Source organism: Andrographis paniculata, unplaced genomic scaffold (assembly GCF_009805555.1).
Source record: "Andrographis paniculata isolate CXL003 unplaced genomic scaffold, ASM980555v1 Contig87END, whole genome shotgun sequence".
In the NCBI taxonomy this organism is placed as follows: Eukaryota; Viridiplantae; Streptophyta; class Magnoliopsida; order Lamiales; family Acanthaceae; genus Andrographis; species Andrographis paniculata.
The window spans coordinates 2,175,597-2,303,627 of record NW_026137625.1 but is presented as its reverse complement, the minus strand read 5'-3'; the positions used below and the strand labels follow the sequence as shown (position 1 = coordinate 2,303,627).

The 128,031-nt window shown below is 28.4% G+C and overlaps 9 protein-coding genes across 23 annotated transcripts; 6 read left to right on the top strand and 3 right to left on the bottom strand.

Annotated features, from left to right (window-relative positions):
- The first annotated feature begins 11,189 nt into the window (after nucleotides 1-11,189).
- On the top strand, nucleotides 11,190-14,655 carry LOC127242647 (60S ribosomal protein L38). The gene is made up of 3 exons (XM_051262270.1): nucleotides 11,190-11,276; nucleotides 11,795-11,978; nucleotides 14,473-14,655. Exons 1-3 carry the CDS (start codon nucleotides 11,274-11,276, stop codon nucleotides 14,493-14,495), a joined length of 210 nt encoding a protein of 69 aa, XP_051118227.1. The 5' UTR covers nucleotides 11,190-11,273; the 3' UTR covers nucleotides 14,496-14,655.
- A 191-nt stretch (nucleotides 14,656-14,846) lies between these two features.
- On the bottom strand, nucleotides 14,847-22,132 carry LOC127242646 (probable plastidic glucose transporter 1). 2 transcript variants are annotated; one of them, XM_051262268.1, is made up of 12 exons: nucleotides 21,681-22,132; nucleotides 21,482-21,584; nucleotides 20,630-20,830; nucleotides 20,376-20,475; nucleotides 19,996-20,108; nucleotides 18,265-18,358; nucleotides 18,023-18,179; nucleotides 17,440-17,586; nucleotides 17,287-17,360; nucleotides 16,971-17,059; nucleotides 16,128-16,242; nucleotides 14,847-15,322 (listed from the first exon to the last, which is right to left on the bottom strand). In XM_051262268.1, the coding sequence occupies exons 1-12, from the start codon at nucleotides 21,892-21,894 to the stop codon at nucleotides 15,125-15,127; spliced, it is 1,605 nt and encodes a 534-aa protein (XP_051118225.1). In that variant the 5' UTR covers nucleotides 21,895-22,132; the 3' UTR covers nucleotides 14,847-15,124. The 2 variants fall into 2 exon arrangements, with proteins under 2 accessions (XP_051118225.1, XP_051118226.1); XM_051262269.1 differs by having other exon boundaries at nucleotides 14,848-15,322; nucleotides 21,685-21,819.
- Nucleotides 22,133-40,631: 18,499 nt separating this feature from the next.
- Nucleotides 40,632-46,041, top strand: LOC127242606 (uncharacterized). Of its 5 annotated transcripts, XM_051262195.1 has the most exons (6): nucleotides 40,632-40,792; nucleotides 40,874-40,973; nucleotides 41,254-42,509; nucleotides 42,862-43,164; nucleotides 43,518-43,609; nucleotides 44,965-46,041. In XM_051262195.1, exons 3-6 carry the CDS (start codon nucleotides 41,532-41,534, stop codon nucleotides 45,827-45,829), a joined length of 2,238 nt encoding a protein of 745 aa, XP_051118152.1. In that variant the 5' UTR covers nucleotides 40,632-40,792; nucleotides 40,874-40,973; nucleotides 41,254-41,531; the 3' UTR covers nucleotides 45,830-46,041. The 5 variants fall into 5 exon arrangements, with proteins under 5 accessions (XP_051118152.1, XP_051118149.1, XP_051118150.1 ...); XM_051262192.1 differs by having other exon boundaries at nucleotides 40,874-42,509; XM_051262193.1 differs by having other exon boundaries at nucleotides 40,632-40,802; nucleotides 40,874-42,509.
- Nucleotides 46,042-49,533: 3,492 nt separating this feature from the next.
- Nucleotides 49,534-51,430, bottom strand: LOC127242767 (protein ENHANCED DISEASE RESISTANCE 2-like). Of its 2 annotated transcripts, none has more exons than XM_051262455.1 (2): nucleotides 51,255-51,430; nucleotides 49,534-50,464 (listed from the first exon to the last, which is right to left on the bottom strand). In XM_051262455.1, exon 2 carries the CDS (start codon nucleotides 50,444-50,446, stop codon nucleotides 49,637-49,639), a length of 810 nt encoding a protein of 269 aa, XP_051118412.1. In that variant the 5' UTR covers nucleotides 50,447-50,464; nucleotides 51,255-51,430; the 3' UTR covers nucleotides 49,534-49,636. The 2 variants fall into 2 exon arrangements, with proteins under 2 accessions (XP_051118412.1, XP_051118411.1); XM_051262454.1 differs by having other exon boundaries at nucleotides 49,534-50,469; nucleotides 51,255-51,428.
- Nucleotides 51,431-70,348: 18,918 nt separating this feature from the next.
- Nucleotides 70,349-72,003, top strand: LOC127242673 (B-box zinc finger protein 24-like). Its single transcript, XM_051262312.1, has 3 exons — nucleotides 70,349-70,613; nucleotides 71,272-71,580; nucleotides 71,673-72,003. The coding sequence occupies exons 1-3, from the start codon at nucleotides 70,431-70,433 to the stop codon at nucleotides 71,883-71,885; spliced, it is 705 nt and encodes a 234-aa protein (XP_051118269.1). The 5' UTR covers nucleotides 70,349-70,430; the 3' UTR covers nucleotides 71,886-72,003.
- Nucleotides 71,942-73,770, top strand: LOC127242672 (probable LRR receptor-like serine/threonine-protein kinase At4g36180). 2 transcript variants are annotated; one of them, XM_051262310.1, is made up of 3 exons: nucleotides 71,942-72,083; nucleotides 72,171-72,318; nucleotides 72,497-73,770. In XM_051262310.1, the coding sequence occupies exons 2-3, from the start codon at nucleotides 72,291-72,293 to the stop codon at nucleotides 73,618-73,620; spliced, it is 1,152 nt and encodes a 383-aa protein (XP_051118267.1). In that variant the 5' UTR covers nucleotides 71,942-72,083; nucleotides 72,171-72,290; the 3' UTR covers nucleotides 73,621-73,770. The 2 variants fall into 2 exon arrangements, with proteins under 2 accessions (XP_051118267.1, XP_051118268.1); XM_051262311.1 differs by having other exon boundaries at nucleotides 71,953-72,083; nucleotides 72,176-72,318.
- Nucleotides 73,771-79,613: 5,843 nt separating this feature from the next.
- Nucleotides 79,614-83,452, top strand: LOC127242516 (pentatricopeptide repeat-containing protein At1g73400, mitochondrial). 4 transcript variants are annotated; one of them, XR_007836825.1, is made up of 3 exons: nucleotides 79,614-81,679; nucleotides 81,765-81,885; nucleotides 83,135-83,451. XR_007836825.1 is itself a non-coding variant. In XM_051262062.1 (2 exons), the coding sequence occupies exons 1-2, from the start codon at nucleotides 79,794-79,796 to the stop codon at nucleotides 81,662-81,664; spliced, it is 1,557 nt and encodes a 518-aa protein (XP_051118019.1). In that variant the 5' UTR covers nucleotides 79,614-79,793; the 3' UTR covers nucleotides 81,665-82,149. The 4 variants fall into 4 exon arrangements, 2 of the variants coding, with proteins under 2 accessions (XP_051118019.1, XP_051118020.1); XR_007836824.1 differs by having other exon boundaries at nucleotides 79,614-81,885; nucleotides 83,132-83,452; XM_051262062.1 differs by lacking the exon at nucleotides 83,135-83,451 and having other exon boundaries at nucleotides 79,614-79,849; nucleotides 80,164-82,149.
- Nucleotides 83,453-83,658: 206 nt separating this feature from the next.
- On the bottom strand, nucleotides 83,659-90,138 carry LOC127242770 (prefoldin subunit 3). 3 transcript variants are annotated; one of them, XM_051262460.1, is made up of 7 exons: nucleotides 89,905-90,138; nucleotides 89,474-89,531; nucleotides 87,596-87,667; nucleotides 86,853-86,972; nucleotides 85,798-85,899; nucleotides 85,537-85,616; nucleotides 83,659-83,953 (listed from the first exon to the last, which is right to left on the bottom strand). In XM_051262460.1, exons 1-7 carry the CDS (start codon nucleotides 90,030-90,032, stop codon nucleotides 83,950-83,952), a joined length of 564 nt encoding a protein of 187 aa, XP_051118417.1. In that variant the 5' UTR covers nucleotides 90,033-90,138; the 3' UTR covers nucleotides 83,659-83,949. The 3 variants fall into 3 exon arrangements, 2 of the variants coding, with proteins under 2 accessions (XP_051118417.1, XP_051118416.1); XR_007836878.1 differs by lacking the exon at nucleotides 83,659-83,953 and adding an exon at nucleotides 85,231-85,443 and having other exon boundaries at nucleotides 85,477-85,616; XM_051262459.1 differs by lacking the exon at nucleotides 83,659-83,953 and having other exon boundaries at nucleotides 85,231-85,616.
- A 27,178-nt stretch (nucleotides 90,139-117,316) lies between these two features.
- On the top strand, nucleotides 117,317-122,995 carry LOC127242609 (protein NLP9). 3 transcript variants are annotated; one of them, XM_051262202.1, is made up of 7 exons: nucleotides 117,317-117,682; nucleotides 118,975-120,106; nucleotides 120,236-120,280; nucleotides 120,375-121,133; nucleotides 121,255-121,378; nucleotides 121,473-122,542; nucleotides 122,813-122,994. In XM_051262202.1, exons 2-6 carry the CDS (start codon nucleotides 119,141-119,143, stop codon nucleotides 122,519-122,521), a joined length of 2,943 nt encoding a protein of 980 aa, XP_051118159.1. In that variant the 5' UTR covers nucleotides 117,317-117,682; nucleotides 118,975-119,140; the 3' UTR covers nucleotides 122,522-122,542; nucleotides 122,813-122,994. The 3 variants fall into 3 exon arrangements, with proteins under 3 accessions (XP_051118159.1, XP_051118158.1, XP_051118157.1); XM_051262201.1 differs by having other exon boundaries at nucleotides 117,318-117,654; nucleotides 121,473-122,995; XM_051262200.1 differs by having other exon boundaries at nucleotides 117,318-117,682; nucleotides 121,473-122,995.
- Nucleotides 122,996-128,031: the final 5,036 nt, after the last annotated feature.

Genomic DNA, 128,031 nt, shown 5'->3' with positions numbered 1-128,031 from the left:
TCTGATACCATGTTATAATATAAAAATGAAATTCTCTATTACAATCATAACAATACGTACATATTTATAGTGATATACAAATTGTTTAAATAAGTACGAATCTCTTAAATAAAATAATTAATATAAATATAATATATTGCTTCTAAATATATTTTAATATTTCGGATAAATCATGCGAGTTTCGTTCAATTTAGATTCTAAATATGAGTTTATATTTTTTTGCATTTAGAATTTTTAAAACCCAAATCATTTGTTGATTCGTTTGGTTGTTTTGAATAAAACGTACAAATTTCCTCCAATTCCAAGTCTAAAAATAGTTTTACATTTTTTAGTATTTACGATGTTTAGGGCCCTAAACGACATCGGATGGATAAAACAATATTACTTGTTGGTTTGTGTAGTCATTTTGGATTAACCATGGAAGTTTTGTGTAATTCTGAGTTTGAGAATGGGTGTATATTTTTTTAGCATTTAAGGTTTTTGGTCATTTCGGTTTAATCGTACGAGTTTTGTGTAATTCTGAGTCTAAAATTGAGTGTATGTTTTCTTAGTGTTTAAGACTTTTGGGTCCCTAAATGATCTTAGATGGACAAAATGATACCGATGGTTGGTTTGCTTGGTCATTTCGGATGGTTTGTGCGAATTCTCAAATTCCGAGTCTAAAAATGAATTTACATTTTTTTATCGTGTAGGCGTTTTAGGGCCATAAAATGAACAATTATCACTATTGTCTTTTAATTGTCACCCTGACAAAATAAATCCACAGTTGTTACATTTTTGCAATTTTTGTCCTCTATAGCACAATCCCACTCTGCGCACGTGAGATTGTATCCGTCGCGAACTTTACGCGCGACCAAATTATAAAAATCGTGAAAAAAAAGTGACACTTATGGAATATATTTTGTCAATGTGACAATTGACCGACAAGATTGATAATTGGCTATAGATACGGAATATTTATTGCAATTTTCCCTAGTCATACTCCAAAATGGATAAAAATAAATAATACTCCCTCTGTCCCAGATACCATGTCCACGTTGCTGTTTCTGTCCGTCACACATACCATGTCACTTTCCTTTTTTGAAAAATGATTACACACTTTAATCTCATTTTAAATTTTTTAATTTTATTTTTTTAATTGTAATTAAACTAATTAGTTATTTTAATCTTAATTTATAATTATTTATATTATAGGATAATTATTTTCACTAATACATTCTTAATTATCTACTAATTACACCCTTCCTAAAATATCGTGTCTATAGTGTAGCAAACACGGTATCTGGGACGGAGATAGTAATAAATATTCCAACATTCCCTCAAACTCAAATAAGCGTTGTAAAAGTCAACTTGAATTTGTGTAAGAGAGACTGAAACCTAACAAGATGATGTGACTTGGTGAAAATATCTACAGTTTGATTGTCGTAGGAGACTGAGCATAGTCTGAAATTTCTATGAGTAACATGATGACAAACAAGATGACAGTTAATATTGATGTGTTTGGTGTGCTTGTGAAAAATTTCATTGTGAGAAATCTGGATAGCATTTCTATTGTTGCAATGCAGAGGGATAGGAGATGAGTGAGGTATGCCAAGATCATCAAGTAACCAACGAAGCCACATGAGCTCAGAAATAGCATCAACAAGGGTTCTATATTCGGACTCAGTGCTAGAACGAGAGACAACTATTTATTTTTTGCTACGCCAGGAGACAAGGTCAGGTGAGCATTACAATTCTTTTCTAAAGCCTGCAATTCTTCAGACATCGCTTGTTGCCACAAAGGATTAGTATTTGCTTCATGAAATGACTTGGGCTTATGCAAAGATATGATAGCATAAAAATAGCGATAATCACGCAAATGAGTAGGTGGATGACTTACTCAATATGATCAACGAGGTATGACAGGTCTAGGCACTGCAGTCGGATCAGTATTTGGAGACGAGGTCAGGTGGATCAAAAGTTTCAACTGGAACAGGATCCGGATGTGGAGATGGAATCGTAGGATCAGAGTTAGGAAACAAGAGAGGAAGTGACAACAGAAATAAATGTGAATCAGAAATAGATAAGACATAAAATTTAGACATTATGGAAAATATGACACTCCCCAGAAAGTAACATGACGAGATATACGCCACTTTTAGAGATTGGATCCTAAAGCCTATAACTTTTATGCTCCACCCTCTAACCAAGAAGACAACATAAACGTGTACGAGGTTCCATTGGAACGTTCACGCGGAAGGATAAAGACAAAACCGACACAGCAGAAGGGGTGAAGAGTATTATAATTGGGTGACTGACCATATAGACGTTCAAAAGGAGTACTATTATGGATGAGCGATGATAAAATATGATTTACGGTGTAGACAGCAGTAAGAGCAGCTTCCCTTTAGAACCTATCAGGGCAAGAGGCAAACAAAAGAAACGCACGAATATTATTTAGAATGTGATGATATTTGCGCTCAACGCGGCCATTTTGTTGAGAGGTGTATGGACAGAAATGATGAATCAATTTACCCTTAGCAGGGAGAAAGTTTAGCAAAGTAGAATCTCTATACTTAATGTCATTATTAATAAGGAGAGTTTGTATGGAATGGGAAAACTAAGTTCTAATAATTTGAGAAAATTGGGTTATATTTGTAGTAATTCTGAGTGGTATTTTAAAAAATATATCCATTTAAAATAGGAATAATCATATTTGAATATGACATAATAATGACATCCACTCATAGAGGAAAGAAGAGAAATACCCCTAATATCATAATGTACTAGAGAAAATTGTTTACTTGCGACCGACACATTTTCTGAAAATGATAAGGTTGATTGTTTTCCTAAATAAAAGTGTAAACAATCAAATGACTCAACACTAGTAGAAACCAAATGACTCTTACTAATGAAAGATTGAATTTTGAGTAAGATACATGACCAAAACGAAGGTACCACTGGAGGATAGGGGAATGAAGGGTAATAAGAGGGATATGAGTAAAACTAGTAGAAAAATTACAGAGAGGGATTTCCAAAGATTGTACTTCAAATGTTCGACCCACCTTTCGACCTGTCCCAAGAATTTAACTCGTACGTTGATCTTGAACTTGTATACTAAAATATGATAAAGTAATGGTAAGTCCTTGGTCAAGCAATTGACTAACTGATATAAGATTTAAAGTCAATTAAGGAATGTAGTGAGTATCAAGAAAATATGTAAATGATAGATATACAAATCTTGAATGAGTAGTATCCATACAACTCTTATTGGTAGTCTGTATAGACAGTGAAGATGACACAAGATACGCATTGGTCAAGAGACCAAGTGTAGTTGTCATATGATTGCAACAATCAGAATCAAAATACCACTTAGGACTACATGAGTTGGCCATTGAAGGAGATGAACTGAAAGAAAGAACTTGGTCTGAAAGAGTCACGATATTCAGGACTGAATAAGCCATTCCAGTAACTTCTGATAGAGGTGAAACTTCTGACGTGGGCCGGTCTCGTCGAGGCGAAGGCGATGGTGGCGGCGGTGTCGACCGGTGACCAGCGGATGACGGCGAAACAAGATGGCAGCGTGGTGAGAGAAAAAAAACCTAATTTAGGGCTCTGATGTCATGTTAAAATAATTTTTGAAAAAAAAATTGATATTATTAATCATAAAGTAAAAATATGTTTATGAGCATAATTCAAAACGGATAAACGCAAAGAATGAAATAAACAAATAAATAAATATTACTAATAAATATTCCGACATATACAACTTGATCATAGTCATGTCTTTTTATTTTTAAGTTAATGAGGATCGGGTCGTATACATCATTTGTTTCTATGTTTAAAAACAAAATATATATATATCATCCTTAACGTTCGGAGATGAGCTTGAGAAGGGACCTGAAGTCTAATCATTATATAAGCTCAATCACAATTTAAAAATGTTAGTTTATCCATCAATAATTTTTTAACGGAATGACTAGTTAAAGCTATTGGCTTAAAGGATAGATTGTGGATGTCCATACTATGAATACAAAAGATTAAATGTCCGTAACCTTTGATCGTAAATACCGAATTTAATTTCAATTATAAATATAATATTTAAATTTTCAAATTTCAAATAATATAATTATTAGCAATAATATATTATTGACTATATCAATTAATATAATTATTTTTATTAAAAAATTCAAAAAATTAAGAAAAAAATTTGTTCACATGAGACTAGCGAACTCAAATATATAATATATAGATAATAATAATACATTTTAAATTTTAATAAATATAAGTTTGTTAATATATCAATTATAACTATATAATATTGATGTGTAAATTATTAAATATATTGATTAATATAATTATTTTTAAAAAATAAAAAAATATTTGATCACGTGGGATCCACATAGTTCAAATATATAATATGTAGATAATTAAATATTATGTATTTTTTATTGAAAATTTATTTGATCCAATTAGCATATCTTTACAAAATAGCACATATTAATATAATATATATTAAATATTTTAATAGTAAATTATATAATTATATATAGCAAAATATAATTATAATTTTATCAACAATATATTATGACTAATTAGCAAATATTTATATATAAATAAAAAAAAACACATATTAATATAATATATAGCAAATGTTTTAATCACAAATTATATAATTGCATGTAGTAAAATATAATTATTATTCCAGCACAATATATTATAATATAACATCATAATATAATAAACAAATTATACAAGACAACAAAATATATAACATACACAACAAATGTTAATACAATATATAGTATAGAACATTATATAATTGCATGTAGCGCAATATATATTGATTTTAGCCAAAATATAACTTACACAATATATGTTTATATATAACACAACATATATTATTTGTCTAACATTATTTGTTAATCGTTGTAAGTTAATATCATAACTTGATAATGTGTTATATGTTATGTGATGACTTACTAATTATTTCAAATTAATCTGCTAATCTGGTCAAATTCAGAAGCGTGCTGATTTGATCACCGCCGCCAAAATTTAAAGTATACTTGTTTAATATTTATAATTTTATATATTTATGTTGTCAAGTTCGAAAAACTATACAAGTATCTAGACTCATATGCGACACTACAATATATACACTACAATACATGTCCCGTAAGGGATGGCCGGATGACCCGGTAGTGTAGGGGTTGGACTTGTGACCCGGTAGTATAGGGGATGGCCGGATGACCCGGTAGTGTAGGGGTTGGAATTGTTTTCCATTTCCCTGCAGCCACCTTTCATTTTCTAGCATTCGTAGGTTGCAGGACGGCTGTCACAGCAACCGTGCTGCAGCTTAAAAATTTTAGAGAGAAGATTATTGAGAAAAGCTCTCACCATCTATCCAGTTCAACTTTCCACATTTTTAATGTGTGTTCTACACTGATATCAACCGGAGAGGTTGAAGGTGTTCGGAATTAATAGAGTTCCAACCGGAGTGAATGATCAAGCTCTGGACTTCTTCGTTGTGTGGTCGTTGTTAATACGAGGTTGTAGCAACGCGAACCTGATGAGATATTTTCCTGAGTTAACCATGAGAAGCGTTACTGTTAAATGAGTTATGGTTGTTTGTGTCCTTAATCAGCACTGGTTAGTGAAATTCCTCCTGGATTGGTATCCCCGGATGTAAATTTGTTGATAATTGAACCGGGTCAACAAACATCTTGTCTCATTGTTGTTTTATGTTCTGCATTGTTTTTCGTTGTTAAAACGTTGTTATAACTGTGAACCGCCCACGCTTCGGAAGTTGGTCCTTTAAAGTGTTTGAATGTGTTTTGTTTGATAAACCACTTTCTCCAACATCATTCATAACTTTTTTATTTTAATTAAACGATTTAATTATCTTAATTTTAGTCTATAATTATTTTTATTAAATTATAATTATTTTTACTAATATACTTTTTAAATTCTTACTAATTACACAATACCCGAGATTAGAAATTGTATGTTTATGCTGAACTTTTATTACAATTCTTGATATTTTTAAAAAAAAAAAAAAATCTTAATTTATTTAAATATATTTAATTAATTAAAGGATATGATTAATTTTTAGATGCTTATTCTAATTTCCATTTCAGCATATGATATCATTTTCTTTATAGTAAACTTAAAGAATACAAATGAATTAATGAAAAAAAAAAAAAAAAGAAAAGCAAGGGAAGGGAAAAGACAAAAAAGAGTCTTTACTTTGAGTGCGTTACTTTTCAAAAAATTTACTATTTCACTGTTATAAATGTTAATATAAATATATCCATTCTGTTTTTTAACACAAATTTTCAATTCGATTTCTAAAAAATAATAATAAAAAATATTTTCTCCGTCCATGCAAAAAATATATATTTTTTTTTGGCGTAAAATTTAAAAAATAATAGTATTTTAATTATAATGGGTAGGTAAAAGTAGTATAATGATATTTTTGCCTTACTTTTTGGGTAGAAAAGTAAGATGTGATGTAAAGTATAGATATTTGTGAAAAAAAAAAATTGGATATTTAATGAAATTGTTACTTTGTAATTGAATGTCCTAAAATAAAAATATATATATTTTCTAACTGGACGGAGAGAATACTAAAAAAATATACAAAAATAGAAAAAATTATCAAATGTTCATTACAAAATGTTAAAAAAGTCAAATATTCAACTTAAAATAATATTTCATATTTTATATTTTTAACACAATTTTTAATACTATACACCAAAAATCAATTCACGAAAAAAAAAAAAACCATTATTATTATTTTCATAAAATAAAAACTTAAATAAATATAATTTGGAAAAAAAAAAAAAAAAGTAGAAAGAGAATGCAGTGTTGAATTGGATTTGATTGAAAGAGAAGAAAGTGGCAAGCAGAAGTGTACCGAATGAATCCCTCTCTTGTCTTTTTGTCTAATGACTAATCTACAAATTAAATATTTACATGCATATACATATTCCCTCCATGCCACAAATTTTCGGGACATTATTTATGTAAAATATAATTAATAAATAACTAAAAAATATATTAATAAAAATAATTATTGTTTGATAAAAATAAATATAAATTAAAATTAAAATAATTAAATAGTTTAATTAAAATTAAAAAAAATTATAAATTATGAATTTAAAATATGATTAAAATATATAATATTTTTTTCAGAAAAATAAATGACAAATTATATTATAAGGATAAAATTAGAAAAATAAAACAAATTACATGGGACCGATAAAGTATTATGGCGGAGGTTACAGTACTGAATATAAAATTCAGCACTCTCCTGAATAGCACACCGTGTGCTACGAGACAGCATATGTTGTTGCCATAGTATACTTTAATATAATACAAATACAGCACATAACCTAACAGCATATGATATAATCTCACACAACACATACAATACTTGATACTATAGAAACAACAAATGTTTTTATTTCAAAAAGTACATGCTATATATAATAAAAATATGTGTTGTTTCTATATTTTACCTGTACTGATTTAAAAAATCAGTATGTGTTAATTTTTCAAATTGAATACCGTAATCTTTCCCAACTATTATACATAGAGGGTGTTTGGGAAACAGCGTTTTGAAGAGTTTTTAGCTTATTTAACAGCTTTTAGCTATTTGACCAGTCAAAAAGCTAATTTAGGTGTTTGATAAATTAGTTTTTTAAAAGAGCTTTTTGGACCCAAAAAGCTAATTTCTGAAAAGTTCATCTACCCAACTTTTTGAAAGAGCTTTTTCATTTTAATTTTGATTATTTCTTATTTAACCTTAAAATTTAATTATTTATTTTATATATATAAATATATTTTTATAGCAGTATTTATTAATTATTTTTAATATATTTAATTTAAAATAATTACTATTATTAACTATTACATATAAATTATTTTATTTGTAAAATATATAAATTTTTAAAATTAAATCAAATAGAAAAAATAAAAAATTTTAATTTATTTATATATATTAAAACAATAATTAACATAATAAAAATATATTTACGAAAGATTTATTATTTTATATTTTACATAATTTCAATAAAAATTTATTATTTTATAGTAAAAATAATTCTCTCAGATTTAAATAATAAAAATAAAATAAATATTTTTATAATTTTTAATAATTAATAATAAAAATTCTCATAAATTTCAAACCAAAATGAACAAAATTAAATATTTTAAAGAATAACATATCAATGTCCGTAATAATCATGTTATCTGTAAACCGCTAATGTCAAACAGTTATTTTACCAAACATTTTAATACAAACTGCTAATTAAATCACCTAATTAAACCAGCTAATTGAATCAGCTAACAGCTAAAAATTAGCTGTCAATAGTTAAACGCACCCATACTTGAAATGGGAATCCAAATAAAAATGCTTATTTATTATTATTATTATTATTATTGGATAAGACTAAGACCACTCACTCACTGTCTCAGTACTATTGATTGTGAAATTGCAGCACCTTTCTCTACTTCCTTTAATCACTCGACCTAATTATTTTAATTACAAAATTATCTCAAATTATTTTGGTATGTTGTGATATTTTCGAAAAACTTTTAACAGTAAAAAATTAAAAGTATAATGAAAATAATAATATAGTATAAATAGATATTTGATATTATAATTTGAATATATAATTTTTTGTATTATATATATTCAATAAAAAATAAAAATATATGTACTATAATTTAATATCTTGAGAATAAAAAATTATATTAATGTAAATTGACTCAAAATATTATATCAAATATTTATTACATCTCATAATAAACGACGATTTTTTCATTTTAGTCTATCTTATAATAATAACATTTTTCTAATAAAATTTATTAAATCAAAATATACTTAACAATTATAAATCTAACTTAATTAATTTAATAATATATATAATATTATACATCATGTATAACTCACTCAAAATTCATATATTTCTATCTTCCTTTTTAATAAACAAATACTTGAATTTATATTTAAAACTTCTAATATTTTATAAAATTATTTTATGATAATTATAAAATAATAAATATATTATTTATTTATATTATATTTCACAAAATGATATCAATATTATAAATATTATAATTTTTAAAATATTTAAATATATTTTTTAAATTTCTTTTAATCATATATTAACTCTGTTCACCAAAATCAACTTTTGACGTGTAATTTTCAAAATAATACAAATTATTTTTTATAAAAGTAAAAAAAAAAAAAAAATCAAATACTCATTAAAAAAAAATTAAGAATCAAAAAATCAATTTAAAATAATTAGTATAGTTTTTTTTTTTATTTTTTATGCAATTTTGTTATACCAAACACCAAACATAATCTATTTAAAAATATTGGGTGAACCAAACCACTTAAATTTTTATTTTAAAACTACCGGCAATATCATTCAAATAAAATATATTCCCTCCTTCTCATAACTAGATATCCATTTGCTTTTTGCATATAGTTTTAAAAATATTAGTATTATATTGAGATATAGTAGGAATAAAGTAAAAATGACTAAAATAATATGTGTGATATAAAAATAATGACATTTGTATAATATATTGTAAGTTGTAAGGATATTTGTAATGTTGGTGGATAATACAGTTACTGAAAAAAATGTTATGGAATGGATTAAAATAAAAAATAGATATTTTGTTATGGAACATAGGGAGTATCATAATTCACAAAAGAGTCATTTGATTGTTATTTATATCTAAAATTTTAAATCTTCAAACTCAAATCAAACTTTAAATGAGTGTATATTTGACAAATGTTTTTTTTTTTTTTCTTCGTTTACTATTTGAACTTTGTTTTTTTAATAAATATATATTATTTTTTTTATAAAATATTATATTAAAATTATTTAAACATAAAATTCAAACAAAATAATTTCAAATACAAATCCAAAAAAAAAAAAAGACTTTTGTTTTTGTTTTTTTGGTAATATATATATATATATATATAATTATAATAATTGAATCTGTCCAACTCCATCATCGTATGCATCTTTAGTGGGCATAAGTCGATGAGTAACTTTCCGGACGAATTATTATTATATCATGTATGTATATATATATATATATATATCTAATTGCATAAATAATAATACTAATTATTATTATTATATTATTATTATTATTATGAATTGTTGGAGGGAAACACTTACTTTTATTTCTTTTTGGGTGTGTTTGTTTGGGCCTTTGAATTTTAAGTTGAGATTTGAATAGTAAAAATTTTGAATTTGAATAATGGTATGAGTTGATATAAATTGATGTTGATGTGATATTTTGAATGTAAAATTAATTTTTAATATAATATAAAATATAAAAAATAAGTATTTGATTTAATATTTTTTTTTGAAAAAAAAAATATCATAAATAATGTATTTAAAATCCAATATATGTCCGACACACCTTTGACAATTTTTATCAATCAAACAAAAAAGAAACAGTGTAGCCTATTTGAGCATCTTGATCTTCTTTTTTTTTTTTTTTTTTTAATATATATTAGAGGAATTAATGTTAGGGGGTGTTTGTTTGGAGGTTTGGATTTTGAGTTGGGATTTGAATATTAAAAATTTTGAATTTGAACAGTTGTATGATGTTGATGTGATATTTTGAATGTAAAATTGATTTTTAGTATAATATAAAAAATGAAAATTAGGTGTTTGATTTGATGTTTTTGGGGAAAAAAATTGGATGAATAGTGGAAAAAAAATTCAATCCCTCAATATTTTATTCTTTCACTTTAGACATATTGTTAGAATAGTAAATTAAATGATTACATATACAAATAAATTGATAATAAGATCTCCATGAACAATAACAATTCCTTTATATCTTGATTTTAGATTTTTTTTTTTTTTTTTTTTTTTACTATAACTATTGTGATTCTTTTATAAAAATAATTTTTTTCTTTGATAAGACATTATGTTTCTTTCGCAAAATTTCTCCAAATTTTACTATTTGGACTCTGCATTTCTAAAAAAAAATATATATTTTTTCCTCTCACAAAACATCCCGTCGAATATTATTTTTAAATTAAACTCAAACCAAATTAAAAAAAACACATCTATATTTAAAGTCAAACTCAATATTAAGCCCAACAATTTTAAATAAGAATACTATTTGGGCCCATTAAAGGCCCATTAGGGTTTAACGCATTCGCATTACGTATAAATTTCTCAACGTAAGACTTCGGGGAATCTGTAGCCTCCGCTCCAATTTCGATTCAGCTCTGCCAAGCTTCGTCGGAGAGAATGGTAATGTCTTCATCTCCTTATTCTGTTCTCTGATTGTGAATCGTCGCTTTATTTATTTTTACGGTAATCTATTTCAAACATGTGGATTTAGTTTGTAATCGACCATGAGTTTCTGCCATTAAGTTGCTTATCTCGTAATTAGTTTGGGTGGATTTTGGATTTTGCATGTTTTTATGGTTCATCTAGATGGATTTAACTGCAATTCTGTTATTGAGAATTTGATGGATTTCTGTGTCTTTACCTGTGGTTGATTGAACGACAATGAATAAAAGTTAAGAAGAATTCCTCCTGCAGATGGTATTCTTAAACCCCGATTTGCACTAATACTTGGTGACATGATCGAACCAATCCTGGTTTTGGCACACTGATTGGCAGATTTATATGTTGCAGCGTTCTATTAGTTCTTCCAAGTTCCAATTGATATACTTCTTTTCCCATCCCTTTAGATGTTTGTTATGTGATTTATTCGTTAAGTGTTTCTGAAAATTGTGACCATAACTTGGAGTGTAATCTGGCAGCCGAAGCAAATCCATGAGATTAAGGACTTTCTTCTAACGGCTAGAAGGAAAGATGCGCGATCCGTGAAGATCAAGAGGAGTAAGGATGTGGTAAAGTTCAAGGTTAGGTGCTCAAAGTACCTTTACACACTATGCGTCTTCGATCCGGAAAAAGCTAACAAATTGAAGCAATCACTTCCACCAGGTTAGTTTTAACTTTTCTAACCCTCTTGTTTGATAGTTTTGTAATTGCAATGGGAATGGTTAAGGTGCTGATTAGCCTCAATCAGCCTCACGTAGAGTGTTATTATGTGTTGTTTGTTCTTGTTCTCTTTGTGTGTTGTGTTTGATACAGAGTGTGAGCATTCGGATTTTTCGAAACTATTCTATTTTTTCTTTTTAAATAACTAATTCGAACCAATATAACTGATATTGGAATTGAAAAAAAAAAAAGAAAAAAACCAACAAAGCTAAAAAAATCTGAAATAATTCGATCTTCAAATTTTTGTATTATTTTTAAATATTGTATATTTTTTAAAATTTTATAATATTGAATATATATAATGAATAAAACTAAGTATATTAATATATAATTAATAATGTTGAGTTTTATGTTTATTAAAATGTAGTATTAAATATATAATAATAAAGTATATTTAAATATAATATTTTGAATATTTGATTGGTTTGGATTTTTAGTATACTGTTCCGAAAATCCAAATTTTATAAAATTCAATTTAAATCAATTCAAAAATTTCAAAAAATCCGAACCAAATTTTAAATTTTTGGTTGGTTCGGATTTGATTTTTGGATTTCGAATATCTTGTTCACCCTAATTTAGTATATATTTTGTGTTTAGATCAATTTTAGTATGTAGTGTGTGAAACTATATTATTATTTTATAGTGTAACTTTTTAATTCTACAAATAAAATCCAAATATTTTTGAATAATTTTATATCAATTTAATCATAACAACCCACAATTAATTAACTATAAATATCAATAAAATTAAATATGAAAATAAATATTATATAATTTACTATAAATATCAAAAAAATTGAAACTATAGTTGGAGGTTGCCACAATATTCCTCTTAAAAATTTAACTATAGATGGTGTATTTTTTAAAATAATTTTCTATATATTTAATTACAAATAGGTCGTATTGTTTTGCAAATTTTAACTTTTTAAGATTAATTTATTTTATATATTTATATTTTAAAGTTTTAAATGATATTTACAGTAAGTTCTATATTTATTGATACTGTATTTTAATTTTTATTGATAGTTAATGTTAATTAGTCTATGCAATTATTGTAAAACTAATATATATTTGTTCTAAAATTTTATTTGGATGCTATTTGTAAGTAAAAAGTTCTACTCCTATCATCGATCTCATATATATATATATTTTGTTTGTTTAATTTAAATGTATATAATTTTCTTTTTAGTAACTATAATTATACCACAAATTACAATACATTTATTTATTTACAACCATACCATTACTTTTCCGTAAGACCATAAATCTCTTTACAAAACTAAAACTATAAATTATTATTAAAATACTAATATTTCTTAATTTGTCTTCCAAAAGGAAATGTCCATGTAAAAAGTGGAATCTTTTTCGACTGAAAAGGAAAGGGTTGGATTAGTTGAGCATTTAAAAATAGAGGGTAGAATATAGTTGTAGATGGTTTTAGACATTTCCAACCATATTTTTATCTTTGGAAGAGCGTCACAAATTCACAATATTTATGTTTTTTTTTTTTTTAGGACTAGCTATGGTATTTTATTTTCAACCATAAATTTATAAGGTTATATGGGTTAGAATATATAGATAATATGTTTTTAACAATGCAAAAATGCAAAATATGGATGGAGATGAGTTACTATAGCTGATCCTGCAAAAATAACGAATTTAGAAAATTGTATTATAGCTCCAACAAAAATAAATGGTATGGAAATGGTCTTAGAACATCTCCCTTGATTTTGCAGTGTGCTTTGTTCTTTGGGCAAAATGATTCAAGCACATTGGTTTTAACCCTTCTATAGTATTCATGGGTTGTCTTATTGGACCATTTGCTATCTAGTGTGTTTCTTTTTAGGATTGGAGATTCTAGTTTTTTTTATTAATATAATATTTGCTATGATATTTTGTTGAATGAGAAAATATATTTTTTTTGGGGAGAATGTGAAGTTTAAGTAGTAATAATTTGTGTAGAAACTCAACATGACAAACTATTGTTCAGAATGCACTCGAAAAGAACGTATTTTGGTAGTGTGCCACTTGCCTTAATATGATTTTATATTTAATCGATCTTTTATTTTCCCTGTGTTGGGAGCTGTATTTATGTATTTTACTGATTTATTATGTAGGTTTGGTTAGATATTGAGATTAAGAAATGCTGATATTATAATATTAAAGTGAGATAGGTAAAAAATAATATATGGTATTATAGAAATTTATTTAAAGATTAATGAAAAAATAGTGATAAATTGGTTATTATATTATTTGTTAAAATAAGGATAATAAAATTATTGCCGGATAAAGTTATTTACTTTAAACAGTTTGTATATAAGTTTATCGAATGAATGACTACCAAAAAAATAATGATATAATTTTGACGAATTCGGATGAAATAATATTTGAAATAGTATCTCAGCCATGAATGTGCTTAATTAATGGTCTATTTCAGGTTTGAGTGTTCAAGACCTATGAACTGCTTGCTGCACGTGAAGATGGTACAATGTCGAACACATTTTGATTTATTTGGTAAAACATTAATCCTTGTGGGATTTTAGTCGTATTTTGTAGCCAAAAACCAATTCAAGAATTTTGCAATGGGGTCTTAAATGTCATACTTCATCTTTTTTATTCATTTGCTATATATACATATACATATATTTATTATTTGTCAAAACAGGCTATTTTAGTATTGTAAATATGGTGCTCACAACATATGAAATATAAATAATGGCGTAATTATTAAAGAATTAATTTAAAAAGTGGTAGACACATAAAGTATACTTATCAAATATAAACTTAACACATTGTAAGAATTAATTTTTTTTTTTTTTTTTATGACATAAAAATCCGCATTATTCGAAAGTTATTTTGCAAATTAGGTTCGACAAGATAAGTTACACTAGGCAAACCACCAAATTGTTCAAAACCAGAAGAACATTTCTCCTCTACAAGTACTGCCTAAAATGAATTTGGGAAGCAAAATGATCTGCCACAAAAACTGCCAGCACAAAACAACACACAGTGAATGAATTGTATGAAAGGATTATAGTTTTCTGAGTATTGTTTGATGCATATATTTCTGCTGCTAAAGATCACACTAGTCATTCTTTCCTTCTCTGGTAATTGGCATTGAGTGACATCTCAATTTCTTCAAGAGACCTCCCTTTTGTCTCCACTACAAAAAAGTATGCGAACACGGCTGCTAAGAGGGACACGCCGCCAAATCCGGCGTAAACTGGAGCCACGCCGAATTTCTCTACTAGCTCCAGGAAATACAGCCCCACCAAGAAGTTGAACACCTGAAAATCAATTATTTGATGTGTCATCTGAACAAAGAAATCAATCCTTTTCTTTTCTTTTCTCTTTTTTTTTTTTTTATGCAATATTGTCGTTCTCATAAGAATATGCTCATTTCTTCATATAAAAAATTACATTTAATAATCAAAATCTACAAAGACACAAATATAACACACTTATTATGTCTTTCATCTGTTACATTACAAATAAAACAAACCATCCACATAACAAAAAAAAAACACCAAAGGCTGTATAGTAAAATTTGTATTGGAAAGTTACAAACAAACCAAGCTTTAGGTTGTGTTCTTTTTTTAGTTTTACCACAGATTTTTACTATTCATATTCTTTTTTCCCTCCAAAAATATCACATCAAATAATTACCTTTTTTTTTTATATTATACTACGAATTTATTTCACATTTAAAACATCACGTCAATATATATTTATATCACATCAAACAACTATTCGAATTCAACCTTTTACCATTCAAAAACCCAAACCCAAAATCCCAAACCCACAAACAAACACACCAATGTTTTCTGAAAATGTTTAAAAACTAGAGACAAGTTCTAAACCTTCTTATTTTCACATTTTGCGTCCGCAGTAAAATTATTTATTCTTCTAAAACAAATTAAATGTAATATTTATTTCTAACAAATTTTTTTATTTTAACCATCGCATGCATATTTTCTATTTAAAATATAACATTTTAAAATTTATTTTATAATAAAATAAATAAATTCATGACACCCCAAAACACAAAAAGATCACACATAGTTGGGATAAAGTAAAGCTTTTGTGACATACCCAATGAACACAGAAACTGAAGGCCATGATTTTCCCTCGTGTTCTACTGCTGCTAAGCTCGGGTATTACAAGCCCTGTAACTGGTCCAGCTCCAATAGCAAATGAGAATATGTACCTGTAAATAATCAATTCTTGGTTTATCACCCAAAATTTGGGTTTTGTTTGCGCCCAAAAATCACGTTGGACACTATTAATCTACTTCAAATACATATTCTCTCTCACAAAACATAAGTCATACTAACTTTTACTTTTTCCAAAAATCTCCAAAACTTCAAAATTTACAGAAACAATATCTAATCAGAGCTTTGTTATTGATAGAAAAACAACATCGATTGTTCGGAAAACAATAAAAATAAAGCAGCATAAGCTTCAATATCATGTTTGAACTGAATTTGCATATGTTCTACTAAGGAAGCACAATTGACAATATTTATAGAGCATTGTTTCGTGAGACCATTCAAAGTGTTCGATTTCTATGATGGCAGTTGAGAAAATTGATCCTTGTATGATTTTTCACACTTGCTATTCTAACTGTAGAATTAAAAAAGAAGATGCTAATTTAAGCCTCCCATGATTGAATAGACATAATATTGCCTACCAATTTTACAATGTGTATAAGCATGCTTGTGAATGGTAGACATCGAGTATTTTAACGTACATAATCCACATATGAATACTAACATACATACAAGTGTGCGCATCTATAAACACATTTTGAAATGATGCATGAGATAGTATCAGGAAAAAAACATGGAAGTGGGAATGATTTCTGATACGATAAATGTGCAGCCAAATATAATTCTACAATTATCAGAAAAAATGCCACGAGAAGGAAATACGTACATAGTAGTGCCCAATATTGATAAACCGCTGCTGATATCCGAGTCGATATTAAAGCTAATAGCACTAGCTATAACAATCATAGCCACAGCCTGCAGAAACACAGAAAGATCACATGTTAACCACAAGCCTGAAGATGAAACTGTAAGTACATCAAATAGCCATTTTTCAGGTTTCAACTATCGACAGGAAGCTACAAAATTTTAAAATGAGTATACATAGTTCACAGAATGGTCATATTATAAACATTTAAATCCATTTTCAGTACAATACAAACTTCATATCCTTGCCGCATTTCTCGCTCGTACAGTTTACTCACCATTCCCAGGTAACTTCCAATCAAAAGCACCTGTCTCCCTTGTTTGTCCATCAAGTATGACGCACAAAGCGCCCCTGAAAATATCAGCTGCTGTAAGAAAAAACTGAAGACACCAAGTACGAATACACACAATTTTTTAAATAGTTTCAATACCTGCAAGGTTGGTGAATCCAACAAATAAGCTTGCTAAAGCACTACTGCTGATCCCAACATCTTTAAAAGTTAAGGATGAAAAGTAGAGAACGCCATTTATACCAGCAAACTGCTGTAATACGAATAGAGCTCCGCCGATTAATGCAACTGCAACAACCGACACCACAAAAAAGATTCAACCCTTCCAGCATATAAGCCATAGGCTAAAGACACTACAATAAAATAGTGAAACCAACGGAACACTTTAGTCCAGTAGCAAGATCATGAAAAACTGCAATGAATGAGCCAAAAATTTTCATGCCCACATGCAAGCTAGATTTTTGAAGGTGTTGTTATGAAATTATGATATATTTAATGGAAACATGATAACTAAAATATTGTGGAGAGAGAAAAACAAAAAATAAAAATAAAAGTGTAATTGAATACTATATACAGGAACTTAAATTACCTTTAATCGAATACAACAAACTAGTCATATGTAAAAGAAGCATCATAAAATTAATGAACCACAGCATATGCAATCAAATGCAGAAAGTGCAAGCATTTTTCGAATAATAAATGAAAAAATACACCTTGGTACCACCTCTAGAATGAGGTTCCTCCAGGAGTTCCAGCCAACTGCTATCTAAATCAGCACCGTCATTTCTGATAACAGACTGGAATTCTTCAACAGCTGTGTCAACTTCAGATGTCCCCCACAGGTTGCTTATGACTTCTTTAGCATCATCAATTCTTCCTGCCTAGAAAATTACCCAACAGATACAAAAATGTGAACAGTAGAGAGCAAAGCAGTGTTTGTATGCCGCAAAGGGACTTGTATCATACTTTGCAAAGCCAGCGAGGGCTGTCAACTGCAAACTGCATGCCGAGAGCAATAACAAACCCTGGAGTGCTTGCTATATACAGCATTGTCCTCCACCTGACAATCAGGATACAATTTTCAGCTTTGATAATAATATAGTCATGATGCCGCTTTCATATCTTGAATGATTTAGAATTTGGAAGGAGAAACATTATGAGGATGAATGGGATTCTATATATATATATATAGAAAATTATAATTTTGACCAGGAAATAAGTAGAAACAACACTAAAAAGTTAAAAATGAGCAGTACCATGTCAAAAGATGAAGTGACATACTTCATCCATGCAGTAATTTTTATTATGGTAAAGCACATTAAGGAAACACTTGGACACAGTATACAGAAAATCAAATAATCAAATTTTTTTTAAGAATTACAAAATCACAAATATTGGTTAAGAAACATGACTTGATCTGCCTAAATATTACTGTACCGATTCGAGTAATAAATTATTCAATCCTTCAAGCATTTGTCTGCAGATGTAGAATGCTATTGTCTTTTTGTTTTTTATCTCATAAATTTTCAATATTTGAAATTCTGCTGATCTTTGTAACCATCACATCTGAAAACACACAAATATCAAACATAGTCAACTTTCTGAATAATGTGTCTTCTTCGCAACCCACGTCCCATATTTACAATGTCATTTATCAGTTAATTATGGAATTGGATACATGTATAAACCAACTGTTCAATGCATGCAAACCATAAATTACCAGGAATATTAACTTGACAACCATAATAGCAGAAATTGGATAAAAAACAAATGTAAATTAACTGAAAGGTGAAAAATGCAGCATCCTTCTGAGGACTAACATATAAAATGGGCATTTGCTTTTGTTTTCTTGTTTTTTGTTGTTAGGGTGTTTGGAAAACAATAAAACATTAAATTAAAATAATTATTTGATGTGACGACATAAATAGGTTTTTTATGCTAGGTATTGAATGAAAAATAATTTTTGGACTTAATATATTATATATAATATTTTGTAGAAAGAAAAAAGAAATAAATTACTAAGATGAATAGTAAAAACAAGTTATTGGAAACACAACCAAACAACCAACATCTCTAGCACTCCAATAACATCACAATTCATAATGAACTTATTATAAACAAGGAACCAGTTGCAATTAAGAAACAATAGTTTACCAAGGCTGTATTTACTTGTGTTTCCATTTCCATTCTCACACTATTCAATCTACCATTTTTATTTTTTTTTTTGTTTCCAGAAACATCACATCCAATCTCAAAATGATCAAACCCCAAAGCATCAAAACAAAACCTAATCGCAAGTAAATTTAGCATATCCCCTTCACAAGTAAAAGCTTAAACTACTAGGGGTGCAGATTATTTTTAAATTTTACACATCATTTACATACAAAAAGGAATTTTTAAAAAAAAATCTATATGCAAAGGCATGGACATAAATCAAATGTTCATGAATGGGTGATGGTTGAGGATATAGACAAGGGACATCCTGATTTGATAATATGCTGCATGAGCATGTTACTTGAAAGTTTAAAGTTGATACTTGCAAGAGACAGGCAGACTTATTTTTTGTATTTAATTATTTTATCTTTTACGAAAGATTAAGTCCCCCTAAAATGCAAGTAGACAAATGTCATATATAAAAGCATCATATCCTCTGGTTGATAAAAAAACATATACATAAATATAGGCAGGAGAACTTACCAATGGGGATCATTTTCTGAAGATATTGCTAAAGAAAGCGACACGATAATTCCCAAGCATGTGCCAATCTGAGAAAAGGTCCCAAAGAAACCCCTATATTTTGTTGGAGCAACCTATAGAACAATGAAATAGCTGATAATGACACCAGGGGAAAAGCTACGAAACTTGATCTCCACAAGGTAAATTTTCTTGGAGTAAACACAGATTTTGTTTCTTATGGTGAACCAATGGCCTATGTTTTCAGTGAGTATTATTTATTTCATCCAAAATGCTGCCTTATCTTACAGTTGAAAAATATTGCTTTGGCCATGGCCAGATAAGCCTAAACAGATGAAATTGTAGAAGCCATGTTATAACATCGGCTTAGAGATTACTGTTACCTCTGAAACATAAATAGGAACAAGAACCGTGTTCACTCCAATACCAAGGCCCACTAAGAATCTTCCATACAGTATTTCATCCAAGGAATGTGCTTGAGCACTGCCATAAAACTCAACCATCAGATTAGCTAAACAAGAATATATATATTTATATATAAATATACACACACACACATTTATATAATCTATTTCCTCCTTTAACCATCAATTATGCAAATTGACAAACAATCGCAAAAACTATGATGGACAGTGACCTTATAATTGACCCAAGAATAAGTGGAATAGTGTCAATCTGAAATGTACGGCGGCAACCAAGTTTATCAACAAGAAAACCACAGCTCATGCTTCCAATGAATGCTCCACCTATAAATATGCTAACAACGAGCCCCTCAAGAAATGAATTCCCTTCAAAACCAAGCTCTTTGGCGATAGAAACAATAGGTCCATTCATTACCCTGCACCAAAACAGTATGGAAATATTTAAATGCTGGTGGTATAACTGTGAAAGTTATACACATAATATATTGACAAACAAATATACACTCAGCAAGTCAAGATCACAATCTTTTCATGATTAGGACTCCTCTATACCCCAACTAGAACATACAAATGTTTCAACCTTCTTATAATTCTTCGACTTCCAAGGTTCTCATTGAGGATTCACATATATCTTATGCAATGAATATGTTGAAAAAGTATGCAGTTTCATAGAGAAAGACACAAAAACATTATATTAACAAAATATTCTATAAAATCTGAATAATATCTTCGTTGTTTTACAGATATATGCATAATTATAACTAAAGTCATCTCAAATAAAGTGCCTAATCGACCTTTCTTCTGAACACTCACACCCACAAAGACTAATGTAATCTTACATTTGCAAAGCAGCAATAATGTCACAGTAGAACATCTCACTTCAATGGTTAAAAAACACAATTTTTTTTATTCGATTCCAATTAGATGCAAACCAGACTAAAACAGAAATTCAACATACATTGTGAGCCGAATCTGAGGCCCTTTCTTGTAGCATCATTCATGAATTCTATGTTGCTTCATTAACAAAAAAACAAAGAAAAAATGACTTAAGAAAACACACAGCTCACCCAATATGATAACCAAAAAGAAAATTGGACATGGATGCTATCAATACATGTGGAACTACGGGTAACCACCCAAAATCACCCCCTTCACGCTGATTCTCGTCATCTGCAGGATTTCAAAAGAGCAGGAAAAACATGAACAATCCCTGAAACTTCATACTACTCATCAAAAAACAGCCAAATCCGAAACACAGCGGTTTACCTACACAATCAATGCTCCGAGGCTCGAACTCAGGAGTCTGCTGCTGCTGCTGCTTCGAAGCAGCGATTTTGAAATTGTTGCGGGGAACTGCGCAAGTGACAGACGAAGGAAACGAGCACTTGGTTTTGCCCAAGTAAACGGTGGAGGATTGGAGTTGGAGGGAAACAAGTGGCTGCCATTTTGGCGTGAGCAGTAGCGAAGTGGCTTCCAGCATTTGGTATCCGATTGAAAAAAGTTCTTTCCACGGCGGCAGAAGGCGGATTTGAGTGATCGAGTCGCCGGAGGGGTTGCTCTCGTCTCGTCGTTATCCTTTCCGAGCTATGGCAGGAACAGGACAGCAAAGTACACCAAATACAGCACAAAGTACACAAAGTACAGCACAAAGTACTCTTTCCAATTTCTGCCATATCTATCCCAGGACCATTTCTCAACCTGATAAGTTATTTACTTTTAAAAGCAGGCAAATTCAGCATATTATATTGCATGTATCTATCGATTTTTTATACTCCCTCCATCCAAAAATAAAAAATAAAAAAATTGAATGACATTTGTATAATATATGGTAAGTTATAAAGATATTTGTAATATTAAATAGGTAGTACAGTTAGACATACTAAAATGAAAAAATGAATATTTTTTTTTATGAAACAGAGGGAGTATAAAAAATAAATTGAAATTTTAAATATAACATGATTTATACCTTAACATTATAAATTAATTACTATACAGTCCACCAAAGTTATATATATATATGGAATGTCATCAGAGCCGTTAAATAAATCGAATAGCTTGTGAGCCGAGCTTAAGCTCGAAAATTATATATTTTATAAACGAGGGTTCGGCTCACAAATAATTCAATTAAATTCGTTAATAATAATATATTTATAGTATTTATATATTAATATAATATATATAATTTTTATATCAAAATTTACATTTATTACTAAAATTTGAATATCTTATTATAAAGAATTATGAATAAAATTAAAATATATTTAATTTATATATTAAAAAATATATAAAATACGTATAAAATTCAAATCTAACTCGAATTCGAGCTCGAGTTTGAACTTTACGAGTCAAACTCAAACTTGAATTTGAACCTAATGAATCGAACTAGAACCACTATTTTGATTTGAATTTTTAACGAGTCGAACCGATCTGAACCTGTACCGTTAACAAATTCGAGTCGAGCTCGAACAATCAATATTCGAGCTCGTTCAGCTCATTTAATAGCTCTAATTGCGATGCATAATATAATATTTTATTAACTTATAATTTTATTTACTAACAATGAGTCTAGAGTCTAAATAGACCATCAAGATTCAATCTATATTAAATCTAATTATTCAAATATCAAGTTGAATATGAGTTAGATAATATATATTCTTTTAGTCTAATTGGATTTGGATTATATGCACCTTTTAAAAGTGGATTTTGGATTCAAATCGACTCGATTAATATTAATTATATTTTTTAAAAAATAATAATTATGATTAAAATAATTGTATTAAAAACATACTTTAAATTTGATTTATTTGTTTCATACGATTTTATTATAATATTTTTAATGAAATATTATATAAAATTTGATGTATATAGAATTTGGGCCCCGAATTCAATTTTAAGTTAAAAATTTTAAAATTTACAAAAGTATTTTGGATTTATTGAATCTTATCCGATATACTTCGGATTGGATTCGAGTATTTGTCGAATATTATTAAATTTGATCCAGATCTCATATCTAACTATGTACATACGGATTGGGTTTTGATTTCAATTCGATCCAACCATTGTCATTTTTACATTTATTATATTTATTTTTAAAAAATAATAATCATATTCGTTTTATTTACTCTATTATGTTTTATTATTTTTTTAATAAATTTCTTAGTAATACTTATTTTATTTTGTTACTTATTCTACTTTAATATTACAATTTTTTTTATTTATATATCCAACCAAATATATATATATATATATTTTTATGAAGAAAGTATCAATTTACATTATTTAAATACTATATAAAAATTGGCTAAGCTTAATTATTGTTTTATAGTACCAAATCTCTAGTCTTAATATATTTATATATATATAATATTATAAATTATATTCATAATTATATTTAATATCAACAATCACGATACACAACTTTTTGAATTTTCAATATGGAATTGAAAACGGCACATGAGTATAAAATACATCTAAAATGATATCGAACGGCTCATAACATACTCCTAGATCGAACGGTTAAAGTTTATTCTTAGTTCTGAAGTGAGCTTTTCGGCTCGGGCCTATATCCCGGCCAACAACACTCAATTGGATGCAAAATACATTGGTCATCTATAAACAAGTCATAGGTCAACACAACAATCCTCCACCTTTGGGACATGATTAACGGGACGTCTAGGGGGATTATCATAGTCAATCTGCACTTAACAAAAAAATGTTAGTAATATCCTTAAAAGCATAATGCAAAAACAACAAAATTGCATGAAGTAAAACTAACTAGTAGCATCAAAATTTAAAAGTTTTAAACATAATTCAAATTTTGAAACAAGCAGTGACTTTGTTCTCATATCACCGAAATTGAATTGTGAAGATTTTTTTTTATTTTTTAGTTTTATAAAATATTTTACAACTATATCTCGAATATAATAGAATATAACATTTATGTATTTAGTTCGATCATAAAAATAGAGTTTTTAATAATTGAATACTAGAGTGGCTATTGAAAAATACATGTACCTCACCTTTTATGTATTCAATTTCTGTAAGCAAACCTTCCAGCCATAAACTTCTTTAATGACCTTTGTCACAGCTATGTATTTTAATTCAGTTGTCGACAGTGCAACTATGTGTTGTTGCACGATCCAAAAAGAGTAAACACATAAAAGGTAGTTGATTTTCTATTATCCATATCATTGGCATAATTAGATTCCACATATCCTTTAAGAATCACATTTTCACTATAATGTTTATGCATTAATCCCAAGTTATTTGAATTACATAAGTAACCTAAAAGTCATTTTAATATAACTAGTGTTCCAGATTGGGATTGTTCATAAGTTCGGTCAAACAACTTACAACATCTATTATATCAGGTCTAATAGTATCATAAGATACATCACAAACTAATTTTATTTGAATATGGAACATTTGTCATATAGCACAATCAGAATCAGTTTTTGGGGATTGATTTCTAGACAAGCAGAAATGTGATGCAAATGTAAAAATTACAACTTTAGAATTAAGTATATTAAATCATATCAGCACTTTTTCATATAGGAAGGTTGTCCCAAAATAAAATTGTATGTTCTATTTCTTTTAATATGCATGTCCATTATTATTTTAGCATTACCTAAAAATTTTATATCAAAACGATCACTCAATCATTAATCAAATTGATCTATTATTTTAAGATTATGACTTATTAGCAACATGTCATCTACATAAATTAAAGTTTCATGTACTCATCAAATTTCAAATTTCATTGTTTAGGTGATTGTTTTAATTCATAAGAAAAAAGAAATTAATAAATAAATAAAATCAGATTTGTTTTTGTCTGTGAAGCTCTTGGGTTGTTTCATATACATATATTCATCTAAATCATTATAAAAATTGTTTTCACATCAATTTATTTAAGTTTTCAATCAAAATGAGTTACTGTTGGGAAGAATAGGTGGTGCACCAATATTCCTTTGAATACCTATTCAAGGACCAACTTCCGAAGTGCAGTTATATAACAGTTGTAACATCATCTTGTCAACGAAATAAATGTAGTCCCTAAAACAATAAAAGATAGGATATTTGGTAACCCGGTTCGGTTATAACCAACCTACATTTGGGGAATTCCAATCCAGAATGAGTACCCAAACTACAATGCTGATCACCTAGAAAAATCCCCTCAACAGGCATATGTTGTTACAAATGCGTACTGACAACTAACAAATAGCTAAGCTAATCAGAATTTGAATGTTCCCCTGGTTGGGACTCCGATTTCCTTTCGACCGACAAACTCTTCGGCGAGATAGCAGTGTATAACACTCACTCAATGCATGGAGAAGGGAAGGGTTAGGGTTGAGAGGATAAAATACATTTTCTCTCACTACACTCCACTCTCAAAACCCTCACACAACCAAACTTCTCACACGTCTTACAATGTAGCTGTCATGCAAGGCATGCAAGACAAATCAAATTAAAATCCTTTTGCACTAAAAATGTATTGTATCTATGCATAATCTTTGTTGTCAAGTTGACTAACCAAAAGCATTTTCTTTTGTCTTTTCTAAGTTTCCCAAACCGAGAAGAAAGAACCAGCCGATTGCAGACAGGTTGATGCAGCAACTGACAAGACACATTACCACAAATGGTAATATGAGAAAGGCAACAAGAAATGTGAACATGCAGGTACTCATATGTCAAAATAAGTTAGAGAATTCTTGTTCCAATAATTACTAAAACAAGTATCACACGAATAGTAAAAAAAAATTACAACCGGAGAGAAAATTTCATTATAATTTATGTCTTCTTTTTGTATAAAACATTTTGCTACTAGTCTTACTTTAAATCTAACATATTCTTCTCTATTTTTAACTTTAAACATCCATTTACAATCAATTACAAAATCATTCTCAAGTTTATGGACTAATTCTCATCTTCTATTCACTTAAAATGAATTCATTTCATCATGCATAGTTTGAAATCATTCACTTCCAAGAATATCAAATACACTAAAAACATAGCCATAATCGACTCTGCACAAATAGGATTCGGGTTATATATGATGCGGATTCGACTCCGACTATTCACCATGAAACATGGATTGAATGCGTCCCTCTACCATATTTGTACAAATAGAATAATAGTACATAATACATTTATACAAAATGGTAAAAATGTACTTTATAATTATCGACCATAGAAAGTAGAGGTTAATTTTTCGTCTAATCTAGCTAGAGGTCTATTATCTCTTTAGGTATTTTACTTACACTAGGTTCAGTATTAAAATCACACAAATTATACTCACTTGATCCAACATCAAATCTGTCAAAACATGGAAGAACAACAATATGACTTATTTGATCACTTTCAGACTAAAAATCAAATTCAACACTATATAATTTATAAAAACTATCTTAAGTTTTATTCTAATCCACCTTTTTAGGGTTTTTATCTAATTTATGACTTTAAATTTGACTGCTTTTATTTAAACAAGGTATATCTAGTTTATTAAAAATCACATCATGATTAATTACAACTTTAAAATCTTGATAATTTCTACCTACAATCTATAACCTTTTATACTTTAGGCATATTAAATATATATATATATATATATATTCAACTCTTTGTTCAAGTTTATTAGATTTAATAAATATAAATATAGCACACCAAAAACCTTTAGATTAGACAAATTAATTGACTTTTCTAGCCAAATAAATTAAGGGAATTTTCCGTATAAAAAAAATTTATAGAAATTAGGGAGGCTAACATGGTCCTCATTCTCTCAGGAAAGTTTGATTCATTTGTGTAGTCACTCGATTTTATTGAGGTGTATAGGGAACTATTTTATGCTAATACCACATTGATTACATAAATAATTTATTCATTAATTACAAACTCTAACTCATTATTAATCCTTAAGAATTTTTAATTTTTAACACCCGATTTGATTTTCTATCAAATTTTTAAATTTTAAAAAAATTTCAACACATCATATTTATTTTTTATTAATAAAACCTAAATTTTAAAAAATTTCAACACATCATATTTATTTTTTATTAATAAAACCTAAATTTTTTCTTAATTAATTGTTTATAATTGACAAGAAATATTTGTTTTCACCATGTGTAAGTTCACATGAAAGACCCCACACGTATGAGATTACTCTGACACTGCAGAAGACTTATTCACATTAGGAGTTGGGGCGTTTTGAAATTGAACTTTATATCGCTTGCCTAACACACTTTTCAAAAAAAATGTATATAAGAGATTTTGTCTTTTCCAAAAGAATTATTTTTATTTAGATTTTCTAAAAAATTTGTTACTTATACAAGCCAATCTTTTATGCCAAAAGATTATTTTATCACCACAAATAGAATTTAAAAAGTTTTCAAAACCTAAAATTAACTCCACCTTAGTGTCTCGACTCCGGAAGAATCAAATTAAAGAACAACCACAATAAGCCTTTAGGGAATAAACTCTAACAATTCAACGCTTGATTTATCTAAAAAAAAAATTTCTTATTAATCATTATATCGCACTCACCTACACAATCTATTACTAACAATTTCCGATGTAATGCATAGAGTATTCACTAAGTGTTTCAAAACTATATCAATTTTAAGAAAATAACCAAAAAATTATATACAAATGGTTTGTTCATCCAACAATTTTTTTAGTGACACAATTTTCAATAACTATTATCAAACATATATTTTTTTACACACACTCACATAATGTAAATACATATTTTATTCACTTAAAAAAAATTAATATTCAATACAAAATATTATTTAATTTTGTATATTACTGACATTATTTTCATACTTAACAAAAATATATATATACAAAAAATAACAAAGTAATACCACCAAAATATCAATTACTATAATATTTTTTTATATTACTGACATGATATTCATATTAAACATAAAAATCGTATACACCAAAAAATACAAAATGAACACCACCAAAATATCATCCACTATAATACTTTTGCAATTTCTCTTATATTACAAATAATAAACAAATAAAATTTAAAACTATAGCCATTAAACAAACACGCTTATATATTTCACTCAATTTTCCATATAATATATTTACAATTCATATTTTCCATAAAAATATTTAAAATTATAAATACTAAATAAACATAATTACTTCAGTGTTTTTAATATTCGTAGGGTGTGTTTTTTTTGCCAAATTTGGCCAAAACTATTGAGTATGTTGTTACTCTGCACATGACCTGGACAATTTATGCGGCCAAGTGATTAGGTAGCTGACATATTGATTTTATTTTTTTTTTAATTTTAAAAAGCACATTATACGGCCACATTCGTATGTCGTGCAAAATTACAGTAAAATAATTATTTAATTATTTTAATAATAATTTAATAAAATATGTGTAATATATGTTATTTTGTAAATAATAAAATTCTATATAATATAAATAAATAAAATAAAATTTATTTTTTTATAATTAACACAAGTTACACAACTTAATACAAATTATACTATTATTAATTTTATAAATTTAATGCAGTATATATTTATATTATTATATATTTTACCTATAAATCAATATGTATTAAAACCCTAAAATTCAAACAAAGTCCAGAAAAAACACCAAATTACAAACTCATCTTAAATTTCAAATTCAATCTAAATTCAAATTCATTTCTTCCAAACCTCTTCCAAAGAAACACGCCCGAACCTAATATCCTTCAAACTAGATCCGATAGGTAAGTCACACTAAGCGAACCATATGTGGCAGATGGCCTGAGGCGTCAAGAGTTTGAACCCATGAACTCACGGTCACAAGTCCAACCTCCACACTATCGGGCCATCCTTACGGGACAATTCGGATGCTTCTTTTATTTTATTGTATGTTGTTTAAATTGTTTGATATAATATATTTTACTCCTATAAAAATTTGATATATTTTTATATTTAAAAAGAAACTTGTAATTACTAAAAAGAAAATGGAAAAAATAATGGAAATATTAATTTATTTTTCTAATTAACTTGGCTGTTGAATAATAATTTCACATTGAAAAAATATGATTCACCTTATAGAAATAAGTGTGAGAGACCACGATACAAAGTCTGGATCATGTCTGTATTGGGTTTGGATCATTTAGGTTATAAGTATGGATTCATTCTTTAAAAAATATATATATATACACATATTTTCTAAAAAATATTATATATCATATATATTTATTATTTTTATATTTTTTACATTTAAATTATATCACGAAATAAATACACTCAAAGCGCTTTCGTTTAATTTGAAACATATTTTATGTGAAATATGAATAAATTAATATGTTAGCAATATAAAAATGAATAATACTAGTATTTTTTACTCCTTCCGTCCCAAAACTATAGTTTGAGTTGTGTTTGGCACAGGATTTAAAAAATATTATTATTATATTAGTAATGGGTAAAACGTACGGGTAAAAAAAATTTTTGCCCTTGTGAGTGTATTAGTGTAAAATGTAGTAGCAATATGGTTATTTATGGAAACGAGACTATTATTTTGAAACGGACAAAAATGGTAAATAGGACTATTGTATTGGGACGGATGGAGTATTAAATACATTATAAATTATAAATAGATACAAATTTGTTAATCGAACTGTGTATAAAAAAATTTGTCGGATGAGACATCAATCTTTGCACAGTAATTTAATATAAGTAATATTTTATCTGCATGGATCTAATGCTGATTTTATCAGCACACATGCCCAACAACTAAAAATTAATTATGTATAATTATATTAATTACATAATTTAATAATATAAATTAGCACAATTCCTTTTTATTCACTATATGTTATAATATATTCAAATTTATACTTATTTTATTGTTATAAAATAATACTTCCTCCGTCATTCAAATTTATGTTTATTTTGTTGTTATAAAAATATTGTTCTCACTTTTTAGCAAAAAAAAAAAAATACATTATTTTTTTGTGTTTTTTTCACTATAAAAAGCAAAAATAAATAAATAAATAATTATTAACCACTTTTAGTAAAATTTATATTTAAATATATAAATACATTGAATGACGGAGAGAGTAATATATAATATATTTTTTAGAATAAAAGCAATTAAATCTAAAGAACGGATTTGTTTATTTAATGTTTTAATTTAAAGTATTGTTTTTATATGACATATATGAAAATATTATTTTTTTAAAAAAAGATATTATATATATTTAAAATCGTGTTAAAAAATAAAATTAAAAATTAAAAAAAGTTACGACAAACAATCCAATATAACCAACCAGTATGTTTAGTTTGAGTTTGCATTTAAATTTTATGTTTAATATAGTATATTTTTTCTAAGAATTGTATAGTCGTAAACAAATATATACATATTAGACGAATCGAAAAAATTAAAAAAATTTATATACGGTATATTATTTAAATTTTATATTTCAAATATTTTATATTTAAAATATGCAAAACTTATTTTTTAATACAAAATAATATTCAAAATTCATGATATTCACCCAAATTACACCTAATGGGCTGACAGACTTGAAGTATCTTTACTATCCTAAAAGTTTAATTTAAAATTGGATACCATATATATATATATATATTAAAATTTATATATTTTATTAAAAATTATTATAATAAAATAATAATTCAATCAATCAATTCAAAAAATTTAATATAATTATATTATTAAAAATTATTATTTCATACATATAATTACTATATTTGAATAATTAGATCCAATCCTAAATAAATTGTCAGATTCGGGTCGGATTTTAGAGCTATATGAACTCATTGTCATCACTAATAAAAATATATACTCTCTCTATTACGAGTCAGATAACTCGTTTGGTTAAGGATAGAGTATTTTAGGTAGGGTAGATCAGTAAGTTATTAATAATAAATTATTATATTATTTTTATATAAATAGTGTTGTTGGTATTTTAAATATTTTTAGTATTATATTTCAATTTAATATATATAATACAAATATTATTTTATAGTTAATAAAATTTTATATAATAGAAATAAATATAAAAATATAGATAAATAATTATATTTATTTATAATTAACTTAAAACTGATTTTATAAAAAATGAAAAATTTTAAATATACATAAAAAAAAAATATTTGTTTGTTGAGAAGACATAGAATTAAAATGGTTTTGAATGAGTCACATGTGTAATATATTAAAAATTTAATTAAATTGATTTATATTTATTAGATAATTTTGAAATGAATAAATTTACAGAAAAAAAATCTCAATTACTATAATCTAAATAAAAAATAAAAATATTTTTTTTTTTTTGAATTCAAAGAGATTTTTTAGAAATAATAATATTTATCGATTAATAAAAATAAATAAGATAATTTTAATAATTTTGAACGAAATTTAAAAAAAAAAAATTAAAAAAATATTAATCTGAAAAAGGAGAAAATATCTATTTTTTTTAATAAAACATCTTTAATTTAAATAAAAAATCATTTAAGGATAACTTAACAGTGACAGGTATCGTATATTGTAACAATGGCAGATAGTACGTAATAATCAATTTCATTATACTAACTTACAATAATTAGAGGTAATAAATTTAGAATTAAAATAAATAAATAAATAAATAAATAATGAATTGGATATATAAATATAATAAAAGGTAGAATGCAACCGACAGTGGCATGACCAGGCACATGCACCCATTTAATAACTACCTGTCACCCTCCACCCCCCACCCCACCCCCCCCACATTTATTATTTATTATTAAGCTCCTCGAACTATGTGTAATTGCAAATATAGCACTTATATTATTTAGATAAAAAAATTTTAAGGCACTCAAAATAATTCAAAAAACAATTAGAAGTAAAGTGCGTTTATTTGATTTTTTTGGAATTTTTATTTTAGTTTATTGTTTATATGTTTGATTCAGTGTAATGGTTTATAATACTTTCTTAGTTACTTAATAATTTATCTATTTTTTTATTTTAATTCGTCTCATAACAAAATATTCATTTTTTTTTGGTAATTGTACTATCTACCTAACATTAGAAATACCCTTCTAATTTACAATATATTACACAAATGTCATTACTTTTATATCATACAATACTAATAGAATTAATTTAGTCTTTTTACCTTTATTTCTACTTTATCTCAATATAATATTAATATTTCTAAAATTTTATACAAAAAATAAATGAATATATAAATATGGGACGAAGGAAGTATATATATATATATTTGTATAAAGAATTGTATAAATTGCATAACAAATCAAACCTAATGATTTGTTATTTTTAACATTATTTTATCATTTATCTATCACATTCTCTAATAAAGTACTCCTTCTATCCCATGTAATTTGGGTGTATTACTATAAACATAGGAATTTGGGTAAAATATAATTAGTAGGTAATTAAAAAGTCTATTAGTAAAAATAATTATTATTTAGTAAAAATAATTATAGATTAAAATAAGTAAATAGTTTAATTAAAATTAAAAAAATTATAAAATTTAAAATGCGATTAAAGTGCATATTTATATTTTCAAAAATAGAAATGACAAATTATATGGGACGGACAAAAATAAAAAATAAAGACAAATTAGGTGGGACGGATGGAATATTCCATATGTCCCAATTCAAATAAACTTTTTCAAATATACATTAAAAATAATATTAGTCATTTGGAGTTTGTGATAAATTAAAAAATATTATTATTTTATTAATTTAAGGAAATATATAAGAGGTTTTGACATTTTTTGTCAATTTGATTTTAATTGTACGTGTGAAATGGTATGTTTATAATTTAGATAAAAATTAAAGGTATTTTAGTATTGATATATGATTACGTTTAGTAAAATATGAAAGAGATACTTTAGAATGAGACAGACGAAAATACTAAAAATGGTACATTGAGTTGTGACAGAGAGAATATTTTTTTAATCTCATATATTATATCACAATTTTTATTTTTATTTGTTTCACATATTATGCTTTTTAAAAAAAAAATTATATTTTAATCATATTTTAAATTTTATAATTTATATTTTTTTAATTTTTATTAGACTAATTAGTTATCTTAATTTTAATCTATAATTGTTTGTATTATATTTTAATTAATTATACAAATATATTTTTAATTACTAATCATACTCTTCATAAATTCTCCGTTTACAATAACTGTGACACGATATTAGAGACGGATAGAGTAATATTTTATTGGTTAACAGAAATGTATGAGATTATTTTGACATTTTTATTTTTTGTACTTTATATATAAATTAATTGAATGTGCAATTATTTATTTATAATTTATATAAAAATTAAAGAATATATGGATATTCGTGTAATTATATTTACTATAAAAATAGGTATTTTTTAGTGGAACGAAAAAAAAAATAATATTTTTAATTGGAACAAATAGAGCATATTATTTCATCTCACGCCTCTCTAATAAAAATATTTTTAACATAAAGAAAAATTGATAAATATGATATTTAATATAAAAAATTAATATTTGATATTTTCTTTGCCCACAATCAATATAAGCATTTTGAGTTTGTCCAGACTCCTATTCGCTTTTTAGTAATTGTATTTTTTATTTTAATAAAAAAAATACTCTTTCATATTACATAATATTATAAATAATATACTCCTTTCGTTTCGAGTTGTTTTATTTTTCTATTTTTGTTCGTCCCAAAATAATTATTTTGTTTCTTTATTTAGTAATTATGGTTCATATTTTATAACAAAATTATATCTATTTTTTCAAACTACCCATAGTTATTACTTTAACCTATTTTTTAAAATGATTTAAAAAGTAAGGGTATTTTAGCATTTTACTTTCTACTCTATATTCACTTTCAATTAAATAATATTATTCCTTAATTTTCATGTCCACCTTCAATAAGATATTTTTTCTGAGTCGGAAGGAGTAATTAAAAAGTAAATAAATTTGAGGACAAAATTATATTTCTACTTTTTATATTTCTTTTGCACTATAATGTATAAAATATTAATATACTAAAACTTACATGTAAAAAAGGAAATAACTATATCTGCGCCGGACAGAAGGAATATACTCTCTATGTCTCTTAATAAGTTTATATTTATATTTTGCATCATTATACTGAACATTAAAAATATCTGTATATTTGTATAATTTTTTTATACAAATATTATTATATTTGTATTATAAAGCACTAATAAAAATATTTTGTCATTTTCTCTTAATTTATACTATATTTAATATAACAATTAATATTTAAAAATTAATATATACAAAACAAATATAAACTTTCAAAGTTAACAGATGTAAGTAATATTTTCAAAATATTAAGAAAAAAAAAATTAAGGTTAAAACTTATTTATCTTTTTTTATTATTATTACAACAAAATATTTATAAGTTTGATAAAAAGAAAAAATAGGTTCAAGCTCAATTCAGGTGAACATTAGCAAATATAGTGAACTGAAATAAATGATAATATGTATTATGTAAATCATATATTATCAATATTTGAGCATTATTATGAATTAATTTATTCAGCACACTAACAACTCATATATTTATATTTCCTCATTTCTATTTCAAATGGATCATTTATTTTATTTTTTTTAATTAAATAAAAAATAATATTTTCTCAGTTTCAACTATCATATTCACTTTACTGTATACATGGAAATTTATAATAAGTATAATTAGTAACTAATTAAAAATATATTAGTGAAAATAATATTGTATAATAAAAATAATTATATATTAAGATTAAAATAACTAATTAATGTAATTAAAATTTTAGGTGAAATTAAAGTTTATAATTCTTGTCCAAAAAAGAAAAGTGAAAAGATAAGTAGAACCAATAGAAATTGAAAGATGAACGTGGTAAATGGGACGTATGGAATAGTATTTTATTGGATAGTGAAAGTATATATGGTAAATCGTGAAAATATTTATAAAAATGATGTCTTATACTTTTGTTACATTAAAATTATCAAGAGAACGGGTGTTTTTTTAAAAAAAATTTTATATCCGATTTTATTATTTAATTTTATATTCAACACATTACATTAACACGTATTTATATAACATCAAACAATTACTTCAATTCAAAATTTTACTATTAAAAAATCTTTTGAGTAATTTTTAATTGTGATTTTTATATATAATACAGAATGTATAAAAAGATATTTTTTTATTTGAAAAAAATAGAAATTCTTTTATGATAATCCATAAATATATATATTAGATTTGAATGATAAATAAGTATTACCTCCGACATGCAGATACGTATTTTGTCATTTTCATTTGTTTCATAACAAATGTATATATATTTTTTGGTAATTATATTATTTAATATAAATATCTCTTATTATATATATATTTATTATTGTACCATTATTTTTATATTAAAAATGTAAAAAATATATATATTTTTACATTATTTTTTATTACTTACTATAATTAAAATATTCATATTATATATACTTTGTGCAAAAAATAAATTTATACCTAACAAAAAAAGAGTATTAATTTTAGTCTCAATAATTTGCTCAAAAATTTTAACAAAAATTCCAATCAGTACAAAAGCGTACGGAACCTCATATATACACTGTAGTACATACAAAATTTATTACAGAAAACTATAAGGACTAAATTGAAACACAAAAAAACTTTTAGGGGCAAAGTATAATTAGCCAATCAATCTCTTTATCCATCATATTAAAATAACAAATTTTGCAAAAAGGGACAAAATACCAAAAGTAGAGCACTTAGTATTTAATTAAGAATTATTGCTGTTTGCTTATAAGATTCTCAAACAAGCCCCTCTTTGTTCTTTTAACTAATCATTTTTAATTAAACTAATGATTTTAAATTTTGCCCAATAAAATGATTTGTCTTAAAAGCCATAGGTAATACTCCCCCCGTCCCATAAATATAGTTTTAATTGGGTTAGACACGAGATTTAAGGAATATTAATATTATATTGGTAGTTGATAAAAAATATAGATAAAAGACTTTTTTGTCCTTGTGAATGTATAAGTGTAAAAAGTAGTGATAATTGTGTAATAAAAATAAAAAAGTAGGGGTAGTTTTACGGTGATATGGTTATTTATAGAAATAAAACTATTGTTTTTGGACGAACAAAATGATAAATAAGACTATTGTATTGAGACGGAGGAAGTATTTAATTCATGTGGGACTTTTTGCTACATCTTTTTAAATTAAGTTTCAGATTTTGATCACTTTTCCTTTAATTAAAAATGATAGCATTGTATACTTTGCAGGATATTAAGTTCGGCTTAGAGTATACACAATGCGCATTTTCGGGTAACTGTTGCAGATTTTCACGTCATAAAAATAAAATAAAATAAAATAAATGATAGCATTGTATTCACTTAAATATTAGGTTTGTTTATTTTTTTTATTTTAAATAGAAATTTATAATATTCAATATGCATGATCTTTAATCAAATATATACTTCATCCGGCTCATAACTAGATATCTATTTGCTTTCTGAATGCAGTTTTAGAAATATTAGTATTATATTGGGATATGGTAAAAATAAAGTAGAAATTACTAAAATAACTTTATTAGTATGTGTGATATAAATATAATGGCATTTGTGTAATATATATTATAAGTTGTAAGGGTATTTGTAATGTTAGGTAGATAGTACAGTTACTAAACAAGAAAATAGATACTTTGTTATGAGACGGACTAAAATGAAAAAATAGATACTTTGTTATGAGACTGAGGGAATATTATTTATTTTAATAAAATTTTACATCAAAATATTATTTAAACTAAATCTTATGCTATTAAAATTTCAAACTCAAATAAAAACCAAATAAACTCATACAAGTGTACTTTGTCTGTTTTTATTTAGATTTTAATTTAAATATAGATTCTTTTATATATATATATATATATATATAGAAAAATTACATAATAAAAGAAGTTGAAAAAAAAAAAAAAAAAACCATTAGTAACTCATTCTTAGTAAAATTTTTAGGTAAAATAAAAATGTTATGATTAATTGTGCTGATATATATATATATTCAAGAGTTTGAAATTTATATATATTTATATATCATTCCACTCATACTAATATTTAATATGTTTGTATAATAATTAGATAGTTTGTAATTAGGTTCAATTAATATGTTTTGTTATAGTATTTAATAATGTACTTTTAAAATTGTATTGAGATTGATTAATAAAAGTTAATATTATAGTTTATTTTTTTTATTTTATAAATATATATTCAAGAGTTTGATTATTGTAAGTTAATATTATAATTAAAAGTTTGTTTTAGAATGAAGTTTTATTTGAATAATATTCAAGTTATGGACTAATAGATATTTGATTAACCATATATTTTATGCTATGAATTAAAGTAATTTGAAATGTATATACCAATAAAATATATTAACATAAATATTATTTATTCCGGTCACTCACAAATATATATATATATATATACATTTATAGTTTGGATTGTTCAATTACAAAGTAATTATTTAATAAGATATTATATATATATTTTTTCACAAATGTCATATTTTATCATCACATCATTACTTTTACCTCAAAAAATAAGAATAAAATTATTTTTACACTACTTTTAACTATCAATTACAATTAAAGTATAATTGTTTTTGTAAACTCTGCTTAGAAAATAAATATTTATTTATAAATTGGATACAAAGAGTATTCTACAAATAATAAATTTATATATAAACACAATATATATGTATTATATAAACTCATCATAAATTAATTTTACATATATATATATAAATAAATAAAACAAATAACATATTTATTTATTTATTAAAAGATATAAAAATGCAGTGTTATAAGTAGCCAAGTAGGTTATACTCTTGATTTTGTTTTTTAAAAATATTGAAATTATAGTATAGTTATGTCATTTTATTTAGACACATAACCTAAAAATAGTGATACTCTAATATAAAGGTAAAAAAAAAATAATAAAGCAGAATATTATAAAAAATTTATAAATAATTAATAAAAAAATGCAATAAGTAAAAAAAAAAAGCAAAAAATTAATTATTACTCTTATTTGTTAACATAAAAACAATAAAATTATGTATAAATAAAATTGTATACTATAAATATATTGTGCATAAATTTAATAAAAAAAAAACTGATACAATTATTAATTTATAAGAGTTTGACGGTTAATGATATAATATTTAATGTAATAATGTTTAGTAAATTAATAATAATACTTCATCCGTCTCAAAAGAGTTGTTTTAATTTTTTTATTTTCGTTCGTTCTAAAACAATTGTCTCGTTTTTTATTTAGTAACAGTGGTCCTCATTTTACAACAAAATTACTTTTACTTCACTACAACTACTCATAATTATTACTTTAACATACTTTTTAAAATTTGAGGTTAATTTAATCATTTATATTCTACTTTATATCTACTTTCAATTAAATACTATTTTTTCTTAATTTTTGTGTAAACTCACAGCAACACATCTTTTATGGGATAGAGGTAGTATTATATTATTTTATTATTATATTTATGTGAAAGGTATTAATATTTTTAAAATAAAACTAATATATATAATTAAAATAAATTAGAATATGTTTATGAATATTAGATAATAAAATTTTATATAATATAAATGAATGATTAATAAAAATTAATTTTGTAAATAAATAAATATTTTTAAATATAAATAAAAATACTTTTATATTAAATAAACATAAATAATTTTTTTTTTGAATATATTAAATTAAATTGATTTATATTTGTTAAATATATTAAATATTGAAAAATGTACTTATAAGCAACTGTTTGGTGTAAGACAAAACAAGTTAACGTCACCTCTTGCGGAATTTTTTTTTTTCATTGAATAATGTGTGTTGATTATTGAACATATCTTATGTGTTATATTCAATTATAGCATGTGACATATATATATACATATTATTTTTTTACTATTATATGTTATTGCTTTATATATTATTATTATTATTATTATTATACTCTTGTCCTTTTAATACAATGTATTCCTTTTCTTATTTCATTTATTTTATTTAAAAATATTATTATATTTTATTATTATAAACATAATTTATATATAAATATGAAAATACCTATAATTTTTAAATAATATATATTTTTTATAATTGAAAAAAAAAATATCAATATCATCATATACATTTTTACTAAATAAAATAGTATTAATTCTTAATTTGCTAAAAAAAATAAATGTATACTTTAAGTTGGGAGTATTAACTCAAAAAATTATTTATTATTATAAAATATGTTTTTAGTAAAAAATATTACTTTTGTACTTTTTAAAAGAAAAATAAATATTTTTATTTTCAATTAACTATATTTTTCGACGGATGGGGTAGTATTTAATTATTTTTATTTAAAAATATTAAAATGAAAAAATAAAAATATATATAATAAATTTGTTATTTAAAATATTTTATAACTATTTAATTATGAAAATATTTAAACAAAAACGCAGGAGGCAGACAAACTTAATGTTTAAAATACGGATTAAATGTTCATTACTTACAAATTTAAACTTAAGTCCATAATTATTTGGATAAATTATATAATGTCCCCATGTATTTTTAATAAAAATCAGAAAAAACACCCTATATTTTATTTATTTCGTAAAAAAGTCTTTTATAAAGTTTGCACAAAATACAATCTTTGTCTAAAATTGATATGTAGTTATAAACAAAGACTTGAACTACATAAGTTTTATATAAACAAAAAAACGCAAAATATCTTATTTAAGATATCAATTATCATTTGTTTATTTTATTAAAAAAAATTATTTAAGATATTTTGCGTCAATTTTAGACAAATAGAGTATTTCGTGCAAATTTTACATTAAATAAAACACAAATTATTTTGTACATTTTCACTGAGTGTTATATAATTTACCTTTATTTATTACAAATCAACTAACACCTCAATTAACCAAAAATTCAATTAAATTCGAGAGCAAATAGGGCACAACATTGAGTAAATCCATCATAAGTGTATTAATTAATTATAGTTATATTCATTAATGGCGTGATTAATTGGAAACAATAAATAATTAGCATTAAAGAATAATTACAATACATAAAGAAATAAAAAATAAAAAATAAAAAATAAAAATGGAAGCTTGAAATAGTTGCATTGGTTGAATTGAAAGCAAACAGTTTCGAGCGATTTTACAGGGCAGAGAAGAGAAGACCTCTCTCTTTCTCTCTCTCTCTCTCGCGCCGGCTGCTTATCTATCTGTAAGTATATGTGTATCTATATGCGGTGGTGCCTGCCTGTGTCAGAAGCGAGTCCCAGCTCCCATGTCTGCATCAATCATGGAGTGAAGGAGTGAGAAAGTGTAAAATTCGCATCAATTATACACTCTGTTTCCCCTTTTGTTTAATTTGTTTGTTTATTAATTTTTCTCAGAAAACAATCATCGAAATCTGTCGATAGACCCTTGCCCATGTTCGGCGACCAGACCAGATGTTTGGACGCTAGCCAACTTCTTTCCTACTTGTCTGCGCCTGTGCGATTCCTTTTTTTTCTTCTGTTTAATTTCTGGACTACTTCCGATGTGTACCTGAATCATCTGCATTGTGCTTTTGAGCCGTACCAATCAGAGGATTGTTTTCATTTTTTTTTTTACTTTTTTTTGTGAATTTTGTTTGGGGGAGGGAAGGAGAGGTTGTTAGTTCTACGCTTTTGGATTGTCAGATTCGGGCGTGTTTCGATTGCTTCGAATTTAATGTTGGAACTGAATGAATTTAATGCCCTCGATAATTTTAGCCCCTTCTTTTCTGGATTAGGGCAAACCTTTTTTCATCAATCGTGTTGACTGTAGCTGTAGCTCCTCGGTTGAATCTTTGGATTGATTTCTTTGGCGATTCGGTGCCAGTGACGCATCGGATTGGGTCAGCTTCGAGCTATATCTTTCTTGGAGGAAGCTGTGGGTTTCTGATCTGTCTGTTCTTCATACATTTTCGAAGGATTTAGCTTTATTGCAGAGAATCTGGAGAATTTGCAATCTAGGTTTAGTTTTTCCCTTTTCCAAGTGATGATGCGTTAGGGTTAGAGATTGTGAATAATGGCGACTTTGGTTCCCGGAGTTCTGTTGAAGCTACTGCAGCATATGAACACAGATGTGAAAGTTGCAGGAGAGCATCGATCTTCATTACTGCAGGTGGTGAGCATTGTTCCTGCACTGGCAGGAGGTGAGCTCTTCCCCAACCAAGGGTTTTATCTGAAGGTATCCGATTCCTCTCACGCTACATATGTATCGCTGCCTGATGAACACGATGATCTGATTCTTAGTGACAAGATTCAGTTGGGGCAATTCATTCATGTGGATAGGCTGGAGGCCGCCTCCCCGGTGCCGATTATGAGAGGGGTTAGGCCGGTGCCTGGCCGGCATCCTTGCGTGGGAACCCCCGAAGATATTGTTGCTACTCATTCGTTGGGATTCCTCAACAATAATGCCGATTCGTCTTCGCGGATGAAAATTATGGATAAAAGCAAGTCAGGATCGAGGCTTGATGCAGCAGTGAAGGATGTTAAAGTTAAGCCTTCCCCGTCGAGATTGAATGGTGGTTTGAAGGATGATAAGCCTGAGAAGAGAACTCCTGTGCTGACTCGATCGAAATCTCAGCTGTCGAAGCTGGCTGTGTCTTTGGATGTGAAGAAGGACTTTGCTGGGAAATTGAAGTCTGGGTCTGGGTCTAGGTCGATACCTACTTCCCCGACTAGTTGTTATTCGCTGCCTACTTCGTTTGAGAAGTTTTCTAATGGGATAAAGCACCAGGCAAAGATTAAAGGATTGGATAGAATGGAAAAGGCAAGTGCTAATGTGGGGTCGAAAGAAAAGCAAAGCCCAGTTCGCGGGGTGAGCTCGATTGGGAAGAAGCTTCCGAATATGAATCTAGTGAAGAATATTGTTCAGGGATTTGAATTAGGTCCTAAAGCCTTGAGAAAAAGCTGGGAAGGGAACATGGATGCCAAGAGTAGGGAAAGTCCTAGATTGAAAGTTAACAAGCAGGAGATGAAGTCGGAGGGTCGAAGTAATTCTGTAAGTTCTTTATTGTGCCGTAGCTGAATCTAAATCTATTGCATCTCTTGAATGGCTTGAACAATAAGACTATTGGGACTTACAATTTGATTGAATCACAACTTGTCTATTGTATTGTTCGATTTGAGTAGATGTATCTGATATTCTGATCACCATAATTGTAGAAACAGTTTATTTAAGGTGCACGGGTCCGTCTGAGTGTTTTGATGCTATTTGGTATAACTCATAAATGAGCTGATTGCGGCGGCTGCTTATTTTGGTCATTGCTTTGAAACTTTTATAATTCGTTTTACTCGATACTTTATCTTTGAAAGTATTCGTTTTTGTTTAGATTTATATTCTCATCACACAGGCACCGAGGAAATCAACAAGTGAAAAGTTGCCAACTAAAGAAGATTCTAAAAGCATATCTTCAAAATCCGCTAGAGAGGAAAGTAAAGTAAATTCGTCTGGGAAAAAGGCTTCGATCAATGGAGATACTCCTGAAAGTGCTAAATCAACTACGCGATCTTCTGTTGGAAAGAAGTCATCTGGAGATGCTGCTAATCATGGATTTCCAGGAAATTTGGTCAAGGTTTCTGTTGGCAGTCGGAGACTAACAGATGCAAGTGTTGCATGGGCCTCATTGCCATCTTCTCTTTCAAAGCTTGGGAAGGTACGGATTTCCACATTGTTTTGTCGTCCCTGTCTTCCTTACATGTATTCCCGTATTTTCCTGGCGGTATATTTGCACATATATCTAAAAACTTATAATATAATACACATTGTACTCAGTTTTTCTGTGATATATTGAATTTGATGTGGTAAGCTCAACTATGAGAACATACAAAAATTGAATGAAGAATTCGGCCTGATAAATTTAGATTTCTGGAGATATGTCAAATCTCTTTTAGCTTATGATAAGATTTGTTCTTTTAATTGAGCAAATATTTCAGCCGAGTATTAGCCTTCCAGCCTATTAATTTGCCTGGTTTCTCATTCTGGAATCATTGTGACCTGAATAATCAGGAAGTCCTGAAGCACAGAGACTCTGCACAGACAGCTGCTGTAGAAGCAATGCAAGAAGCTTCCATTGCGGAAACTCTGCTTCGATGCTTGAGGTATTTCCATACATGGATTTAAGAAAAGTTTGACATCCTTTAGGCTGAATCTACATTTATCTAATTTGATTGTGAACAATTATATGCTCTAGAAGAATTTGCTTCTGCATTACCTACCTTAAAAGTATGAAATTTGACTTACCTACCTTCTGAGTTTTTTCGACTATACTTATCTCAGTTTCATTTTTGCATATAGCCATTAGCTATAGAATTGATATTGAGCAAGTGCTTCTCAGTTTACAGTTGGTTTGAGACTTCGTCTCTTTAAATAGACCCCGTTCTCATGAAGTGTCTCCAACTTTATTTGTCACTACTAAATATGAACTGGTTGGTTTTGAGTTTGATGTCCCGAATTCTAGATCTCCATAAATCCTATCTAGTTGGCCAACAAAGAGAAAACTATATAGAGTGTCTGAGTGGTTTTCTACTACTGGTGACACTACTAGTTAGAACTCTGACCCTACCTCGAAAGATTGCAATAGTACCGAATCCCAGTATAATATATCTCTCAGTGGTCACTCATTATTTCTGTAAAACTTTTTATGCAAAGGTTACTTAGATATGTTTGTGGTTTTTGGAAGAGCTGTTTTGGAGAAACAATGAACGTTGTGATGCTCATGGAGCTTTAGCTTGAGCTCTTGTCTTTGTTTTTCTTCGGTTAAAATACCATCCTGAGGTAGAATATGTAGAATGGCATGTTTACTGGAAGCTTATCGGTTTCTCTGGCGTCTTCTAAATGCTTCTCTTTATGTTTATGTAAATAAAAATGAATATGTTGTTCTCTTGTAATCATGTGGCCCGAGCAGTTGTATTTAGGCAGTCTGTAATTTTTATGAATTCAAAACTTTCGAGTAAGTTCCATGTGCATAGTGGATATTATATTCAAACACTTTCGCTGAGAAAACATGGCTAGACCTTTCTTGCCGCAATTACTTTCTCAGTTTGATTAAGGCCAGGGCCATTGAAAAGTAGTAACTGTTCTTCGACGATCAAAAGGATTTAATCTGTAGAAAGACAATGCTGCTGTTATACTTAATTTTCTAGTGAACCTGTGAATAGCCAATCGAAGGTTTTCTCGATCTAACCTCACCAAACTAGCTGGTTTACTTGGGACAGTATTCCTTGTTACCTTTCTGCCAATTAAGATTTTGGACAATGTAAGGACTTGATCTATGGTTGTCCAGACATGTGTGATTCCTATTTACATAATTATTCGAGTTGTATGTCGCGAATGTCGTAAAGTTCCATGAACAAACTCTGTTTGACTGATAGTTTAGCAAAAGAACTATACTTATCACTTCAACTTCTCGAAAATATATGTATTTACGTAAAACCGTGTTTTTTTCCTCATGCAGTACATATTCCGAGCTTCGCTCGTCTGCAAAAGAAGACAATCCACAGCCTGCGGTGGAGCAATTCTTATCGCTACATTCAAGCTTGAACAAAGCTCATCTTGTTGCAGATTCCTTGTCCAAAACCCTCTGCGTCGACTCCTCAGATAATGAAGAAAACCAGTCGGAAGAAGCATTGAAGGTCACATCCGACGGACGGAAATCAGCCGCTTCTTGGGTCAATGCCGCATTAGCCACCAACTTGTCATCCTTTACAGTCTACACCAAACCAGTCCACAATGGCCCAGGCGCAGCGTCGTCTCCTACACCAGGTCAAAAAATTAATCAACCCGTTATAGTCCTAGAAAATGCAGCAGCCAAGAATGCGCCTCCGAAAACAGCAACAAAACTTCGTCAAACAACAAATTCGAAGAACTCTACGCGCAGGCCAAGTGACGGACCGGCAGCTAGCCAGAGTGCAAGAAGTTCTCCTCCGATCGAATGGGCCAAGGGAGACGGGCTCGATGAGGCTGTGGAGCTATCAGAAATGCTGCAGTCGGAGTCGCAGGATTGGTTCTTGAGATTCGTGGAGCGGTTCTTGGATGCAGATGTGGACACCTCGTCTGCTCTGTCGGATAATGGTCAGATAGCCGGAATGCTGAGCCAGCTCAAGAGCGTCAACGACTGGTTGGATGAGATCGGGACGGGGAAGGAAGATGAAACGCCGCACATATCAACGGAGACCGTCGATCGGATAAGGAAGAAGATTTACGAGTATCTTTTGACACATGTGGAATCAGCTGCAGCGGCACTTGGCGGCGGCGCACAGTCGTCGTTGTCGCCTCCGGCGATGTCGACGACAAATAATGAGACAAAAGGAAGAAGGTGAGAGATGGGGATTATTGATATATAAGAAAAAAGTGGGATTGAATATGGTGTGTTTGTTTGAATACTGCCAAGCAGTGGAAGAAGAAGAAGAAGGCACAAAAGATACAATAGATTTTTACATTTACATTTGAATATATTGGATCATGTTCTTGTGTATATACAGCAGCTTTGATGCAACCAACAAAAAAAAAGATTGATTGATTGATTGATTGATGATGATAGCCATTTTGATTGATGCATTTTGGGTGTTTGTAGGAACTTATCAGGAATTTAACCCTAAGCCCAGGATCTACCGTGTTGTCATAATTGAGATAAAAATAAAGTAAAATAAATCTAACCTTATTCCATTAGTATAGTCGAATACGGATATGCTAATAATTGAGGGTTTTGTGTTCTTCAAGTCTATGGCGCAACCCCTCCTGAGAAAACCGCTAGGGTTTCTGCTGTTACTCCCACGATGAGATATGGAACGTAATGGTTGTTGCGTCTAGACTTGGGATCACAACCCTATTTATATCCCTTATTATTAATTGGCCTCATCACCCAATTAATAAGTTACCGGGTTTCTGTACATTGGAGGCCCGCACTTACTAAATACATTTAAGTCCAATAAATTAATAGATCACTTAATATAGGCTTAATCTGACTGATAGCCCAAATAGTTACATTTAACCCACAATTGGATTTTTAATCCAACATGTTTATGTTTGTTTCTTGCATTTATATTTTATGTTTAAATAGTATCTAACGTTACAAATGCTTTTCCAATTTATAATGTATTATACAAATGTCATTCATTATTTTTATATTATATAATACTAATAAGGTTAATTTAGTATTTTTATTTTTATTTTTACTTTATCTTAATATAATATTAATATTTCTAAAATTTCGTGCAAAAAACAAATACATATATAGATATGAGACGTAGAGTGTATATTTATTTATTGAAAAATAGAAAGTAATATGCTAAATAATTTGTTCTTTGCTAATAATCATTTGATTGAAGAATTGCTTGTGTTGTGTAGATGGTCTCCAAAATTCTTATTACTGCATGCATGCAATGTCGAAATCCCACGATCAACAAGATATTCTTACCAAATGAGTAATACTATTATCTATCAATTCGGAATCCCTTATTTTGTCTTGTCTTGTCTTAAGAGGGCGACGACTACAGTGTTAAATGCTGAACAACACATTGTGTGCTATTAGATAATACATAATATTACTAACAACAATACATTGTATATGTTAATATAATACAAATACAACATATGAACAAAACATGCATGTTATAGTCTCAACGACACATAATATTACTATAGACAAACAACATACAATATCACTACACACCACAGATTGCATATGTTAATATAATATAAATGATACAACACATGCTATAGTCTCGTACAAAATACACAACCGTTGATTTTAGCACGTAACATACTTTTATACACCACACTTATTATTTAAAAACAATGCATACCTTTATTATACACAATATGTTATGTTGTATGTAATACTAATGCGTGCTGTTGGTATATATAACGCATGCTAATTTTTAACCACCCCCCACAGGAGAGAGTTTCCGAAAACAAAATTTTCTCACAATTAAAATTAAAATTAATTGGATTCCTTACTCAAAATGAAGGCAAAAACTCAACAAAGAAATACTATACAATTCAATCAATACTCCCTTCACATGGAATTACAGCTGACCAAAATATTTTAAATTCAAATATTCGATTTTAATCGAATCCAAATTTAAAATTTGATTGGATTTTCAGATCTATACTAAAAAATTAAACTAATTCGAAATTTGAAAGATAATATATTAATATATTTTATTATTATTAATATATAAGTCTAATATTTTAATAATATAATGTTTTAATAATAAAAAAAATTTAAAATTATTAATTACTTCCTCCAAGTCGCAAATGCACACTCGTGGGACGCCACTTGTATGCACCGACGTTGTTTCTTGCACGCTTGGCATGCCTCCAGGTTACTCCATTGACCATTTTGCGCGTATCACTTTTTGTAACGTGCCGAAAGCTGACACGTCCGGCGCCCAGGCCCAAAGGCCCAAGCCAACCTTCCCGTCAGCCAAATTTATTCTTACTTTTTTTTTTTTAGTCTGTCAGCTAAATTTAACCCATTACTGATTGATTTTGTGGCAAAATCAACCAATCAAACATTTAACTATTATTCTCTATTCAACACTGACTACCTTTATTACATTATCTCTCCTATTTTTCTTTTTAATTTCTAAATTAATTTAAAAAATATACCTCCAACTACATTTTTATTTTTATCAAATTTTCAATAAAATATTCATTTTTTTTAATCTGTGTACAGGACCCAAATATTTTGGAGGGAATACATATTAAATAGTTAGTTTTATTTCTCATGTATTTAATATTATAAAAGAATATTAAAAAAATAAAACAAAATATACAATTTTAATTTTTTTAAAAAAGAATTTTTCGGAATTTATTACTCCCTCTGTTCCGCGAGAAGGGTCGCGTTTGCTTTTTGCATGTAGATTTTTTAATATTAGTATTATATTGGATTGTAGTAAAAAAGACAAAAATACCTTTATTAGTATGGTGTAATATAAAAGTAATGACATTTGTGTAATATATTATAAGTTGAAAGAGTATTTATTATGTAAAATAAGTAGTATAATTACTAAAATAGAAAACGGTAACCTTGTCTTGGGACGAACGAAAATGAAAAATTGTAACCTTTCAATGGGACAGAGGCAGTATTATTTTTTCAATTTGGTAAAAAAAAAAAAAATTCAGATTTTCTGATCAATTTAAACTTAAGAAAATCCAAATCGGAAATTCAAATGTTATACCTGCTTTAACATATGTCCTTTGATTGTATTTAAGACGTGAGAGATGCAATACATGTGTTTGTTTTGGGGTTTAGATTTTGACTTGAATTGGAATAGTAAAATTTTTTAATTTGAATAATTATATAATGTGATATAAATAAGTATTGACGTGATGTTTTAAATATAAAATTAATTTTTAGTATAATATAAAAAATAAAAAAAACGTGTTCAATTTAATTTTTTTTTTTTAAAAAAATGAAATGAATAATCAATTTAAAATCCAAAACTTTATATTATATTGAAGACAAATTGACTAGAATCTATAGTTCGTCAGCTATCAAAACTTTATTATGTCATTCATTCAATTTGCTATTAGAAAAAAAAATAAAAAAATAATTTTTTTTTTTTTTTTTATGATATTAAAATTAAGGAATAAATAATGTTTCATACGTCTCAAAACAATAAAGATATAACAATAGACACATTTGAGATAGACATAGAAATTAAAAAATAATAATATTATATTGATAACGAATGTAAAAATATTTTTAAAAGACTGAAATGTCTATACTTTATATAATTATTATGAAAATATAAAGATAATTTTGTGAAAGAGTAGAATATTAGTTATCGAAAATAGAAATCGGACTATTATTTTAAAAATGACAAAATAAAACTATTGGTCTTAAAAAAAAAGAAGTATAAAAAAATGTGCATAAAAATAAGTCAGTAGACGTATAGAAAAAGCAAAATAAAAATATCTTCAACAGTTCAAGGTAGAGACCTGTTTCTTTATATCCTTCCTATATATATCTTTATTAATAACTTCACTTCAGAATTTATAAAAAAAAAAAAAATCATTATTTTACATTTATTATCATTTAATTCTTTCAATATAAATGTTACCATAATCATTTCACCTAAAAATTTTATTCCAATGAAAAGATACGATTAACTTACCAATCATTGCTCAATAGCCGCTCCTTGGGAGGGCAATTCGACCGGCTTCGCAGCAGCAGGATCGATCCCGGAAAATCTAACGGCTCCGAGCATCTGCTCCGGCAGCTCCGCTGCATCCTGACCCTCGATCACATAAGCCATATCAACGGTCATGGTTGCAAAGTATCCGAAGGCCAGACGAACAATGGCTGTCGAAAACATCGAAGATCCAACATCCATATCGACTTCAATAAAATCTTCGCCACGATAATACTTGCACGTAAGCCATTTCCCGATGAGGCAGATCGCCTGCCTCGCGACTGCTTTTTTCACAGCCCACGGTCCTTTCACGATGTTCACCATTAACTTCAGTCTCGAGTTCTTGAATCCATCGTCTCCGTTTAGGAACTTCTTGATCAGAGGATTTTCGTTGCTCTTTCTGCCATCCGTGTCGACAAAATACATGACGATGCTGTTGTTGTCGCTAGTCGGGAGCTGAAAATTAAAGGCCCACACGAAAGGCTTGCGGTGTTGCCGACTTTTGGTTTCGTCGAGGGCTCTTCGGATGTGGTTTTTGGGATTTTTCAGCAGCTCTGAAATCTTCGCCGGCCCTTTAATCCAGTCGAAGCCGAGAGGCTTAAGGAGATAGTCATCGCCGGGGATCTTCTCCTTTGTTTTCTGATACTGTGATCCTCTAACCATGAATATGTTTGCTGGAGGGGATATCCAGCAGTTTGAATCAGGGCAGTGTTCTGGATCGATATATGGAACCGAGCCTTTCGATTTCACTCGCTCGATCCATTCGTCCTCGCGGCTCTGTTCTGGATTTTCCATAGATAGATAAGCTCTCTCCTTCTCTACACAAAATTCCCACATTTGAGGATGAACATTAATAGAACAGTTGAATTGGTTCATTCATGGAGAAGAACTTGTTCAAGTAATCATATTCAGTTAGTTAAAGTTGGATTGAATGATTATGAAGATATCTATAATTTCATCCATTGAACCAATTCAAACTTTCATGGATGAATGCTAAAAGAGGCACCAGGATCAGAGGCATAACAATTAACAACTCTTCATTAATTTAAACAGTAAGGGGAACATTCCAGAAAATACAAGCAAAGAATCCAAACTGTAAAACACCTTCAAACTGTGAAATCCGAAACCCTAAGCGACAAAACTGGATCGAAATCTCTAAATAATCTTCATGCCTTTGCTTCACAACAGTAATAAAACCAAATCACACACAAAATTCAATCGCAACTTGCAAACCAGAGAGAACACCGAAAGGCATAGGCGATTTACTCCGGGAGGAATTAACACCAAAAGTCGAGGAAATTAAGCTCAATCAGTTCAGTTCCCAGCAACAACAAATAAAATGAACAACGAAGCGGTTGAACAGATACACGCAAAATACCACCAGAACTTGGATCTAAACCGTTAAAAATCTTCTTCGTTTTGTGCTTCACATCAGGAAAATAATAACAATAATAATAATCAACATACAAATGCATCAAAATACCAAAAGACGGAAGCAAAATAAGCTGAAGCAGTTCCTATAAACATAAGCAGTAGTAATGACTAATGAGAAACAGCGAAGCGGTAGAACATAATGACACAAAAATGGCGAAAATGGTCTCACCTCCGTCCGTCCGTCCAGTAAGGATGCTGATATCGCAAGGTATCAATGATACATATATATATATATATATGTAGCGAAGGAAGCGAAGGTAAGCGGCAAAGATGAAATCAGCTAACAATGGCGGTGTGGTCTGTCTTCTCTCGATAAAAAATACGTAGCGTAGTGTAATGTGTGTGTGTATATATATATATATATATAAATGAAGGAGCTGTGAATGACGAGACGACTCTCTGCGAACTGCCAACTCACTTAATTCATGTACTCCACTTTTCGTTGACTCCGTTTATGTGTGGTTGTAAGTAAAATAATTTTAAGGGTATACTATTTTTTTTGTGTGACCCTTTCATTTTAGTTCTATAAGTGGAATCTATAGCCTTTGGCGAGTCATACGGGTATCTTTGGCATTGGAGAATTAAAATAACAAAAAATTTTTATTTATAAGACTAGTTTGAGATAGACTCCACTCACGAAACTAAAATGATAAGAGTGTCAGTTACAGAACTAAAAAAAACAGTTTACAATAGTTTAAAATATTATCTTACTCCAAATTGTATGTCTCAATTTTAGTAAAAGTATAATTAATAGATAATTAAAAATATATTTGTAAGGTTGGAGTTTACTTTTTTATTTCTTAATATTAATATTATAATGAATTTCAGTGAAAAAGACAAAAGTATTGAGTAATACAAAAGTAATGATATTTGTTTAATATAATGTAAGTTAGAAGTGTATTTATTATATTAGGTAGGTATACAATTACTAAATTAGGAAATAGTAACTTTGTTATAGAACGGACGAAAATAAAAAATGACAATATTTCAATTGGATGGAAAAATATTAATAAATAATTATCTTATAATATAAATAATTATAGATTAAAATTAAAATAATTAATTAATTTAATTAAAATTTAAAAAATTATAAATTAAAAAATTTAAATTGAGATTAAGGTGTGTAAATATTTTTTAAGAAATAAAAATGACATAAAATGTGAGATGGACAAAAACGACAATATAAATATAATAGGTGGAAGAGAGAGAGAGTAATATTTTTTTTATATTAGATATAAAGAACTTTCTACGTAATATTAAAAATAATAAATGTTTATAACATATTAATTTTTTTTAAAAAAAAATATGTAAAAAAGTAATACAAAAAGAAGATACCTGAACTTTTGAAAACTTTTTGAAGCTTTGAATATTTAAAAATAATAATAATTTTAATATTTTTGTTATTTGTAGTTTAAATATAAATAAATTGTATATATATATAATAAGATATTTATAATTTATGTAAAAGTTGAAGGGTATGTTGGTATTACTGTATAATTATTTATAATTTAATAAAATAAATGAATACTATTGAGTAAGACAAACTAAAATAATAAAAATAATATTTTCAATTGAAATAAAAAATATGATATTTTGATATAATATTTTAAAAAAAAGTTAAATAATGCCAAAATCTTGCTGTGTAATAAGACATTTCTCTGATTTGTTATATATGGCTATAGTTTACTTTGGATAGATAAAAAAATACATTACATAAAATAAGACCATACAAGGATATTGTATAAATATAAAGAATACATCATATAAAGATAACAATACACAATATATAAATAATATTAATATGATACAAATACAACATATAATGTAGGACATGCAATCCGGCTGTTGGTGCAGTCTTGATGTTATAAAAAAAATTAGGATCATCCTGACTTTTATATTGATAATCCGATCATTTTAATTGTTAATCAATTGTTAATTTTAATCGAGAGTATTTTAGATATTTAAAAAAAATAATTCAATGGTCCTTAATTAAGAAAAAAATAATTATGTTAACTAAATTTGTTATTGTTGAACACAAAAAATAATAATAATAAATAATGGCAGTAAGATTCTGGATGGTCTGCATATAAGTCAAACGGCCCAGAAGTCGGGCAAAAAGAAGCCAGACAAGAAAGAATGATCGGCCGATACGGAGGTCGGACAAGACAAGGTCGGGCATGGAGATCGGACGTGATAAGGTCGGGCAAAGAAGTGGTATCGGTAGACGCGGAGGTCTGTCAAGACGAAGGTCGGGCAGAGAAGAAGTATCGGCAGACGCAAAATGAAGGTCGGGCATAGAAGAAGTATCGGCAGGCGCGGAGGTCTGTCAAGACAAAGGTCGGGCAAAGAAGTGTCAAAAAGATAGTCTGTTGAACCAGTTGTCCATCTAAGGAGATAAGACAAACAGAACCGGTCGGTTGGTTCGCTGTCGGATGGTTTGTGGTCGGTTGGTTCGCTGTCGGATGGTTTGTGGTCGGTTGGTCCGGTCGGATGGTCCGTAGTCGGTTGTCTCGCGGTCGGACCAAATGAGGTCGGACGGAGGACGGCTGATACGGCGATCGGTCGAAAGAGTAAGTCGGGCGAAGGACGGTTACTACGCAGGTCGGACCAAGTGAGGTCGGACGAGGAAGAATGAGACGGGCAATACGAGGTCGGACAAGAGACCAGATGGTGGTTGCTTGATGGGGCGGCCAATGAATCGTTTGGTCTAGCGACCAGTCTAAGAAGCCAGAGGTTATTGCTGGACGGTTGAGTAGTCGGTCGGGACCAGCCGCTCATTTAAGGCGGTGAAGTTTTCAGAAGCGGTCGGCCGAGACAGTTGAGTGCTGTAACTGGCACGAGCGGTTGGTGAGTGGGTTTAACATACGTGTCGACAGAAGAGGACTTTCTGGGCGGTTGATAGCGGTTGTTGTAACCGACCAGACGGCGGTTCAAACCGTTTCTTTAAAGGGTTTTAAATAGGTCTGTTCCTCCTGACCTAAGAAACAATCTTCAATCGACATCAAATTCAAGAGAATTGCTTTTGGTGATCACCACTTTATTTTCCAGTTTTTATTTTATATTTTTCTATTTTATTTATGTATGCTGCAGTGTTTAGATATTTTTAATCTCAAACACTAATTATATCAAATTCGAAGATAATTCCCTATTTTCGAATTTTACTTTTTATTGTTGAAAAAATACGTCAACCCTTATATTTGAAAACATAATGTTACTCAAAATTTTACAAACATTCTCAATTAATTATTTAAATGAAAAAACGTATACATCAACGTCGCAATGATGCATGCAATTATCATATATAATGTCGTTATAATACTATTATAATTTTTTTATGAAATGTTATCTTTGTACGATTTGTTGGAATAATGTGTAAATAAATACAATGTGAGGCAATTTTTCAGCAAGACGGATTATTTACTATAATAGAATAAGCTAGACTTTATATTTTCTAAAAATTTGTTAATTAATCAAATGTAACATCAATTAATGCAAATATTTTCGAAAACAATTAATCATTTTTATTTTAATGATGTATTTATGTATTATTTTAGAGCATATTTATATTTCTTAATAAAAATCAATTTAATATTTCTTCCGTAATTAATAAATACATACAAATGATATTCTCCCTCCGTCCCACATAATTTGTCTCTATTTTCTATTTTGGAAATATGATTATCCACTTTAATCACATTTTAAGTAATTAAACTATTTACTTGTCTTAATCTTAATCTATAATTATTTTTACTAAATAATAATTATTTCTACTAATACATTTCTTAATTGCTTACTAATTATATTTTACCTAAATTCTCATATCTACAGTAACACGTCCAAAATATATGGGACGGAGGGAGTATAAAATATGTGTATATATGCTATTTAAAATGTTAGATTATGCTCAAGTATTTTTTAAATAATACTACCTCCGTCCGGCTCTAAGGGTCCAATTTACTTTTTGCATGAGAGTGTTGTTGTTTCCGACTTCGTCGAGAGTCCCGTTGTTTTCGACTATAATTCAGTTGATAACACTGCTTCTGATTGCATGGTGGACAATTGTGGCTGCATTATCTTGAATCTCTCTTTGCAAACTCAACTTGTTTCACTTGAGTTTGAGAAGAGATGTTGAGATATTTTAGTTATTTAGTTTTAGATTGAATTTATTTTTTTTATATTTTGGTTTTATTCATTAGGTTTAAGTTTATCGAGTTTGTATATTATATTATGATTCAGTAGTTTCTAATTGCGACTATTGATATGTTGAATGACTAAGACGATCATGATTCACGTATCTATAGAACATGATGTTCATTAGGTAAAGCTATGATGTAATATAAGTTCGACAACATGTTACTTCCGCAATGGATGAAAAAGAAAAAAAAAAAAGCTTACCGCGTTCTGGATTTTTTTGAATATTTTCTTCTTTCACGGCGTACTAGATCTCGCCGGAATGTATATTCATTTTGTTCCATATTGTTTCATGCTCTGAGTTTCCTGCTATATTTTTTCTTCAAACGACATCGACGGAGAATATGGAGTTCGTTCTTTTTTTTTATACTGTGAACTTATCTAGATTATGATTATGACCAACACTACCTATATTTGCATTCTCTTGATTTATTATATGAAACAAATTACACATCGAATCCTACTTACAATATTATCCGTTGATTATTAATCACATCCAACGACTGTAAATTATTATGGACGGTCCTAAATAATTGAATCAAGATGATACCCAAATTGCATCCAACACATTATATAAAAATAATTAAAAGCATTTGAATTATGTTAGCATAATTTAAAGGCAATATATGAATCAACGATTAATAACATAGTCTCACACAACCCATACTACAATTGATGCGATACAAGAAGTGTATCAGTATAATATTTATATATTTTTATTTAACACAATATGTATTGCGTTTAATAAAAAGATTTAATATTTAACTATCTTATATTGCGTTAGCACTATAACCACTCTTATATACATTATTTTTATCCTATATTTATTTTGTTATTTTGATATATTTTCGAAATTAATTTATCTATTTTTAATAATTATAGTACTCATATGCATTAAAATAAAAAAGGAAAAAATCTTACACCCCTCATATGCATTAAAATAAAAAAATAAAAAATCTTACACCTTATTATTACAACCTGATCATCAATATAATTTAACTGCATTCTAAAATATATTTGGAGGTAAAAGTGTACATTCATTTTCCTAATTCTACTATCTACATTTTTATAGTCCCTGTATTAGATATTTTAAAATAGTAAAAATTTTGAATTTGAATAATTGTATGATATGATATAAATAGGTGTTGATGTGATGTTTTGAATATAAAATTGATTTTCAATATAATATAAAAAATTAAAAAATATGTGTTTGATTTGATATTTTTGAAGAAAAAAAATGGGATGAATAGTATATTTAAAATCTAATCTCCCAGACTCTAAATAAATAGTACTCCTTCGTCCCAAATATTTTGGGCTTATTATTGTAGATATGAGAATTTAAATAAAGTATAATGAATAGGCAATTAAGAAGTGTATTAGTAAAAATAATTATAGATTTAAGATAAGTAAACAGTTTAATTAAAATTTAAAAAATTATAAAATTTAAAATATGATTAAAATGCATAATTATATTTTTAAAAATAGAAAAAACAAATTATATGGAACGGACTAAAATAAAAAATAAGAATAAATTATGTACGTGGAACGGAGGTAGTATTATTATATATCGATAAAAAGGCATCAAAAAGTATATTGATCGAATTGTTCGAAAAATGGGACCATTAACAGTGACTTTAGCCAATTGTTTCAAAAATTTTGACATGACATTTTACTTATAATAATTTAAATAATCGCATATATCAAAATAAATTATTTTATCGTATCATCAAATTACTATTGAGGTAATTCCTTTTTACATTGAATGATTTAACAATACACTTCATCTCAAAATTTTCAATTTAAATTATTACTCCCTCCGTCTCATGTAATATGAGTGTATTACTGTAGACACTGGAATTTAAGTAAAGTATAATTAGTAAGTAATTAAGAAATATATTAGTAAAAATAATTATAGATTAAGATTAAGATAAGTAAATAGTTTAATTAAAATTAAGAAAATTATAAAATTTAAAATTTAAAATACGATTAAAGTACATAATTATATTTCCAAAAATAAAAAAGATAAATTATGTGGGACAGACGACAAAAATAAAAAATAGAGACAAATTATGTGGAATGGATGAAGTATTATTTTTATATAAGTGGACAAATTTCTGTTGTGAGCCTTTTCCTACACTCCACCGCCACATGCAATTTCAATTCATTGCTTGTGTTATTATACATTAGTTATATATACATATATATATATATATATATCAATGATCAATTTTTTTAATTTTTACTATTTAAATTTTGTATTTTTTAAAAATAATATATTTTTTCTTCTCATAAAATATTTGATTAAATAATATTTTAATATCAAATTTAAACTAAATTTTTTTCGAACTCAATAAAAAAAAAACACACCGAGAAACATAGCTGAAAGAATTAGATTTTTGTTCAAATTGAAAAATCAGATATATTTATTATTTTGAGCAAGTGATGATAAAACATGTAATTTATTTTACTTCATTCGTCCCAAAACTATAGTCTGGGTCGTGTTTGACACGAGATTTAAAGAATATTGATATTATATTGGTAATGGGTAAAAAAATACGGGTAAAAGACTTTTTTGCCCTTGTCAATATATTAGTGTAAAAAATAGTGGCAATTGTGTAATAATAATGAAAAAATAAGGATAGTTTTACAGTGATATGATTATTTATGAAATGAAACTGTTGTTTTAAAATAGACAAAAATGGTAAATAGAATTACTATATTTTAAAATGGATGAAATATATTTTTAAGTTATTCAATCAATATAAAATATTAACTTATAAAAATTGATTGAATCTGAAGAGACAGATGTTTATATAATCAACAATATAATAGAGATATTAACAAGACAACGGCACGGGGGCTTGGAACCCCAAGCACCCTATCAAAATTTTTTTATTATTTTTAATTTAGGATATTTTAAAATTTTTGTATATATATACATTATTTACAAAATTTTTTTTCTTTTATATTTTAAAAACAATTTATAAAAACTTACTCAATAAAACTAGAGATAAAATAATAATAACAAACTATCAAAATCATACAAATTTTAAAGGGTAAACTGTTTTTTTAGTCACGTAACTGGAGCCTGTCGCAAACTAATCTCATAAGTGAAAATTTTTTGCTGTTTTAGTCCTCCGGCGTCGGAGATGCCCGCGTGGCTTGCCGGAGGTGACGTGTCCGCCAGGTGTCGCTGATCTGGCGGACACGTGGATTTTTTTAATTTTTTTTTCAGTTTTTAAATTTTTTTTAAAAACTTATTTTTAATTTATGTTAAATTTTATTTGTATTTTTTTATTTTTTTTATTTGGTCAAATTAAAAAAAATTTAAAAAATGAAAAAAAAAATAAATCCACGTGTCCGCCAGGTGTCGCTGACTTGGCGGGACACCTGGCTGACACGTCACCTCCGGCGAGCCACGCGGGCGTCTTCGGCACCGGAGGACTAAAACAGCGAAATTTTTTACTTATAGGACTAGTTTGCGACAGGCTTCACTTACAGGACTAAAATGATAAAGGGGTCTAATTACGGGACTAAAAAAACAGTTTACCCAATTTAAAAAAAAAAAAAGAATTGTGCCAAGAATTAAATCAAACAAAAGTAATTGAACAGAAGTAGTATATACTAACATTCGAAGGCTTTATTGGAATATATGTAGATATAGATATTTTTAGAGTTTTTTTTTTTTTTCGTTATTTATTAATACTATATATATTTTTCTTATAAAGAAATATATATATATTATTAAATAGTTATTTTTTGAGTTTTAAAAATTTTCAAGGTTTTATTTTTTATTTTTTTAAAAAAACTAATATTTCGTGAAATAATGTACAAGAAGAAAATTATATCTCTTGCTGTTTCCAACCCAATAAAAAATATTATTTTTACTATTTTCGTCTATTTTATTTAAAAAATTATTTTCTATTATCCTAAAAATAATCTTACATTTATACCGAAATACTTTTAACTTTTACGATATATCACAAATATAATATTATACATATGCATAAAGTACAACTGACAAAAATATTGAATCATCTTACATACTTATACTAATTAATAAAAAATAATTATTTCGTTGTGATTTGAAATGTAATATTAATTTAAATTTGGATTTGAATTTAATAATATTTTAATTTGATATTTTATAAAAAAAATAATATATTTCTATTGAAAAATATAATATTACTTCCTGCATCCTTTATAATTATGTTAGATTTTATTTTTTGGGTGCTCATTAAACTTATGTACAATTATTCACTAATAATTTTATTATTTATATTTTAATAAAAAATAATCAATTTTCACTATTTTTATACTTATCACATTATACTTTTATTATGTTTTAATAATTTTTATAATACTTCTACTTTACTTTTTACATACCTATTTTTATATTAATGTATTATTCGTCTCGTCTCATTTAATTTGTCTACTCTTTTTATTATCAAATGTCCTGTATAATTTATCATTTTTTTTTTGAAAATATAATTATACACTTTAATCACATTATAAAATTCATTTTTTTTTAATTAAACTATTTAATTATCTTAATCTTAATTTATAATTATATTTATTAAATCATAATTATTTTTATTAATACCAATAACACAATTTTTATTTTAGCATATTTTATTTTATTTGACATATTTCTACATTTGTAAACCTTATTAATTCAAAATATACTTAATAAATAAAATTAATTTAATCAACTTTATAATATATTGTATATTAGGTAAGATTCAATCAAAACTTTTTATCTTTTTCATTAATAAGCAAATATTTTTGTAACTTCTCATCTTTTCTAAAATTATTTTATATTAATTATAAATAAATAAATATTTATTTAACTTCTGGTCTTTTGTAACACGTTTTTATATTTTAATAAAACGGTACAATACACCTCGTGTTTTATTTAGTACATAAAATCTCCTTGTGTTAAATTTAAAACTAATATTTGGTTGTAAATACAGATTTAAATTAGCAAATTTTATACAAATAAAAGAGTAAAATATCTTAAATAGTCTTTTTTGAATAAAATAAATAAATAAGTAATCAATCATTTTTTTTATAATTTTTGTAAAAATAAAATAAAAAATTATCTAAAAAAAATATATAAATGAAACTACTAGAAAATTATGGGATTGTTGCGAAAAATTGTTGCCGAATGATCTATTGTCACAATTTTTACTGAAATTTTAATAAAAATTATATATAAATTAATCATCGCGGAGCTCCGCAATACTCCTTGTTACAATAATTAATTTTTCCTATTTGTCGCGGACGGCCGCAACAAACTAGAAATAGATATATTGTTTCCAATTTTTTTGCAACTTTCTGTGACAATAGTTTTAAATAAAAATTATTTTCAATGCAATAATTGCGGTTGTCCGCGACATATAAGGAATAAATATATTGTTTTCAAATTTGTTACAGCTTTTCACGAAAATAATTTTAAATAAAAAATTACTTTTATACACATTGTTGCGGTTCGTATAAAACTTGCATAATTAGGTTCGTATTATACTGAAACATCAACTTTGAACGAAGATGATGTTTTGTAAAAATTTTACTTGAATACAAGAAAAATTTGTGCAATAATTATTTTTTGCATTTTTACTAAAATATAAAGGAATACTATATAATTTACCTTATACAAGATTTTATTTTGTAAAAAAATATATTTATATATTTTATTAAGATATTATTTTAAAAATATCTAAAATATATTTTTATTTTTTTAATTATATATATTTATTTTTATTTTAAAAGTGTCAATAATATCACTAATATAAAATGATATAATAATTTATTATTAATAATAATTAAACTTTACTTTTTTTTATTTGTCCGCAAGAGTTAGTTTATATTTTATAGTATTGTATTTAATATTATAAATATTCTTATATATGTATATATTTATACAAATGTCATATATCATAATATATTAATAAACATATTTTTACTATTTTTTATTTTTATTATATTTTAATATGATAATTAATACGAAGAATTCAAACACAAAAAATAAATGTAATTTTTACCGGTGAACAGAACGGAAAGAGTATTATCTTAAATATCATATGACAAAATTGAAAGGATCGTTTGTTTCCTAAGTAACAAGTAATATTTTTTTCTAAATATATTTATATAGTTTGGGCTTTGTCTACACTTATTTGGTATTCTCTCAGTCCCATTTATCATGTTCATATTGCCGTTTCTGTCGGTCTCACATTTTATGTTACTTTTTATTTTTGGAAAATGATTGTCCATCTTAATTTTATTTTAAATTTTCTAATTTACACTAATTTAAATTTTAATTAAACTAATTAGTTATTGTAATTTTAATCTATAATGATTTATATTATATGTTAATTATTTTCATTAATACATTCTTAATTATTTATTAATTATATTTATCATAAATTCTCGTGTCTATATTATTTATTTATTTTTTTAAAATATCATATTAAATACTACTCCCTCCCTCCCACATACCATGTCCATGTTGTCATTTATGTCCGTCTCACATATCATGTCACTTTCCTTTTATCCTTTTTTGAAAAATGATTACACACTTTAATCTCATTTTAAACTTTTTAATTTAATTTTTTTTATTTTAATTAAACTAATTAGTTATCTTAATCTTAATTTATAATTATTTATATTATCGGATAATTATTTTCGCTAATACATTCTTAATTATCTACTAATTATATCCCTTCTAAAATACAGTATCTACAGTGTAGCTAGCAGACATGGTATGTGAGACGGAAGGAGTATTCTTATATTTTTTCTCTCACCAAACATCAAATCAATACTAATATTTTATTATTTTTTAAAATTTTCAAAATTTTAAGAATCTCCAAAACCCTCTTTCTAGCCTTTAATTGTGGACCACATTTATTGAGAAAAGCGATCCATCGAGCGCTGATGCTGGTGCATTAATTAATTTATATAAACGTTACGTCATCTGTCCATATCACTCACCATATTACGTGTTCAATGGACTAACTATTAATAAATAATAATTATTATTTAATCATACATATTGACATTGAAATTGAATGATATATAATTAATTTTATTAAAAAAAATTCTCCTCTGTAAATTTCTAAAAGTACGGATGTTTCAAATAAAATATTTATTAATTCAAAGACAAGTTTTGTGGCCGAAACGACTCAAAACATGAGAATAAAATTGAAGTCGAGATAGTTACACGTCAATATTATTGACTAAGTATAGTAAGTGGTGGAACTGTTCAAATGTGTATATCAACGTCGGCCGCTAGTACACTGTATAATGTTTACTACGAAAGATTCAAAACTAGAAGCTACATGTAACGTCTCTCTTGAATTGTGTTGAGTTTCTGTCATTTTATGAGTTTTTTCACTGAGATAATCGGTTATTTAATCGATGAAATTTAATTTTAGAAAATCAAATTCAAAATTTACGCAATCGATTAATTGGTGAGTGAAAATGCAACAGACCGATTAACCAAATTAATCGGTTATTATATATTTATTGGATATGAGGTTTGATTGATGTTTTGGCTATTTTGCTGGTCTCAAGACAAACTAAATTGTACAGCCCTAAGTTAAATTCGGGTATATGACCTAAATTGTAGGATTATTTGGATAAAATTTTATCCGGTAGATAAATTTATTATAATCTCAATTGGAATCTTTAAAATTAGCATAAATTACAACCGTTTCAAATGGAATGTCTGAAATTAAAATAAATTACGATCGTTTCAAACGGAAAGTTTAAAATTAAAATAAATTACGACCGTCTTAAACGGAAGGTTTAAAATTAATGTAAATTATGTCGGTAATTAATGTCGTTATTATGATCATAATTAATCTCATGTCATTTTAGACAAGTGGAGACTGGTCTCCCTCCATTTTAAAATCCACCAACAATATTCTCTCCTCCTCATGTCCTCTCTTTTGGCTTTCCGGAAACCTCGTCAGTTCAGTCCTCTCTTGCTTTTGTTTGCCAGAACTCCAACGATCAGAAGTGTTACTCTTATCCGAGATGGAAACTGTTTTATCTTTGAATTAGAACGTTAGCCGCCGAACGTATTACCGGGATTTATCTAATTTTTGGATAAAAGATTCATCATCGACTCGATTTCATATTATTTTTTTATTCTCGCAATATTCATTTAAACTGACAATTAGTTCAGGACCATGCTGAATTAATAAAAACCATTGATCGATATTGTTGAGATATTTTAGATATTTGGTTTTCGATTTAGTAGATTTATATTTAGATTTGGTCTTATCCATAAATTGTTCGGCTCATAGTCAAATATTACATTTGTTCGGCTCTAAGAGTCTCATTCACTTTTTGCATGTTCATTTTTCAATATTAATTATTATATCAAAACGTATTACAAATAAAAAAAAAGTCCAAAAATATTTTCGTTACTGTCTTATAATACTAATATAATGACATTTGTACCAAAAAATTATACAAATATAATGATATTTTTAATATTAAGTACAATGACACAAAAAATAAATGTGACTCTTAGAAGAGGGCGGAGAGAGTATCTTTCTTTTTTTTTTTCTTTTTTTTTTTTATCAATATTTTTGTCTCAATTGTTGTAACTATATGACCTCAAATCCATATTTTTAGGGGTGAGCAAAATATTCGAAATTCGAAAATCCGATCCAAATCAAACCGAAATTTAAAATTTGGTTTGGATTTATCGGATTGATTCGGATTGAATTTTTAACAAATTTTGAATTTTCGGATCATATCGGATCGGATCGGTATACTTAAAATCCGAACCAATCCGAAATCCGAAATATAATATTTTAATATATTTTTTTATTATATATATTTAACATTTTATTAAAAAAATTATATTTTAATATAAAAAACTCAAAATTATTAATTATATTTTAATATATTTACTTTTATATATTATATATATATATTTAATATTATAAAATAATAATAAAATATAAAAGAAATTTACAAATTAAAAATATTTAGAATTTTGGATTTTTCGGTTTGGTTCGAATTTTTTAGTTCGAATTTTAAATTTTCGAATTTAGGTTATTTCGGTTCATTTCGGATTGATTTTTTCAAAAAATTTCAAAATTTCGGATCGGAACAGAAAATCCGAATGATCAGCCCTACGTATTTTTGTGTCAATTGTTGTAACTATATGACCTCAAAACCTTATAATTTGTCATCCATGTTTCTTGTTTTCTCATTACTATTTATGCGTACTATCAATCTTGTAGTTGCTACTTTTCAAGTGATAAATTTCTAGTTAAATTTAATAGTTTGCAAATTAGGTTCGACAAAATAATTTACACTAAGGGTGTGTTTGTTTGGGGGATTGGATTGGATTTACACTATTCATCCAATTTTTTTTTTTTCCTAAAAACATCAGATCAAACACCTATTTTTCATTTTTTATATTATACTAAAAATCAATTTTAAATTCAAAACATAACATCAACACCTATTTATATCACATCATACAACTATTCAAATTCAAAATTTTCACTATTCAAATCCCAACTCAAAATCCAAACCCCCAAACAAACACACCCAAGTGAATCATGTGTGATAGACAAAATTCGGAGACATTGGATATTTGAATCCATAAGTTTACTGTTACAAATTCACCCTATGCCATCAGATTTTTTCTTACGGTACTGTATATTTTTATTATGCATATTATTATCTTATTTATTATATATTTTAACAGCATGTTATAAATATTTTAAATTTTAAAAGAAATTTATCTTGAAATATGGATGGAATATGGACACGCATTAATTATGTGCACGTGTCCAATTGTACACTTGAAATATAAATTAGAATGTATGGTTGTGTTTAGTCTTTTAATTTTGTGATATTTTTATTATATGTTATTAGAAATTATTACAGTAGATGCGTTTCTTTTGGTTGAGTTTCGTAAATTTTGGTTTGAATTTAGTATTAAAATAATATTTGATGAGATATTTTATAAGAAGAAAAAATATATTTTATTGAGAAACGCAGAATACAAATAGTAAAATTTGAGAAAATTGAGATAAAGAAACATACCGTATAGGTAAAAATATTTTTTTATTATTTTAATTACTTTGTGAGTATTAAGAAATCTTAATTATTTTATTTTATAAAAAATTATGTAAATGTAAAGGAACAAGCATGGTTTGGATTTTGAGATAAGATTTGAATAGTAAAAGTTTTGAATTTGAATAGTTGTATGATGTGATATATACGTGTTATGTGATGTTTTGAATGGAAAATTGACTTTTAGTATAATATAAAAAATAAAAAATAAGTGTTTGATTTGATATTTTTTTGGGGAAAAAAAAGAGATGAATAATGAATTTAAAATCCTATCCTCCAAACAAACACACCCTAAATTTGATTTACATATATAATTATATCATTGGCACACTTTATCAATAATAATTTTTTTTTATAAATACCCTTACTTTATATCACATTATTAATTTTACACCAAAAAATAAGAGCAAAAATATCATTATACTACTTTTAACTACTAGCGCACCAAAAGTAAATATTTACTTTGTGTGTGAACGGAAGGAGTATAAAACATTGAATAATTGGAATAAGATTTATTGAACCCTTAAAATTATTAAAAAGCATTTATACATATAACTTAATCATTGAAATATAATTAGTGTTAAAGTTTTTATTCACCACAAAATAAAATCAATATATATTTAAATATTATGTTTATATATATATATATATATACTTCCTAGATTTTATTTAATTCATTATTGCATTCATACATCTTAAGTAGGGGTGTCAAAATTAAACTCCGACCTGAAAAATCGAACTTATTTGATCAGAAATTTTTCAGGTTTGGGTTTGGGTATTTCGGGTTTGCAAAAAATTGGGTTGACGTGAGCCTGAAACAAAAAAATTCGTGTCGTGTTCGGGTCGGATTTCGGGTTGACTTGATAAGCCGAAATGTAAAAATCAGGTCAAGTTTTGGGTTTAGTGTTTCGGGTTAACCTGAAATAATTTATTATTAATAATTTAATTTATAGTATTTATATTATTTTAAATATAAAATAATATAAAAATTAAATAAAAATAATTTTTTTTAGGTTAATTTAATTTTTAAAAGTTTTCGAGTCTATTTCGTGTCAGGTTCGTTCGGATTTTGGGTGACCTGAAACTAAATCAGGTCAACCTAAACTCGACCTGAAAGAATTCGTGTCATGCTCGAGTCTAGAGTTTCAGGTCATTTCGGATTCGAATTGGGTTCGGATTGACAATTTTTTTGTTATCCTCATGGCTCAACCCGACACGAACACAACCCGAAAATACGAATTGATACCCTTAATCTTACAAAATGACAACATTAAATACATTTGTGTTTGTTTGGAACATTTGTTAGGATTTCTACAATTCATTAAAAATCCACCGCCCTCCCCCAAAATAATAATCAATTTTACATTCAAAATATTACATCAACACGTATTTATATCATTTACAACTGTTTAAATTTAAAAATTTTATTATTTAAAATCCAAACAAACACGGATAAATTGGTAATTAAATTTATTGTGAATTATGGCGTGCGGGTCACCGACGCCGTAAATGCGCCTACCAACTAACCTTACTATAAATTCTTGTAATGAATATGCACCGAATTTAATGATACTACGTGTTTGTTTTTATGCTATTTTTAACAAATGATAAAAAAAAATATGTGTGAATTTGTTATAAGGAATTAATCTATTTAATTATTTTTAATAATATAATATTCAATTCAGAATAATGTTTATTAAATTTGAATTGGTAATTTTTTTAATCTTAACTTTATTTAAATAATAATTTATATATGATATTATGTGAAAAAGTAAGTATATTTTTATAAAATTTATAAAAATTGAATCATATAAAAAATGAAAATGACTGTTTAAAGTAAATGCACAATATTTTAGGTTTTATTTGTGGAGTTTGAGTTATAAATTAAAATAATTGTTTGATTGAATAAAAATACGATATTTTTAATTTAATATAATAAATAAAAATAAATTTTAAACTTGATATTTTGAAAATATATATGAATAGTAATTTTTTTTTTTAAAATTCTACAAACGAACACCCTCTTTGAGTTTTGGAAATTTGAGAGAATTATAAAAGATTGTGTTTGATTTAATATGTTTTAAGAAAAAAATAAATATTCGATGGAGTATATATATATATTTTTTATGACGTGGGAACCCGCAGCCCCTAATAGTGCTAATAGGTTCTATTATTTATATAGATATTTTAGGAACTCTTACTATTATTTATCAATAGTTAGTTTTTAGAAACGCAATTTGTTTGAATATTTTTATTATCTAATAAAATATTACACCAAATAATCCACTTTTAAATATTTTTAAAAATTTTTAAATATCAAAACTTTCATTTAAACAAAGCCAATGTTTTTATATATATATATATATATTTAGACTATACTTATCAAAAAGATTAATTATTTTAACCGGCCCATATGGGATAATGAGAGCCTTAGATTGGGCTTCATGGACGGACAAGCCCAATAAATATTTATTCAATAGTACTTCGTTAGTCATTCAATATGTGTTCAAATATTTTGATACAATTTTTAATAAAAATAAATAACAATAAAAAAAGTATAAACACAATAGTATATTTCTTTATTAAATAGTAGTTTATGTGTATTTGTATTATATTAACATATGCCATGCAAGGATACTTGCTGTAAAACAACACACAATACATATTCAACACTATAAGTCTATAACCGTGCCCTTTACTTGCTATTCTTACGTTTAGTGGTTGTGTTTATTGGGTTTTTTTAAAATTTCTTTTTTTATTTAAATCTTAAATTAATGATACATTTGAAAAATTAAATTTTATAATAGTTCTGACAATTACTTAAATATAAGACTAAATTACACAAAATTTGAAATTGCACTAAATTTTTCATATTTCTAAAACTACGTTAATTCAATTTTGGTTTCATAAACTCTGTGTCTAACCCTCTTTAACGGTATTTGACATAAATGCACCTAAACTGCGAATAAATTTTAGAATATCAATTTCCAAACCCCTAAAATTACAAATATATTGATTTTTATTATATATAGCCTAAAAAACAGTAAAAGCGAACTCTTAAAACATAAAAAAATAACTATTTTTGAGTATATTTAATAATTTAATCAAAATTTAATATTAAAAATATTCTTATATTTAATAATTTACTCGAAAAATATCATTACATTTGTATTATAAAAAACTAATAAACGTATTTTTGTTTTTTTTTTTCTCTTGATTTCTACGGCATATTGTTGAGCAAGAAAAAACAGTTTTCGAGAATGAACCTGGTAAATTGAGTTAAGGAATGATATAGAGTTTAATGGGCAATTAACAGTAGTAGGATTTTCAGAAAAAAGGGAGTCCAAGAATAAGTCCGAGTGCTATCAAGGGAAAAGGTTTCCTCGGGAGATAACTGTGATTTCGAGGTCGGGCCTAGAGATCAGACAAGATAAGGTCGGGCTCAGAGATCAGACAAGATAAGGTCGAGCTCGGAGATCGGACATGATGAGGTCGGGTACGTAGGCCAGACCTGATAAGGTCGGGCACGGAGGTTGGACACGACAAAGTCGGGCACGGAGGTCGGACGTGACAAGGTCGGGCACGAAGTTCGGACCTGATAAGGTCGGGCACTGAGATCGGACACGACAAGGTCGGGCACGAAGGTCGGACGTGACGAGGTCGGGCACTGAGGTTGGACATGACAAGGTCGGGCACGGACGTCGGACGTGACAAGGTCGGGCACGAAGTTAGGACCTACTAAGGTTGGACGAAATAAAGTCGGGCAAGGAAAGGACGGATGAAGGAGATGATATGCATTCAGGTCGGACGGCATATAGGTCGGGCGAAATGAAATCGGGCAAGGAGATGATTGATGTGGAGGTCAGACAAGTGAAAGACGGGCTATAGGAGACGGTACAACAAGTGTGCAGGTAGGGCGAAAAGTAGTTTTGGACGGTTGAGGAAAGTTACAACCGACAAGCGGATATGAAGGCGCGACTTGGTTGTGGCGGTTGACATGGGTTTTAAATAGGTCTGTTCATGGCCTAAATAAACCATCTTCAATCGATATCAAATTCAAGAGAATTGCTTTTTGGGATCACCACTGTACTTTTTAAATCTGTAGTTTTTATTTTTTGTTATTTTACTTATGTATCCTACCTTATGTATCCTACCGTGCCTAAGGATTCCTAACTTCGGACATTTATTGTATCAAATTCGAAGATAATTTTTATTTTTGTATTTTTTTTTATTGTTGAAAAATTGCATCAATAAATATGACAACCTTCTTGGGAGAGTGATGGAGTATAACTTTTTTTTTTTTTGGGATAGTAGCCCATATAACATAAATTTTATGGACTGAGTAATAAAATAAATAAATTGACGGCGGAGTAACAAACTAGCACCACTGTAGCAAATCCATGCGAACGTCTCCATTGATGTTGAAGCTGCTGATGGCAAATAAACAAGATGATGAAGAAGAAGAAGATGGATACTAAAATGGTGAAAATTGGGTGAAATACCAATGATTTCCTTCCCTACACTATCTAATATCGAAGCTATTTGCGAAGACATGGCGTTCGACAGATTGATTCAGAAGATCAGCAAAACCCTAGCTTCAAGCATCGATAGGAATAGGATCATCCTCGGCTCTCCTCGATTCGAATCAACCTCTAGCCAAAAATTCACAGTTCTCATCAATTTTGAAAATTCGTTGCAAGGTAGGCAGGCTGGAGCTTGGCGGTCAAATCCATGGAAGAAGAAGCAAGGAAGAGCGAGAACAAAAATATGAAGCCTCGGAATTCCACAACCACATGGATTCGGCCCCACGATACCTTCGCTTGCCTCAACAGATTGCAACATTTGATTCGAAAAAATCCCATCCCCAACCCTATCCGTCACTTCATTTCCTCCCATCTTCTCCTCCAGCCACATGGTTTTGTCTCTTTCGGTTCCGGTTTCCATCACCAGCTGTCTCCGAAGATATTTTTTCTCTAATATTTTTTCTCATCGGGTGATGTATTTCCATTTTTATTGAGATTTGTTCATTTTCAACTTCAACTCTAAGAAGATGAAATTGCAGTGCGATGTGTGCGAGAAGGCTCCGGCAACGATGATTTGCTGCGCGGATGAGGCCGCATTGTGCGATGAATGTGACGTTGAAATTCACGCTGCGAACAAGCTCGCGAGCAAGCACCAGAGGCTGTTTCTGCAGTGCCTGTCGAAGAACCTCCCGCCTTGCGATATATGCAGAGTATGCGAAATCCTTATCTCTGTTTGTTGATGCTTTTTGTCTGCAATTGTTCATTCTGTGGTGCATCTGCTATGGATTGCTCCTTTGTTCTGAGTGTTATTTGGAATCTCTAACAGTATCTTAGGATTGTTGAATCATTTCTTGAGTATGGAATTGGATGATAGCAGAGTTTTGTTGCCTGCAAGAAATCTTTTCTTTTTGGTTTTGTGATCTTGAAATTTTTGAAGACAGCTTTTGCACTTCTTTTTGTGTTTCGAATGTTTTGGTTGTCAATGTTTTTTTGGGGAAAATAGTCGTTGTATGTGATATTTTATATAGAAAATAAATATATGTTTATTGGAAGATTGCATGGTAAAAATTTCATATGGGATTCAAAAGCTGGATTCGGTATAAGTAATTTACAGTATGTTCTTGTTGTATTGTAAGTGTTCTTGTTTATGCTGTTTTTTTGGAGAAATATAGTTGTTGGATGTGATGTTCTTAAAAGAAAAAATTGGTATGCTTTCATTGGGACGGCGAGATTACGCCATAAAATTCTAATACTTTCTTGCATTATCCTATGGATTTTACAAACTTGAGCAAGATGATTATATGTTACAAAAAATTCTGAAGAACATGATAGGATAGTATTTATTTTATGTTCTTGTATTCGGCGTAGGAGAAAGCAGCTTTCATTTTCTGTGTGGAGGATCGCGCGCTCTTCTGCAAGGACTGCGACGAGCCCATTCATTTATCGTGCAATCTTGCAAGAAACCATCAGCGATACTTAGCTACCGGAATTCGAGTAGCTTTGAATTCCAGTTGTGATAAGGAAATGTCCGAGGGACAGATTGAGCCAAAGCCTCCAAAATCAAATCCAAAAACGACTGCTTTTGCTGTTTCCTCGCAGCCTGTTTCTGGATTTGCATCGCCATCTTGGGCAGTTGATGATTTGTTACAGTTTTCAGATTGCGGTGTCTTTGATAAGGTAAGAAAGTTCGAATTCTTCTGATTGGATTACCTTTCTCTGCTGATAAAAACAGAGTTGTTGCGAAATCAACCATTTTTCCATGGATGCAGAAGGAACAGGTCGTGTTTAGCGAGTTCGAATGGTTGGCAGATGTTAATCTCTTCGGCGAATCAGCTGCAGCCGAAGTGCCTCAGCTATCATCGTCTCAGCCGAGCAACACAGTCGCCTACAGATCTACAAAATTCCACAGTGCTCACAAGAAGCCTCGAATCGAAACTCCAGATCACCACGACGATCATTTCATAGTTCCTGATCTCGGCTGAACCTTCATATATTTACCGTGTATCGTTTGTTGCCTGCGTTTTACGTTTTCTTATCTCTGCAACCTTGGTTCTGTGCTGTGATATTGTTATACGATTATATTTGTTAAACTTCCGTCGATGTCGCTCTCCCGGCTTCCTTTTCAGTTAATTTTTTTTCGTATATGGATCCACTGATGGTTGATTTTCCCTAACTCATTGGTAAGGCTTTGGCTGTGTATGTGTAAGTAAGTTTTTCGATTTTCTTCGAGCACTGTAACTACGGACTAATGCTTTGTTTCACTGCAGGACAGAGCTGTTTCTTAGAAAGCTCAAATTGGCTGTGAGGAACTGATGAACTAACAGCCACAGAACACACACAGCAAACATTTTTTGTGCCTGCAACCTAATCCGAGAAGCTCGTTTCGCATGCGATTGACCATTTTTCGCCATCAAGGTAACTCGATCTTTAGCATTCGATTGTGCTAATATAAGGAGCTTCCCGGCGTGTGGTTTCAGTAATTTCCGGTCGTGCGAAATGGCTTCATCCATTCGTTCAATATTCTCTCCGTATTCTTGCACAGCTTTTACATTTCTTTTCCTAACGCTTGTCGATTCGAAAACTTTGGAATCAGATGTCGAAGTTCTTCAGTCGATCAGGCAGTCGATCGATCCCAACACAATTGCGTCCTCCATATTCCTCCGGACTTGGGATTTCGAGATCGATCCATGCGAGTCGCCGGGGACTCGCTTCCTCGGAATTCTATGCTCCTTTCCCGGCGGTAATTCCAGCAACCGTGTTATCGAAATCAACTTGGAAGCCGATGGGCTCGAGGGGTTCCTCAGCCCCATTCTCGGAAACCTCCGGGAGCTCACATTACTGAACCTGAGTAAGAACAAGTTCCGCGGCCCGATTCCTGAGTCGATCGTCAATGCGACGAAGATCACCCGACTGATGCTTCAAGAAAACTACCTGTCCGGCGACATTCCTCCCGGCCTGAAAAATCTCAAAGGGCTTGAAATTCTCGACCTCTCTCGGAACAGGCTATCCGGTCCCATCCCCGTCGGGATATCCAGCCTGCGCAGCTTGACTTACTTAAGCTTGTCGAATAATGAACTCGCAGGCCGAATCCCGGACATGACAGGACTATGGCAGCTCGAGAAACTCGACTTGAGCAACAACGAGCTCTCGGGGAATCTCCCGGAGCTCCCGAGCAGCTTACGAGCCGTGTTCTTGGGCCAGAACTTGCTCTACGGCCACATCGCGACCATCGACCGGCTGCAGCGCGTCGTGCAGCTGCACTTGAGCGGCAACCGGTTCACGGGGCTGGTGAACCAAGGCGTGCTCGTGCTGCCGGTGGTGAGACACATCGACCTCTCGTCCAACCGGTTCACGGAAATGGAGGTCAAGAAAATGACTAGCAAGCGGACGCAGCTGGAGGTCCTCGAGCTGCAGAAAAACCGGATCAGCGGGCGGCTTCCGTTGAACCTGATCACGTACAAGAACTTGAGTTCTGTGAACTTGGGCCATAACCTGTTCTCCGGCGAAATTCCGACGGAGTACGGGGAGCGTGTCGAGAAAGGTTACTGGAGGAGTTTGTATCTCGACAACAACCTGCTCGAAGGATCCGTGCCGGCGGGGTTGGTGAACAGCACCGTCTCCGGCAGCCTCGCGCGCAACTGTATAACGTGCAACCGTGGGATTCCGATGTGCCGCGGCGGCCAGAAGCCGGCGTCGGACTGTATCGGACGTGGCTAAAATGCTGCCGGAAAACCTCTATATATATATACATATATGCATGGTTTATGGTTAGTTGTTGCATTTGAATTATGTAAAAGATAGAAATAAGAATTCAATCTTTTGGGCAACATCCGATCAAAAACAAAGAATTCAATCTTTTGGGCAACAGATAGAATTACACAATTTAGTGATGTTATGCAGGGGTGGGGTGTACACATTCAGTTATTTGCAAAGACGTAGGTATTTCATATCCGAATCGAATAGAAAAAATATCCAAATCCTAAATCATGAACCGAAATCGAACCGAAAAATTTGATTAATCGAATTTTCGATTAATCGAAAATATTTGAAATATTTGCAAGTAATTCGAAATAAAAATCGAAATTAAAAATATATATATTAAAAAATAATTTAAATTTTAATTAAATAAAAATATTTACAAATAATTTAAATATTTGAACCGAAACCGAACCGAATATAATTATTAACATAAATTTTAAAATTTAATAATATAAATATATTCGGTTAGATTAACCAAACCGAACAAAATATTAAAAACCACAGTCGAACCGAATCGAAGAAATATCAAATAAGTATGCCTTTGTTTGCTTAGTGAATAGAGTCAAAATTGCTCAACCAACCTCTACTTTCAATGTCTGCCCATATAATTTTAAGGCACAATTAGCTTTAAATCCCTATTTTGTCTAATTTATTAAGAATCAGTCCCCATTACTAAATTTTTATTCTGTAGTCCCTACTTTTTCATTTTACTCATTCTTGACTCTCTATCATTTCTTTATTTCTGATTTAGCTCTCAAATCCCTTTCACAAGTTGGTTATTCTTCGCGCGGAATTGGGAGTAAAACCTGTTAGTCCAGAATCATTGGATCAAAAATCACCACAGTAGCCGCGTTGCCCATAAGCCAACAATCGCGAAGAACCATTTTCTTTTTTTCTTGTTTGATATTTTCGTGCCACTGCGAGCCCTTCTTCTCCGGTGAAGAGTGACGTCGGAATTTTACAAAGGTTAGGACCTCTATTTTAAAATGGGTAGTTTATGTCTCATGAGGTGATTATTTTGTGATAAATCTTACTAGTGCAGCACTCCCTCATTTTCTATTTCATTTCATCTTCACACTTTTTCCTAATGTAATCTCTCGTTAATTTCGCACAAAATTGGAAGGGGAATCTACTCGCTCATAATCCAGTGAACGTGAAATTGTAATTACAGATCACTGGCCTAGATTCCGACAAACACAAAGACCCATCTATCCCAATTTGTTACGGCCATTGGACAACAATCCATTTCTCTTCGAAGAAGACCCACCTTGTTGTTTTCAAAAGGTTAGAACATCTGTTCTTGATTGATTGTAGATATATTATGTGTGGTGAATGAATACCAAATCTCAACCCTGATGCATTTTTCATATTTTTTTTCCTATCTCCCATTTGGAAAACACATTATGTTAATAGTAGTGAGGTAAATGTCTAATGCACTTCACATGTTCGATAAAATGTCTCAAAAAATTACATGTATTAGTGTAAGAGAATTTAATAATTTTTTGTTCAAAGTATTGAGTTATAATTTCACTTTTCATGAATATGCACTATTTTGGAGTTTCAATCAACAATTATATCCTCAATATTGTCATCACTAGTTATTTTTGTGCATTTATAATCTTTTGTAGTTTGGTGTTGATATTATAGAAAACAATGTTATAGTGATGGTTAAAATAACATTGTTGGATTGCCTACAGCCTTACTTCTTCAAGTATTGATTTATATATGGTATATATAATTATAATTTATTATAGTCCAGTAGGTTTAGATTAGTGTGTAAAAATATTATATTCATGTACTCTAATTGTACAATTTATTATATAATCACATATTTTTTCCTAAGTTGCTGAACATTAATATTTTATCTATTTATGGGCAGAAGCATCGTGCTAAAGTGACTATTCTTCATCCATTTACCAAAAATTCAGAACAAATCAAGACGCTGATATCTTAATTGCAGCTGCAGAAGTACTCAATTTGGTCCGTGATAGTTGGTTAAAGCCAAACGCAATTGTTGTAGATATTTAAATGTGTAATTTTTTTTTGTATTTTGAAAGAATGTCCATCAATCCTCTCATTGTAATTACTTTTGGCGTCCTAAACATAATGTAATGTTGTATATAAATATACAACAATAAGAGCATTGTTGCATTGAAGCTCTTTTCTAAATTTGATGTATTATGGTAGATGAACAAAAATTATGGGTATGTGAGATAGTATTTTATATATGACTTGTTGACAACAAAGGTTTCTGAAAATTTAACAGAGGTACATCGGAGCTCTACTGGAGTACTTTCCTACTCAACTGAGTTACTATTTTATTAAATGCTTCTGATTGATTGATATTTGAGTTTGTGAGTGTGAAAATTTAGATTATTATGTTATGGGTCAAAATATTTTAGAAAAGATGTGTTTGTCCTATTACACAAAAAACACTTGAAATCCTAGTGGTAGATTACAGCTCGCGCTTTCACTTGAATGTTGTTGTGTGTGTGTTATGATGTAGATTACTATGTAATTGTCCAAAGATTTTCAATTCCTGGCAGCAATTATTTACTCTAACAACCAATATAATTTAACTTAGTCATTTATGACTTGTTTAGCCATCTACAAGTGGAGGTTGGACTATAATTGTACATATGCCACACAATATAACGAAGTTATTTTTGACTTATTTAGTCATCTATAGTAAATATATGTTATTTATCTTTTCAAACAATTTAGGGTGCCGCGGAAATACTATCACGATGAATTCATCCTTGGTTACCGACAACAAGTGAATAATTTGAACAAAAAGTGTCTGTTTTCCAAGCACATGTTATCATAGTATAAATACTCGTTACTGAAGCATATAATACCAGTATTATAGGTACATAAGATCTGTGACAAGATATGTCCGTATTTGATGCAGGTATGTAAGTATGTGCTTTGGGTACATACACCGACATTCAAGGTATAGATGATAATTGCTTAGGTATTTTCTTTGTAGTAGAAGGTATTCGTGAATGTGATTGATTTCAGTTGATCCCCTGAGGGGCACAAACTCGGTGAGAGTACTTCATCTCCTAGCATTGTTGGAAAAATTTAGGTACTGTACATTTATATTTGATAGCTCATGCCATACTTTTCAATGGAAAGACTACAAAATATGTATGAGTAACAAAAAAACATAATTTAACTCTAAGTTATTTAATACTTGTTCAGTCATCCATAATAAATATGTGTTATTTAGCTTTACATACAGTTACGGAATTTACGAAAATATTATAATGATGAATTTATCCCTATTTACAGACAAAAATTGAATATTTTGAATTGAGAACAACTTGTTTTCCAAGCACAAGTTTCCAAGCATAGATACTAGTTATAGGAGCATATGAGATACTAATTCCGGAGTATATTGGTAAACGACTGAGGTACCCGTTGATGCTAACATGTGTGAATGAATGAGATGTTGTAATATAATGTCGCTCCTATAGTGTTTGAAATCTATTATTGTGAATTCAATTGGAGAGAATACTCTCCAATTATTAATACTCTCCATTATTAATTTGTACAACCATTGCATATGCATCATAACTAAGTACTACTCTTACCAACAACACAACTAACTAACGCCATAGCCTATTGTTCACCTATATGGATCATGTTGTTAATTTTTATAAACAACTTTTTAATTTTCTAAATTGGTATAATTGACTATGTTAAAGATGAATACATCCCATGTTCGAATATTGTTAAAGATAATGTTATACTTTACTTAATGTTCGAGATATGAATTATTAGACCCCCCAGACATAAATAACTTAACTTGGGGTATTTTCTAGCTTAATATAGGTATATCATTAAATAACCGAGGTCTGTCGTGTTTGACAAGAAGTATGTATCAATGTGATGAGGGCATAAACTTTCGCAGTACATGTATATAATTTTCTTTCTTAGGTGTACCACTAATGTAGTTAGGTATCCATATATGCACTTCTGTTCATTGCAAGCATCACTTCAATCATTGTAAGGTCTTGTAATGAATTAGTTAATTTCAATTTAAGAGCAATATGCATAACTTTTCTGGTTTGTTGTTGTCTTCATACAAGGATAACCTTCATAATTAATGAATAACATGTATATGAGCATATATATATTTTGAAGGTATTTCGATCTAGTTAGACGGGTACATCAATCTGTTGTTGAGGTACAATATGTGCATTATTGCAATTTTAACCATGCGAAGAATTAATCATACGGCACAATTTATAGCATTACTCCAAACTTTGAGTTTCACCAAATTTAACCTATAATTCAATCCCTCAATAGATCTTAATATAATATCATTGAAGATGAGGCATATTACACAATTCAACCAACAATTCAATCGAAATAACACACTACTCAAATCAAGCACAAATAACAAAACTCAAATAAATCCCATATCCATCCAAATTCATTACAACATTCACTTACCATGTGTTGTTCATTGAAATCTACGGTTCGTCGGTGGACCTTTTAGTATTTTGGTCGTAATTTTACTGCGATAGCTCTTTATATTATCAAACTTGCTGCCGATACTACCAGATTCGCATGGATGTAACACTCGGAGAACATACAGACCAATCAGTACTACAAACCGATAGATAACCGATATGTATTCTTTACCCAATCTGTAAATAAATATCATTAATACACATTATCCAAATCTTGAATTTATTTTAAAGTTTGTCAGAATCTATCAGGAGTATGTAACAATACATTCCGAGTACACAGTAGTCCCTTAAAAGTCTATTACTTAGCAAACTAAACCTGAAAAATGCAATTCGGGGTACCTAACATAACCGCATTTACTAACCCGCAAATATAAGTAATTATCGATCAATCAAACAAACAAAAAAATATTAAATTATGCAACTCCAGGTAACTAAACAAAATGTATATCTATAAAATTAACTAAAATTACAAATTAAACAAATAAAATCACCTAAAAAATTGGTGTCAAAATAAAAACCCAACTCGGTCTACGTAGACAAACATACGAACAATTTCAAACCCAATTAACAAACACAACTACACCGATCACCCAGGGCAACACCGAACCGATCGAGGCATACAAATATTGGACTAAGACTTATACCCAAAACAATCGAACAAACTACGATATAAAATACTAATGTTAGACAAAATAAAAAATCGAAAAAGGTCTTACTTTTTCGAGCTTGTCTTTGGGGATGAGAGTGGGTCAGTTGTTTTCTTCACCATTTTTGCACCGATCGTTCAATACTTGATCACCGAGCGTTGGAGAACACTGGTTCGCCTGATAATGGAAGATGTAGGGTTTAAAATTGAGGAGAGTTATGAGAGGTTTTTCTGCCTAAACTCCTGTTAAATCGTAAGTAACTATCTTTATTTTACTATTTTTTTTTTTAATTCATAAAAAAAAAGTACTCGATATTTAACTAGAAGTATATAAAATTATAACGAGGGTAGAGCGGAAAGTAATGTAGGTATATATTGCAACATTAGAAGTATTTATTAATCTATTTCAAGTACTTGTTGTGTTTACAACGGTGAATTAAGAGAAAAAATAAATTGGGGAGCTATAATAAACCTAATCTATAAAATAGGAACTGCAGACTAATTAATTTTCAAGAGAGACTGATTTACAAGTGAATTTTACTGACAGAGACTTTAGTCCAAGTCTCCTTAATTTTAAAACTTTATTCCTCTTTTAAAAAATATTACACAAAATACATTTTTAGAAGTTTTGTAAAATATTTTCGAAACTCGTTCAAATTAATGTCATATATTTTTAAATGATTATTTTATATTTTTACGTGTCGAGAAATATATCTTAACATTCCTTACTATTTATTTTCATTTATTTTCACTATTTAAGTTTGTTTAACTTGAGGGCAATATTGTCAGCACACCTATTTAAATGTCTGTCGAGGCTTGGAAGTTCTTATTTAGTGAAGAGAGAAGTGAACGAAGAACTCCTCTCATTCTCATTCCCAGCATTCGAATTTGGGATTCTGGTTTTGGATTCCGAAGTTCTGCGAGAATGGTTTCGATTCATTTGCTTATTTACGGATTAGAATTCTCCGATCTGCCTTGTTGACGCGTTTGAAGCATAAACTTAGATGCTCGCTACCTGTTCGACGAATTGCCGCAACAGTATCATTGTTCTTGCATCTCTGTAAGCTCTTATACTCTTGAACTTACTCCATTAAGGATTTTTCGATTTTCCTTTTGTTTGTTCTATGCATTTTTTCCGGTGATGCTTCGGCGCGTTTTAGTTCCACTTGCTTTATCCAAAGCTGGAAGATTTTTGACAAGTTCATCCAAAGCATCATTCACGAAATATGGTGTTTCGTTAAGTAGGATTAATGAATGTGGGAAAATTCAGGGGTTCCCGAAGTCGATACTCGATCATAAATGGCTTATCAGCTCATGTTTTCTACGTGGATCAACAATTGAGTATTCAACCATCTCTTGTTTGTGGCTTTCCAGCTCGAATTCTAGGAAATTTTGCAGTTTAGAGCCTTTGGGATCGAAGAATGTCTCTGATGATTGTGAGATTGATTCTGTCGATACGGTCTATAAATTGGTGTTGGATCACTCGAATCCCGAATACAAAATGGAGAGTGCTCTTGAAACAGTCGATGTTAAATTGACGACGCCTCTTGTGTTAGAGGTCTTGCATAGGCTTCGATTCGATGAGAAAACGGCGTTCAGGTTCTTTACTTTGGTAGGCCGTCGAGAAGACTATCATCACGAGGCTGAATCGTATAACAAAATGATCGACATTCTTTCGAGTACTAAGCACAAGGTGAAACAGTTTCGAATTGTTTGCGATCTTCTGGATTACATGAAACGCCGCAACAAACGGTCTGTTCCCGTCGATGTGCTGACGATGAATCTGAGACGGTACACGGAGAACCACTTGACGCATCTTCAGAAGTTTTCGAAGAAAAAGAAGATAAGAGTGAAGACGAAGCCAGAGATAAATGCGCTAAATTTACTGCTCGATGCTTTGTGCAAGTGCTGTCTCGTCGAGGACGCTGAGCTGATGGTTGCTCGGGTGAAAAGCAAGATCAAACCCGATGCGCAGACGTATAGTATTCTGTTCTTCGGATGGTGCCGAGTCCGGAATCCGTATCGAGGCATGAAAGTGCTCCAGGAGATGATCGATGTAGGTCACGCGCCGGATAATTTCACGTACAACACTGCGATCGATACCTTCTGCAAGTCGGGAATGCTGAAAGAAGCGCGCGAGCTTTTGGGGTTCATGAAAACCAATGGGTCGACTACGTCGTCGCCGACTGCAAAAACGTACTCGATTATGATGCTCGCGCTCGTCCGGAACGATCGAATGGATGAATCCCTTAAACTCTTGGAAGAAATGATCGGCAACGGCTGCCTCCCTGACGTAACGACATACAAAGAAATTGTCGAAGGTATGGTTTCGTGCGGACACGTCGAAGCTGCGTATGGATTTTTAGAAGCGATGGCGCGGACGGGGTACCCTCCCGATATTGTTACGTACAACTGTTTTCTCAAGGTTCTCTGCGGAAGTAAGAATCGGGAAGAGTCAATTAGGCTTTTCGAGAAAATGACGGAGGCGGGGTGTGCGCCAAGCGTGCAAACCTACAACATTTTGATCGAAATGTTCTTCGCGATGGGCGATCCCGACGGCGCGTTTGACGCTTGGGATGAGATGGATCGGAGGGGATGTGCGCGCGACACGGACACTTATTGCGTGATGATCGAAGGGCTGTTCGGATGCAATAACGCGACGGATGCGATGTTTCTTCTCGAACAAGTGATCGATCGGGGGATGAAATTGCCGTATAAGAAATTCGATACCTTTCTGATGCGGCTCTCTGCCGCGGGCGATCTTCGAGCGATCCAAAAACTATCGGAGCACATGAGGAGGTTCTACAATTCAGCTATGGCGCGACGGTTTGCGCTAAATCAAAAGCGTAAAAGCACGAGCCTTCGAGGGAAATGAGAAGATTGAAATCTGGTGATCGAAAATGGTTCGATTTTTAGTCCGTCGACTGCCATGCATAATCTTTAACGATTGCTTTTTTGTTCCTTATGGCGAACAGATCGAAGCAGATGGACCTCGGAGGAGTCGGTTAGTCATTCGATGGAACCGGAGAGGCTGATTGAATCGATCGTTTGTGTTTGAATCTTCATCCCGATTGATCGATGCATGTAACAGGGAAGGTACGATGATCTTGCTATTTTTACTGTCTTGAAGCTAATCTTGCTCGGTTAATCGAATTTTCGGTTTGGCTAAGCGATGGATCAATGGGCCTTCGACCTATCGAATCGTCTTCTTTAGGAGAAAAATTTTGAGCTCATTGTTTCTTGTCTTTAATTTGCCGCTGTTGAGAAAAATTATTGGATTTGATATTTTATAAAGCTGCAAAATAAAATAAATATTTAATTTAATATTTTTTTTAGAAAAAAGTATTGCTAAAGAATAATATCAAAATCCCATGGCTAAACAGAACACAAATTTGCGTTGTCCTTTGTTCTTAGATGCAATTGTATATAGGGATGGACACGGTTTGGGTATTTGCACATATCTAATTGGATCGAACAAATACCCGAAATTGCGAATCGTATTCGAACCAAAAATTTCGATTAATAAAAAATATTTGGAATATTTGCAACCGAAAAAGAATATATATATTAAAAAATAATTTAAATTCTAATCAAATAAAAATAAATAGAGTAAAAATCATTTTTGATCTCATTTAATATCATAATTATCAATTTTGGTCTCATTAAAAAAAAAATTATCAATTTTGGTCTCATTCCAAGATGGTTGACTGAGACTGAACACGGCCGGCCGTGGTGGATGACTCAGAAGGTGACTGTGCGTCCCACTCAACACGGTCGTGTTGATTACCCTGTACTTCTGAACACGGTCGTGTTCCTGCCGGTGTTCTGAACACAGTCATGTTTCTGCCCGCCCATGTTTTCAACGTAGTCATGTTCTCCGTGTTCTAGGCCATATTATGACCATGTTTTCAATATAATCATATTATTATTATTTTCACTTTTTGGTTAAAATTATTTGATATAAATATATAATTTAACAAAAATAATTTTTACAATTAGTTCACAATATAAAAAATAATTAAATTTTAATATTTTAAAAATATATAAAAATAATAAGTTTGGTTAACTTAACTTAAAAAAATATCAAAAATCGAAATCGAACCGAACCAACCAAATATCAAATATGTAATATTTGTATTCGAACCGAATTTGTTCGATTAACCGAAAATTCGGTTCGATTCAGTTCGGTTCAGCGGTTCGACGGTTCGGTTCGACTTTTTTGAGCACCCCTTAGCTGTATAGGAGTTAAACCACAAGTTCTCTTTAGAGGTTTCTTTTTTTAAAAAAAAAAAAATCATCTTTGTGAGGCATTCCTAACTCTAATCAATTCGATCTGCCTAAGAAGAGGGATCGAAGATAGGGTGGCGTGGACAAGATCATCGAATGGAATTTTCACAACGAGAGAAGGCTGTCAAGCAATCCAAAATAGTAAAGTACATTGTCTGTTGGCAGATCATATTTGGGTAAGTGTTGCTCCTTTCAAGTCCCGATTGTTATTGTAAGGAAATCCCTATTAGAATGGATTTGGTTAGAAGAGGAATAACGATAAATAGGGAAGTAGAGTGTCCAATGTGCGGATTAGAAGATGAAAAGATCGATCATATTTTTGTGCAATGCAATTTCACTACACATTTGTAGTGGTCGATGATTGAACAGTTCAATATTTCGTGGTCCCTCCCGAGGGATGTGCGGGGGCTCTTCCCGAGTTGGAAGTAAATCCGAAAAGGTAAATTTAAGAAAATAGTTTGGGATTTTTTATGCTATGTTGTGATATGGTGCATTTGAATTTTCTAAAGAAAATCTCCATCGAAATCGGATATGGTTGAAAGGGTAATATGAATAATGTGAAAATGGTTCAATGCTAAATGTCCGGGGACATATTTTGAAAGAAATTCGATTATCAGTGGGATTCCCTATTCCGAAGCACGTAGTGAAAAGTGATTCGTCTACGGTTGCTTGGTTATGATCCGGTTTCGTATTACCGTCCTTAATATAGTGCAAATGGAATTTTTCCCAAGAAAATTTATAAATAGTCTTAACAATATCTTCAAAGACCAAGTAAGAAGAGAAATGGTCCCGTTGGGCCTGATTTGCAGGGTATTAGGTTCGGCCGAGGGTTTACCCAGTGCGCACTTTCGAGTAGCGATTGTAGTTCCCACGTCATCTAAAAAAAAAAAGTAAAAAGAGAACCGGTGAATGAGTGATGAACCTTGATTAGATATAGACATAGATATAGAATATTTGTATTTAGATTACGTATTTAAAGGTGAGAATGTAGGATATGGTATAGGTATATGGCAATTCGAGAAGCATTGGCATGACATTTTAGTTTGGAGTAGAGTATATTGGAAGTGAAAAATAGACTCATTATGTTGATTTGGAGGTCTAAAATTAATAAAAGATTGATATTTTGCTTTCAAAAGAAAAAATCAAATCAATTACCCTTCAAAAATAACTTTTAAATTATTCTATTATTTATTTATTTAAAATGTTGCATTAAAATTTTATTTTTGTACATAAGTTGCAATTTTAGCGTTGAACCAACACTTTTAATCACTTTAAATATATATATATATATAAGTAATACATAAAATGCTAATTCACATCATTTATATTTGTAATTGTAATTTAAATAAAAATTAAAAATTATTTTGATATCAGCGATAATATTTCATAATATTATTAAAAAAACTCATAGATTAGCCTGTTTTAAATCACCACCTACTGGAGGGTTAGATCTAATTGACTAAATTTCACCTGCAGCAAATTAGCCCGCAAATAACCTTAAGTTATTTGCAAATTATAGTGAGTTTTAGGCAAATCATAGTAACACCTACTTTTTACATGAATTTTTCTATTATTTGCAAAACTTCTGTGACTCAAAATTTGTTTGCTCTAATTATGTAAATTTTCATTGAAATAGTATTTTAATATTTGAAAAAAATTAAAAAAAATTAAAAAAAAATCATATAGTTTCACCACAAACAGTAGTGATTGAATAGTAATTACTTCAAAACTTTTAAAAATTTCTATCCACAAGTAGCCCTAATTTTTCCAAAGAGAGGGCAATAGGATCTAATATGGAAGTATGTTTTCTTTTTTTATACTAAAAAACCGTGTAATAAAATAAAAATTAAATTACACAAAATCCACCGCGCAGTTGCACCAAATCCCTATATCTGTCTCTAGCCCCTCAGCAGCTCAAAATGCAAATAAATTTTATAATCTCAATTTCTAAACCTCTAAAATTACAAATATATTTATTTATTTTATTTATTTAGCCTAAAAAAACAATAAAAATAAACTCTTAAAACTTAAGAAAAATAACTATTTTTTTAGTATATAAGCTAAATATAAAAAAAATGAATATATTTGTAATATCATAGGTTGAAAAATTAAGATTCTAAAATTTATTCCCAATTTGGGTGCATTTATGTCAAATACCGTAAAATAAATAAATATATAAAGATCTGATAGGTAGTTCATACATTAGATGCATAAATATCGACTAAAAATGCACTTTCTAATGTTACAACACAGAAGGGCCATAAATATTTGGGAAAAATTAGGTGCCAAACAAAATAAATATATATTATAGATGTTTCTTTCACAACCAAATTTCGACCTAAATACTGAATAATAATAATAATAATAATAATAATAATAATAATAATAATAATAATAATAGTGCCAACTAAACATGCAAATGAAGAAAACAAAAAAACACACACAAAAAAAAACACTCACGATTCTGAGGAGGTAGCAGCAGGAGTTTTCTTGTGTCTACGTTGATGTACATCCCAGTTATACACTCGAGCGATCGTGACCTGATCAATAAAAGTAACGCGAAAAGAAAAATAAAAATAAAAAATAAAAATTACAGTATGCCAAATATGGATGGAGTAAAACAAGTGTTTTCATTAGTTAGATTTACGGCGCAGAATGATGAGCGCATCCGACTCAATAATACTTTAAGTAGCGCTAAACGATAATGTTTACAGATTTTACCTGAGTAATTGTAACTTGATCCCTTAAGAACTGTAGATCAGCAACAAGAACTTCTAAGCTTGCTTTAGCATTCTCCAAGTTCTTTTTAAGAAGCGTAGTTGCCTGCACGCACAATGAAGATCTTGTGGGCTCGTGCATTCAAGGAGAACTATAAAGGAGCGTTTGGTACGAAAAATATAATTGCAGAGAAATGAGAGTAGATAATGAAATTACAGAGAAAATGAATTCATCAGAAAATAAAAATCGATTCATTTGTTTGATAAAAATAGAGAATTCAAATGTAAAAAAAATACAGATAATTGAATTAATCGAACATGAACAAATGATTAGAGAGTTTTAACGAGTGAGAATTATAAAGAAATATTTTTTGGTGATTTTTTAAAAAAATTTATAAACTATATACAATGTTTTGTAAGATTATATTTTAGTACAATTTTTTCAGAAACCTTAAAAATTTAAATACTTGAATAATAGATGTAATGCAATTTTTGTAAAATTGAAATAATATTAATTTTTTTAAAATTACAAAAATTAAATAGTACAAAAAAAAATTAAAAATTTTTAAAAGATAATATTGAAATTCATTTCTCTCCATTTCTCTGGATATTTGAGAAAAATGAAATACAAAAAATGAAAATAATTTATTTCTCAACTTCCATTTATCTGGTTCAATCAAACAAGATAAATAAAAACATAGTCAATTATCTGTACCAAACACACCCTAAGGTCCCGTTCAATTGGATGGATTTGGATTTGAAAGAGGATTTTAAATGAATGCTTTTGAATTATTTCGAATTTAAAATACTTTAAAATTTAAATCCATCATTTAGCTACAAAAAGTATTTGATATTATAAAGTATAAGAAAGAGTATTTGAAATATTAAAGATGATGGATTTGAAATCAACAACCAACTACGGAGATTTGAAATTCAATAGCATTGTCATAAGAAACTAATCAATTTTATAGTAATTTGAAATACCAATAACCCAACTCCTTCCAACCAAACAGAGCCTAAATAAATTTGAATCCAATACGTCGTCAACTAAAATGATACCTCTTCACATGAATACTCAAGCATGACATTTGCTCCAAGCCATAAACACACTGAATCTGCCTCCTCAACCCTAGCCCTCGAATAAATGCCCTCTGACAGTTCAAAGTCCGCGATAATGGCCTACAACAAGCACAGAATCAACAAAGACTATAACATAACACAACCACAATCACACAAGAGAACTACAGTACATGGACTTCTGCTGAATATGTCGTAATATGTGATACCGCACTCTTGATATGAATTCGGAGAATATTAAAAATTCACCATTGCTAAAACTAAGTGCTTATGGCCAAAAAAAAGCAGAACAAAGATTAATACTAGCATAAGAAAAAATAAATAAATAAATAAGTAACCCTGTTCTAAGCAATTTTCCTTTTAGTCCTCAAAGAGCAATGAACACCGAGCATGGATATAAATTAAGGACTTCTTGTAACTTTGTTCATTGAGTCCCATGAATAAAAGTTCTAGGCGGCGTAATATTCCACAGTAAGTCTTAATAAGAGAAATTTGCTTCAAAGTAATTAAGTAAATGCTTAGCAGTTTATTAGTCCCTCAAAGAATAATGAATTAATGAAATTCCAATAAAATACATATGTTTAGGTTTCCTTTCATAACTAAATTAACAATAGTGATATAAAGAATAAAAGAATCTTTCCAAAACATGACAAAAAAAAAAAAAAGAAAAAGCCTCAAAGTAGTAACATAATCCAAGAAACAGTTTACAAGTTTTAAGAACAAACCTCACCAGTGCCCTTCTTTGCTTGCAGGGTTGCAACAACATCTAAGCATTTCTCTATGTCAGGAATTTTCGCCTATTGTTGTGTCATCAAGAAAGTAATAAGTTAGAACCCAAGGAGCAAAAGAGGAGCTGACAATACCATTTAATGAAATAAAAGATGTAGCAACAAATTATATTTATAAATACTTCAGTTCAAAGCAGGCACATGAAATGGCGTTCGAGAGTATGTGGTATGACTATTGTCGAGATGGGCTCAAATTCACTAGGTGTGCTCTGGACAGTCAATTGAGGAGGGTTTTGATTCGTTCTTTTTTTTTTTTTTTTTTTTGTTTCCTCAATTCTTGTTGGCAAGCAACAGAAAGAGTAGGAAGTTCAAAGTGTTACAAACAATGATAGTCAAATATTTTCTGATATCACAAATTACAAAAATGTGTTCTGTCAGTTGTTCAATGGCTTTAGAGGATCTACACACACATCTGTAGATATTTGTTATGTCTTTTATGCAACAGAACTAGTTAGAACATAATACTGATATATCTAGTGAGGTCCAGTGGATAGAGTGGTTTATACTGTGTTTTGGGGTCCAAGTTAGATAGAGAGAGACCACAAAGGTTGTTGTTTAGTGTTGCATAGAGCATTAAAGGTTTCTCCGGTTTAAGGCTTCCACATAAATCACTATGTTCATCTTTCATTTATTGCTTTTCAATTTCACCCCCTCCTTTAATTGCATCTATGGTTCTTTTTATGGTCTGTAGGCATCAAGTTTAAGCTCAGCTAGCATTTTTGTCTGAGAACCATTACTAGAGCTTTATTCGTTGATTGTTACCAGCAACAGAATAAGGGGAAACACGAGGCAGAAAGAAAGAAAGTAAAAGAGGAGAGTTCCCAAATCGGTGTATCATGGAGTTGGGATGTTTATTCGACATCTATCCGAATTGTGAATGGTTCATTACTCTTGATGTGAGGTAAAGGCAGACCCAACTAAGTTGCAAGTTGAGCAATATGGCATCACTCTTAACTTTCCAACTTGCTAGAAGTCACAAGCCATAACCAATTTCTATTGAAGGTTCCAATTACACAGATAACAATTTTCTGTAGCTTCTCTCCACTTAAGACTTTCTATTCTGCTCAAATCCTATTTTCCACAGATTGGAACCACTTGAAGTCATTCTAGCTTAACTACCGTGTATACAACAGCCCGTACTTTCTTAGTACTGTGAAAACCCCTCAAACCATCACATCAATCATTTGTGCACGCCTCATAGCATGCACCCAACAAAGAAGATTTTTTATCTTCCATATCAGAAGTCAGAATTAGTTTTAGAATGTGATTCAGATATGTCACATTGTTAAGGGATCAAAATCAGAAAGAGAGCCAAGATCATCTTGTACTTTGTAATCATCAACCATGTTGTAGTGCGTGCTTGTATCCTCCATCGTTTTCTCCCATTTTGGATTTCAACAAACATCACAATTTTTATCTTTCATTTATTGTTTTGCTCAGATTCTTCAAACTCTGGTTTAGCTACCCATCTATGCCTAACAGCTTGTTATGAGGTAAAGTAAATCTACAATTCTAAAGACTAACACTGAAATCTTCAAGTCAAATAAGGTCACTGATCTTTAGAAATTCAGGACAGATAATTAATTGGATTGAAAGATGCTGTGCTCGTGTAAAACTCATGAGTAGAACATGAACTCATCCCTCTTTCTCCCACTACATCATAACAGGCACTAAGAATGAAGCAAATACTACCTAGCAACTATACCAGCAAAATATGGTAAAGATATAACTATCAGGCCATAAAACTACACATTATTCTCATTTCCTCGGCAACTTTAGAAAAATGAATAACATTCCGTAACCAGAAGCTCATACCTGAAGATCCCTTTGTTGTGCAAGAAGCTTCATCTCCACCACCCTGTATTGCTGAAGCCTGCCATAGATTCACAGTTGAAATAAAATTGACAACAAATACATTAAATTAAATGACCAAAAACATCTCATTGCCGATAGCCTTTTCACCCTCTTCAAATTTGGAATTATAAACCATTGCAAAACAGATCATGTCCAGTTTACTATAAAGTTCAATATCCATTAAAGTAGCATCTTTCACACCATTCAACAGAGAATAGTAAAAATTTAAACAATTTCATTTACAGATTCTTCAAATGTGTAACAATAGTAGAAGTCTCAACTCTCAATACTTAACCCTCTGCATAACACGACTTCCATTGAGTTCCAGTAGTTAATTAGAAACATTCACTACAACAATAGATGCAAATATACAGCAAAAAAAAAACAAAAACCTCTCTTGCAAAAAAGCGAGCGCGGAGTTGACATCGAGATTTAGTTGCGAGAGATATGTCTGCACGTCTTCGACAAACACAGCCGCCGGAATCCCTCTCCTCTCCGTCGCGCTAGCTGACGCCGACATTTCCTCCGCCTACAACAGGTACAATTGGACACAACAAAGCGGCCTCCCGAGCCCTCAACGGTGTGAGTCTTCCTCGATTTCCGATGATGGAAAGGGCTTCGATCGAGGTCAGGTCAACTACATCTATGGAGTTCGGCTCATCGTTCTAATGGGCCTACTGTATTTGCTTTATTTAAATGGGCCAGCCACATTAGTGAGCCCATTTTGTATATGCATGGTTTATCTTTTTCCAATTTCTTATCCCATAATTCACGAAATTTATGGATTTATTTTGTGAAATTATTGAAAAAAAAAATTATTTTACGTGAAATATAAAGAATTGTGTAGGAAATATAAAAATAATGAATATGTGTATAGCTGTTAAACAAACCGAGCCATTCGTGAACTCGGCTCGATGCTCGTTCGCGAACGTTAACGAGCCGAACCGAACAATATAAACAGACTCGTTTAGTTAACGAACGAGCCCGAGCTTTCTTCGCGAACATTCGCGAACGATTCGTTTAAATAATATATTTATTATAAATATATGTATGCATATAAAATTATAATTTATAATTAAATAAAATATTAATTTAAAATATATAAATAAAATAATTTCAAATTTTCTTTATAATTTATATATAAATTTTAAAAAATAAGACTAACGAACTCGAACTAACTCCAACGAGCTTAATCGAACCTAAACGAGCCGAACACGAACACGAGCTCAAACAACAAAAATTCTTAACGAGCCGAACTCGAACACTACGAATGAGCTCGAAAGCTAAACGAACGAACATTTAAAATTTGACTCGACTCGACTCGTCTCGTCTCGAATCGTTAACAACTCTAAATATGTATAATATATTTTTTTTATGAAAAAATGTGCGAGAAAAAATAGTAAAGTACAAAAGCCAACTAAGGCTGCGTTTGTTTAAAGGATTTTGACAATTACTATTTATACAAAAAAAAAAAAAAATCCCCAAAAATATCAAATAAAATATTATTTTTTTATTTTTTATATTATTCTAAAAATCAAATTTACATTCAAAACATTACATTAATACTTATTTATATCGCATTATACCGCTATTTCAATTCAAATTTTTTACTATTCAAATTTCAACTCAAAATTTATACCCCAAACAAACACATCCTAAATGTAAGTTTATTAAAGTATAAATTGAATATATAAATAAATGTATTAAGATGTCACTTAGGTTATATTTTCTTGTGGAGGGGGTGACCATTCGATCCAACCAAATCGAATTAAATTTTAATTTTGATCGATTTTTAGTTTGTAAAAATGAAAATCTTAATCAAACTAAAGTTTTTCAAAACCGACCAAATCAAATTTTTATTTATTAATATATAACTTACAAATACAATCAAATACAAATACTCAAAATTATAGTATAATTATTTATTAATATATAATTTTCTTTAAGTTCAGTTTTTCATTTAACCGAAAATAAAAATTAAAAATCATTACCGAATTGAAACCAAAATGTACAAATTCAATTTTGAATCGAACCGAACCAATGAATCGAACAATCCAAAAAGAAATAATATGGTCTTTTCGATTTGGACCGACCAATGCTTACTCCAATTTTGTTGGATTTATTTAATATTTTTTACTATTCAAATAATTTTTTCCTTCAAAAATCTTAAATCGAACATATTTTTATTTTTTATATTGTATTAAAAAATAATTTTACATTAAAAATAGTGTATCGATAAATAGTTATGATTGCAGATCACATGTTGATTCGGTCAAGTCGATTTAACCTGATCAGCATATGCTATAGATGAGGTGACCAACATATTGTTAAATATATTAAACATATGTTGAGTTTTAATATAATATATATTATGTTATAAATATGTTGTGATATATAGAAATATATGTTAATCACTCCTATAATATATATTGATCCAATCAAATTAGCATTTGACCGGATCAACAACTTATCTATTGTAACTATATCACAACAAACGATTTTTTAAATTCAGATTTTTATTATTTAAAATCTAAATTCTAAAAAAAAAAGATTAAAACAATAAAAAAAATATGCAATATATTTGCATAATTTATGTATAATCTATTTATAATAAAAAAATTTATTTTTATAATTTTATTACTTTATTTTAACAAATAATAATTAATTTATTATTATATTTTTATTTATCACATTACTTTATTTATAATATTTTTACTTTAATTTTGGCATACCCTATATCTATATTAAAACACTAGGATTATTTATTAATTTTCTAATAGTCATTGTCAAATAATTAGCCGAACAAAGGGAGAAATGTATAGTAAAATAAATTGGGAAGACTATAAAAAAACAAATAGAAAAAAGAAAATAAAATCCTTTGAGTGTTTATTTTGTGATATTTTTTATATTCCATATTTGTATTTTTACTTAAATAGTGATTTTATATTGTTTTATGGGATAAAGTAATATGTTTTTACTATAAATATATTTATATAAAAAAAATAGTAATAAGAAACAAACATGTTGTAAGAAAAAATATATATATATTCGATTTTTGTTGTGTGTATTTATTATGTATTTTTAATATTAAGTGTTTTTATATTAAGTATACAGAAGCATTTCGGTCTATTTAAAACTCAAAAGAAGAATTCAATATGTTTGAATTGCTTGTTTGGGAATCAGTAAAGTATTTGCATCGAAAAATTAAACCTCAAATAGTTCTACATAAGTTTAAACTTCGATCGAAGATTTACTCATAGCTCACTCGTCGAGTAGCAACGGTAGATTCAGACGTTATCAAATAAAAAAACCTTGTATAATAATCCAACAAATATCTATCATCTCTTTTTTTTTCACTTAGGACTCGAAAAAAATATTCGATCATCAATTTATAATATTATTGTTATTCAATTGGTAATTGGTTATAAGCATTATATATGATCATAGTGTTCAATTTTTTCTTACAACGTTGAATGTATCGAAAAACTTGTAGGAAGAAGCAGTCCATTATGCAAAGTATATTTTAAATCGAGTGCCAACAAAAAGATTGAAATGCGTAACTCACATATTCCAATCAAGAAGCAAAAATAGCAAAAGATGAATGTATCTTGAGAAAAAAACATAAGAAGAAATATTGCATCAAGCTGTAGGAAAAAGAGTTAAAGTTTGAAGTAAGTGGTGGATAATGATAAGGAGAAAATCTGTATTTGTAAATTTGTCAGACCTCTGTGCAAAATAATACAATGAATTGAAAATAATTGTTTATTGGATTGCTAAGATGCACTTTTCAATAAAAAAAAAATTATTTTTCTTTTAAATTTTTCTTCAACGATGCATTTGGCAATTAGCTGTTTTTAGCTGTTAGGTGATTCAATTAGCTGGTTTAACTAGCTGATTCAATTAACGGTTTGTATTAAAGTTTTAGGTAAAATAATTGTTTGACATTAGTTGTTTATACATAAAATGACTATTAATGACATTGATATGTTATTTTTTAAAATATTTAATTTTGTTCATTTTGGTTTGAAATTTATGAGAATTTTTGTTATTAATTATTGAAATTATAAAAATATGGAAAAATAGCATGAAATCCCCCTTGTGGTTTCACAAAGTTGCTGAAAACCCCCCGATTTTAAAACTCCAAAAAACATACTTGTGGTTTGTAAAATGTTGGACACTCGCCCCTCCTCTTTAAATTCTACCAATAGACGTTAAATTCTATTATAGTAGACCGTTATACCATTTTCTCTCTCCTACTTTTTTTCTTCCATTTTCTCCCACACGCGGACTCCCATCTTTTTCTTCTTCCTTTCTTTCTTATTTTTCTGTAATTTTCTTTCAGAAGATCTGTGAAAAAATCGTCGGCGGAAGTATTAACCTGTTGTTGTTCGCCAAGGAAGGAAGTTGCTGAGAACCGCCGCCGCCGCCGGTCGCCGGAATGGGCTAGAGTTGTTCGTCAGTCAGTCAATTTGTAGAAAATATTTTTCTTTCTTCTGGGTCTTAATTGTTTGAGTTCCTTCTTCTTCTTCCCCAATTTTTGTTCACACCGCATAGCCACACCATATTCTTTCTCTTATTTCTTTTCCCCAATTTTTTTCTCAATTCTTCTTCACTCGCCACAGCCGCAGCCGCACGCACCAGGTATCTTTTCCCCAATTTTTTATTGTCTTCTTCTTCCTCCCAATATTTTTTTTTCCTTCTTCTACTTTTTCTTCCCTAATTCTTCTTCAGACAGCCGCACCAAGTTCTTCTCCAATTATGAATTATTTGCTCCTAAAATTTAACCTAAAAAGTATTTGTAAAAATGGAGAAAGAAACATAAATTAACACTGTTTCTCTGCACATTAGATAAATATGGAAAAAGATGAAAAATCACAATTCTCTATTGATTTTACTAAGTTCGATGTGCCTTCATTTTTTATGAATATAGATTGAGAACGTGATCTATCCGCTTCGAATTTTTTTATTCTTTGAATTGAATATATTCTGAATTTTTAACCTGCACAATCAGGTGAAAAGAAGACATTTGGGGAAGAACTAAGTTGTATTGAATTTTAGGGGAGAGAAAAATGCATATAATAAAGTCATAGGGTCATTTTAGTAACTTCACATACAAATTTATCATCTTCTGGACCAAAATTCGCATTTAAGGCGCGTAACATATACTCTCCGTTGAGTTCTAACGGATGAGGGTTTTTCTGCAACGTTTTACAAACTACAAGTAGGTTTTTTTGAGTTTTAAAACCAGGGGTTTTCAGCAACTTTGTGAAACCACTTAGGGATTTTATGCTATTTTGCCTAAAAATATTATAAAATATTTATTTTTATTTTTATTATTTAGATTTGAGAAAAATATTTTTACTAAAAAATAATAATTTTTTATTGAAATTATGTAAAATATATAATATAATAAATCTTCCGTATATATATATTTTTATTATGTTAATTATTATTATATATATAAATAAATTAATAACTTTTATTTTTTCTATTAGATTTAGTTTTAAAAATTTATATATTTTACAAATAAAATAATTTATATGTAATAATTAATAATAGTAATTATTTTAAATTAAAAAAAATAAAAATATAATTTAATAAATTAAATATATTAAAAATAATTAATAAATACTGCTATAAAAATATATTTATATATATAAAATAAATAATTAAGTTTTAAGGGTAAATAAGGAATATCCAAAATTAAAATGAAAAAATTGTTTTAAAACGTTGGGTAGATGAGCTTTTCAAAAATTAGTTTTAGGTCCAAAAAACTCTTTCAAAAAGCTAATTTACCAAACACCTAAATTAGTTTTTTTGACTGATGCTCAAAGTTAATCAATAAAATAAAAGTTCTTCAAAAAGTTATTTGTCAAATATCCTCCAAATATTATTCATATTTAGTATTGATTTTAGTGGAATTTTGAGTTATTCTTTATTTTAAAAAATATATATATTTATATGTCTTTGCATTTCATTGAAAAAAAAAATGATTACATCATTAGTCTGCCAATGACTTATTTTCACACTTCTCTATAATAACTAAAATTTTCTTAATAAAAAAAAAATATATATATTAGCGTTAGGTTTTGGATTTTGTATTTGAGTTTTAAATAGTGAAAATTTTCAATTGAAATAGTTATATAAATAAGTGTTAATACTATTTTAAAAAAAAACATATATTTTGTGTTGAATATTACAAATTGTTTTTTATGACCAATTTGTATTAACATTTATTGTGCTAATTATCCAAATGAAATCATTGTATTAATTATATAAGCTACATAATAGCTATAATAATGTTATGTTAATAATGTTTCAATTTTATGTAGTGTGATGACATGTTTATTATAATTATAATAAACATGTATAATATAATTATCAATTATATTGTAATTGTTTGAATTAATATTTAAATAAGCAGATCTTAGATCGTAAGTATATTTACTATATGAAATTATATTTTAATTTAACAAATCTAAAACATAGAAATATATCTGATCAGAAGTCTCAATATTCTCTTAATAGTTGTAATATTTTTATTTTATTTTATTTTTAAAATTTGTAATAATCATCTTTTAAATGTTTAAATTTCATATAATAGTTTCAAAATATATTTTGTCTTCCATTTAATTTTGATTAAAACTTTCTTTGTTTCACTCTTTATTCCACCTAAAAAATTATTAAAAAGAATTATATAAATTTGTTAAATTAAAAGAAATAAATGTAAATATAATATACTAGAGATCAAATAATTTTATAATTTTCATCAAAATAATGATTAACGAAAGTTTTCACTATTTTTTAATATGTAACCATTTTTTTTCTTTTAATTTTTAACAATCTCTTTCAAATATTCAAACTTCATACAGTAGCTGCAAAATACATTTTTATTTTCTATTCAATTTTAACATTATTACTTTTTCTTTTGAAGTTTAGTTTTAAATCTTTTATTATGCAATTATTGTGATTTTTTGTAATATATATTTTATAAATATTGTGTCAAAATTACTATTTAAACAAAATACAATTTGTAATATTCAACACAATCAATGTCAAACTCCATCAAATCAGTGCCAGTTTATAGCAGGGGCAGGGTGAGCAACTGCTCAGACCCTTAATTAATAGAGACCTATATTTTAAATATTTATTATTATTATTAAATTTTAAAATTAAATTTTAACTTTTAATTTATATTTTTTTCTTCATAATTATCATATTTAATTTTAAAATTAAATTTTAATTTCTAATTATATATATTTTTTAATTTCTTCTAATCGTCTACGCTTCTTTACTTTACACCTTATCGTATTGCCCCCAACAACTCGACCAAACCTGCCTCACCTTTTCTCTTATATTTTTCACTATCTTTCAGTCCTTGTTGCTTTTCGAACTTTCAGACAGACCGTCTTTCATCTTCTTTTTTCAAATTGACATTATCCAGACGGTCACGTTCAACCTTTTGTCCAATCAACTTCAATCAGTAATATTACTAAAAATACATTTTAATCATGTATTTGTAGAATCTATAATTTATTTTTACTCAGGGCTTAAAAAAAGTCCGAGACAACCCTGCATAAAATACACAACATTTGTATACTGTACAATTTACGACTACTCCTTTAGTATACACATGGAATGAAAGTGTAGTTCATTGCATAAGTTTTTCTAAATTTTATTCAACTGTTAATTATATTTTTCATATTTTACAAATAATAATAATTGTGATATCAAATTAATTATCCAAGAAATTTATTACAATCCAAATACATTCTTCTTAAATTGAATTATTATGCATAATCAATTTATAGTATACAATTATTTCCATAATTCCATTGTATCCATTTTAACAAATAATAATCTATTTGTCATTATTTATTTTATTTATCATACTATTTTATTATTAACCATTAAATAAAAATTTTATAATACTCTTGTACTTTTGAAATACCCTACTTTTATATTAATATATAATTATTTTTTCTTTATTTATTTTATTTATCATACTATTTTATTATTAACCATTAAATAAAAATTATATAATACTCTTATTATACTTTTGAAATACCCTACTTTTATATTAATATATAATTATTTTTCTTTCATATCGAATCATTGTGACATAATTAGCCAGACAGATTGAGTATATTTGGATTTCATATTTATCGATCATATTTTTATTATTTAAAATTTTCTAATAAAGTATTTAAAGTTTACCTTAATATATTTTTATTGTGATAATTCTCCAAATAAAATTCTTGTATTAAATATATAAGCTACATACTACAAGAAAATATCACTTTTATAACGAAGTTTTTTTGTCCTTAAATTCACGTTTTTCGTTACTAATGACATTAGAGACGGAATTAAGGATGAAATTACGTTAGCTACGTGAATTTTAGGACAAAATTCCGTTACAAATTTAATATTTTTTTGTAGTATAGCTATAACAATGTTATGTTAATAATGCTTCAATTTTATGTAGTGTCATGGCATGTTTATTATAATTATAGTAAATATGTCTAATATAATTATCAATTATATTGTAGTTGTTTGAATTAATATTTAAACAAACATGCCTTAGATCATATTTACTATATGAAATTTATTTTTTATATTCTAATTTAACTGAATGGAGTTATCTAAAAAACTCTAATACATAGACATACTACTATAAACATAAAATATTAAAAATTAGATAACTCTGACATTTTCAGTAAAATTATATCTGACAGAAGTTTCAATCTTCTTTTAATAATTGTAATATTTTTATTTTATTTTTATTTTAAAATTTGTGATTATCATCTTTTAAATGTTTAAATTTCATATAATAGTTGCAAAACATATTTTGACTTCCATATAATTTGATTAAAACCTTGTTTTGTTGCACTCTTTATTCCACCTAAAAAATAATTAAAAAGAATTATCTAAATTTGTTAGATTAAAAGAAATAAATGCAAATATAAATCATTGGAGGTTAGATAATCATAAAATCTTCATTAAAATAATGATTGACAAAAGTTTTCAATATATTTTTTAATCATAATTGTATTTTTTAAATGTGTAACAATTTCTTTCTTTTAATTTGTAACAATCTCTTTCAATCACTCAAACTTCATGTAGTTGCTGCAAAATACATTTTTTATTTTCTATTCAGTTTTAACATTATTGCTCTTTCTTTTGAAATTTAGTTTTAAATCCTTTATTATGCAATTATTGTTATTTTTTTAAATATAGATATTTGATAAAGATTGTGTCAAAATTATTACTTAAACAAAATACAATAAAAAACAAACTTCATAAATAAATAAAACATTTGTATACTGTACAATTTAAGAGTACTTGTGTGTTTGTTTCGGGATTCTTCCCAAAATTTATTATTCATAAAAAAAAAATTTCCAAAAAAATATCAAATCAAACATTTTTTTTATTTTTAATGTTATATTAAAAAATCAATTTTACATTTAAATATCACATCAACACTTATTTATATTACATCATACAACTATTTAAGTTCAAAATTTTTAATATTCAAATTCGAATTCAAAATCCAAACCCCCAAACAAACACACATGGAATGAAAGTATACTTCATTGCATAACTTCATATAAATTTTATACAAATATTAATTATATTTTCCATATTTTACAAATAATGATAATAATTGTGATATCAAAGTAATTAATTATATAAGAAATTTATCACAATCCAATTACATTCTTCCTAGATTGAGTTATTATTATATTGATTTGTTTCTTTAAATACATTTATTTTTTTTTCTAATGTAAAAATTCGCAGGTGCTACTCATAGAGTGTGCTTTTAGTAAACCCCGACTAAATCTAATACCTTGCAAAATGAACTTAGGGGCATCGGAAGTTTAAACTCATGATTTCACGGTCACTAGTTCAGTCCCACGCCCCATTCATCTTTGTTGATAAAATTTTGGTCCATGTACACGGAATAACAAAATAATTAAATAAACCCAAACTCATGTTGGTGTTGTATTTTTTACGGTATTTATTTATTTTTTAAGTCGGTGTATTTGGTCGTGATTTAAGTTTTGAGCTTGAGTTTTGAATAGAAAATTTTTAAATTAAAATAATTATTTGATATGATATAAATATATATTGATGTGATATTTTAAATATAAAATTAAATTTTAACATAATATAATAAATATAAAATAAGTGATTGATTTTTTAAAGAATAGAATTTTTTAGGAATAGTAAAAAAAAAACAAAACAAAAAACCTACAACCAAACACATTTAATTTAAATAATAATTTGTGATATTATATTGTGAAAGAATTTTATTTCTTTTTTATTGAAAATTGCATATTAAAAAAAAAAAAAAAGACACACCGACGGTACAATATTTTCTATATAAAGTATAAATAAATACTATTTTGAGTTGAATACAAGTTACAATAAATATAATACTATTATATTAGTTGATTATATAAAATAAGAGTATTTTAAAAAAAGGTAAACTGTTTTTTTAGTTTTATAACTGGAGCCCTTTATTATTTTAATCTCGTAAGTGGAGCCTGTTGCAAACTAGTTCTATAAGTGAAAAATTTTCGTTGTTTTAGTCCTCCGGTGCCGGAGACGCCCGCGTGGCTCGCCGGAGGTGACGTGTCCGCCAGGTGTCCCGCCAGGTCAACGACACCTGGCGGACACCTGGATTTATTTATTTATTTATTTTTAATTGGACCAAATAAAAAAAATAAAAAATACAAATAAAATTAAAAATAAATTAAAAATAAGTTTTAATTTTTTTAAAAAAAAAAATTAAAAAAAAAATCCATGTGTCCGCCAGGTCAGCGACACCTGACGGACACGTCACCTCCGGCGAGCCACACGGGCGTCTCCGGCGCCGGATGACTAAAACAGCGAAAATTTTTCACTTATGAAACTAGTTTGCGACAGACTCCACTTACGGGACTAAAATAATAAAGGGGTCCAATTACGGGACTAAAAAACAGTTTACCCTTTAAAAAAATATACATGTGAGTTAATAAAGTGAAAAAAAAATTAAATCAATTATGATATATTTTATAAGTTAATTTAATATTAAATAATATATATTAGAAAATATGTAATAAGAGTTTTTTCTCATTTATAAATAAAATTTACATATGGTTTTACGAACAATAAAAAAATAATATATTTAATGGATGTGGAAAATAATATTGATTTGGCCAATAGAAATAGCAATCCTCATTGATTTTGTATTTTTCAATAATTTAAAAGTTTGCTGCTACATAGGAATTTGGACAATCAAAGATAAGAGTAGAGGTAGTGAATTTTGATTTGAAGTGCCAAATTCAATACACATCCTTATCAATGATCTATTCTAAAAGTGACAAAAAAAATAAGGCTGCTTGGGCCATAATTTAAACATAAATTATAATTACTATAACTTTATTTTTTTATCATTTTAAATTTAAATCAAATACTATTTATCCGATACAATTCTAATAAAACATAATTTTCTTTCAAATTAATATTTCATTTTAAATTAATTTTAAATTGCAACTAAACAAACCCTATGTAATTTGTACTTATTTTAATAAAAATATATTAGTCAGTATCTTTTTGCTTTTGTTTTTTAATGGATTAACGAACAATATTTTATCAATTAGTGAAAGTTATATTTTGCTCTTACAAGTATAAATACTTTCGATTATGATGAACGAAAATGATAAAAATGATATATTTTGGATCTAGTAGAAATAAAGTAAAAATGACTAAAATAACCTTATTAGTATGGTGTGATATAAAAGTAATGATATTTGTGTAATATATTGTAAATGGTAAGGGTATTTGTAATATTAAGTAGATTGTATAGTTACTAAAAAAAAAGAAATGGATACTTTGTAATGAGACGGACTAAAATAGAAAAATGGATACTTTGTTATAGGACATATGAAGTATTAAAATAAATTCAAAACGTAAAGATATTTGTTTGAAATGTATATTTTCCTCATATGAAACATACAAACGACAATATAACTCATTTGGGCTTTAGCTTACTTGGGCTTGGACTTATTTAAGCTCGGACTTTGGCTAATTTAATGATAAAATATATGGGCCGTGGGGGCTCGTGGGCCACACGGGTTAAGCCAATAACAACAAAATCAATTTTGTATTCTATTATTTTATGACGTATTCCTCTTCACGTGATTAAAACAAAATAATCTAAAAATATGATTTTAATTATTTTTTTCTCATTTTTAAAAACCCACGATTAAAACGTTCGAATAGATTACTCTCTTCTTCTCCTTGAAATCTCTACAAGTTTTTTCTCCAAAAAGCTTTCTACTTCAGTCCGCGAAATCTGTTATTCCGTAAGGAATTCGTTCTATCTTGGGGAGGCGATCGGTGAAGAGACCGAATTCGCTTGAAGGTAATCGTGTGCTACGCGAGGTTCAAATTTATTTAAATCTGATATTTGATTCTATTGCCAAATTTGGTGATTTGATGGTATGATTTTTCAATACAATTATTATTATTATTATTTTATTTACATTCATCACTTGGGATTTAGAGCACAATAGTAAAATATAGGAATAAATTGTACACTAATATATTTGAAGTGGAAAATTAGTAGTACTCAATCATGAAAGCCTCACTCAGACAATAAATTGTTTGATTCGATAAACAAAAGTTCATAAATAATGACAAGTAAATAATAATAAAAAAAATTAAAAATTTACTATAAACTATAAAATAGTACTCCCTCCGTTCCGATACAATAGTTTTATTTATCATTTTTGTACGTTCAAAACAATAGTCTCATTTCCATAAATAACCATATCACTATAAAACTAGTTTTACCTTTTCATTATTATTACACAATTGCTACTACTTTTTACACTAATATACTCACAAGGACAAAAAAGTCTTTTACCCGTACCTTTTACCCATTACCAATATAATATCAATATTTCTTAAATCTCGTGTCAAACCCAACCCATATTATAGTTCTGCGACGGAGAAGGAATAATAATAATAATAATAGTAAGTATTTTAAACACGATGTTGGAGTATATGGTCTTGTAAAGAAGTATGTAAAATAAAATTGAAAAGTAGAAAGCCATTTAAAGTAATGGTGTAGAAATAAGGTGAACCAGTGATTAGAATTATTTGCACGAATGAATTGGATTTGCATTTTTTTATTTATTTGGGTGGGGTAACAAGCTATATAAAATAATGATAATAAAAAAATTATATAAAAGATATGATAGAAAAATTTACAAATTAAATTTATAAAGTAAGAAGTAATAAAGAATAAGTAGTGAGCTCTGACTAAAAAAATTATACTATTTCCGTCACATAACAAAGTATTCATTTTTTCATTTTAGTATGTCCCATAACAAAGTATCAATTTTATTTTTTTAGTAACTGTACTACCTACCTAATATTACAAATACCCTTATAACTTACAATATATTACACAAATGTCATTACCTTTATATCACGTATACTAACAAGGTTATTTTAGTTATTTCTACTTTATTCCTACTATATCTCAATATAATACTAATATTTTTAAAACTACGTGAGCAAAAAATAAATTGATATTTCATTTTGGGACGGAGGAAGTATATGAAAATTGAACACTTTTATGATTATCAATGTATAATTTTTTACATTTATTTTTGTTTGAGCTATGTACAAAAAACCTTACCAAACAAAATAGAAGATAAATTATAAATATATTATAACATATAAATGGAAATTTTGTATCTTTGCCACTTGAATTGACAATGTTATCCTTCAACCTATAAAAAAATAACATATAAATGGAAGTTTTGCCGTGATCGCCCCGTCGTCGTTCATCCATCCTTTAACTCTTCACTTTATATAAAAATTTTTGTTTTATAATTTAATTACGTTATAAAATTTAAAAATATTATAACTAATTATTAATTATAAAATACGTCCCACCATAATTGACACTATTTTCATTTTTGTCTGTCCCGTAATAATTGACACATTTCTATTTTTGGTAAAAATTATTAAATAAAAAACATATTTAACAAATATAAATCAACTTAATTAACTACATAACATATAACATCATAAATGACGTATGACCTACTCAAAACCCCTTTATTTCTATTTTTCTTTAAAAAAATAAATATTTTTATCAATATTTCATTTTTGTCTGTCCCGTAATAATTGACACATTTCTATTTTTGGTAAAAATTATTAAATAAAAAACATATTTAACAAATATAAATCAACTTAATTAATTACATAACATATAATATCATAAATGACGTATGACCCACTCAAAACCCCTTTATTTCTATTTTTCTTTAAAAAATAAATATTTTTTTATCTATATTTAAAACTACACATCTTTTATAAAATTGATTTATGTTAATTATAAATAGAAAAATATTTTTGTATTTACTTATATTATAGAAAATTTTATTCTCTACAAAATGATATTTATATTACATATATTTTTTAATTGCTATATAATTTTTAAATATTTAAACATATATTTTGATTTTTTTAATCATATATATTAAATTTACTTTAAAACTATAAATATTATTAATTATATAAAAAATAATATCATAACTAATTATTGTTAACTAATTAAACATCCTTATCTTAAATAACATGTCCATAATCAAAGGATTCAATTTCCGTGGGACGGACGGAGTATAATTTTTGTATAATTAAATATAGATAAAGTAATACTCTCGCCGTCCAGCTAGAAAATATACATATTTCTATTTTTGGACGTCCAATTACAAAATAAATATTTTATTAAATACTTCACTTTTTTCCACAAATATCCTTACTATACATCACATCATTACTTTTACACCAAAAAATAAGGGCAAAAATGTCATTTTACTACTTTTAACTACCCACTATAATTAAAATACTATTATTATTTCTTAAACACAACGCCAAAAGTAAATGTTTACTTTGCGTGTGGACGGAGGAAGTATATAATATTAGAAATATAATAGTAATTTTATAAATTAAAAACATAAACATATTTCATTTCCTTCAAAATTCCCCCAATTTTGACAGAAACAAGATAAAGTTCATTTTAATGAGCTTTGGTTGCGGATATGGATTCGTCGGCATCTACTTTACTTGAACCTTTGTCGAAGTTCTGGCTTTTGGTTCACGCTCACAATCTGTTCGACAAAATGACTCTTCATCTAAGTTTTTCCTTTCAACCCCATTTTCACCCCACTGTCCACTTGTAACGGGGGGGATGGTTCCTCCTCGATCACCTTCCCGTCGGTCTAGCAATTCTTAGACTCCCTCGAGAACTCGCTAGTGCAGCCTCGTACACATCTCTAATGTACACTAAAGTAAGAACACTATAAATGCATCCGGCAAAATAGAATGTTTTATTAACTCTCAAAACTGAAATGAAGTACTATTTCTTATTTATAGCCTGGCGTAGCCTTCACAATATATAAGACAGTAGTCGCCAAGAATCAGCTATTGCTTTCAGATCATTGGCGAAATTTCTCACCGCCAAGATTGGCCCACCATCGCCTTCTCCCCCAAAGGAAACTTCAAGCCTTTATGCAGATTTTCGTTTCAATATTTTTTGTAGAATTTACTTACGGTTATTGCTTTTGGGAATGAATGATCAATCAGGCAGATGTGAGAAATAAGATAATCTAGAAGTGCAATGGATTGGCGATAGCTCAAATTTGGAATAATGGTTTTACTTTATTCTCAAATTTGATTACGCTAGCACTGGAGTGTGTTGTTGCTATTTTATTTTTAAATTCGATTACATTCAGGCCGGAGTTCAGAGGGTATGCTTGCGATTTTAAAACATTTTTCAGATTTTGAAGCATTTCGTTTTGCATTTTCATTGAACGTGTAATTTTGCACTTCATAACCTCACTAAGTACTTACATTAAAGCACACCATGTAATACTTACAAAATATATATATATATATTCCTATGCAGATTTTCTTTAGAACTATGTTTACATGTTAGTCAAAATTGATTTTTAAAGTATATTTTTATAAATAGTAATTTGCACTATGAAGGTGAACCATAGAAGGATGCGAGAAGATGAAGCGGGAGTATTTTCAGCAGCTTATTAATGTTGTTTCTATTGCCATAGCAGTCAACATGGGAGTCTTCTATAGATATATAAAGATAGTTCATGCGGCTGCTAACTTATTTCAGTAATACTTAAATTCATATGCTGAATCTTTCTAACGATTACCTTTGACGGTGCAGCTAGAAAACTTTTCTTTTGGATGCTGTTGGAAACTTCAAAGTTTTCGATTTCTGATTAAACGCTTTGTCCAAACAAGTCAGGTTATATATATATATATATTTATATATCCAAATCTAAAAATTTGTTGAGTTTTGTTTCTCACATATATTATGTCCCAAAAAGTTTCTTGGGTTGAATTTTATATTTTTGCCTAAGCAAACACACATATTTGTTATCGAACATTTACAATTTGTTTCATTTTTTCCTATGTATACACACATTTAGGGGAAATGACTTTTTTACCCTCAATACAATATCACACATCATAATGCAATAATATGCGAGTAATGGTGATTTTTCATCCATTGCATATATTGGTTATATTGCTTAATATTGAGAACAATACTAATTGCTAACATTGTTCTAAAGCTAAGTTTTTCAATATTTGAATTCACTTCCTAATGTTTCTCATATTGGTTACACCTCTTAAAATCTCAAGTTAAGGTTCTAGCTTTTCAAGTTCCAATCAAAGCGTATAGATCCCTATAGGAACAAGGCTATCTACCGCTTTTAACTTTGAAAGAGACACTAATCATTTACGAGTGAGGATGACACCAATAGAAAAAGGCGATTCAAGAAAGAACTGATACCTTGACTTTATGAATAATACTTCTTTTAAGGTTGTATGTGTTTGTTAGTAATTTAGATTTACTATGGTATTTTAACTGGGAAATGGTTTAAGTGGTTAGATAAAATTGGTCTTATACATTTTTTGCCTTTTTTTTACTTACATGGTCAGTAACTAATTAATTTAAACCATAATATTTTTTTATTACATGTAGTTGGTTTACATGGAATATATTATGACTTTACTGATGCTTGTAGATGTTTCATTACTTACATTTGTATTTGTTTGGGAGTTTGAATTTCGAGTTGGAATTTGAATAGTAAAAATTTTGAATTTTAATAGTTGTATAACGTGATATAAATAGGTGTAGATTTGATGTTTTAAATGTAAAATTGATTTTTAGTATACTATAAAAAAAATAAAAAATATGTGTTTAATTTGATATTTTTTTTGGGAAATGGGATGAACAGTGAATTTAAAATCCAATCCCCCGAACAAACGCACCTTAAAGAAGATTGGTAATAATCATATAACATATCTTCTTTTTGTGGAATTTACTAAAAGATCATTTCGTTGTCATCCGCATATTTTAAATTTTTTGGAATAGAAGATGTCTGTCTTCCTATTTTACTTAGGGTGCGTTTGGCAATTAGCAGATAGTTTTTAGCTGCTTATTCAATTAGCTGTTACCAGTTAGTTGATTCAATTAGCTGGTTTGACTAGCTGATTCAATTAGCGGTTTGTATTAAAGTGTTTGATAAAATAACTGTTTGACATTAGCTGTTTATATATAAAATGACTATTAAGGACATTGATATGTTATTTTTTAAAATATTTAATTTTGTTCATTTTGGTTTGAAATTTATGAGATTTTTGTTATTAATTATTGAAAATTATAAAAATATTATAAAATATTTATTTTTATTTTTATTATTTAGATTTGAGAAAATTATTTTTACTAAAAAATAATAATTTTTTATTAAAATTATGTAAAATATAAAACAATAAATCTTTCATATATATATTTTTATTATGTTAAATTATTATTTTAATATATATAAATAAATTAATAACCTTTATTTTTTTAATTTAATTTAATTTTAAAAATTTATATATTTTACAAATAAAATAATTTATGTGTAATAATTAATAATAGTAATTATTTTAAATTTACAAAAATAAAAATATAATTTAATATTAAATATATTAAAAATAATTAATAAATACAACTATAAAAATATATTTATATGTATAAAAAAAATAATTAAGTTTTAAAGGTAAATAAGGAATAACCAAAATTAAAGTGAAAAATTCTTTCAAAAAGCTGGGTGAATGAGTTTTTCAGAAATGAGCTTTTTGGCTCTTTAAAAAAACTAAATTACCAAACACCTAAATTAACTTTTTAACTGATCAAACAGCTAAAAGCTGTTAATAAGCTAAAAGCTATTAATAAGCTAAAAGCTCTATTTCCCATACACCATCTTAAGCTAAAATCATTTTAAAATGGGCGTGTATGGTTTAGGCTTGGTTTTCTTTACTTTCAATCTCACTTCCAGCCACTAGCATTCCTGATCTCTCCAAGTATAGTAAGTGACCTAAAATTTGCATCACGTTTTAAGTTAAATGCTGAGGTTGTTTTACTTTGATTTTGTTGCAATCATATCGAACTTGTTTACTTGTTTTACATGTGTATGTATATATTTTATACGAAATTATTTATTGTACACACCGGCGCGGCATCGCGCGCTGGGTTCTAAAGAAAATACATCTATTTTACCGGTGTGTCATTATTTTTATACCATAGAGTAAAGAAAAAATTGTCATAACTACTTTTAACTACTCGTTATAATTAAAATAATATTATTTTTTAAACTCTGCGCTAAAAGTAAATATATACTTTCAAAATATACGAATGAAGTATATATTAAACTATTTTAAAAACTATATGATGTATTTCGTGTAGATTTCAAATTCAATTTTTTATTATTCAGCTTGTGTAGTTTCAATAACAAAATTTTAATTTTAATATTTAAAAAATATTATATCAAAATATTATTTAAATTATAATTCAAATAAAAAACTCAAGGTTTGCTTGTCCAATTAAATTTTGTTGATACATTTTCCATTATATTTAATATGTAGTATATTAGTTTACAAAAATCAATATTTAACATAAAATATTATTTTTATATTATCGAAACGATTATATTAGTTTACAAAAATCAATATTTAACATAAAATATTATTTTTATATTATCGAAACGATTAATCATACCTCACATCAATACAATAAAAAAAAAAAAAAAAAAACCTACAAACTAAAACATTAAACAAACATACCCTCACAGTCAAATCTAAATAAAACAAATAATATTGCTAAATATTATTTTATAAAATAAATATAAATATATATTACATACATATGATTAACAAAAACACAAACAAACAAAAAAAAAACAAATAATATCCAACTATTTGATTGAAAAAGAATATAAATTGTAGTAATATTTATATAATAGAAATTATATTCTATAAAAATAATTTTACATATTTATCTATAATTTTTTTTTTTTACACATTTATCTATATATATATATATAAATTACTAGCAATATAAATTATATACTCCCCGTCATTCAAATCTATACTTACTTTATTTTTAGGGTTGTCATCAAAAAATATTTTCGTTTCTTTTTTAAGTAAAAAATGATTACACTTTTGTACTTTTTTTTACTATGAAATGATAAAGTAACAATTATTACTCACTTTTATTAAAATTCGTGTCCGGTCAAATGAACACACATTTGCATGACGGAGGGAGTAATAAATTTTATACTCTCTCTATCCCTTAACAATCTATCAATTTTTCCATTTTGGTCCGTCTCATAACAAAATATTCATTTCATTTTTTTTTAGTAATTGTACTATCTACCTAACATTACAAATATCATTTCAATTTACAATATATTACACAAATGTCGTTACATTTATATCATACAATACTAATAGGGGTAATTTAATCTTTTTTATTTTTATTTCTATTTTATCTCAATATAATACTAATATTTCTAAAATTCTGTACAAAACGCAAATAAATATATAAATATTATTTTTTCCCACCATTTATTTTAAAGCACCATTATCATAAATGAGTCATATACAAGTAATAATCGGGTGGCAGTTAAAATAAAAATGCATTACTAAAATAATTAATTATATTTCTCATTTATATATATATATTGAACTAGATATAAGGGTGTGTTTGTTTGGGGAGTATTCATCCAAAAAAAATTTCCTAAAAAATATCAAATCAAACACCTATTTTTTATTTTTTATATTATACTAAAAATCAATTTTACATTTAAAACATCACATCAACACCTATTTATATCACATCATACAACTATTCAAATTCAAAATTTTTACTATTCAAATCTCAACTCAAAATCCAAAACCCCAAACAAACGCACCTATACAAATTGAAGTTGCTTTCAACACACGAATAAAAATATTTCTAAATTTAAAGTCAAATGCATTTATGTATATAGTTCAACAACTAAGCCAAAAAAATTTTAAAATAAAATAAAATTGAAAAAACAATTAAAAATCAAGATGTGATCACGATGTGCAAAAGTAACGTAACTTTAAAAATAGTGTATTATGACACTATAATGTAGAGAAAATGTATATGTTGAATAAATTACATAAAAAAAAAAAAAAATCTTTTTAAATTATAATAAGTTAAGATTGAAACTTGCATAATTCAATGTAAAAAAAAAATAAATAAATAAGAACATTTTACTTTTTAGGGTGTGTTTGTTTTGGGGTTTAGATTTTGGATTGAGATTTGAATAGTAAAAATCTTGAATTTGAATAGTTGTATGATGTGATGTTTTGAATGTAAAATTGATTTTTAATATAATATAAAAAATGAAAAATAAGTGTTTGATTTGCTATTTTTGAGGAAAAAATTTTGAATAAATAGTAGAATTTTGACAAAATTCTACAAACGAACATATTCAATTTTGGACAGATCATCACAATACATCAATATTAAAGTATAATCAGCTAAATTATATTATATATATATATTTAAATAGATATATGTGTGATATTTAATTAGGCAAATATCGGTCACCATATATTTTTAAAATAAATAATACTTCCTCCGTCCCAATATAATAATCTTGTTTATCATTTTTGTCCGTCTCAAAACAATGGTCTCGTTTTTATAAATAATCATATCACCATAAAATAATCTCTATTTTTTCATTATTATTACACAATTGTCACTATTTTTTTACATTAATATACTCACAATGACAAAAAAAGTCATTTATCTTTATTTTTTACCAACTACTAATATAATATAAATATTCTTTAAATTCAGTGTCCAACACAATAAGACTATAGTTTTGAGACGGAGGGAGTACATATTTGATAGTACATGATATAACGTCATGTAGCACATATCCAAAAAACACAATTGGCTCTATTTACTTGTGAGATTTTACCGATGATTTTACTATTTCAATTTTATTTTTATTTCAAAAATATCAAATTAAATACTTAATTTTTATTTATTTTATTATATTAAAATCTAGTTTTATATTCAAAATATTATATCAATACATATTTATATCAAATCAAACAACTATTTCAATTTAAAATTTTACTATTCAAAATCCAAATCAAAACTTCACAAGTAAACACAATATTTTTACTAATTTCAGCAATATATATATATATATACAATACAAATACATGTTTTTATATAATACTCCCTCCGTCCACTTACAATGTTTACATATTTCTATTTTGGAACGTCCAATTACAAAGTTAACATTTCATTAAATACCTTACTTTTTTTCCACAAATACTCTTAGGGTGTGTTTGTTTGAGGGATTGGATTTTTTTTTTTCTACTATTCATCCAATTTTTTCTCTAAAAAAATATCAAATCAAACACCTAATTTTCATTTTTATATTATACTAAAAATCAATTTTACATTCAAAACATCACATCAACACCTATTTATATCACATCATACAACTATTCAAATTCAAAATTTTTACTATTCAAATCCCAACTCAAAATCCAAACCTCCAAACAAACACACCCTTAGTTTACATCACATCGTTACTTTTAGACAAAAAAAAAATAAGGGCAAAAATGTGATTACACTACTTTTAACTACTCACTATAATTAAAATACTATTATTTTTTAAATATCGCGCCAAAAGTAAATGTAAATTTTGTAAGTGGACAGAAGGAGTACAATATTGTGTTATATTATATAGAATATGCACCGTTTGTCTTTACTATACATACGTGTTGATTGAGTTGAACTTAAACGGTCACTATATCACAATTAAATAAATCCTAAACTCTAAACATTAATGACTGTTTAATTAGTTATTTTACACTAAAAGGAATTTAGTTGGTATATATATATATATATATTTATTTATTTATTTAATTTTGATATTTTATTCGAATGATATTTTATATATAATAAAATTAAATAATAAAAAATAAATAAATAATTGTAAAATGTATAAAACATCGTTTTAAAACTATTCAAAATTTTCTCCTTAATCTAAAAAACATTTTGAGTATTTTTCTTTTAGTGGATTGGATTTGAAAGTTAAATTTTATATTTAAGTAATACTCCTTCCGTCCCAAAAGACGTCTTATTGGATATTGACACGGAAAGTAAGGAATAATAGTATTTAATTGAAAATGGGTATAAAGTAGAATTTAAAAGACTAAAATGTTCTTATTTTTTGAAGGATTTTTAAAAGTAAGTTAGAGTAATAATTAGGGGTAGTTTGAAAAAGTAGGTTAGAGTAATCATTAGAGGTAGTTTGAAAAAGTAGAAATAATTTTGTTATAAAGTGGGGACCACACTTACTAAATAAGGAAACGAGATAATTGTTTTGGGACGGAAGAAAATAGAAAAACAAGACAACTCTTTTGGACGGATGGATTAATTTTTTTGTCCCAAACGAGAGTATAAATTTGATTTTTTTTATTATAAATTAAAAAATAATACTCACTCGTTTCGTCAAAATTATTTTTATTTTTTTTTGTCCGTCCGTTAAATTTATTTAATTACTATATTTGTATAATTAAAAAATCAATATTTAAATATTATCCTTCATTCAACACTTATTTACGACAAATACCACTGTATTCTCTCTTAATTCTTTTTAATTACTAAATAAAATTTCAAAAATACCCCAAATTACAGTTTAATTTTTTTTTTCACTTTTCAATAAAATATTTATTTTTCTTAATTTCATGGGCATTTTTTGCTGATGGAGAATAATATCTTATTGGTTAGTAGAAGTGTACAGGATGATTTTAATATTTTTGTCATTTGTATACATAATAGTATATTTGTAGTAAATGTACAAATTAAAGATATTTTAATATTTGTATATAATTATTTTTAGTGTTATAAATTGGACACTTTCGACTAAGACACACAAAAATAAAATATATATATTTAATTGAAACGTAGAAAAATTTTTAATATACTATTTTATAAAATGAAAATAATTACTGTTTTTAGAAATATAAATTAAAATAATAAAAAAGTGTGTAAAACTTGAAAATAAAAATGAATGATAAATAGGAGTAGTGGTTGGTTAAGAAAACACGTTGGCCTAATAAAGTGTGCTTATTATATAATGTTTGAATTGAATTTTGGAATTTGATAACGATAAATTTTAAATTAAAATATTGTTTAATATGATATAAAAAAATAATTTTATTAATAATAGATTAAAATAAAATTTAAATTTAATTTAATATAATAATTATTAAAAATAATGCATAAATTCAAAATCTACATATGACCTTAAAATAAAGATCCTAAATCATGTCGACGACAAGGAATACATACATCAACGTCATCCCTTACTATTTTAATTTCTAAACGTAACAATTCTTACCACAACCACCGTTACAATATTATTATATACATATATATATATATATATAAATGATGAGTCGGTGGTGTAGGGGTTGAATTTATGACCGTGAGGTCGGGGGTTTGAACCCCGACGCCTCAGGCCACCTGCTACATATGGTTGGCCTAGTGTTATTTATCCGTCGGACTTTGTTTGCAAAGTGTTAGATTAGGTTCAAATTGATTGAATATTATATTTTTTTTTTGTAAATTTTAACATTATTTATCAATAATAATTTTTTTTTTAATAAAAATTACATCAAATAACTTTTTATATCTCAAAACATTACATTAAAGCTTTTTATTATATTACTTCGTCCCACATCTTATCACATTTTTCATGTTTGTCCGTCCCATATATTAGGTCATTTTTTTTTTTTGAAAAAATATTTTACATTCAATTACTCCATCATTTCCATAAATATACTTTTAATTGGGTTGGACACGAGATTTAAGTTGGTAAAAAATATGGATAAAAGACGTTTTTGCCCTTGTGAATATATTAGTATAAAAAGCAGTGACAATTGTGTAATAAAAACGAAAAAGTATGAGTAGTTTTATAGTGATTTGATTATTTATGAAAATAAGACTATTGTTTTGGGATTAACAAAAATGGTAAACCAGACTATTGTATTGGGACGGAGGGAGTATATTTTAAATTTTATAATTTATAATTTTATAAATTTCTATTAGACTAATTAGCTATCTTGATCTTAATGTATAACTATTTGTATTATATTTTAATTAATTTTATTAATACATTTTTAATTATTTACTAATCATACATTTCATAAATTCTAGTGTCTACAGTAGATATGATACCATATTAGGATAAAAAAAATATTTTACATTTGAATTATATTTAAATTTTATAATTTATAATTTTTTAAATTTTTAATGAGTTATTTTAATTATAATATTTTATAAACTTTTAACATAATTTATCTACAATATGTTTAATTTTAAAAAATAGTAATACAACATTTTTTTTTTCTGAAAGAAAATAGTATTACATTAGATATATATACTATATATATATTCTCTTACAAAATATTTTACTCCTACTGTTACGGAGTAGATGACCCTTTTATTCCGAGCACAATTATTTACATAAGATAGATTAATAAGTTATAATATTATTTTACGTAATACTGTATTATTTTTATATGAATAAAGTTTTTGGTATTTTAAATATATAAATTAATATATATATATGATTAAAATAATAATATACATATATTATTTATAATACAAATAAATAAAAAAAAAATATATTTATAATTAATTTAAATATGTTTTATAGAACATTTGAAATTTAAACGTACATAAAAATATTTATTTATTAATTAATATAGATAAAAATAAAAAAATATTGTATCTTATATACAAAATATTAGAAATTTTAATTAAATTAATTTATATTTGTTAAATATATTTACAATAAATACAATATTTTTTAAAATAAAAAGAAATCATATAAAAAAATAAAAATTATCTTATGACAGTGGAGGGACGTAGGAAATATTATATATTAATTTTTTCAAAAACTTCTAAACTCCTAACAGTTGTCTAAACATAGCCTTATTTCTATCCTAATGTGAGCCTAAATTTTATTTATATGAGTGTGATTACTCATACGATTTTACAATAATACATTACCAATTAATTATTAAACATATATATATATATAAATAATATTTTTTTTTAGCATAATTTTTTCAAATTTTACTATTTGGACTATGCGTTTCTCCAACCTCTCACAAAATATCTCATCAAATATTATTTTCATGTCAAACTCAAACCAAATTTTTTTCAAACTCATCAAAAGAAACACACCCTATACTTCCGTCACTTAACACAATATATATTTTTCTATTTTTGTTTATTAACATACTCCCTCCTTCCCGCGAGGGATGAGCCCTTTTATTAGGGATACGGTTTTTTAGACAGTGTAAATTAGTAATTTATTAATAATAAGTTATGATATTGGTTTATTATTTTTTATATGAATAATATTATTGGTATTTTAAAAATTTTTAAGATTATATCTCGAAAAAATATATGCAATATGAATATCATTTTGTAGATTAGTTTTATAAAAAATGAGGAGTTTTAAATATAGATAAAAAAATTATGTTAATTGAGGAGAAAATAGAAATAAAGAGGTTTTGAATGAGTCGTACGGGTAAGATGCTAGAAGTTTAATTAAATTAATTTATATTTGTTAAGTACGTTTAAGATGGATAAAGTTACCAAAAATAGAAAGGGGTCATCTTTTGTGGGACGTATTAAAAAAAAAAGGTCATATGTGGCGAATGGAGTATTTAATATTAAAAATATCTTTACAATTAACAACATATTACATATTATTTGTTTTATATTACACAATATTAATATATTATTTTTCTCAATTTGTATTATAGTGTACAAATATAATATTACATCAATCCGTCAAATTTATGTCTAAATTTTCTTCTATTGTCCGCTCAACTTATGCATAATAAACTATTTTATCCCTATAATTCTATTACCTCTATTATAAGAAATAGTACTCCATCCGTCCTATAACAAAGTATAAATTTTTTATTTTAGTTCGTTCCATAACAAAATATTCATTTCATTTTTTAGTAACTGTACTGTACTGTCTACCTAACATTACAAATATTCTTGCAACTTACAGTATATTTGCCGTTACTTTTATATCACACATATTAATAAAGTTATTTTAGTTATTTCTATTTTATTTCTACTGTATCCCAATATAATATTAATATTTTTAAAATTATGTGAAAAAATAAATTGATATCTAATTATGGGACGAAGGAAGTAATAAATTTATCGCTTATATTTTTTCTTCTTTATACAACCAAAATTACATCAATTTTATTTTCCAGAAAAAGGAATACTCATATTTACAAAGTTCATGTGCAAAAATCAAACGAATAATTTTAAATAATAATAATAAAAAAAAACATTAATTTCTATTAACAATTTGCCGTATGTGTTTTTTTTTTTTTTTTTTTTCATATTCCCATCAAAACAACACCTTAAGGGTGTGTCAAATCAAATACTTATTTTTTTATTTTCATCTGTCCCGGTCCAAAGGAGCCCCGAGAGGTTTTGTAGTATATTAATAAATAATAATATTTTATTAGTTATTGGAAGTGCGTAAGAGGTTTTGAAGTTTTTTACCTTTGACTTTATGTAAAAAAAATAATTGTACGTGTAATAATATACTTGTAATTTAAATACAATTTAAAGGTATTTTGTTATTATGATATGATTACTTTTACTAAAATAGGAAATAGATACTTTGGAGCGAGACCGACGATAATTGTAAAAAATATATTTGAGTTGAGGCGAATGATATATTTTTTTTATATTATAATAAAAATTAAAATTTACATTTAAATTTATATTTAAATATTAGTATTATAATGAGTTGTAGTGAAAAAGACGAAGATACCGCTGTTAGTATTGTGTAATATAAAAGTAATGATATTTTATGTAATATAGTGTAAGTTAGAAAGATATTTATTATATTAATTAGGTAATACCTTGTTTTGTATGGATGAAAATGGAAAATGACAATCATTTAATGGGACGGAGGGAATATTAGTATTATAAGACACCGATGAAAATATTTTTGCAAAATATTACGTTTTGATATAAAAATTAATATTCAAATATCAACATAAAAAAATAAAAATAAAATAAAAATAAATAAGACCCTTAAAACAGAATATAATTCTAAAAATTAAATTTAAATATAAAGTATCACACGTTACTATTCTAATTCAAAATTTTCACTATTAAAATCCCATGCCCTAACTCAAGACCTCCAAACAAACACTCCCTAAACAAATCTATAATAATAGTAATAATAAAAAAACAGCATCATGGCATCATTATAATATCAAAAGACACATTCCAAAGGCAGTATACATATATTCAAATATTTTCACAGCTTTTTTGTACTCTGCTTACCAATTACAGCAATGATTGAGTTCCTTCCTGCGTGGTCCAACACCCACAAACCCTTTCATTTTATTATTAATTTGTTCGTCAGCAACCCAAATTTTTCATTTCCTTGCTCTTGATTATATATATGGTTAGTATTCAATCTGGAGGAGTTGCTGTCAACTACAGTTGAAATTCTTGGCACGACGGAGGGGGAGAGACCCGATATTAATCTTCTGCTGATGCCCGCAAACAAAGTCAAAATCAATCGAGGATTGCGGCCGCCCCGCCCTCTTGTGTCGGCCGCATCGGAGCTTCCGTTCCGGATACTGTTTCATTCACGTTTTGGGTAAATCCACCGCTGCTGCTGATTTTTGGTTGGTAACCGACGCCGGATGTAGTTTTGTGTACATATGTTTTTGATAATTTGTGGCGAATTTGAGTGTTGTGCTTGCATTTCCTGTGTTTTTGTTGTGGTTTTTGTGTTCGGTGCATTTTTTCCTCATAGTTCTAATCTGGTTGTGGCTGTTTGCTTTCGTTTTGGGGGTTTGAGAGGTGGAGTTGTCGTGGAATCGATTGGGGGCTTTTTTTTTTTTAATTTTTTTTTGTAGATTTTCAGTATGTTTTTGTGGTTAATGATTTGATTTGGAGTCGATTAACAATAACTTGAAGTTATCGAGAGTTGAGGTAAATTTTGGGATTTTGAATGTTGATATCCGTTAGTTTGCATATCTTGGATTTCTGTAGGTAAACCTATCCGGATTGAAATCTATCGATGTTCTGTAGTTATATCTTCATAAGGAATTTTGTCACTTTATTTTGAGAAAGTGAAGGTTCCTCCATGGATGGGTTTGTATCTTTCCCTTAGGAGCAGGAGACCTGAGTCCATAAGATTTGACAAACACACAATTTTATGGAGTCTTCAGTTCATTGAAGTTATGGTATACACTGTGTTTTAAGATTTAGGGTTCCTTAGGCAAGAGGAGGAAAGGAGATGGTTCCTCCTTATCTGCTTCTCAGATCTTGTTTGATGGTTGCTGTTCTCCCTCTGCAAGCTGAGATGTTCTGCTCAATGAAATTCGAAAAACTAAATCAGATTTGGTCTATTCTTGTTTGACACAGCTATGCTCCTGTGACTTGTAGAATTTGATGATTATTTCCTTGCCAAGATGATGTGAGTTCTGTTTAGTGTTTTGAAGGTGTTCAGTAGATCCATCTATATGATTTTTTACTTTTATCGTTATTGTTGTTATTATTATTTTTTATTGAAACTTGAAGTATTTAATTCTCCTATCTGCAAACATCTGAATCTATGTTCTGCTCAATGAAATTCTATAAAGCTAAATCAGATTGGTCTGTTCTTGTTGGACACAGCTATGGTCCTGTGACTTATAGAATAAGAATTTGGCGATTATTTCCTTGCCAAGATGATGTGATTTCTGTTTAGTGATTTGAGGTGTTCACTAGATCTATCTATATGACTTTTTATTTTTATTGTTATTATATTATTATTTTCGATTGAACTTGAAGTATTTAAACCTCCTATCTGCGAACATCTGATTCTGTTCAAGCCTTTCATTGTATCTATTTTACTAATTCATTGCACAATTCTTCACTGTTTATGATTCTGATAAGAGAAGAAAATGTGATCCAAGATGGTCTATTGCAGGTTTTTATTCTTTGGGCAAACATATATTGATATATCGGCATCAGGGGGACATGGGTGAATATTACTGTCGGAGGTTCAAGGGAACTAGGCATCAGCGTTACTGATTTGAATTTTCTCTGGAAGTTGCTTATTGTCTCGATAGAATCATTTCAATGTTCTAGTTGAAATGGAGGAGCGTAGTCCAGAAAAGGTTAATGATCAATTACCTGTCCATAGGAGTTGGATGGAGGGTATGGTTGCAGGATTGACAGATAGCATTTCACAAGACCCAAATATGGAAGACTCAATTAGCAATGCAGGAGAACTGCTGAACTTTGATGCATATGCTGGATGGTGTAACAGCCCCGGCTATTTAGCTGATCAGATGTTTCCCTCTTTGTGTTTGTCCCCTCAGACGGTTCCATCCACTTCTTCAGCAGGAAAAGATGGATTGAGTTTCACAAATCAGTATGGTTCAGTGATTTCCATGGGCGATAATGACATCATCCAGGATTCTTTTGCAAGCGGAAATAAAGTAATATGCGGTGATATGAACAGCCAGTTGCAATTTGGTTCAAGTTCTCCATGTGATGGTTTCAGTTCAATGGAGGAGGTATATGATGGCACAAGCAATTGCAATAAAAAAGAGGATGTAGGGAATAGCCTGGTTCCAAGGGTTACTATGCCATCATCACTGGCTGAGAAAATGCTAGGAGCATTAAATCTTTTCCAAGAATGGTCTGGAGGAGGTATTTTAGCTCAAGTATGGGTTCCAATGAAGAACGGGGATCGGTACATCTTAAGCACTTGTGAACAACCTTATTTACTTGACCAAACACTTTCAGGATATCGTGAAGTGTCTAGATTATTTAATTTTGCTGTGGACTCAAAACCAGGTTCTTTTCCAGGGCTCCCAGGCCGTGTATTTTCCTCAAAGATCCCAGAGTGGACCTCGAATGTGGTGTATTACAATAGGACTGAGTACCTGCGGGTACAGTATGCTGTTGATCATGAAGTCCGAGGATCGATTGCTTTACCTGTATTTGAGAATAATTTGCTAGGGAGCTCATGTTGTGCAGTGCTGGAATTGGTCACAATGAAGGAAAAGCCTGATTTTGATCTAGAGATGGAAAATGTTTGCCGTGCGCTTCAGGTTTGTCTCAACCATTTTTCTTCGCCTTTTATTGCAGGAGTACATGATTCACATTTTTGTATCTACGATATCTGTTATGGCTACATTATTCGCTTAGAGAGTTTAAACTCGAGTTGTGAACACTTTCAGGCGGTAAACTTAAGGAGCGTTATACCTCCAAGACTCTATCCTCAGGTTTCCATCGAACCTCTTTCTTTGATTTGATTGCCTTAATTCATTCCTTTCTCTTTAATCACTTGGTCAGCCTGTTCGTTATAATGATTTTCAGTCTCTCTCCGAGAATCAAAGATCAGCATTAGCTGAGATTACTGATGTCCTTCGCGCTGTTTGCCATGCTCATCGACTACCCGTGGCACTGACATGGATACCATGTAGTCATGCAATGGAGCCTGGCGAAACAGTTAAATTGTGCGATGGAGGGTACAACAGAAGAAGATCTGATAAATGTGTACTTTGCATCGACAGTACTGCCTGTTACGCCAACGACAGTGACATGAAGGGTTTCGTGCATGCATGTAGCGAGCATTATCTCAAGGAAGGACAAGGCATTGTTGGGAAAGCTCTTCAATCTAATCAGCCCTTCTTCTTCCCTGATGTGAAGGAATACCATATAAGTGAGTATCCGCTCGTCCACCATGCCCGGAAATTTGGTCTAAACGCTGCTGTTGCAATCAGGCTACGAAGTATCTACACCGGTGACAATGACTACGTACTGGAGTTGTTTCTTCCTGTTAATGTCACCGGAAGTTCTGAGCAGCAACTTTTGCTTAATAATCTCTCTAGCACTATGCAGAAGCTTTGTAAGACTTTGAGGACTGTTTCGGACGCCGAATTGCTTGAAACAGAAGAGTCCTTAGTTAAATTGGAGGATGCCGAAGCGAGTAAAATGCCGGAAATGAGATTGCCTCGGAGGAGTTCTGAACATTCGTTTATCAGCGGAGATACAATCTCTAGCATGGAGCTTTCAACCAAAAATGTTTTGGAATTGACAAATCCTAGAGGAGAACCTAATGTTCCTCACGAGAAGGTAAGTTATGCACGCCTTAAGTTTTTATCGTTTTATTGCTAAGAATGAATACGATCTTTTATGCATTTCTAAGCTTCTTCCTTCGGTGGCAATGCTCTTGTTGCCTTTTACGACTTTGTAGAGAACTACTGGATCGAAAAAACAGATGGAGAGGAAGCGGAGCACAACGGAGAAGCACGTGAGCTTGAGCTTACTTCAGCAATACTTCTCCGGGAGCCTTAAAGATGCTGCAAAAAGTATCGGTGGTGAGTAATTCGCGAACTCAATCTCATGTATAATTCACGGCGACATATGTTACAAACATTCGACTCTGAATTCTTTCATTTTTCTTGTTTGTAGTGTGCCCGACTACGCTTAAAAGGATCTGCAGACAGCACGGCATTTCTAGATGGCCTTCGCGTAAAATAAACAAGGTGAACCGTTCCTTGAAGAAGATACAGAGCGTGCTCGACTCAGTCCATGGAATGGAGGGAACATTTAAGTTTGATACATCCGTAGGCGGGCTTGTACCCGCCGGCTCTACCATCCAAGAGCTGGACTCGGGAAGAAACGACAACATGTGCAGCGCAGATGACTCCATCAAAGATTCGGATTTGGTAACAAATACAAAATCTGCGGGCGCATCATCTTATCTGGAAATCGGAACTGATCCCATCTTGAAGCCGAGTCCTCCGCAGTATCTGCACAGTCCTCAGAAGTCTCAATCAGCGGCATTAGATGTTCGGCTGTCGTGGCCTGCTAGTCTGAGCAATGTCCCTTGGACAACCTCTCCGAAATTCCCTCCGCCTTCAGGAGAATGGCCATTAGTCGATGATAATAGTAAGATCCCCGCAGCTTCAGATATCCATTGGATTTCTTGCGACTCCACCTTCCCGAACCAGGCTGTTCTTGCCGAGACGGGCGCCAAAACAAACGACGACTGTGCGACGAACCAGGCTGCTGATCAGAACCAACCAACGTCGTCAGGCATGACAGACACGTCGAGCGGGTCGCAATCCGGCTCGATGATTAACGGTAGCTCATCAAGCTCTAGAAGCTTCGGGAAAGGGCAGAATCACAAAACAGAGACAGGCTTCGCCGACAAAATCATAGTCAAAGCGACGTATAAAGAGGACACAGTGCGGTTCAAATTCGATCCCAGCTGCCGGTGTCTTCAGCTTTACGAAGAGGTTGCAAAGAGGTTCAATCTCCAGATAGGCCAGTTCCAACTCAAGTACCTTGACGACGAACAGGAATGGGTGATGTTGGTAAATGATTTGGACCTCCATGAATTCCTCGAAATCTTGGATTTTGTCGGCACTCGCAACGCGAAGCTCCTGGTTCGCGACGTGCCGGTTGCCTTAGGAAGCTCCGGTGGCAGCAACTGCTTCTTGGGAGAATGCACTTGAATCTCCACGAACCCTGTACAGGTGCACTTGTCGATCTAGTTTTTTTTTTTTTATATATCGATCTTGGCATGCCGTAATATAGTAGTATTACATATGTTTTTGAATTTGGATTTTGTAAGAAAAAAAAAACATATGCATGTGTATGTACGTATGTATAAAGGGTGCAAAATATTTAGGATTATAAAGTCGTGTTGATTATATAGCATAGTATGTATTCATTAGGCTAAAGCTTAGTATTCGACGAAACTGCATATTGTTGAAGATCGATTGTTCTAAGTTTTGGGTGATCAGATTGGAATGAAACTCTGGAATGGATCGGAGATTGCTTGGCAGAAGGTATATCCGAATCGACAAATGTTCTGTCGGGTAAGGTAAGAAGCTGATGTTGTTCTTAGCGTTCTTACTTCTTGCGGGTTTGATGATCTTTCTTGGTTGAGAAGAAGCTGTAGATGGGGTGGGGTGGGGTGGGGTGGGGTGGGGTGTCTGAAACATATAATTAGCCTCTACTCTACAGCATGTTGTGTGAATTTTCTTCTTGTTGTTGTTGATGATAAGGAGATTTTGTTCTTAATAAGTTATTGCTCCGATGTTGTCTTGTAGAAAGATATAGAGCGTCTCTATTTAGTACTATAATTTAGATGTTTTTTTAGAGTGTAAATTATAGAACAAGCTGTTTTCGATAAAATGCACAAAGCATTTGTATTTTATGTAAAGTTTGCAGGAAATACTTTTCTTTTTTAAAAATAATGATGTTTAATTTTAAATTAATACCTAGATTAAATAAGTTTTATATAAATAAAAAAAATATAAAATATCTTAAATAAATTTTTTAAATAAATGATCAATTATTTATAACAACAAAGATTAGAGTGAGTTTGTGTTATGTTTGTGTATAAGCTATTTTTATTTTTTTTGATATATTGTGTAATTTTATTTTTTTTAAAAAAAATAATATGTAATTTTTTTTTTTTGAAAAATATCATACTCTCTCTCTTTCTCATTCAAATATATTCTTTTTTTTTTTTGTCATTCAAATTTATTTTCGTTTCCTTTTTTAGTAAAAACATACCATTTTATTTTTTGGAAAGTGATAATTTTATTTATTTAAAAATAATGTATAATTTTATTTTTTTAAAAGTGATACTCCCTCCGTCTCATATACCGTGTCCGCTATACTATACTGTAGACACGGTATTTTAGGAGGGATGTAATTAATAGATAATTAAAAATTTATTAGTGAAATAATTATCATATAATATAAATAATTATAAATTAAGATTAAGATAACTAATTAGTTTAACTAAAATTAAAAAAAATAAATTAAAAATTTTAAAATGAGATTAAAGTGTGTAATCATTTTCCAAAAAAAAAAAGTGACATGAAATGTGTGACGGACAGAAACGGCAATGTGGATATGGTATGTGGGACGAAGGAAGTATAATTTTACCTTTCGAAAAATAATATATAATTATATAGTTTTTTTTTAAAAATAATGTGTAATTATATATGTTTGGGTTATATTATAAAAATAAATTAAAATTGAGGTATAATTTATAAATATAAAAGTTATATAAAATAATAATAAAAAAGGAATTTATTTTTTAGAGTAAAAATTAAAATTTGTGATTACAGTAAAATATACTGTAGCTATTGCAAAAATGAAATAACGAGTTGAAGATGGTTTGAGTAGTAACCTATACTCCACTCCATTTTTGGAATGAAATTTGGGGAGGGGTTCCAAATCACCCCCAAATTCCACCAATTTGAGTAACATTGTACCCTAAAATGGAGTGGAGTTTGCGTGGTGTTTGTTTGTGTATTTTTTTTTTACTTTTTGAGATATAAGGTGTAATTTTATTTTTTTTTAGAAAATGATATATAATTTTATATTTTGGAAAATAATATATCTTTTAAAAAATAATGCATAATTTTATTTTTTAAAAGTGATATATAATTTTACTTTTCGAAAAGTGATATATAATTATATATATTTTTTAAAAATAATGTGTAATTATATATATTTGAGTTATATTGTAAAGATAAAGTAAAAGTGGGGTGTAATTTATAAAATATAAAATAATATAAAAGATGAATACATAGAGAATATATTTTTAGAGTGAAAATTAAAGTTGATGCTGCTGCAAAAATGAAGTAATGGGATGGAGATGGTCTAATAAAAAATAAATTTATTGTATAAAATTCAATTATTGTATTAGTACGCTGGAATATTTCTATTTAGTTTTGTCTTTGTTATTATTATTTGATTTTATTCATTTTGTATTATGTCTATAAATAGCCCCGGCTATATTATTAATAAAATGGATAAATTGATTTTTAGAACTGGATCTCTTTACTATTTTAGTTTTGTAATTGGAGGTTGTCTTGACATGATTCTGTAAGTAAAATTTTTTCGCAATTTAGTCTTCAATGTGGGTGTGGCACTTGCGTGACAGGCTTACGAACGCGTGTCGTCTAGGTCAGCGCCATATGGCTGCGTCATATTGATTATGTTTATTTTTTAAAATATAAAAATTACAAATATAAAAATAAAAATAAAATATATAAAATTAAATAAATTAAAAATTAAAAATTAAAAATAAAATAATAATAACAATAAAAATTCAGCGTCACGTGACTTTTAATAATTTATATATTAGTATATTTTTAATTATATTATTTATTATTTATTTTAAATATAAAAAATATAAATTATCCACGTAGCGGCCATATGGCGTTAATCTGACGAATAATTTTAATTTTTATATTTTTTAATTTTATTTTTGATTTATTTTTTTATTAAAATAATAAAATTTAAAAAATAAAACGTGTTAGCCGCGTGACGCTGATATGACTGATAGTGTCCGCCAGCCTCCCACGTAGATGCCACATAGACATTAAGAACTAAATTGAGAAAATTTTCCACTTACGAGACAATTTTAAGATAACTTCCCGTTACAAGATTAAAATGATAAAGGAATGCAGTTATCAGATTAAAAAAATAGTTTACCCAAATAAAATTTATTATTTTCCTTTCAAAAATGCATATGGTATAAAAGTCAAATTCCTCCCTATAAACCTTAAAAAATAAGCGATTCAACTAGATCATTTTGAGTATATACACACAATACATATACTCAACATCAATCCAAATAGACATACAATAATTATCGAATGTCTTGTGTTGTGACGAATTAGGATTAATGATCGAATAACAAACAAAAACAAAAAGAAGATACAAATTTACGTGGTTCACCAACAATGTATTGGCTATGTTCACGGACAAAAACGGAGAGCAAACTTATTGAGGACGACATTGTTACAGATTACAAATTTCATATCTCTAAATTTATTCAAATAAACTAAGAGAATACATCATTATACTCAGCGAAACCCCCGTAAAAATTCAGCGAAGTGGCAAAGTAGATTCAAGATATATCAACAAATCTTCACATTGACTTGAATTCCACTTACAGATGTATCATTACAATGCCAGATGAACAAATTCATCTATTCTGCTTCAAATTTGCCCTTCCTCGAGCAACTACCAGCTTATGACATTTAGCAAATTCAAACAATGTCAAACTTGCTATGAGAGACCGTTTTGGTGAATATATCAACAGGATTATCAGTAGTTCCTACTTTTATCACCTTGGCTCTCTTCTCGTTCCTAAAAAAATGATATCTCACATCAATATGTTTAGTTCTCTCATGGTGGACCTGATCTTTGACTAAACAGATTGTACTCAAGCTATTACAATACACAACAAGTTGATTATGATGTAGACCAAGATTACCAATTAGTCCTTTTAACCAGATTTCTTCGTTAATAGCTTCTGTCAAAACTCAGCGAAGTAGAAAAATATATTCAAGGTGTATCAACATCTTGGATGAATATTCACCAGTATTATCAAGACGAATTTTCTTTATTGGGTGATCTGAAAATTGTACTCGTAATCTAATTATTTGAGCAAGTAACCTCGCAAATGCCAAATTTCTGGGGAATAATAAATATACTTGCAATCATCTAATAGATGCATCGATAAGTACCATAAATTATCTAAATGGTCACATGGTGGATCTACTGACCCACATATATTACCTTGAATTCGTTTTAAAAATACAGGAGATTCAGCTTTCACTTTTGCTGGTAATAGTTTAGTTATTAACTTCTATTTTGAGCAAGTAACACATTTAAGCTCATTTGTATTGTATATCATTTGATTTTTCAAAGTATGGTCATGTGTATTTTTAATAATTCATCTCATCATAATATTATTGGGATGCCCAAGCCGGTTATGCCAAATAATGAAATCTATAGACTTTTGGTCTATCATATATGTTTCAACTGCATTAATCTTTGTATAATGTAACTCGAAAGACAAGGAAGACAATTTTTCTAATATATATTTGTGTCTATCAATGAGTTTTGTAATAAACAAGAATCCATTATTTGCCTCATTTGATATTTCAATATGATATCAATTTATGCGAATATCATTAAAATTTAGCAAATTCTTTGAGATTTGCTAGAAATAAGTGCATTTTCGATTTCAAGTTTTACTCATCCAGTGAGAAATATTATTGCTTTTCCTGAGCCCTCAATGAATTTTGCACAACCACTTATAGTATTCACCTAATTTTTTTCCAACTTTATGTTAGCGAAATTTCTTATATTTTAGGATGATGTGTGTTGACGCACTACCAATAAGATTTAACTTGTCTTTTATATTAGGCTAAATTACACAAAATTCACCTGTGGTTTTATGAAATTGCTTCTAAAACTGCGTCAAACTCCCTCGTGGTTTTATAAACTTTGCATCTAACCCCTTCAGCGGTCCTTATTTAACGGTATTTGACCTAAATGCGCTCAAACTGCAAATAATTTTTAGAATCTCAATTTCTAAACCCCTAAAATTACAAATATATTTATTCTATATATATATATATATTTAACCTAAAAAATAGTAAAAATAAACTCTTAAAACCTAAAAAAAATAACTATTTTTGAGTATATTTACTATTTTTTTAGGGTAAATATAAAAAAATAAATATAGTTGTAATTTTAGGGGTTTATAAATTGAAATCGTAAAATTTATTCGCAGTTTGAACGCATTTAGGTTAAATACCGTTAAATAAAGACCACTGAGGGGGTTAGACGCAAAGTTTATGAAACCACGAAGGAGTTTGACGCAATTTTAGAAGTACGGAGGATTTGGTGCAATTTGATAAAATCACGGGTAAATTTTTTACAATTTAGCCTTTATATTATTTATTATAGTGCGTTGATGCACTATTTATTATTATTATTATTATTTAAAATTTTATTATTTCTTAAGATATTCTGAAATAGCATGGTTTGTTGTTTTTATATAATAATTTCTATAAATATTATTAAAAAATAATATACACATAGCATATCATCTCATATATATCATATATTTGACAAGAAATTTGAAATTATTTTGTTTTATAAATTTTAAATTTAAATAATTAATTAAAATTTGTTAGAA

Bases quoted from the DNA above. Each gene is read 5' to 3' on its own strand.
- LOC127242647 (XM_051262270.1), top strand. The intron at 11,979-14,472 runs GTTAGTTTTAAC...GGTCTATTTCAG, and splicing joins GAAGCAATCACTTCCACCAG to GTTTGAGTGTTCAAGACCTA.
- LOC127242609 (XM_051262201.1), top strand. From the start codon at position 119,141: ATGGAGGAGCGTAGTCCAGAAAAGGTTAATGATCAATTACCTGTCCAT. The intron at 120,281-120,374 runs GTTTCCATCGAA...AATGATTTTCAG, and splicing joins CTCCAAGACTCTATCCTCAG to TCTCTCTCCGAGAATCAAAG. The intron at 121,134-121,254 runs GTAAGTTATGCA...ACGACTTTGTAG, and splicing joins CTAATGTTCCTCACGAGAAG to AGAACTACTGGATCGAAAAA.
- LOC127242516 (XM_051262062.1), top strand. From the start codon at position 79,794: ATGCTCGCTACCTGTTCGACGAATTGCCGCAACAGTATCATTGTTCTT. The intron at 79,850-80,163 runs GTAAGCTCTTAT...GTGGCTTTCCAG, and splicing joins ATCATTGTTCTTGCATCTCT to CTCGAATTCTAGGAAATTTT.
- LOC127242770 (XM_051262460.1), bottom strand. From the start codon at position 90,032: ATGTCGGCGTCAGCTAGCGCGACGGAGAGGAGAGGGATTCCGGCGGCT. The intron at 87,668-89,473 runs GTATGAGCTTCT...ACACAACAATAG, and splicing joins CACAACAAAGGGATCTTCAG to GCGAAAATTCCTGACATAGA. The intron at 85,617-85,797 runs GTAAAATCTGTA...TTTATTGATCAG, and splicing joins ATCAAGTTACAATTACTCAG to GTCACGATCGCTCGAGTGTA.
- LOC127242606 (XM_051262195.1), top strand. From the start codon at position 41,532: ATGGCGACTTTGGTTCCCGGAGTTCTGTTGAAGCTACTGCAGCATATG. The intron at 42,510-42,861 runs GTAAGTTCTTTA...CTCATCACACAG, and splicing joins CGGAGGGTCGAAGTAATTCT to GCACCGAGGAAATCAACAAG. The intron at 43,610-44,964 runs GTATTTCCATAC...TTCCTCATGCAG, and splicing joins ACTCTGCTTCGATGCTTGAG to TACATATTCCGAGCTTCGCT.
- LOC127242767 (XM_051262455.1), bottom strand. From the start codon at position 50,446: ATGGAAAATCCAGAACAGAGCCGCGAGGACGAATGGATCGAGCGAGTG.
- LOC127242672 (XM_051262310.1), top strand. From the start codon at position 72,291: ATGCGATTGACCATTTTTCGCCATCAAG. The intron at 72,319-72,496 runs GTAACTCGATCT...CTTTGGAATCAG, and splicing joins GACCATTTTTCGCCATCAAG to ATGTCGAAGTTCTTCAGTCG.
- LOC127242673 (XM_051262312.1), top strand. From the start codon at position 70,431: ATGAAATTGCAGTGCGATGTGTGCGAGAAGGCTCCGGCAACGATGATT. The intron at 70,614-71,271 runs GTATGCGAAATC...TATTCGGCGTAG, and splicing joins CGCCTTGCGATATATGCAGA to GAGAAAGCAGCTTTCATTTT. The intron at 71,581-71,672 runs GTAAGAAAGTTC...CCATGGATGCAG, and splicing joins ATTGCGGTGTCTTTGATAAG to AAGGAACAGGTCGTGTTTAG.
- LOC127242646 (XM_051262268.1), bottom strand. From the start codon at position 21,894: ATGCTGGAAGCCACTTCGCTACTGCTCACGCCAAAATGGCAGCCACTT. The intron at 20,476-20,629 runs GTCACTGTCCAT...GTTTTATGGCAG, and splicing joins ATTCTTGGGTCAATTATAAG to TGCTCAAGCACATTCCTTGG. The intron at 16,243-16,970 runs GTACGTATTTCC...GATTATTTACAG, and splicing joins TCAATATTGGGCACTACTAT to GTACATATTCTCATTTGCTA.